The sequence below is a fragment of the Homo sapiens genome, chromosome 6, assembly GCF_000001405.40.
Source record: "Homo sapiens chromosome 6, GRCh38.p14 Primary Assembly".
Classification (NCBI taxonomy): Eukaryota; Metazoa; Chordata; class Mammalia; order Primates; family Hominidae; genus Homo; species Homo sapiens.
In genome coordinates, this window is record NC_000006.12 from 20,213,266 (window position 1) to 20,335,161 (window position 121,896).

General features: G+C 41.7%; 2 long non-coding RNA genes across 2 annotated transcripts, besides 7 other annotated features; one reads left to right on the plus strand and one right to left on the minus strand.

Annotated features, from left to right (window-relative positions):
* Positions 1–232: part of an enhancer, noted in NCBI's record as "H3K4me1 hESC enhancer chr6:20213228-20213728 (GRCh37/hg19 assembly coordinates)", that runs on past the window's edge. NCBI's record gives its function as "activates a minimal SCP1, AML or CMV promoter by ChIP-STARR-seq in naive H9 embryonic stem cells {active_cell/tissue: H9 hESC(naive)}" and the evidence as "EXISTENCE:reporter gene assay evidence [ECO:0000049][PMID:30033119]".
* On the plus strand, positions 52,362–120,092 carry LOC101928573 (uncharacterized). The gene is made up of 4 exons (XR_007059489.1): positions 52,362–52,661; positions 81,111–81,210; positions 107,937–108,310; positions 118,441–120,092. It is a non-coding gene; the product is annotated as an uncharacterized LOC101928573 (long non-coding RNA).
* Positions 53,233–54,432: an enhancer, noted in NCBI's record as "MED14-independent group 3 enhancer chr6:20266729-20267928 (GRCh37/hg19 assembly coordinates)". NCBI's record gives its function as "activates an origin of replication core promoter dependent on BRD2, BRD4, P300/CBP and CDK7 cofactors, and independent of MED14, by STARR-seq in HCT116 cells {active_cell/tissue: HCT116}" and the evidence as "EXISTENCE:reporter gene assay evidence [ECO:0000049][PMID:35650434]".
* Positions 53,723–53,882: an enhancer, noted in NCBI's record as "active region_24124". NCBI's record gives its function as "activates an Ori minimal core promoter by ATAC-STARR-seq in GM12878 lymphoblastoid cells {active_cell/tissue: GM12878}" and the evidence as "EXISTENCE:reporter gene assay evidence [ECO:0000049][PMID:35858748]".
* Positions 54,143–54,282: an enhancer, noted in NCBI's record as "active region_24125". NCBI's record gives its function as "activates an Ori minimal core promoter by ATAC-STARR-seq in GM12878 lymphoblastoid cells {active_cell/tissue: GM12878}" and the evidence as "EXISTENCE:reporter gene assay evidence [ECO:0000049][PMID:35858748]".
* Positions 78,431–78,732: a silencer, noted in NCBI's record as "fragment chr6:20291927-20292228 (GRCh37/hg19 assembly coordinates)". NCBI's record gives its function as "represses an EF-1alpha promoter that drives an FKBP-Casp9 reporter gene in an ReSE screen in HepG2 liver carcinoma cells {active_cell/tissue: HepG2}" and the evidence as "EXISTENCE:reporter gene assay evidence [ECO:0000049][PMID:32094911]".
* Positions 106,469–106,548: an enhancer, noted in NCBI's record as "active region_24126". NCBI's record gives its function as "activates an Ori minimal core promoter by ATAC-STARR-seq in GM12878 lymphoblastoid cells {active_cell/tissue: GM12878}" and the evidence as "EXISTENCE:reporter gene assay evidence [ECO:0000049][PMID:35858748]".
* Positions 107,289–107,338: an enhancer, noted in NCBI's record as "active region_24127". NCBI's record gives its function as "activates an Ori minimal core promoter by ATAC-STARR-seq in GM12878 lymphoblastoid cells {active_cell/tissue: GM12878}" and the evidence as "EXISTENCE:reporter gene assay evidence [ECO:0000049][PMID:35858748]".
* LOC124901272 (uncharacterized) lies at positions 117,970–121,644 on the minus strand. Its single transcript, XR_007059490.1, has 2 exons — positions 120,869–121,644; positions 117,970–118,260 (listed from the first exon to the last, which is right to left on the minus strand). It is a non-coding gene; the product is annotated as an uncharacterized LOC124901272 (long non-coding RNA).
* Between the last annotated feature and the right edge of the window lie 252 nt (positions 121,645–121,896).

Genomic DNA, 121,896 nt, shown 5'->3' on the forward strand with positions numbered 1-121,896 from the left:
AAAAAGGGTTTCAGGAAGGTAATATTCTGGGCTGCTGGGTAGAAAACCAAAGAAAGTGAGCTCACGTGGCCCCCAGCCTCCGCTGGGTAAACCGGCATTCGATCAGACAGGCAATGACTTTCGGGGCCGACTTTATCAATGTGGCCTCCAGCTTCAAATTAAACCGAAGGCCTGTCAGGCACTGGCAACAACTTACTCTCCAAGACTCAGGCCTCACTCTTGCCTTCTTCAGGAGTTTTATCACCATCAAACTGCACTGAGCATTAAATTGCCAGGCCAGAGTTTCTCAACCTATGTCCCCTGTGGAGGAGGAAAAAAAAAAGTCTGTACCACCACTCCCACAAGCTAACCGAATGGAGATGTCACCACCAGATGATAATCTCTACCACTCACAAGCAAACCCACACTACAGACAGACAGACACATGCACACACGCACACAGGCATATACTTGAGGATCACTAGGCTAGATAGGTTCATTTAATATCATAGAGTCCTGGAAAATGACCAGCATTGGAGCAACATTCATCTTATCTGGAGCTAGATGACAGCTGAAGTGAGGTATATGAGAGCAGACGGAGCTTTGTTTAAAAGGAAAAAAAAATCAACACTCAGATATGAGTTGCTGGAAAACAGAAGTAGGTCAGTTTGGGAAGTATTTCTGGAGCAAGTGCCTCAGACCCTTTATAATTTTCACAAAGCTATGCCTTTTAGACTTCAAAGAATAGTCCTCACATAGGCCATATATATATATGTGTGTGTGTGTGCGTGTGTATATATATTTATTATAAATATATTAATTTATATAATCATATATAAATATATTTATATATGTAAAGTTTTATATGTACATATATTAGCCTTACACAGGTTTATATATACATATATTACACAGTTTTTATATATATATATAACACAGGTTTGATATATACATATGTATATATGTATATGTAAAATATATACATGTATTAGCCTTACACAGGTTTTTTTCTCCCTAACAAAACACAGTTCATAACCTAGTCTAAATTTTTCTTTTAAAAATGGCCGGGTGCGGTGGCTTATGCCTGTAATCCCAGCATTTTGGGAGGCCGAGGCGGGCAGATCACCTGAGGTCAGGAGTTCGAGACCAGCCTGGCCAACATGGTGAAACCCCATCTCTACCAAAAAACAAAAATTAGCCAGGTGTGGTGGCAGGCACCTGTAATCCCAGCTACTTGGGAAGCTGAGGCAGGAGAATCGCCTGAACCCAGGGGACGGAGGTTTCAGTGAGCAGAGATCACGCCACTGGACTCCAGTCTGGCTAACAGAGCAAGACTCCATCAAAAAAAAAAATAAAAATAAAAATGTAGTAACTATGGTTAGAGCTTATAAACAAAATGTCACAGAACTTAATAGTTCTTTTCTCTTGATACTGTAGTACAATTAATGCAAAAAAAAATACTACTGTTGGATAACTCAGAACCAAGAGAGTAGCTCTGTTACACTACAGATGAATGAAACACACTTTGAAGAAGTTGTTTATATGAGTCCAAGATGTATAACAGCGGCACCATGGACACATTGCTCTTTTCCTTCATCAGTATCTCTATTTCCATCCTCTGTCAACTGTAGGTTCACAATAATTATTATCATATGTTAGAAATCACTTTACAAAAGCTGTTTCATTTACCAGTGCTAATAATCCTGTGGTAGTTATAAGAATCTATTTTATAGATGTGAAACCTGGGGTTAAGGGAGCTTAAGTGACTTGGTTGTATTTAGGGAGGTTAAGTAAAATGTGTCTGTCTGATTCCAGAGCCTGGGCTCTTTATTCATTATGCATTGCCTCCTCTAAAACATAGTATTTTTCTCTTTATCAAGAGGCCAGCCCACACACCTGATACAACCTTGTCATTTTTGTAGACGAGACATTACATTTACCATTCAAAATGAGGTGGTAGGGGTGATGCCACAGACACGCTGTCTCTCCTGTTTTCTATTTGCAGTAGAGTGAGGCTTGATATCAAGGTCAGTTTTATGAATCTTCCCTATGGAACCATGCTCAGAATGTGACATTATCCAGGAGATCCACTGCACATCCTGAAGACAGGTCAAAAAATTAAAGCCAGGCACAAAAAAACCTGAAAAAGATTCTAGCATATTGGGAAGGGCTGCATGTTACCATGGACTAATAAAAACTCTACAAACTGCTGTAGAGTCACTAGGCTTTGGCAGAGTGCCTAAGGAGTTCCTAAAGAAGTGAAGTATTCTGATTTTAAGTAGATAAACTCCATGCCATTCTATCATGGATATTCAGAGGCACTTTCCATTCTTCCTACTTCACATACCAAATCAAATCAAACAACATAACTGATAATCAAAGAACAAAACTGAATTAAATACATCCTCAAAGTTTACAAAGGTATAATCCCTCAAGGAGATAAAACTCTAATGATACCTTCAGTCTATATTCAACCAAAAACAATCACCAATAAAACTAAATTTAAGCCATCTGAAATGATATAACCCATGTAAAAAAAGAATTACCATTTTAATAATACTACATATTAATGTAATGATACTATATATTCACAGAGCACACTCACTTATCCCCTTTGATCCTCCCAACAACTCTATGAAGTTGGAAGGGCAGGTGTTATTATCATTTGTATTATCATGTCATCTCAATTTTTATTCAAATGAATACTGTTTCTAATAAATTGCAGCTAGCTTATCCATCTAGTAAACAGCAAGTGTAGGGTTCAAACTTGGGTATTCTACTGTTCTTTTTAACTATACAGAAATCTTTTTATTATACTTTTTATTATACTAGGAGTATAATACTATTTTCCTTCAGGAAAATAGCAGAAATTGTTGCCTGCATAGGACATTAAATTCCAGGCTTAACATTTGAGAGCTGATCTGAAGAATGGTCAAAATTGACCCATGATAGGTATCACCATTGTTTTCTGAGCAGTTTCTTTAAGCATCATCCACAAAGCTTCAGGTAATTTATGTTTTTCAATCAATGATGTATTCCTTCATGTTTTAGCTCAACTGATGTGTGTTTGCTTGGAACATATATTGCAACCTGCCTACCCAACATATTTTCCAAGCTTGGGATCACAGTTAAACATTGTACATGTTCAGAAAATGAAGAAACTAATATAACTGAACATCTGCCAGATTTAGCTATGACTGCTATGTTATAGCATTTTTTGCTTAAGAATACTGTATTAGACCAGGAATTAACAGGTGCAGTGGCTCATGCCTGCAATTCTGACACTTTGGGAGGCCAAAGTAGGAAGATGTCCTGAGGCCAGGAGGCCAAGAACTCAGCCTTTAGAGCAAAACAACCGGGTATGAAAAACCAGTACTGCCTTTTACTAGTTTGGGGACTTTGAGCAAATCAATGAACTTCATGAAGGCCCAGCTTCCTCCTCTGTAAAATAGGAATAAGAATAATGATCCCTTGCAGCAGGTCTAAGAACTGGAGGAGAGATTTTGTTCAAAAAACATAAAAGAACTGAAGCTTACCCTTTCTGCACTAATGTTTCATTTTTGCCTTAGTTTTAGGCAAGGGAGATCTTTCTAAAATGCATTGCACGTGACCCTGAATACTAAAACAGAGTTAGTGATCTTAGCTTAATCATTACTGATGACTCAGGCATTATTGTGAACAAGAACCCATCCTGCAATACAGCAATGTCTTGAAGTCCACTGACACATCAAGAGTTTGTCCTTGCAGCCGGGCGTGGTAGCTCACGCCTGTAATCCTGGCACTTTGGGAGGCTGAGGTGGGCAGATCACCTGAGGTCAGGAGTTCGAGACCAGCCTGGCCAACATGGGGAAACCGTGTCTCTACTAAAAATACAAAAATTAGCCAGGCATGGTGGCACATGCCTGTAATCCCAGCTACTAGGGAGGCTGAGGCCAGAGAATCACTTGAACCCGGGAGGCGGAGGTTGTGGTGAGCCGAGATCGTGCCATTGCACTCCAGCCTGGACAAAAGTGAAACTGTCTCAAAAAAAGAAAAAAAAAAAAAAAGAGTTTGTCCTTGCTCTAAACTATGCCCAGAGAGGTACACTTTCTCAACTACTGTGTCTACTTTCTAGTTTTTCCATTTCCCCTTCTGCTCTTGTATTTCACTTGTCCCTGCCTTGCCTGCTACTTTGGTTCCCCTGTGAACTGGGGAGCTCTACGAATTGCCGTAGAGTCACTCGGCTTTGGCAGAGTGCCTAAGGAGCTCCTAAAAAAGTAAAGTATTTTTATTTTAAGCAGATAAACTCCAAGCCATTCTATCCTCCACGCCATTGTTTCAGAGGCACTTTCCATACCTCCTACTTCTTTGACTGTGTTCCAAATAGTTACTATTGCCAAAGTGTCCTATGAATAGCAAAGTGTGATTGAAGATAATGTTTGAGTACATAAAGACAGACAAAAACCTGTGCTACCCAGATTCCATGGTTGGCTGCAGTAAGAAAAAAGAGCAAGCTGGGGCTTTGCCTAATGCCCTGGAGCCGCTGGGTATTGGGAGGTGCTTGGCCCCACCCTCCCTGTCCTCTACCCTAACTCCACCTTGGGTGTTGTTGCTGAGGCCACTGTCACCTTAGGCTTCAGGGAGCTGCATAGTGTTAACCCCTCGACCCAAGACTTTATATTTGCCTTGGAGACCAATTGGAATCTCCCTCAACTCTTGTATTTTTCCCTTACTTTTCACTCTGTTCTGCGGCCCACTTCCCAGGGCCAATGATAGTACCAAGCACAACAATGTTTTGGAATGAATGGGTGGATAGTTTCCTGGCAATCAATGCAGCCAGCTGAACTCATGACTGTCTCTTCTCTTCTCACTTAAGTCCTCATGACCCAGCTTGTTGTTCTGAGTCTGTGTGGGCTTCCGTCAGCACATTAGACTGGCCAGCCCTAAATGCTGAGTGTACAGTGAAATGTTATTTATAGCACTAAAATAGGTATTTGCCCCTATTCATTAGGCTCTCTTCTTATACTCCTAATGTATCATTGCTGCAACTTTCATTTCATTTTTAAACACTTTTCCATCATTATTGATTGATCTCCTTGAGTATCCTGTAAAGTAAGTTTTGATGTTCACAGAGATCACAAAAAAATCTACTAATAAGCACTCATGTCAGTTTCAAAGAAGGGGCCATCAAACTTAGCTGACCACAGGATTTGTTTTGTGTACATCCTTTAGAAGAAACCTTCCCCAGATTACTGTTCGGGAAACAGTGCTTTTGCTTATGAAAATGGACTCAACGTTCAGCAAATATTTATTAAAGAACTATTATTTATAAACACTGTTCTAGGTGTTTGGGATACACATCAATTAACAAACAAAATCATTCCCATCACAGAGCCTACACTCTGCCAGGGAAAGACATCAATGAAAAACATTTAAAATAATATTATGATGTTAGATGATAATAAGTGCATAGAAAAACAGAAAAGCACAGCAGAGTAAATACTGCAGCCCATATGTTGCATTATTTAATAGGGTGGTCAAGATTGGCCTCATTGAGAAGGCCACATTTAATCAAAGACTGGAAGGAGGTGAAGGAGTTAACCAAATAGATTTCTAGGTAAAGCACATTCCAGAAAGAGGAACCATCTAGAGCAAAGGCCCTAAAACAGGAGCAGGCCTGGCAAAATGGAAAAACATTTGTCTGGCCAGTAAGGCTGGAGCAGAGTGACTGAGGAGAGAGAGAAAGGAAATGAACCCAAGAGGTATGGGGAGGCAGCCCACGGGAGATTGGGGCCATTGCAAATGGCTTGAGCTGTTCCTCTGATTGCTATGGGAGTTATTGCTGGGATATGAGCTGAGGATTATATATTATATCTGGTTTATATATATATATTTTAAATCACTCTGGCCACATGTTGAGAACAGACAGTGAGGAACACAAAGAGTGAAGCAAGGGAACCAATTAAGAGGCTATTTCAGGACTCCAGACAAGAAACTGGAGTGGGAGGAGTGGGGATGGTAACAGGGAAGAAGATGAGAAGTGATGAGCTTCTGGCTACAAATCTTGGATGATAATGTGTCTTGGTTCGTTTGGGCTGCTGTAACAAAATACCTTAGACTAGGCCGGTGAGGTGGCTCACGCCTGTAATCCCAGCACTTTGGGAGGCCGAGCCAGGTGGATCACTTGAGGTCAGGAGTTCGAGACCAGCCTGGCCAACATGGTGAAACCCCGTCTCTACTAAAAATACAAAATTAGCTGGGCATGGTGGTAGGTGCCTATAATCCCAGCTAATTTGGAGGCTGAGGCAGGAGAATCACTTGAGCCTGGGAGGCAGAGGTTGCAGTAAGCCAAGATCGTGCCACCGCACTCCAGCCTAGGCAACAGAATGAGACTCCATCTCAAAAGAGAAAAAAAATATATCTTAGACTAGGTAATTTATAAGCAGAAATTTATTGTTCACAGTTCCGGGGGCTGGAAAGTTCAAGATCAAGGTGCCAGTAGATTCAGTATCTAGTGAGGCATTGCTCTCAGCCTCAAAGAAGGCACCTTCTACCTGTGTCCCCACTTGTCAGGAGTGAACAAGTTCCCTTGGGGCTTTTTTATTTTTTAATTTTTATTATTACTATTTTTTTTTTGAAACAGGGTCTTGATCTTTCACCCAGTCTGGAGTGCAGTGGCACGAGCTCAGCTCACTGAAGCCTCCGCTTCGCCTCCTGGGTTCAAGTGATTCTCCTGCCTCAGCCTCCTGAGTAGCTGGGATTACAGGCACCTGCCACCACACCCGGCTAATTTTTGTACTTTTTTTTTTTTTTTTTTGAGATGGAGTTTCCCTCTTGTTGCCCAGGCTGGAGTACAATGGCAAGATCTCAGCTCACTGCAACCTCTGCCTTCCAGGTTCAAGTGATTCTCCTGCCTCAGCCTCCCGAGTAGCTGGGATTACAGGCATGTGCCACCACGCCCAGCTAATTTTGTATTTTTAGTAGAGACAGGGCTTCTCCATGTTGGTCAGGCTGGTCTTGAACTCCTGACCTCAGGTGATCTGCCCGCCTTGGCCTCCCAAAGTGTTGAGATTACAGGCGTGAGCCACCGTGCCCAGCCTCTGGCCGCTTTTATAAGGGCACTAATCTCATTCATGAGGCTGGAGCCTTTATGACCTAATCACCTCCCAAAAGCCCCATCTCTTAATACTACGGCATTGCAGATTATGTTTCAACATAACAATTTTGGGGGCATGCATTCAGACCAAAGCATAATGCCTATGTCCTACCACATTGGAGTTATTGCCAAAAATAGAACTAACCCTACCCACTTTGGACTCGTTTTATTGCTTTTTCTTTTTTTTCAACCTCTGCATGTAGCATTCAAACCTTTATTGCTTAGAGTCTTTTATTGCAAGAGAAGGCAGAGGGGAGCCAACTTAATCACTTACATGCTTTTGAGCATTATACTTTAAAAGTTATTTCCGTTAATATTAAACACAGTAAAGGAGAATTATCTCACTTTATACCTACCAATAATTCAAGACATTTTTCAGCATATTCATTTGCTAGCATCTTTGGTTAGCATATTTATTTATTAAGTTGAAGTTGACAGAGGCATATTTTGCATATTGCTTGTGCAGACACATATGTATCCTAGATCCCACCAAAGCCACTCTGTCTTGTGGAATTCAGATAAATTAACCCAAGCCAAAGATTGTATATTGTATGCAAAGTCCTATGCCAGCTGCAAGATTTTACCAATGCCTGGGCATTTCTCTCATCTAGACCCCTGTTCCTGGTCCTTCTGGGTCCTCACCTGCTTCTCTCTTTCCCTCCATCCACATTTAGCATCTGTGTGTGACCATATATTGAAGACGTAAAAGGACCAGGGAATCCATGTTGCAGACATTCAAAAGCCTTAACATTCCATAATGGATGTCACTATTTCTAAAAGATGCTTCGGCATCCCTTCTACTAGCAAATTTTGCACTTTCTCCTTTCTCTATAGGTGCAGCCCCAGCTAGGTTCCTTGGTTACTCCCTCCCGCCCTATTCTCCTCCCGACTCCCCTCTGCTTTCCTCTATACCTAAATTCTTTCATGTTTAATTTAAAACTACTAACCTATCTCTTTGCCTACCAAGCTGCTTAAAATCCAGCCCCTAAAGGAGCTTATTGTTTCCCTCCATAAACAAGACCATTCTGAAAGAAATTCTCCTACTAGTTGTGAACATTTTACATTTTCCTCCAATTCTCACACTGATAGAGCTCAGATCATATCCAACAAAGCATCTTGGCATTTGAGAAAATGACAGAGGCAGAAGGTCACTCTCACTTTCCCTTCACCTTTCTTTGCTGAAGCAGGTCATAAAACCTTCATTCAAGAGGTGCCCTCCCTGAAGCTGGGAGAAGACACAGGGACACAGAGAGGAATCTGAACGCACGTGCCTTGCTAAGCTCCCCCAGTTTATTTCCATTAGATCAGACGCCCTTTGACCAATCACACTTCCACAGGAGTATCCACTTCATCAAGCCTAAGCATAAAAACACACAGGTTTCCCTGTGTCTTTGGGTCTTTATTTCTTAAGGCTCCTGTGTCATGTGTAACTTACATTAAATAAATGCAGATGCTTTTCTCCTGTTGATCTGCCTTTTGTTATAAATGCCTCAGCCATGAACCTAGTAATGAGTGAGGAAAAGAAATCCTTCCTCCCCTACAATGCCTATAAACCGAAACTTCCTGGGCTACAGCGTTCAAATAACACTGCCCCATGAACTTTGTCGATTTTTTTAAACCTTATTTAGTGAGAGATATGTCATATGTATGTGTAATCATATATATAATTTAAACAAAAATAGACTATTAGTTTAATAGATGTAGTAGATTTTTTAAAACTTTAGTGAGAGATATATCATATGTATAATATATATAATTTAAACAAAAATAGTCTATTAATATCATAATATATATAATTTTTGTTTGTTTGTTTTTTTAGATGGAGTCTCACTCTGTTGCCCAGGGTGGAGTGTAGTGGCGTGATCTGGGCTCACTGAAACCTCCACCTCCTGGGTCAAGCAATTCTCCTGTCTCAGCCTCCTGAGTAGCTGGGATTACAGGTGCCTGCCACCATGCCCAGCTAGTTTTTGTATTTTTAGTAGAGACGGGGTTTCACCATATTGGTCAGGCTGGTCTCAAACTCCTGACCTCAGGTGATCCACCCGCCTTGCCTCCCAAAGTTCTGTAATTACAAGGCATGAGCCACTGTGCCCAACCAATTTTATATATATATAAATACATATAATATATATACACATATATAATTATATATAAAATTATATATATATAAAATAATTTAAAATAGCCTAATAGTCTATTAGCCTGGTGTGGTGGCACACACCTGTCGTCCCAGCTACTTGCAAAGCTGAGGCTGGAGGGATGCTTGAGCCCAAGAGCCCAGGAGTTTGAGGCTGCAGTGAGCCAAGATCATGCCATTGCACTCCAGCCTGGGCAACAGACCAAGACCCTGTCTTAAAAAAAAAAAAAAAAAAAAGTCTAATAAAACAGACACCCATTTTAAGAAGTAAAACATCAGAAATTCCATCCACAGTGTTCTTCAAGCCAAGCAAGCACCCCACCCCACCCGCCCCTACTGCCCCACGTACTCAAGGACTTTCTGAGGGCACATAGGCATCAACCATTAAAATGGTTGGTGTTAGGAATCTACTAGGAATTATTAGATACCTCAATTCCATATATACTTTTTCCTGCAACCGATTTGCCTGACGACTCCTGAGTTCACAATAGCTCTCCTTGCACTTGACCAAGGCATTCATTGTAAATCTCACAATAGAACAGGGGCCCTGGGTGAGAACCAGCTCAGCTCCAGATGATCCCTGTCTCCTGAGGGATTAAGTAAGGCCCCATAAACCTACAGGACATTCTGTGTCTCCCATTTTATACATACTCCTGTAAAGGGTCAAGCATGGTTTTTAGAATTGAGTATTTGGGGCCCTGTTAAGATGTTCTCAATTCAGACATATGATGGTGATAAGGACAAAGGCATGGGGGATGACCATGAAAACTTTCACCTCTTCCTTCCCCAGCCCATTTTCAAGAATGAGGAAGTGTCCTGGGAGAGAAAACAGAAAGAGAGGGGGTAAGAAATACTCAGCACTAAGTACTTGGGCTTTTATTTTCTGTATAAGTAGAAGAACTTCTTTTCAGCTATGCTCAGTACTTTCTTAGGATGTGTCATTTACCGGAAATAAAAACATCTTGATCAGCTGAAACAGAAAGGGTGATTTTGGTTTTTTTCAATGTAACTGGAATATTTTTGGGAACTGCCAAAATTTTCATGATAACTTTGGATAAAAATCCAAAGATAAAACTTGTATGGAATTTCTTTCAGCTTTGGTATGTGTTATTCAAGGTAGTAATTAAAACCTATTTTAGCAATTAAGAAATGTTTTGTAATTAAAGTGATTTTTCATTTTATTTCATCCTATAAAATGCTTACCATTTTCTATCTCTATGAATAAAAAAATTTTTAAATAAAGTAACCCCTAGTCCCTGCAGTTCTTACCAGTGTAAACTTTTATCTTTGTTAAAACCATTTTCTTACCATTTTCTACCTCCTATGAATAAAAAATTTTTAAATAAGGTAATCCCTAGTCCCTGCCGTTCTCACCAGTATAAACATTTATCTTTGTTAAAACCATAGAAAAAGCAAAATCATTATTCTTCTCATCAAGAGATGTATTTCCATTAAATTTTACTTTTTATGTTTAATGATTATCAATATTTATAATGTTTTTATGGATTTTTGATAAAATGTGTACTGATAATAATCATAAAGATAACTCAAAGAATTTTTATCCTAGAGCTTTCTAACTTCAGGAAATGAGATAAATGTTAAGAATTACAATTATGAGCATATTTTGTTTTGAATAAATACGATGGTGTTAACAGAAGACATTCAACCATAAAATGTATTATATTAGGATAAAAGTCTATGGAGGAATAGACTAGAAATAGGACTCAAGTAGAAAAGAAGAAGAATTACTTTTGTAATGCTAAAGAGCTTATTCATGAATGTTTTCCATTGTTGGATGGTATTAGTATCAACTTATAGTTTTAGATTCCATAGGATACTCTTAAAAGAGATACAAGGTTTATTTTAAAATTTATTTATGTATTTATTTTTAGAGACAGGGTCTTTCTCTGTCACCCAGGCTGGAATTGCAGGGGCCCAATCATAGCTAACTGCAGGCTCGAATTCCCAGGCTCAAGCAACCCTCCCACCTCAGACTCCTGAGTAGCTAGGACCACAGGTGCGTGCCACCACAACTGGCTACTTTTTTAATTTTTTTGTAGAGATGGGGATCTCACTATATTACCCAAACTGGGCTCAAACTCCTGGGCTCAGACAATCCTCTTACCTCGGTGTTGGGATTTACAGGCATGAGCCACTGCGCCCGGCCTATTTTATTTTTGAATGTCAATATTTGCAACATGCTAGAATTTACATTCTTTGCAACTATTGCAATTTATGATGAAAAATTTTAGATGTTGACTTTAAAATGTAGGAGCAAATTCATAGTTTTTCAAAATTCTTTAAGGGAGAAGTGAACAAAATGTTCGAAAGCCAGTGCCTTTATGAAACCTTAGATGCCCCTTCTCACTGTGTCACCATCTTCCTAAAGCAAAAATGATTCGAATTTTGTGTTATTTACTTTCTTCTTTTTGTAGCTTTATCTCATACGTACATATCTCTAGGCATATGTTGTTGGGTTTATCTGTTTTGACTTTTGTGTGACTCCTCTGTTACTTGTCGGTTTCTTTTTTCTTTTTACTCAATATTACATTTGTGAGAGTCATCCATACAAGATATGTTAAAATAGCTTAATCATTTTCACTGCTGTATAATATTCTTTTGAATAAACTATACCACAATTCATTTAACAATTATTTGGTCAATTGACATTTGAGTGGTTTCCAGATTTCTAGTTTTATTTTTTATTTTTCATTATTATTATTTTTAGAGTCAGAGTCTCACTCTGTCACCCAGGCTGGAATCATGGCTCACTGCAGCCTCAAACTCCTAGGCTCAAGCGATCCTCCCACCTCAGCCTCCTGAGTAGCTAGGACTATAGGTGCACACCACCACACCCAGCTGAGATTTTTAGTTTTAATGCTGTCATGAATATTCTTGACTCCTGGTAACCAAGTACAACAATTTTTCTATAGTATATACTTAGGAGTGAATATTTCTGGGTCATGGCCTGAATGCACATTCAACATTACAAAATAAGGCCAAATTGTTTTCCAAAGTGATTGTACCAGTTTAACCTACCTCTAGCAGTGTGTCAGACTACAGATGTCCCAGATTCTCACTAACACTTGGTATTGTCAGTCTTTTTGATTATTGCCAAACAGGAGAGAGTGAGGTGCTTTTATTATTTTTTATTTGTATTAATGAAGGCAAACATCTCTTCATTTGTTTCTTGACCATTCATTTCTCTTCTTCTCTGAAATATGTATTCATGCCTACGTTATTGCATAATTTTTATGTTTTGTCTATTTCCTTATTTTTTCAGGTCTAGTGCAGTGTAATTGACAAACAAAAACTGTATATATTCAAGATGTGCAACCTGATAATTTTTAGGACATATTGGTTTATCTGACAGTTAATTTAATGTGTCAACTTGATTAGGCTAAGGGATGCCCGGTTAGCTGACAAAATATTAATTTCTGAGTGTGTCTGTAAGTGTGTTTCTGGAATAGATTAGCAGTTGAATTGGTAGGTTGAGCGAAGATCTCCCTCACCATTGTAAGTGGGCATCCTCTAAACTGTTAAGGGCCCAAATAGAACAAAAGGGAAAAGGAAGGGCAAATTTGTTCTCTTTCATTGAGCTGGGACATCCTCTTTCCTCTGCCCTCAGACATAAGCACTCCTGGTTCTTGGGCTTTGGGACTTGGACTGGGATCTATACAATTGGGTCTCTGGTTCTCGGGCTTTTGAGGTTGGACTGGAACAACATCACTGGCTTTTCTGAGCTCCCAGCTTGCAATGGCAGACTGTGGGACTTTCCAGCCTCCATAAACATGTGAGCCATACCTTCACAATATCTGTCTGTCTGTCTGTCTGTCTGTCTATCTATCTATCTATCTATCCACCTATCTATCCATCCATCCTGTTGGTTCTGTTTCTCTGGAGAACCCTGACTGGTATAGTTGCCTAATATGTTTTTTGTTTTGTTTTCTTTTGAGACAGGGTCTCACTTTGGTACCCAGGCTGGAGTGCAGTGGCATGATCACAGCTCACTGCAGCCTCAACTTCCTGAGCTAGAGCAAATCTCCCACCTTAGCCTCCTGAGTAACCGGTACTACAGGCACACACCCCCACACTCAGCTAATTTCTTTTTCTTTTTTTTTTTTGTAGAGTCAGGGTCTCGTTGTGTAGCCCAGGCTGGTCTCAAATTCCTGGGCTCAAGCACTCCACCTGCCTCAGCCTCCCAGAGTGCTAGGATTGCTGGTGTGAGCTACCACACCCAGCCCTAACATATTTTAAAGTTTGGTTTTATATTTAAGTCATTGGCTAATCTGGAATTAATTCTTGGGTATAATATGAGGTAGAGATCACATTTAATTTTTTTCCACATAGATAATCATTTTTCCCAGAGCCTTTTTATTTTTGCTCCCCTTTTTCCCCCATGATCTACAATTCCGGTTTTGTCCTATATCAAGTTTATATTTATGCATTGATCTGTTTCTAAGCTCACTATTTTATTCTACTGTTTGTCTACCCTGAGCTTATATCCCAATGTCATAATGACTACATATGTGTTTTAAATCTTGGTATCTGGTGGGACAAGTTCTCTGACATAGTTCTTCAGGAGCATATTGACTGACCTGGGATGTTCCTCTTCCACGTGTATTTTACAACCAGTTTGTTGATTTCATGAAAAACTCCATTGGGATTTGGTTGGAATTTTACTGAATCTATTTCTCAATCTGTGGAGAATCAAAATCTTTATGATAGTTCTTTTGCTCTTTTGCTCCATAAGTATGATATTTCTCTCCACTTATTCAACTCTTTTTTAAGATTTTGAATAAAGTTTTATAATTTTCTGCATAAATCTTATAATTTTTATTAGATGTATTTCAGAACTTTACATTTTCTGTCACAATTATAAATGTTCTCCTTTTTTTAACATTACTTGTTCTGTTTGTTGCAATTTACTTTTTTTTTTTTTTTTTTTTTTTTTTTGAGATAGGATCTAACTGTGTAGCCCAGGCTGGAGTGACGTGGTGCAATCATATCACACTGCAACCTCAACCTTCTGGGCTCAGGCAATCTTCCTATCTCAGCCTCCTGAGTAGCTAGAACTACAAAGGCCACACCACCAGGCCTGGCTAATTTTTAAAAAAAATTTTGTAGAGATAGGGTCACGCTTTGTTGCCCAAGTTGTTCTTGAACTCCTGGCCTCAAGTGACCCTCCTACCTTGGCCTCCCACAGTGCTGGGATTACAGGTGTGAGCCACCACACTCAGCCTAGACTGATAAATTTCTTCTTCTTATTCTGTTAAACTGGCTAGGCCCTCTAATACTTTTATAAAGAATTTGATAAGATATAGTCCTTCTTCTTGGAGTGCTTCACTGGGGGAAATAAACACATCAATATCGTACAGTGTGACAGGATATAGTAACAGTTTGTATAAGGTGTATGGAAACTAAGGCAATATTTAATTCCTCCTTAGAAAACAGGGATCAGGTCCTGCTATGTGTTTATCATTGTAGCTTAAAAGTACAAATTCGCCGGGCGCAGGGCTCACGCCTGTAATCCCAGCACTTTGGGAGGCCGAGGCAGGCAGATCACGAGGTCAGGAGACCAAGACCATCCTGGCTAACATGGTGAAACCCCGTCTCTACTAAAAATACAAAAATTAGCCGGGCGTGGTGGCATGGCAGGCGCCTGTGGTCCCAGCTGCTTGGGAGGCTGAGGCGGGAGAACAGCGTGAACTCGGCAGGCGGAGCTTGCCGTGAGCTGAGATCTGCCATTGCAGTCCAGCCTGGGCGACAGAACGAGACTCCGTCTCAAAAAAAAAAAAAAAAAAAAAAAGTGCAAATTAACATTTTACAAATTGAAGTCAGTTATATAAGCATTCACAATATTATTTATTTATTTATTTTGAAACAGAGTTTCGCTCTTATTGCCCAGGCTGGAGTGCAATGGCGTGATCTCAGCTCACCGCAACCTCTGCCTCCCCTGTTCAAGCGATTCTCCTGCCTCAGCCTCCCGAGTAGCTAGGATTACAGGCATGCACCACCACGCCCGGCTAATTTTGTATTTTTAGTAGATATGGGGTTTCTCCATGTTGGTCAGGCTGGTCTCGAACTCCCAATCTCAGGTGATCCGCCCACCTCAGTCTCCCAAAGTGCTGGGATTACAGGCATGACCCACCGTGCTCGGCCACATTCACGATATCTTACAACAGAGGTAGAAAATTGCTTTTGAAATAGGAAGACAGATATAAAACCAAGAATCATTTTATTTATTGAACATAAACCTATAACGCTCTTACCCAACATTGTCCCAGGCCATACAGATACAATGTTGTGCAGACACCGTCCCTGCTGTTGGTTATTAACTGAGTGGGGGAGAGGGGGCACTCTATTTAAAGACTGAAAAGTCTTCCTGTCAACTGGTTTTTCCAAGAAAATAACAAACATATGGGACTCATGTGTAACCCATGACAGATACTATGGAAATACCATATTGGTTGAAACTTTTGCTCGTTATTGATTTAAAATCTGCCTTTCTGACGGAGGTTTGCAGTAAGCCAAGATTGCACCAATGCACTCCAGCCTGGGTGACAGAGTGAGACTCTGTCTCAAAAAATAAAATAAAAATAAAATAAAATAAAATCTGCCTTTCTGAAACTCTTAACGACTATTCCTAATTCTGCCAAAGAAAAGAAAATGATAAAATAAAATATATTTTCTTCCATTTGACAGTAATTAAAGTATGTGGAAGACATTTTTTCTCTCTTCTAAGCCTTCGTTTTTCTTGGCTGAACCTCTATTTTTTCAAGAATAGGGTGATGTTAAATCCTGTGCTCTCCTAGCCACCCTCCTCCTGAGAGCCCATGTTTATCCCTGTCTCTCATGAAAACCATCCTTCAAAACTGAAAATTATCTCCCAAGTGATATATAACCAGTGCAGAGTAGATGGAAACTATCATCAGCTATTTGTGGAAGTTAAAAATATCCCTTTCGGACAGAAGTGAATTTCCATCGGTTCATTTGGTTCCTCAGTGTAGAACTCAGACCTATCTTTATGTATTTCAGGAAATCAGATTTCAATTTCATACAAGTAAGAACTTCTACTGCGAGCCTTTTTCACACAAATAACTGTTAGACCATGTCTCCCAATCCTATACTTACCAATTAGTACTTACCCTTTGTAGTCATGTTTTCATTGTTTCTTTCAGTTGCAAATGACAGGAATCCCAATTCAAATATTCTTAGAAAATTAAAAAAAAAAAAAAAACAGGAAGGAGATTTACTGGCTTTTACATAATCCAGTCAGATAACTGGAAGTCCAAGGGCATTTACCCTTCAGACGCCTCTCAGTGCAGGCCCTCAATGTTTTGAGGATTGGCCTTTTGACATCTTCCGGGTTTCCTTTCCTCTATGAAGGCTCTGTGCTCAAGCAGTGCTCCCCTTAAGGTGGCAAGGTGGCTGCCTGGAATTTGGGGTTAGCACCCTATCCTCTCACCAACCAGAGTGATTCTGTCTTCCCAACAGAAATCCCAGGATGGGGTCTCATTGGCTCTGGGCGGGTCTCGTGACATCTCTGAACCAAGCAAGGGATGCACCTCTCTAATTGGCCAGGCCTGTACCATGTGCCCATCCATGGATCTAGAAACTGAATTAGCTCAACCCAATCTCAACCCAATCCTTTTAGACCGAAAGTGGGGGAAGGGTAGTTTCCTAAAGAAGGGAGAATGGTTATTAGGCTTTCAATAAAAACAGATGTCTATTTCAGCTCTACATTTTGGTTATATGAACCCCTGTTAAATATTTTTCTAATTCCCATTAGAAATGGGAATCCCATTTTCCTAATTCTAATGTCAGTGTCTTCAATAGCTTGCTCTACGGTTTTGGTTAAATCATTTAACCCCTCTGAGTTAATTTACTCACTAAAATGAAGGAGAGAAGAAAGTGAAATAATCCTAAAGCTCTTTTCACTCTCAATTCCCTCATTTTGTGATATATGTGTTAAGTGAGTGGAGGGAAACAAGATTTAAATGTATTCTCAATTGAAAACAATGATCATATTAAAATTCCTGTGGCTACAGGGTTTTTCAAGTGTGCTAGCTCCCTGGGAATCCCTAAATTAAATTCTAGAAATTGTCGTTGAGTGCCTACAATCAATTAATTGGCAAGCACTCTTATAAATGGAAAAAGGCTCTTGGGAAGTATTCAAGAGAGGAATTCTGATTTCATAATTGCAAATGATCACCAAAAAAGAAAAGAAGATGGGAATCTAAAGAAATAGCTTTAATTGCAGGCTCTATTAAACTCTGAGTTTTCAAAAGATAAGAAAGATAGGAGGAAAAAAAAAAGCAGAAGGGAAAAATGATATTGACCTATAAGAAATACCAGGAAATCCACAATCCAGAATAATCTGAGGCGTGCCTTGTGAGATACGGCACGGTGTGTGAGAAAGACAAACAGAGGTTTGGATTTAGAAGAACTGCATGTACAGGTTGTCTCTGCACTTACTGTTTGCTGGTTGCAGAAACCTGAGCAACTTACTGGCCCATCTGAGCCTGTTCCTCCTCTGTAAAATGGATATAAAATTAAGGATCACATAAAATTAAACCCCTGACACTAAAAAGTCACTCAATGGACTCTCCTTCTTTCTTCAATAGGCCTGACCTTGTAAACATTTGTTTCCATGACTTGTCTAAAATCATAGAGACATTCCCTTGATACCATAAATGATATGAAACTAAAGGGATAGGAATTATATTAGATAACAGTTGAAGTCCAGAAAGATCTTCTATTACCAAGAGTCCTTCAGCCTTAGTGTTTTGAAAGTCCTGTTTTGGAGATAAGGAGATCAAGTAACTTGCATGAATTTATATAAAGCAAATAAGTGGCAGCATGGATCTTTGGTATCCCTTAAACAATTGGAACCTCGGTTGCCACAACTATAAAATTCAAATAATTATATTTACCTATTTTATACATTATTCTGAAAAGCAAATTAAATCTCTTTGCAGAAAACTTAAAATATAAAGCACTGTATAAAACTGCTCATTCAGGGATGCCATGTGCAGATGTGCATTGCACAAAGGGCTGCATAGAAGGGGACACCGTTCACTTTATAGACATAGATTTGTACGTGTAGTGCAACAGCTTGCTGATTGGTGGCAACAAAATGCCTCATGATACAAAATTGATAATTAACAATTTCCAACGGAAGAAAATGTCTTGAAAAGAAAGAGCCCTTTTTTTTCCTAATTTGCACAAAAGTACCTTAAAAGCTAGCAATGTTCCCATGGTTAGTTATTACAATTAAGTCCAAAACACAGAATAAATGTTATACATAAAAACTATAGAGAAGAGGCTTGGCATGGTGGCTCATGCTTGTAATCCCAACACTTTGGGAGGCTGACATGAGAGCATCACTTGAGGCCAGGATTTTGAGAACAGCCTGGGTAACATAGCAAGACCCCATCTCTAATAGACATATACGTGTGTGTGTGTGTGTGTATACTCTAATATATATAATCTCTAATATATATATTATATATATATATATAATATATATATATATAATATATATATATATATTATATATATATATATATAATATATATATATATATAAATTTATGTATATGGCACACACCTGTAGTCCTGACTACTTGGGAGGCTGAGGTGGGAGGATCACTTGAGCCCAGGAGTTTGAGGCTGCAGTGGGATATGACTGCACCACTGCACTCCAGCCTGGACAACAGAGCAAAACCTTGTCTCTAAAAAAATTTGTTAAATAAATAAATAAATTAAAAACCATAGAGAAGAGTGTTTGTAAAAATCATAACTCTGAAAACAAAATGGGCAGTGAGTTTCCTGTCCCTTGAGGTATTCAAGTAAACGCTGACTCACCCTTAATAAGGGTATTCTACTACAAATGTCTAGATCAAGTGAAAAGATGGAATTAATAATCTCTACAGGAAAGAGAGTTAACGCTTATTAAGCAACAACTATGTGCATAGGTGCTAGAACCTTCACATACTGTTATCTCATTGAATTCTGATAAGAGTCCTTCAGCCTTCATGTTTTGAAACTCCTGTTTTAGAGATGAGGTGATCAAGTAACTGGCACGAATTCATACAAAGCAAATAAGTGGCAGCATGGAACTGTCAGACTCTGTTGGTTTCCTACAACTGCTATAATAAATTACCACAAACCTAGTGGCTTAAAAACAACACAAATGGCTCGGACGCGGTGGCTCACACCTGTAATCCCAGCACTTTGGGAGGCCAGGGTGGGTGGCTCACTTGAGGTCAGGTGTTCAAGACCAGCCTGGACAATATGGTGAAACCCCATCTCTACTAAAAATACAAAAATTAGCTGGGCATGGTGGCACGCGCCTGTAATCCCAGCTACTCGGGAGGCTGAGGCAGGAGAGTCGCTTGAACCTGGGAGCCAGAGGTTGCAGTGAGCCAAGATCATGCCAGTGTACTCCAGCCTGGGCGACAAAGTGAGTCTTGGTCAAAAAACAAACAAACAAACAAAAAAACCACGAATGTATTATTGAAAGGTGACAGCGTGCTGTCAGCCCTCGCACCCTCGCTCGCTCTCGGCACCTCCTTGGCCTTGGCGCCCACTCTGGCTGCGCTTGAGGAGCCCTTCAGCCCGCCGCTGCACTGTAGGAGCCCCTTTCTGGGCTGGCCAAGGCCAGAGCCGGCTCCCTCAGCTTGCAAGGACGTGTGGAGAGAGAGGTGCGGGTGGGAACCGAGGCTGCGCGCGGCACTTGAGGGCCAACGCGAGTTCCAGGTGGGCGTGGGCTCGGCGGGCCACGCACTCGGAGCGGCCTCAGCCCGCAAGCCCCGGGCAGTGAGGGGCTTAGCACCTAGACCAGCAGCTGCTGTGCTCGATTTCTCGCCGGGCCTTAGCTGCCTCCCCGCAGGGCAGGGCTCAGGACCTGCAGCCTGCCATGCCTGAGTCTCCCCGCCCCCGCCGTGGGCTCTTCTGCGGCCTGAGCCTCCCTGACGAGTGCCACCCCCTGCTCCACAGCGCCCGGTCCCGTCGACTGCCCAAGGGCTGAGGAGTGCGGGTGCACGGCGGGGAACTGGCAGGCAGCTCCACCTGCACCCCAGTGCTAAATCCACTGGGTGAGGCCAGCTGGGCTCCTGAGTCGAGTGGGGACTTGGAGAACCTTTGTGTCTAGCTAAGGGGTTGTGAGTGCACCAATCAGCACTCTGTGTAGCTCAAGGTTTGTGAACACACCAGTCAGCACCCTGCCTAGCTAGCTCAGGGTTTGTGGATGCACCAATCGGCACTCTGTATCCAGCTAATCTGGTGGGGACTTGGAGAATCTTTATGTCTAGCTAAGGGATTGTGAATACACCAATCGGCACTCTGTATCTAGCTCAAGGTTTGTAAACACACCAATCAGCACCCTGTGTCTAGCTCAGGGTTTGTGGATGCACCAATCGGCACTCTGTATCTAGCTAATCTGGTGGGGACTTGAGGAATCTTTATGTCTAGCTAAGGCATTGTGAATGCACCAATCGGCACTCTGTATCTAGCTCAAGGTTTGTAAATGCACCAATCAGCACTCTATGTCTAGCTCAGGGTTTGTAAATACACCAGCGGACACTCTATATCTAGCTAATCTAGTGGGGACGTGGAGAACTTTTGTGTCTAGCTCAGGGATTGTAAATGCATCAATCAGCACACTGTCAAAATGGACCAATCAGCTCTCTGTAAAACAGAACAATCGGCTCTCTGTAAAATGGACCCATCAGCAGGATGTGGGTGGGGCCAGATAAGCGAATAAATGCAGGCTGCAGAGCAACTTCAGTCCCCAGGCTAGCAAAGCCGCAAACCCATCGGGAGGAATGAGCAAATCCAGATGTGCTGGCTTAAAAGTTACAACAGCACAAACGTTTGCAGTTTCACTCCTGAGCTCAGTGAGACCAGGAACCCACCCGAAGGGAGAAACTGAATTTCCGAAGAAAATCTGGACTCACTGCCTTTAGAAACTGTAACAGCATGAGGGTCTGTCACTTCATTCTTGAAGTCAGTGAGACCAAGAACCCATCAATTCTGCCTCACACAATTTTGAGGTTCAGAAGTCCAAAATGGGTTTCGCTGGCTTAAAATTGAGGTGTCAGCTGGGCTACATTCTTTTCTGGAGGGTCTAGAGGAGGATCTATTTTCTTACCTTTTCAACTTCTACAAGCTGCCCGCAATCAAGGACTCTCAGCCCCCTTCCATCTTCAAAGCCAGCAGTGGTTGGCTGAGTCTTTCTCATATTCAACGCTTTGACATTGACTCTTCTGCCTCTCTTTCAGAGCCCCTCATGCTTATATTAGGCCCACCTGGATAATATCCCTACTCTCAGAACAGCTGATTAACAACCAACATCCCAGCTGCAACGTTAAATTCCCCCTGCCCAGGAACCTAACATATTAACGGGTTCTGGGAATGAGGACACGGACATCCTTGGGGTCTGTTATTCCACCTCCACGAACTTTAAAGCCTATGTTTTTTTGTTTGTCATACTCCCTTCTCACAAGGTCTCTTAATGTCTTTTCCAATTCTAAAAGTAAAAGTCATGGTCCCTGCTTTTGAGCTTCCAGAGAGGTTAGGGTGGTGAGGCCAACCTGAGTACAGTGCGGTGCTCAGTTCAGGTCTGTCAGTGAAAAGGCCTGTGATGGAAACCACAGCTGTACTCAGTTTACAAATTCCCTCGCTATGCAAACCTAATGCACATCTTTAGTTCTATCAAGCTGTGGTCATAAGATAACTTGCTGTGTGGATACAGATAGGGTGTAGAACTAACTGATTTGGGGGTTGCGTTGAAGAAAGAAAATGATGTCCCAGAGGCAGTGGGGGGTGGGGGGGGGGACGGGGCCGGTGTTGAGGAGAAAGTGGCAGTAAGGTCCTGTGAGAGAGGCCGAGGGGCACTTTGGAGGGCAAAAGAGGTGGCCACAGAGAAGTCAGAAGAACCCTTTCTTAGTACCAACGCCTCATGGTCAGGCCAGAGCCTGGAACCCTCTCGATGAAGTTTCTGGCAAGAAGAATGCCCTCAAAATTCAAAACGCTTCTGCTTCATTCTTTGTGAGCCAGCAAGTTTAGAAAAGGGGCCTTCCATAAAGACTAAAGCAATCGTGGAAATTCTTAATGATGTTATGAGAACCGCAAGGTGAGCACTTTGGGTGGTGGTGGTGAGAGTAAAGAAGAATTCCATGGTAGAAGAAACTAAAAAAAAAGGGGATGGGGGTCTAAAAAGAACAGGCCAGGCGTGGTGGCTCACACCTGTAATCCCAGCACTTTGGGTGGCCGAGGCAGGTGGATCACCTGAGGTGAGGAGTTGGAGACAAACCTCACCTTGTTGGCCAACATGGTGAAACCCTGTGTCTACTAAAAATACAAAAATTAGCTGGGCATGGTGGCACGCGCCTGTAATCCCACCTACTCAGGAGGCTGAGGTGAAAGAATCGCTTGAACCCAGGAGGCGGAGGTTGCAGTAAGCTGAGACCACACCATTGCACTCCAGCCTGGGCGACAGAGCAAGACTCCATCTCAAAAAAAAAAAAAAGGAAAAAAAAAAAAAAAAAAGAGAGAACAGTCAACTAGGAGAGCCTCTCCCCAAGGCCTTTCCAGCCCTGGGTGGACATTTTGCATCCCCAAGTCAGGAGTATTTTAAAAGCATCTTTATCACAGTGGTGCTCGGCTACTGCAGAATCAAAGCAGGTTTAGACACTGCCAGGATCAGAATCATATTGAGGTACTTGTTAAAAATGCAGACTTGGAAGGTGGTGGGGGTGGTCTTCATGTCAGACCTTCCCAATCAGAATGTCTAGAGTTGGGGACCAGGAATCTTCATCTTAAACAAGATCCTAAAAAAAAAAAAAAAGTTGAGAGCCAAGGTGGCACATTTTCTTCACTGCCAGAGAGATCATTAAAAATAAATTAACACCTCATCATCAGGTGAAGATGAAGGAACTAGGGCAAGAGGAAGAAAATGTGAGAAAAAAAAGATTTCTGTTTCCTGGTACTGTGACCACCGCAGACAGCAGCCTTGAGAACTGCGAATGTGGTTGCTAACAAGCATTCTAGATTCCCTAAACTGTCTGCTTTCAGACTCAAAATTTTGTGCCACTGAATATTTAGTAAGCAACAGCTTACTGAGAAGATAGGGACAGGGCTGTATTTTGCTCCCTTAAATAATATTAATTGAATTATCATATCGTCTATAGCTATGGTAAGAATATGTATTCATTGCAGTGGGAAGAACTATCAACAGCGTTTAAAGGGAGCATGTTCCCTCAAGCATGTATTTGCCTATTCACTGATGGCTGTTATAATTTTAGGCAAATTATGAGAAAAGTAACCACATGGATGCACACTGGGTACAGCTAAAATTTTTTTCAGATAAAAAAAGCAACAACAAATATCTAACTATGTCTGCCATTATTGATCTTATTCCAGATGGGCTTCTGGTTGTGGTTCAGGGTTCAAACTCTCTTGCTGAGTGAACCATCTTTATTTAAATAACCTTTAAACACTCAATACTGTTTTTTTGTCACCCTCTGCATGGAGGAATACATGCACCACACCTATCTAGACTATTTTTCCTCTAAAGGGTGTGGCCAAGGCTACACCTAAGTCTTTTGTGTGTTCAAGCTAAGTAAGAATTCTGTGGCTAGAGACCAATTCTTTTCATTTTTTGAATGTTTCATCAAAACTAGTTGAGCTACATGTGTGAATGGAGGGTATGGGCATTTAATGGAGACTGCTTTACAAGGCTGGAGATAAATTGCTATTTCTCTCTCCTCCTTTCACTTCTTTAAATTTCATGTTCTTAAAAGATCCCACCTATTCTTTAAACTTTCAACCCCTGAGTAATTTGCTCTCCAAGAGAAATTTTTCTTTAGGTGTGTCTTGCCATAAACCAAAGTTCACACCCTTGGCTATTCGTCCGAATCACCTAGGGAGCTTTTAAAAAATACTGATGCCAGGGCTGTAGTCCAGACCAGGAAAATAAAAATCTCCTGGGATGATCCCCAGCAAGATATAGGCAAGTTTATTCTAAAAGGTATATGGAAACAGAAAGAACCTAGAATAGCTAAGATAGTTTTTGAAAAAGAATAAAGTAGAAAGAGTCACTCCAACTACTGTTAAAGCTTATATAGTTATGGTAATCAAGACAGCATGGTGTGATGGAGGTTTAGATACATATGTGATCTGAGAGACCAAAATATCAACTAAGACAGACCCTAAGCTTAAGCAAACAAAAGTTACCTATGGGTTGAGGGTTCGGGGCCCAGCGGCCATGGCAAATTTCTAAATTCCTACAGCTACAACAAAAACCACACCCTTGCTAAACTAACAATAGGAGTTATGGGGTTGTATTACAACCCAGACCACGGCAACTCTAATTGGACAGAGGACTGGCCTTACAAACATTCTTTTCTGAGAAGTAACAGCAGTCCTTATAGAAGTGATGCACAAACTGTCTTTGTGTACTATAGTTCACCTTTAAAGAGCCAAATTCCACTTAATTTTAATGCTAAGACCCCGCCCCAAAGTGAACATGGATCATTTGTAACATACATTTGCCCATTGTGCATGCACTTTGCTCCCCTCATAAATACGTATAGTTTTCCCCCCAAACTTGCTGAATATGTACGACTCTAATGTGTGATACAAGCCTTGTGAGGCACAAAACTCAACCTGTAGTACTTTCCTCTTCAAGGAGAGAGCAGCTTCGGCCCACATCAAAGACTGTTTCTTCCTGGTTTGCAAACCAGTATCACCAATAAAGCGCTCCCTTCTACTATTAAGCCATCCTGGTGATCTTTTTGAGACAGGAGAGTTCCCTTGGCCTCTTCTCAGGACTCAGGAAGTGGATGGCTTTTTTACTCGGCCACTGCGCTCAATCCCTTATGGGAGGGAGCACACAAGCTGATGGGTGCAAGAACCACAAGGAATACTGGAACCAGCCAGTCGCTCCTCTCTGGCGGGAGCAGGCTCTGTGCAGGCCCCACAGCGGCGTCCAAGCATGTTACGATGCTCTTTTAGCTCTGCCATCCAGGAGCGGGTGTCTGCAACCCCCGGAGCCCCAGAGGGGATATGTTACAGTCAGTGCTGTTTTAGCATTTTCTATCCACAGACGGCTGTTAACCAGCTCAGTGGAGGGTCAGGATGATAGCCTTTGACATCTTGCTCTCTTGGTACCCAAATTCTTGTCCAGTGGCATCCAGGAAGAATCAGGTCACACAAACAAATTGAAGGGTGCTGAATGTGCAGGACTTTATTGAATGGTGGAAGTGACTCTCAGCGAGAAGGGGAGCTGGAAAGAGGGTGGAGCCGGAAGATGATCTTTCCCTGGAGCCTGGCTGTCTCCACTCAAACTCCTCTCCAACTGAGAGTGACAGCGTGCTGGCAGTCCTCACAGCCCTCGCTCGCTCTCGGCGCCTTCTCTGCCTGGGCTCCCACTTTGGCGGCACTTGAGGAGCCCTTCAGCCCTCGGCTGCACTGTGGAAGCCCCTTTCTGTGCTGGCCAACGCCGGAGACAGCTCCCTCAGCTTGCGGGGAGGGGTGGAGGGAGAGGCGCGGGCGGGAACCGGGGCTGCGTCCGGTACTTGTGGGCCAGCGCGAGTTCCAGGTGGGCGTGGGCTCGGCACGCCCCACAGTCGGAGCGGCCGGCCGGCCCCGCCGGCCCCGGGCAGTGAGGGGTTTAGCACCTGGGGCAGCAGCTACTGTGCTCAATTTGTGGCCAGGCCTTAGCTGCCTTCCCGCGGGGCAGGGCTCGGGATCTGGAGCCCGCCTGCGCCTCCCCCGCCACTCCGTGGGCTCCTGCGCGGCCAGAGCCTCCCCGAGGAGCGCTGCCCCCTGCTCCAGGGCGCCCAGTCCCATTGACCACCCAAGGGCTGAGTGCGGGCACACAGCGTGGGACTGGCAGGCAACTCCACCTGCGGCCCCGGTGCCGGATCCACTGGGTGGAGCCAGGTGGGTTCCTGAGTCTGGTGGGGACTGTGGAGAACCTTTATGTCTAGCTAAGGGATTGTAAATACACCATTGGGCACTCTGTATCTAGCTCAAGGTTTGTAAACACACCAATCAGCACCCTGTGTCTAGCTCAGGGTTTGTGAATGCACCAATCGACACTCTGTATCTAGCTACTCTGGTGGGGACCTGGAGAACCTTTGTGTCTAGCTCAGGGATTGTAAACACACCAATCAGCGCCCTGTCAAAACAGACCATTTGGCTCTCTGTAAAATGGACCAATCAGCAGGATGTGGGTGGGGCCAGATAAGAGAATAAAAGCAGGCTGCCTGCACCAGCAGTGGTAACCCGTTGGGGTCTCGTTTGCTTTTTGGTTTGCAATAAATCTTGTTGTTGTTCACTGTTTGGGTTCACATTGCCTTTATGAGCTGTAACACTGACTGTGAAAGTCTGCAGCTTCACTCCTGAGCTAGTGGGACCACGAATTCCCCCCAGAAGGAATAAACTCCAAATACATGTGAACATCAGAAGGAACAAACGCTGGACATGTATCCTTTAAGAACTCTAACATTCACTGTGAGGGTCCACGGCTTCATTCCTGAAGTCAGTGAAACCAAGAACCCACCAATTCCGGACACGCAGCCACTATCTCCAGACATCCAGCAGCTTTTTGTCTTAATGTTTCAGATGCTTCTGTCTTCTGTGTGTCTGCTGAGTTTGGAGCTTGGGGTTCTTAAAGGCACAGAGTTGGGGGTGGGGCAGGCCAAAAGGCAACATTCAGGAAGGAAAATGAATGGTTGTCACTTTAGGCAGCAGGTCCAGTCTTCAAGGTGGAGCCCCTGCTAGGGACACCCCCACCCTCCAGTATTTCCCTTCCTCCTGTCTGTATCATTGTGAACAGCACATACGTCAGTGGAACAGAAAACATAACCTAGAATGATATCCACACAAATATGCCCAAGTGATATTTTTAATGATTTTTAAAATTAACACGTAATAATTGTACATATTTATGGGGTACAGTGTGGTATTTCAATGCATATGTATGTTGTGTAATGATCAAATCAGGGTAATTAGTATATCCATCACCTCAAACATTTATCATTTGTGTTGTGAACATTCAAAATCCAATCTTCTAGCTATATGAAAACATGCAATAAACTGACACTGAGTTTTGACAGATTCAAAAGCAATTTATTCAAAAAAGGATAGGCTTTTCAGTAAATGGCGCTGGAGCAACTGGGCCTACTTAGGCAAAAAATGAAGACTAGACCTCACATCTTATACAAAAGCTAACTGAAAACATCACAGACTAAACACAAAATATAAAACTGAATCTCATTTAAAAAATTAAAAAAGGGGCTGGGCATGGTGGCTCATGCCTGTAATCCCAGCACTTTGGGAGGCCGAGGTGGGCGGATCACCTGAGGTTGGGAGTTAGAGACCAGTCTGACCAGCATGGAGAAACCCTGTCTCTGCTAAAAATACAAAACTAGCCAGACGAGGTGGCGGCGCATGCCTGTAATCCCAGCTACTCGGGAAGCTGAGGCAGGAAAATCACTTGAATCCAGGAGGTGGAGGTTGTGGTGAGCCAAGATGGTGCCATTGCACTCAAGCCTGGGCAATAAGAGCAAAACTCTGTCTCAAAGAAAAAAAAAATAAAAGATATTGTGAATGCTGACTTCAATTAGTAAAATGTTAATTTGTACCTTTAAGCTACAATGATAACCACATAGCAGAAGGTTGCAGTGAGCTGAGACTGCGCCATTGCACTCCAGCCTGGGCAACAAGAGCAAAACTCCATCTCAAAAAATAAATAAATAAATAAATAAATAAATAAATAAATAAATAAAATTTTAAAAGAAGAAGAAAATCTTCAAGACCTAAAGTATGATTCATTTTTACTCACACAACACTTCTGACACCAAATGTGTAGATTTTTTCCACACCACCAATTCTGCAACTCTCCGGACACCAACTGGGTGTCCAATTATTCCATTTAATTCTGACACCAACTACCCAGTGCAAGCATTAAACTCCACAGATAAAGGACTCAGTCCCACAAGACTGACCTCGCTTTAGATGTGTCAAGAGACAAAATTACAACCAATTTTAGTTATAGATCTAATTGGCTTTTATTTACGATTCATGACTGCGCAGCCTTCAATTTAATGATATAGAATGAGAGCTCCCACCAAGCAAGAGCAGAACAGTGTTATTTTGTTTCGTTTTGTTTTGTAAGATAGAAACAGGAAAACAGAACAATAGAAAAATAACTAATTAACTTGAGATTACTTCGGTCTACTTGTTTTTGGTAAGGATTAAAGCAGAGGAAACTTCATTATCATGCCTACAGAAACTGACGTATTTGAGAATTTGGCTATTATCTCTCTCCTCTGATTTCTCCAATGGTCAGATAAGCACCTTAGTTTTGATTTGGTGATATGCAACTTTAGTATGAGTGACTCTATTTTAGTTTTTAGTCTTGTGTGTTGAGGCCTAGTGCAGGAACCTTGTCCCAAACCGTGACCTCCCATGATTTTTGTTTAACAGGTGCCAGCTGCAGGTCCTGGGCCTGCAGCACCTTTGACTGGCTATAAATGGGGTTCCCGTAATGCCCTTCTCAGGTTCAATAATTGGTTAGAATGGCTCACAGAATTCATGAAAGTGATTTATTTACCATTACCAGTTTATTATAAAAGATATTATCAAGAATATAAATGAATGGCCAGATAAAGAGGTATATAAAAAAGGTCCAGAAGGTTCTAAGCACAGTAGCTTCTGTCCCTTTCGAGTTGGGGTGCACCACCCTCCTGGCAGGTGGATATGTTCACCAATGGAGAAGCTCTCTGAACCCCATTGTTTAGGGTTTTTATGGTGGTTCCATTACACAGGCATGATTTATTAGGTCAACAGCCATTAGTGATTAACTCAATCTCCAGCCCCTCTCCCCTCCCTGGTGGGTGGGGGAGTGGGACTGAAAGTTACAACCTGCTGATCACATGGTTGGTTCCTCTGACAACCAGCCCCATCTTGAAGCTACAAAGAGGCCCTCCAGGAGTCACCTCATTAGCATAAATTCAGATGTGTTGAAAGGGGCTTATTATGATAATAAAAGCTATTCCTTTTGCTCCTGTCACTCAGGAAATTCCAGGGATTTTAGAAGCTCTTGTGTCAAAGACTATTGTAACAAGAGATGCTCTATAACCCCTATCACTCAAACAATTACAAGGCTTTAGGTGCTCTGTGACAGAAACCAAAGGCGAAGACCAAATGTATATTTCTTATTTACCACATCACACAGGGCTAGGTGAAGCATTCTTAGACTGAATGCCAAATGCATGGCCCATAAAAGAAAAACATAGAACAATTGAATTTCACTGAAATGAAAAACTTTTATTCTATGAAAGACTCTCAAAAGAGGATAAAAAGACAAGCTACAGAGTGGAAGAAGATATTTACTAACCGCCTATAATCCCAGCAGCTGTGGAAGGCCAAGTAGGGCAGATCATTTGGGTCCAGGAATTTGAGACCAACCTGGGAAACAAGACAAAACCCCATCTCTACTAAGAATACAAAAAATTAGCCAGACATGGTGGTGCATGCCTGTAGTCCCAGCTACTGAGTAGGCTGAATCACTGGAAGTGGGAGAATCACTTGAGCCCAGGAGGTGGAGATTGCAGTTAGCCATGATCACACCACTGCACTCTAGCCTGGATGACAGAGTGAGACCCTGTCTTAAAAAAGAAAAAAAAAAGATATTTGCAAGCCACATATCCAACACAGAAGTTGTAGCTGAAAAATACAAAGAACTCTCAAAACTCAAAATAAAAAAGCAAGCAATCCAATTAGAAAATAGGCAAAAGTTATGAAGAGACATTTCACCCAAAGGAATATACAGATAGCATCAAATAAGCACACAAAAAGCCATTCAACATCATTAGCTATTAGGAAACCACACATTTAAATTTAAATGAAATATCACTATGTACTATCAGAATGCCTAAAATAAAAAATGACATCACCAAATGCGGGCAAGGATGTTACAGCCCAGTGGATTCTTCTTGCCTGTTGCAAAGAAAAAGCCAATATACACTGAGACAGAAGGTGTTGCAACAAAGAAACAGTTTAATAATTGCAAGGCAGCTGAGCAAGAAAATGGGAGATATTTCTTAAATCTGCCTCCAAGAATTTGGAGGATAGGGTTTTTAAGGACAGTTTGGTGGGCAGCAGTTAGGAAACGGCTATTACTGATTGGTTGAGTCAGGGATGAAATCACAGGTGTGTCAAAACTGTCTTCCAGTGCTGAGTCAATTGCTAGGTGGGTGGGGTCACAGTGTGTCCAGAATTGGTGAGTTCTTGATCTCACTGACTTCAAGAATGAAGCCACAGACCCTTGTGGTGAGTGTTACAGCTCTTAAGGTGGCACATCTGGAGTGTGTCCCTTCTGATGTTCAGATGTGTTCCCAGTTTCTTCCTTCTGGTGGGTTCATGGTCTTGCTGGCTCAGGAGTGAAGCTGCAAACCTTTGCGGAGTTACAACTCTTAAGACAGCGTGACTGGAGTTGTTCATTCCTTCCCGTGGGCTCGTGCTCTCACTGGGCTCAGGAGTTAAGCTGCAGATCCTCACGGTGAGTTTTACCGCTCATAAAAGCAACATGGACCCAAACAGTGAGCAGTACCAAGAGCAAAAGAACAAACCTTCCACACCCTAGAAGAGGACCCGAGCAGGTTGCCAATGCTCGCTGGGGCAGCCTGCTTTTATTCTCTTATCTGGCCCCACCCACATCCTGCTGATTGGTAGAGCCCAGTGGCCTGTTTTGTCAGGGCACTGATTGGTGCGTTTACAATCCCTGAGCTAGATACAAAGGTTCTCCACGTCCCCATCAGATTAGTTAGATACAGAGTTTGGACACACAGGTTCTCCAAGGCCCCACCAGAGCAGCTAGATACAGAGTGTCGATTGGTGCATTCACAAACCTTGAGCTAAACACAGGGTGCTGATTGGTGTGTTTACAAACCTTGAGCTAGATACAGAGTGCCGATTGGTGTATTTACAATCCCTGAGCTAGACATAAAGGTTCTCCAAGGCCCCACCAGAGCAGCTAGATACAGAGTGTCGATTGGTGCACTCACAAACCTTGAGCTAAACACAGGGTGCTGATTGGTGTATTTACAATCCCTGAGCTAGATATAAGGACTCTCCACGTCCCCACCAGACTCAGGAGCCCAGCTGGCTTCACCTAGTGGATCCCGCACCAGGGCTCCAGGTGGAGCTGCCTGCCAGTCCCGCACTGTGCGCTCACATTTCTCAGCCCTTGGGTGGTCGATGGGACTGGGCGCTGTGGAGCAGGAGGTGGGGCTCGTTGGGGAGGCTCCGGCTGCACAGGAGCCCATGGAGTGGGTGGGAGGCTCAGGCATGGCGGGCTGCAGGTCCCGAGCCCTGCGCCGCAGGAAGGCAGCTAAGGCTTGGTGAGAAATCGAGAGCAGCGCCGGTGGGCTGGCACTGCTGGGGGACCCAGTACACCCTCCGCAGCCACCGGCCCGGGTGCTAAGTCCCTCATTGCCTGGGGCCAGCAGGGCTGGCCGGCGGCTCCGAGTGCGGGCCCGCCAAGCCCACGCCCACCTGGAACTCCAGCTGGCCGGCAAGCGCTGCACGCAGCCCCAGTTCCTGCTCGCACCTCTCACTCCACACCTCCCTGCAAGCTGAGGGAGTGGGCTCCAGCCTTGGCCAGCCCAGAAAGGGGCTCCCACAGTGCAGCGGCAGGCAGAAGGGCTCCTCAAGTACCGCCAAAGTGGGAGCCCAGGCAGAGGAGGCGCCGAGAGCGAGCGAGGGCTGTGAGGACTGCCAGCACGCTGTCACCTCTCAACAGGACCAGTTGAGTCCATTTCTGGTTGTGGGTCATTGGTCTTGGTGGTGTCACTTGGTCCACCAGAATGAAAAGTCTGAAAAATATCTGAGACACCAGTCTTAAGTTTCACCATAGCAATGTTATCTATAGAAGCAACTACTGGAGAAGTTAAATCTTGTGACCACAAGCTATGTGACCCTTGAGCAGTAAGCAATTATTAAAAAGCAAGTTAGGGAACAATGACTGGTTACTGTTTAACCATTCTTATATCTTAGCAGAATTCAGAATTAGCAGAATTAACTATGCCTATATCTTAGCAGAATTCAGACCCCTAATGTAATTTTAACTTTGTGGCCTTTCATTAGTTTTACAAAGGTGGTTTCAGTCCCTGAACAGGGAGGGAGTGAATTTTGGAGACTATTATCATCTTCGCTTTAAGGTTAAACTGTAAACATTTCTCTCATAGTTAGCATGGCCTACACGCAGGAATGAGCCAATGCTATTAGCTTGTGAAGTCTGAAATAGGATGGAGTCAGTTATGTTAGATTTTTCTCACTGTTATAATTTTGCAAGGGCAGTTTCTAGAATACAAAGAAACTAGACTGCCATGGGGGAGAAAATATAATTTCTTTATTTTTCTTCATAGGTTCTTAGTTGAGACACTGTCCTGAAAACAAAAGTCAGATTAACAAGAGAAAAATCGCAGAAGTTTATTAAAGTGTGCTGTACCCATCATGCAGGAGAGACCTCAGTTCAAAACTATTTCAAAACTTTAGGCAGTTCAAAATGTCAGGCAGTGTTTTAGGGACCTTGCTTAAATAGTATTTAAGCATGTATTAAAGAGCCATGAATCCTATATAGTGACAGACAAAGAAAAGACCATCTTCAGGCTTCCAAAAAGCAGGAAAATGTGGGAAGGTAAATTTATGGCAAGAGTGGAGAATGCGTCTAGATCCTCTTGTGTCACTATATCTGAGCTCTGTCTCTGAGCTGATAAGACAGTGTTGTAAAGGGCCTTGTCTTTAGGTGGGGAAGGCACAGAGGGCAGGAAGACCTTTGTCTTTGTAAATTGCTGTCCAAACATCAGGCAAGCAAAGGTAGGGGCAGAGTGTTCCCCTGCATTTTAACCTTCTTCAGCTCAACAATACCCGGTATTCTAGAGAGAAATATTTTTGTTTCTTTCACTACTCATTCATTGCTGGTGGGGAGTAAAATGGTACAACCACTCTGGGAAACAGTTTGGCAGCTTCTTATGAAATGAAACACACACTAGCCTTACAACCCAGCAATTCCACAGTTGGTCATTTATGCCAGAGAAGAGGGAACTTATGTTTACACAAAACTCTGTACACAAATGTTGATAACAGCTTTATTCATAGCAGCCCCAAACTGGAAACAACCCCAAAATTTTTCAGTGAGTGAATGGTTAAATCAATTGCAGTACCTTTATACCATGCAATATCATGTACCAACAAAAAGAAAGAAACTATTGATGCATGCAGCCACTTGGATGGATTTCAATGAATTGTGCTGAGTGAGAAAAGCCACTCTCAAAATCATATGCACAGTATGATTCATTTACATAACATCCTTAAAATAACAAAATCATAGAGATGGAGAACAGACTAGTAGTTGCCAGGGGATTAGAAATGGAAGAGTAGCATAAGGGAGCCTTGTGGTAATGGCACATTTCTGTATGTTGATTGTAATGGTGATTATGTGACTCTACATGTAAGGTAAAATTGCATAGAACTATGCTCATACACACGCACACACACACACACACACACACGAGTGTATGTAAAACTGGTGAAATCTGAATAAGCTCTGTGGACTATACCAATGTTATTTCCCTGCAATTGATATTGTGCTATAGTTATACAAGGTTATCATTGGGGGAAACTGGGTGAAGGGCACATAGGGCCTCCCTGCTCACGCCTGTAATCCCAGCACTTTGGAAGGCCAAGGCGGGCAGATCACGAGGTCAGGAGAGTGAGACCATCCTGGCTAACACGGTGAAACCACGTCTCTACTAAAAATACAAAAAAATTAGCCGGGTGTGCGCCTGTAGTCCCAGCTACTTGGGAGGCTGAGGCAGGAGAATGGTGTGAACCCAGGAGGCGGAGCTTGCAGTGAGCCGAGATCACGCCACTGCACTCCAGCCTGGGCAACAGAGCAAGACTCCGTCTCAAAAAAAAAAAAAACTTAGCTTGGCCTGGTGGCACATGCCTGTAAACCCCAGCTACTGGAGAGGCTGAGCCAGAAGAATTGCTTGAACCTGGGAGACAGAGGTTACAGTGAGCTAAGATCATGCCACTGCACTCCAGCCTGGGCAACAGAGTGAGACCCTGTTAAGAAAGGGGAAGGGGAGGGGAGGAAAAAAAAAACAAAAAAAACTCATGCCTGAACCCTATCCCAGATCAGGTATAGCAAAATCCCCTAGGCTGGAACCAGAATATCAATATTTTTTAAACCCTCCCTAGGTGATGCTACTATGCATTCAGGGTTGAGCTGCTGTTGTTTTAAGCATGGATTTTCAAAAATACATATACTAAGAAGATGATAACTTGCTTTATAGAGTCTGTGCTTTGAAATTGATCACAAGCAGGCTGGGCGCCATGGCTCACGCCTGTAATCCCAGAACTTTGGGAGGCCAAAGCGGGAGGATCTCTTGAGGCCAGGAGTTCAAGACCAGCCTGGTCAACATGGTGAAACCCCATGTCTACTAAAAATACAAAAATTAGCCGGGCGTCGTGGCTCATGCCTGTAATCCCAGTTACTCAGGAGGCTGAGGCAGGAGAATTGCTTGAATATGGGAGGCAGAAGTTGCAGTGAGCTGAGATCATGCCATTGAACTCCAGCCTGGGAAACAGAGTGAGACTCAGTCTCAAAAAAAAAAAAAAAAAAAAAGAAAACAGAAAAAATAAATTAATCACAAGCAATATTTCAAATAGCGAGACTTCTAAACTACTTAAGAAATTTAGTTGGCCAGGCGAGGTGACTCATGCCTGTAATCCCAGCAGTTTGGGAGACCAAGGCAGGTGGCTCACCTAAGGTCAGGTGTTGGAGACCAACCTGACCAACATGGTGAAACCACGTCTCTACTAAAAATAAAAAAAATTAGCTGGGCGTGGTGGCAGGCGCCTGTAATCCCAGCTACTCAGGAGGCTGAGGCCCGAGAATTGCTTGAACCCAGGAGGCAGAGGTTGCTGTGAGCTGAGATGGCGCCATTGTACTCCAGCCTGGGCAACAAGAGCGAAACTGTCTCAAAAAAAAGAAATTTAGTTTACACATTACCTTTTTGGAATGTATATATCTATTGTTTATGCTGAAGTGCATGACCAGTGATATGTAGGTATTGCTAGAAAGAAAAATGAATATTTTTAAAATAAATGTATATCTGCAAGTGAGTGTGGTCCTTAGTGGTCGTCTTTGGAAATATTACTACTCATATGGCAGTGCTCAGAACAGTACCAGAACTTGTTTGTTATAAAGCCCCCAGACCCAACCTTAGCATTTGCAGAGCCTGCAACAAGAGCACCACTTGAGACTCATATACCTTATATCTAAATAATTAAAAGTTATAAATCAAAATAAAATATATTCCATTCTTCTCGTTTGACATATATACCTTTGTAATAAAAAGAGAAAACTATGTGTAAAGCCATGTTTTTTTTGTTTTTTGTTTGAGATGGAGTATCACTTTTTCGCTCAGGCTGGAGTATAGTGGTGCTGTCTCAGCTCACCGCAACCTCCACCTCCCTGGTTCAAGCGATTCTCCTGCATCAGCCTCCCACGTAGCTGGGATTACAGGTGTGCACCACCACACCGTGCCAATTTTTTGTATTTCTAGTAGAGACGGGGTTTCACCATGTTGGCTAGGTTGGTCTTGAACTCCTGACCTCAACTGATCTGCCTGCCTCAGCCTCCCAAAGTGTTGGGATTACAGGCATGAGCCACCGCATCCAGCCTTAAATCCATGTTTTTTATATGCCTCAAAGTCAGCAAAATACCAAGAGCAACTTAATTTAATTATTATTGCATAAGTTTGGGTATTTTGTTGATGGGTTGGCAAATTTGGATGAGTACAAAGTTAAATATGGTATATAAAATTTATAAGTTATTTCAGAAAAGTTATTTGTCTTTCATGCCTATCAGCAAACATCACTAGTTGTACTAATCAAGTTTGTGTTCTATTCTTGGTAATGATTTAAAGGATTAAAAAATTAAGTGCATTTGTAGTCAAAGTATCAGTTGAATGCATTTTCATAAAAATGTAAAGTAAGTTAAAATCAAAAACATGATTTGCCTATAAGCTTTCCAAAAATGTCATTTTTCTTCCAAACTTAAAAAAAAATCTGTAAAAATCAGTGACAAATTACAAATTATAATAATAAATATTAAATTTTAAATCAAATTACGTAAAGTTGACATTTTTGTTCTTTTTCCATATTGTAATTAAACATTATTCAATTTTTATAAATTTATAAATATTCATGATTGTAGTCTTCAATATCCAACTACAGTAGTCCCCCTTATCTGGGATTTCACTTTCTGAGATTTCAGTTACCTGGGGTCATCCACAGCCCAAAAATACTAAATATGACATTTCACAAATAAACAATATATAAGTTTAAAACTGTGCACCCGTCTAAGCAGGATGATGAAATCTCTGTCCCAACCAGGACCTCAGTGCTCCCTTTGTCCAGCTGTCTCCTTGCTGTAGATGCTCCCCACTCGTTATCACTTAGCAGCCATCTCAGCTATCAGACGGACTGTCCCAGGATAGCAGTGCTTGTATTCCAGTAACACTTATTTTATTTAATAATGGTGTTAAAGGGCAAGAGAAGTGATGCTGGCAATTCAGATATGCCAAGAGAAGCCATAAAGGTCTTCCTTTAAGTGAAAATGAGCCAGGATAGTTCCCTTGACCCTTTAATGGGCAGGAACTGGAGTGCACCGGCTGAGTCTAGCAGGCCACTTTGGTGCCAACAGGGACAAACTTCACTCACTCAAACCCACTGGGCTCAACCCCTCATGGGAGGGAGCATGCAAGCCAGCATCTAGGGGTGTGTTACAGTTAATGCTTTTGTAGCTTTGCCATCCATGGACAGCTAAGCGTTGACAGCTCAGTGGAGAGTCAGGATGATAGCCTTCTTCACCTGCCTTTTTGACACCCAAGTTCTTGTTCAGCATCCAGGAATAACCAGGTTGCACGAACAGTTTGCAAGGTGATGAATGCAGAGGATTTTATTAAGTGACGGAAGTGGCTCTCAGTGGAAGGAAAGCTGGAAAGGGGATGGTGCAAGAAGAAGATGATCTGTCCCCAAGTCCGGCTGTCTCCGGCCAGGCTCCCCTCCAAGGTCCTGCCTTCTGAAGTTAAGCTGCGTCTATCCATAGTCTCCGACGCTCAGTTGCTGCTTCTCCTCTTCATGTTCAGCCACTTGTCTCTTCGCCAGTTGAGGTCTGGGGTTTATATAGGCACAGGATAGGGTGGCAGGGCGGGCCAAAAAGGCAACATGTGGGTGAGAAAACAGGGATAACTCTTCTCATTTAGTGCCACATTTTCCAGGCTTGAAGGTGGGGACTTTGCCGGGGAACCACCCTCTTCTGCCCAGTATTTTCCTGCCTCCCGTCCATATCAAAAATATGACCTTGGCATTTCTTGGCTGGGGTTCAGTCTATCCACAGTTTCAGGCATCCACTGGGGATCTTGGAACATATTCCCCTCAAATAAGGTGGGACGACCGTAGCTGCTATTGTAAAGATTTAGCCTCATACTTCATACAAGTTACATCTAGACCTATATATATAATAATATATATATATTTATATATATATATGTAATACAAATTGCTTAATATTTTGAAATCTTTCCCAGTTACCATGGGTAATTCTTGTGAACAGCCTCCTCATTCAAACACTGTAACAGGAAGAGATGGGTGAAGGTAGACACTAGACACAAATAAGAAATGATACTTCCTTACACAAGAAGCTACTGCATTCAGCTCTCTGAGAAAATGTGTTTGACGGGGTCATTCATTTATCTTTTCTCTCAGTTTATCTTTTGAGCATTTCTGCTACTCAAAACCACTGGGTTCTCCACAGCAGTGTCGGCAGAGAACAACCTCACAGTGTTCAGACGCAGTTGCCTTTTGTTGCAAAGCTATCAAGGACAATGTGCAGGAATTTTTCTGAAGTATTTTCCTGCGGTCTGATCAGTGCTAATCATGATGGCAGATGTTTTAAGGTTATGAATTTTACTGTGTCAGGGCTGAGCACTTGATCTTGAGTGACAGAGGCTCTGTGTGTTTTTTTGTTTTTTGTTCTTTTACTGTATTTGTGATATGTGCACGGGCCTTTAAATCATGGGCCCAATATAGGGCCTGTTCTTACGCAGGATGGAATTGCACCCATTCCATAAAATCGGCCTCATTTTATTGTTTATATCTCAATTGTACATGTGATTCATTTGATTGCTCAACTTTATTTACCATCCTGGGCTCGAAATAACTTTGATTGTTTTAAAAATCATGCCTGTCCACAAATGATGGTCTTTTACCATCCCATGATATCCAGAAAATTTCCAGAATATATTTTGGATTCATAAGGAGAATCCCAAAAACTTTTGAACAGCAGCAGCAGCCCTAGACTATCTGTGCAGTTTCTCAAGGTAAAGCATTTCAAAGTCAACAATATTGATTTATTAAAGAACATGTTATTTTAAAATCCAATCTTGAGAGCTCACGGGTACCTGGCTACCATCCTGTAAAAACTAGAAGAGGCTGAGAAAGTTGCTGAGGAAAGAGGGAAGTTTGAAGGTTATTGCAATTAGGCTTGATGAGAGACAGAGAAAAGGTGGAATCACAGGTAATTTATTTATTTTTTATTTCTTTTCTTTTCTTTTTTGAGACAGAGTCTCGTTCTGTTGCCCAGGCTGGAGTGCAGTGGTGTGATCTTGGCTCACTGCAACCTCCGCCTCCTGGGTTCAAGCAATTCTTCCGCCTCAGCCTCCTAAGTAGCTGGATTACAGGCCCGCCACCATGCCCGGCTAGTTTTTTTGTATTTTTAGTAGAGATGGGGTTTCACCATGTTGGCCAGGCTGGTTTTGAACTCCTGACCTCAGGTGATCCATCCGCCTTGTCCTCCCAGAGTGCTAAGATTACAGGCATGAGCCACCGTGCCTGGCCGAGTGCCAGGTACTTGAACTCACAGATGCTCAGCACTTGCCAAGTGAGGCACACCAGAAGTAGGGAAAATAGTTTGGTGTTGGTGGTGGCTGTGTAGGACTTGGGAGGACAAAGTGCTGTTGTTGAGAGATGGATAAAGAGACCAGACTGATGGGCCAGAACCTGAAGTATCTGAGTGCTGCCAAAGAACATCACTCTCAAAGGAAGGCACATGAGGAACAGATAAAGAGTCTTATTAGGCAGGGCGCCATGGCTCATGCTGGTAATTCCAGCACTTTGGGAGGCTGAGGCAGGAGGATCACTTGAGGCCAGGTGTTTGAGACCAGCCTGGGCAACATGGTGAGACACCTTCACTACAAAAAATTTAAAAAATTAGCCAGGCATAGAGGCATGTGCCTATAGTCCCAGTGACTCAGGAGGCTGAGGCGGGAGGATTGCTGGAGCAGGGAAGTTCAAGGCTGCAGTGAATTATGATCACACTACTGTACCCCAGCCTGGGCGACAGAGCAAGACCCTGTCTCAGGAAAACAAAAAGTCTTATTAAATCCAAGGAGGGGAAGACTAGGGTTGAGCTTGCTGAGAGACTGAGAGCCACATCAGAAAAGATGATGACTTGGAAACTGAATCAAAATGCACCAGAGAGAGGCAATTCTACACACAAAAAATGCTGGGCCGGGCTTTGCTGGAACCGATTGAGGTGTGGAACACCCTCATTCCTGCACTGAGCTACTCCTCCCTGACTCCACCTGAGCCTACTTGCCCCAAATTAACCTTTAAACTGAGGGCTGACATTTACCTGGCAGGCACCTTTCTTCTCCTTCCTCTTTCCTTCCCAAATTGCCTATGCCACTCTCCCCATAAATCTCATCTAAGCTCTGGGCCAAAGACCTTCAGGAACAACATGTAAGGGAATGTGAGCAAAAAAGTCTTTAAAAACATATGATGGACACATTTTGTAATTACCTTTATTGATGTTGTGTATAAAACATTCCAGATAATTCTACAGCTCTTAAGCTGTATGTAAGCACTTTTTCAAATTTTAAAGGTAACTTTTCAGCCTAATCTATACTGGTCCCTCTCTCCTTATCAGAGCCAAACACTGAAACTTCATTATTCCATGCCAAGCACCGTGTAAACCAGAAAGATGATTTCAGGAGGAGTTTGCATACCTCCAAAAACAAAATTCCCAGGTTAAGGGCATCCTGGGGCATGTTTTTAAGTTAGTGACCAAACAAATCAACGTGATGAGACTGTTTTAGAAAACCAAACCTTTGTCTCATTCTTTCTGTAGCCTCCTCCAACAGAACAACTCACATATCATGTTATGGCATCTACTTCTTCCCATAACTTGTTTGCAAAAAATGTTTGCCACTGATTTAGCTAGGCAAAACTCATCTCATCCCATGTTCCTGGATCAAAACCTTCCCTGGTTTCTTTTAGAGGGAAATGGCATTTCAAGACCACAATCTGGTCTGTAAAGATGCTTATTGCTACGAGTTGTTCACTGTTTCATGAATATAATATTCTCCAAGTTCTCACAAGTTGAAAACAGATTGTCTATACCCTTCATACTTAAAATTCATTTTTCCTGGATATAAAATTCTTGGCTCTAATTTTCTGTCCTTGAGTATTTAAAATGTTGACTCCATTTTCTTCTAACGTAAAGTGGTGGTGTTGAAAAATGATAATCTCAGTTTCTTTCCCTTATAAATAACATGATCTTTTTGGCTAGAGGCCCAAAGGATTTTTTTTTTTCTCTAAAATCCTGTAATCCTGTACTTTTACTAAAATATGTCTTAGTGTTGGTCATTCTGGGTCAATATTCTCAAACATGCAATGCACTTTCTTCAATATAGAATTTCAATTTTCTATTTCATACAGTTTTCTTGAACTATAATTTGTGATAGTTGTTCTATTCCCTAACTTTTGTATATTTTTTCCAGAAACTCCTGTTAGCCATATTTTATATCCTCTTTGTCTATCTTCAATATTTATCAATTTCTCTTTGTTTTTTCATATAGTTCTTCATTTTTTAACCTTTAAAAATGTTTTCCCTTTCCATCTTCTATTTCTTTTAAGGAGTTTGTGCTTGCATTTTTTCTTGTTTAGTTTTAAGAAATTATTTATTTTCTTTCTGGCTCTTTCCTTAGTTCTATGACCACATTCTAAGTTTTTAAAAATTCTGATTTGTGTTATTTTTTCAACTTTTTGTACAATTTTCTTATTGCCTTTTAGCTCATTGTGAAAGAGAAGATTACAATTTTGATCTTCTCTATGGACATGGCTTTCTGCCATGCTTTCATTGTCTGTAGGGATATTATCTTGCTCTTTGTTATCTTTTTTCTAATAGCTTTGTGTAGGAATTGGTTGCTATCAATTTCCCACACTCATTTTATGTGAAATTGGTTTGCTGAACTTTTAGAAGGAGGCATGGTTCAGGGTAGCTTTTTAACTTCATACGACCCTCACTTCTGTTACCTGAAAACAATAAAATGTAATGAATACAGTGTTCAAAAATCAAGTGGCTTGCTTTCTGAGATTTCTTGGGTGTGTCCTCTCTCACATGTATTTAGATCTTCTCTTTATTATTCTCTCTTACTACCAGCACTTTTTCTTCAAAGTGGAGTGCTCTCTTGGAAAAAGGCCCTGGTAGACCAATTTTGAGAGTTCATAGGTCTTTGGGCCTCCTGGGTGTGAGTCATAGCCATATTCCCAGGTGTAGACTATGTTGCCTCTAGAATTCATAGAGGCCCACCAGGCGCTGTGCTTCCTTCTTTGTGTTAGGGGATGCAAGATGCAGCAATATGCCCTTACTTTGGAGGATATGTACCAACACAATCCTGTCCACTAGACCCCTAAAAACCTTCCTGATTTGGCCGATCTCTGGATCTTTGTAGGATTTATTTCCCATTCTCTGGAGTACATGGGTCTCACCAAGGCTTCCAACTTGCACAAGCCACCTCTTACTCATCCTTCCTGACCAGTATGATATCACAGATGTAATGAATCAATGTGATGTTCTACAGCACTGATTACTAGACAAAAAATTAGAAATAAAAATTTCTAATAAAAAATTAGAAATAACCTAAATACCCATCAATGCCTATGACTGAGTAAATTATTACACAATATTAATTATTATACAATAATTTACTCAATCATAGGCATTGATGGATATTTAGCATATTCATCAATGGATATTCAGCATATCTATATTTAGGCATTGATGATATTTAATATATCATAGAAACCTCTGTGAATCTATAGATGTTTCCTTTTTTTTTTTTTTTTTTTTGAGATGAAGTCTCACTGTGTTGCACAGGCTGGAGTGCAGTGGCACATCTCGGCTCACTGCAACCTCCACCTCTTGAGTTCAAGCGATTCTCCTGGATCAGCCTCCTGAGTATCTGGGATTACAGGCGGGTGCCACCATGCCCAGCTAATTGTTTTTGTATTTTTAGTAGAGACAGAGTTTCACCATGCTGGCCAGGCTGGTCTTGAACTCCTGATCTCAAGTGATCTGACCACCTCAGCCTCCCAAAGTGCTGGGATTACAGGCATGAGTCACCGCACCCGGTGATCTGTTTCCTTTTAGTGGCTGCATCAACATGAACATGCAGCCATTAAAAGCAAACAGATCTATACATTTACAGAGGTTTCTATATTATTACATGAAAAATGCAAGTTACAGAGTGCTGAGTATAGTGTGTGCCTATTTATGCACAAAGAAAAATATATGTTTGTATTTATTGTTATTATGGTTTGTATATGCATAAAAGGTCTGGAAGGTACACAGTAAGCTGTTGTGTCAGTGTGTCTCCTAAGAGTGGAGAACAAGGCCAGGCGCGGTGGCTCATGCCTGTAATCCCAGCACTTTGGAGGCCGAGGCGGGTGGACCACCTGAGGTCAGGAGTTCAAGACCATCCTGGGCAACATGGTGAAACCCCGTCTCTACAAAAATACAAAAATTAGCCTGGTGTGATGGCGGGTGCCTATAATCCCAGCTACTTGGGAGGCTGAGGTGGGAGATTCACTTGAACCCAGGTGGTGGAGGTTGCAGTGAGCCAAGATCATGCCATTGCACTCCAGCCTGGGTGACAGAGTGAGACTCTGTCTGAAAAAAAAAAAAAATTAAAGAGTGAAGAATAAAATATGGCGGTAAAAACTGGAGAAGAGAACTTTCAGTTTTAATTTCCACAAGACTGTCAGAAATTCTGTTGCTCAATAGTGCCTTGGGGATAATATGATTTTGAGGAACTGTACCATGGTTTTAGCTCACATGTCACATATCTGAAACAATGAGCCCCTGAAATTAAGGGGAAAATGAGCATTGAGGTCACATACACTTTTCCACAGAACATGGCTTCAAGATTATTCATTTTACTGCTACTTAGTATTTCATGAAGAGGTTGTATCTGTTTATTTAAGTTTTACCTGCCTCTTGAACATGAAAGTTACCTGCAATTTCCCCTGCTTTCAATATCTCTGCTATAAATATATTTGAATATGTAGGTTTAAAAAAAATCTTTGGGATTATTCCTTAGATAAATCCTCCCTGGGTCCAAATCTGTGATCCTCTCACAATTCATGTTACCTATTATCCTCCAGAATGACTGTCACCTCCAAGTGAAATTGCCAAAAGCAGTTCCCACATTCTCAACTTCCTCGAGTCCTATTTATTCGTGTTAAGTTGAATTTATTCTTTCACATTAAAGGCCAGAGAGTTCTGCCTAGACTACTTAGAAATGGTCAGTGTGCCACTTAACACCATTGGCTTTCCTAGCTCTCAGACCTTCAAACTCAAACTGGATCTAAACCACCAGCTCTCCTGGATCTCCAGCTTGCTGACTACAGATCCTGGGACTTCTTGGTCTCTGTAATTGCTGAGCCAATTCCTTATATTAAACATATATCTCCCATTGGCTCTGTTTCTCTGGAGAATCCCAGCTGATACAATAAGATAGAAAACTAGATAAATAAAGATATTATAATTAAAATAATATTTCAGTTTAATTATTAACTATGATATGCATAGGTATCTCTGTAACCGATGCTCTCTGAATAAAATATTCAAATAAACATGTTACAGTGTGCATATAAACACATGGGTGCATGTAAAAAATAACTGAAACTGAGGCTGGGCGTGGTGGCTCACACCTGGAATCCCAATACTTTCGGAGGCTGAGGCAGGCAGATCACCTGAGGTCAGGAGTTTGAGACCAGCCTGGCCAACATGGTAAAAACCCATCTCTACTAAAAATACAAAACTTAGCCAGGCATGCTGGCACACGCCTGTAATCCCAGCTACTCGGGAGGCTGAGGCAGAATTGTTTGAACCTGGGAGGCAGAGGTTGCAGTAAGCCGAGATCGCAGCGCTACATTCCAGCCTGCGCAACAGAGTGAGACTCTGTCTCAAAAAAAAAAAAAAAAAAAAAAAATGAAACTGAATCCATCCATTGACAGACTATATAGAGGAAGCACTTATGTATAATACTAGATGATGAACACACTTAACACATCCACTGACATACAATAATGTCTTATGTGATGCAGAGTGGAATACAGTCCAGAATGGTAGAGTTGAGTTTAATGGACAGATATTTTTGGCTGGGCATGGCAGCTCATGCCTGTAATCCCAGCACTTTGGGAGGCCAGGGCAGGTGGATCACCTGAGGTCAGGAGTTTGAGACCAAGCTGGGCAACAAAGCGAGACCCTATCTCTGCAAAAATAGAAAGAGAGAGAGGAGAAAAATATTACGTACTGCTTCCATTTCTACAATCTTAAATGCAACCCGTCAGTTACACTCGCCATATTTCAAGTACTCACTTGCCACATGTGGTGAGTAGCTACCAGACTGGGTGGTAGTTAAAGGGAAATGCAGTGTCATATGGAAGCTTGCTGAAAAATAAGAGAGATTTGCATACATTGTACAGACAGGGATACAGCTAATAGAGTGGGAGAGCGGGTACTACACAGTAATGGACAATGTCCCCAAAAAGACAATGAAGATACAGGATTCAGAGCAACCGTTCTTGGAGAGGAGAGACATCCCATTTTAGCCCTAAAGCTGCCACTAAGTAGCTACTCCTTCTCCATGTACCCACCCCCACCTCCTAAAGAGAATAAGGTAAGACTAAAGCCCCCCAAATGGTTGCGAAGGATGAGGAGACAGCATGGGATATTTTAAAAGAGCGTGCCTGCTGCATTAGACAGTCCTGGGTTCAAATCCTGTCTCCACCGTTTGTCATGTGACTTTTGTCAAATTATTTGAGCTTCTGATTCCTTATAATGTAGGTAGGGAAGAAACTACCTATCTTAAAGTATAGTGTGAGAATTAAACAAGGCACACAAAGAAATACTGCAGTAACTGTCTCATTAGAAGCACTCAATCTCTCATATCAACTATTAAAAACACTGTTTACTGTTCGGGTGCAGTGGCTCACCTCTGTAATCCCAGTACTTTGGGAGGCCCGAGGCAAGTGGATCACCTGAGGCCAAGAGTTCGAGACCAGCCTGGCCAACATGGCGAAACCCCATCTCTACTAAAAATTAGCTGGGCCTGGTGGTGCACACCTGTAATTCCAGCTACTTGGGAGCTGAGGCAGGAGAATTGCTTTAACTCAGGAGGCGGAGGCTGCAGTGAACCAAGATCTCCCCACTGCACTCCAGCCTGGTGACAGAGTGAGACTCTGTCTCAAAAAACAAAACAAAACAAAAGAAATACTGCTTACCTATTTCATGAATTTGCCTGGTACTCTATCAGGTAGCTAAAAGGAACCCTAAGCCTACCATTTAATAAATTGTACTGGGTACAACTGCCAAGTCGCAGAATATTAGTGGTGGACTGAAAGTGTCGTGGGAGATATGGACAGCTTCTACCGTTGAGAGGTGAAAGCGTGCTGGCAGTCCTCACAGCCCTCGCTCGCTCTCGGTGCCTCCTCTGCATGGGCTCCCACTTTGGCAGCACTTGAGGAGCGCTTCAGCCCGCCGCTGCACTGGAGCCCCTTTCTGGGCTGGCCAAGGCCGGAGCCGGCTCCCTCAGCTTACGGGGAGGTGTAGAAGGAGAGGCGCGGGAGAGAACCGGGGCTGCGCAAAGCGCTTGCGGGCCAGCGCGAGTTCCGGGTGGGCGTGGGCTCAGCGGGCCGGCACTCGGAGTGGCCGGCCGGCCCGCCCCGCCGGCCCGGGCAGTGAGGAGCTTAGCACCTGGGGCAGCAGCTGCTGTGCTCACTTTCTCGCCGGCCCTTACCTGCCTTCCCGCAGGGAAGGGCTCGGACCTGCAGCCCGCCATGCCTGAGCCTCCCCGCCGCCCTCCGTGGGTTCCTGCGCTGCCCCCTGCTCCACCGCGCCCAGTCCCATTGACTACCCAAGGGCTGAGGAATGGGGGCGCATGGCGCGGGACTAGCAGGCAGCTCCACCTGCGGACCCCGTGCACATCCACTGGGTGAAGCCAGCTGGGTTCCTGAGTCTGGTGGGGACTTGGAGAACCTTTATGTCTAGCTAAGGGATTGTAAATACACCAATGGGCACTCTGTATCTAGCTCAAGGTTTATAAACACACCAATCAGCACCCTGTGTCTAGCTCAGGGTTTGTGAATGCACCAATCAACACTCTGTATCTAGCTACTCTGGTGGGGACTTGGAGAACCTTTGTGTGGACACTCCATGTTTACCTAATCTAGTGAGGATGTGGAGAACCTTTGTGTCTAGCTCAGGGATTGTAAATGCACCAATCAGCACCCTGTCAAAACAGACCACTTGGCGCTCTGTAAAGTGGACCAATCAGCAGGATGTGGGTGGGGCCAGATAATAGAATAAAAGCAGGCTGCCCTAGCCAGCCCTGGCAACCGGCCCTGATCCTCTTCTGCACTGTGGAAGCTTTGTTGTTTCACTCTTTGCAGCAAATCTTGCTGCTACTAACTTTCTGAGTCCACACTGTGTTTATGAGGTGTTGTACTCACCATGAAGGTCTGCAGCTTCACTGTTAGAACCAGCAAGATCACGAACCCAGCAGGAGGAACGAACTCGAGACGGGCCGCCTTAACAGCTGTAATACTCACCGCGAATGTCTGTAGTTTCACTCCTGAGCTTCTGAGACCACAAACCTTACCAGAAGAAAGAAACTCAAAACACATCCAAACATCAGAAGGAATAAACTCAGGACATGCTGCCTTTAAGAACTGTGACACTCACTGTGAGGATCCACAGCTTCCTTCTTGAAAATCAGTGAAACCAAGAATCTACTAATTCTGGACACACTTTAACATAACCATCATCCTTTTAGGTTAGGGCCAGCTGCAACTAAATCTCCTATCTCCAAGTCAAAACCACATTATGAGCCTGAAAGAGGACAAAATATAATTAAAAGATATCCTCCCTTGGTATCATACAGTTGACCTTTCTTTTATCTCTGAAAACCTAAACTTGATGTGATGTTTCACGAAGTATTTGAGATGTTCCCCCAGTTTTGTGGGGTGAGGCACCCTTACCTAGACTCTTGAAAAGGCATTTTTAAGTCCTGTGGCAGCCAAATCACCTCAGAAGTAGCCCAGCCAATATCCAGCAGTGAGGGAAACTGCTCCTGGTGAGGATTACCCATCATGCCTGTGTGCCCCGCCTACACCATGCATCTAGCAGCAATCCCCTCAACAAGTTTTGGAGGGACCTGAGGAATAAACAAATTTTTGCCCCTCCAGGTTGTCCACTCCTACTGGTCACTTTCCCTATCACTACTAATTGGTTGGAAGTCCTAGTCACTCTACACTGTCATTTTTGTGGTGTAATATCCTCAGTGGTAAATCAATGACAAAAGAAGTGGAATGATTTGATGGCTTATAAAAGTGATCAGGTCTTCAGAAAGCCTGTGTGCAGGTGTTTTATTATGAGGCATTTCAAACAGTCAAGAAAACAGGGAGAAGAAAACAAGCTCTCAGTCACCACCATCCAGATTTAATAAATGTTCCCATTTCCCCATGTTTACTTCACATGTTTCTAAGGAAATAAAGTATCACAGATGTAGTTGAAGTCCTGTTTCTCCCTGTTCTTGAAGTCACGTTATTATTTTTTAACTTTAAAAACTTAAATACCTAGATTGTGAACATAGCGGTAATAAATCTGAAAAGAGCGTTCAAAGGCAAAGTGAAAATTCTATTCTTGTGTTCTACGGGCTTTGATTTAACTAGTGATAGGGCCACATTTTCCTTCTCATTTATGGTGCCATTCTTTTTCCTTTTTCAAAGAATCTCAAACCCAGAATTAGAGTTTTTCATTGTGTACTAGCAGGTTGTGAACAAAAAGTAGATCCATATTTCCTTCCAAATTTCTACCTGACTTCAATCTAAATTATTAAGGTTTAAAATGCCCAAAGACATCACAGAGGTCTTGCGTAATTTCACAAGTTAAGACATTTGGTTTTATATTTTATTTTCTCATAGAGTAACCATTTAGGGTTGCAATGTGGCAGAGTGCTAAACAAATAAACAAAAAGAAAGAAAAAAGCCAAAAAACGAAGTGCTGCTTTTGCCCAATCAAAATCTTTCTATTCAACTCACTTTTTATTCATTTCCATCAAAATCTGAATATTTACTTATCCACCAATTTGTTCAAATTTATGTAACTCAGGGTGAAAGCTCAGTAAATTTAATAAAAATTTATGTTATGTTATTAACTGGATTTTAGTTAGCATCTGAATTTTTACATCCTATAAGACTGGACTGTCTAGAAGTTAAGAACTTTTTATTACTTTCCAAGGATCTATTTGGAAAATCTAGATTTCCCCTTAAGTTCATTATTTTAAATTATTCTTTAAGAAATAAAAGGCATTCAAATAGAAAAGAAAATTAGTAAAATTTTCACTATTTGCACTTATATATACAAAACCCTGAAGACTCCATTAAAAAAATTGTTAGAACCAATAAGCAAATTCTGTAAAGTTGCAAGGTACAAAATCAATGCACAAAAATCACTAGGGTTTCTATACATTAACAGCAGGCTATACAAAAAATAAATCAAGAAAACAATCCCATTTACAATAGCTACAAAAAAAGTAAGTACTTAGAAATAAATTTAACCAAAGAGGTGAAAGGTCTGTACACTAAAACTATAAAATATTAATGAAAAAATTTGAAGACACAAATGGAAAAATATCCTGTGTTCATGAATTTAAAGAATTAATATTTTTAGAAAGTCTATAGTGCCCAAAACAATCTACAGATTCAATGAAATTCCTATTAAAATTCCAATGTCATTTTTCACAGAATTAGAAAAAATAATCCTAAAATTCGTATGTAACCACACACACACACACACACACACACACACACACACACACCTGAATAGCTAAGGCAAAATTTAGCAAAAAGAACAAAGCAGCTGGGAATGGTGGCTCACATCTGTAATCCCAGCACTTTGGGAAGCTGAGACAAGAGGATCACTTGATTCCAGGGGTTCAAGACCGCCTAGAAAACATAGCAAGACCTTGTCTCTACAAAAAATAAAAATAATAATAAAAATTTGCCAGACATGGTGATGCACATCTATAATTCCATCTCCTTAGAAGGTTGAGGTGAGGAGATCTCTTTAGCTCAAGAGTTTGAGTCCACAGTGAGCTATGATTGTACCACTGCACTCCGGCCTGGGTGACAAAGTGAGACCCTGTCTCAAAAAAAAAAAAAAAAAAAAAAAAGGACAAAGCTAGAGGCATCACCTTAACTTGATTTCAAACTATATTACAAAGCTATAATAGTTAAAACAGCATGGTACTGGCATAAAAACAGATACATTGACCAACGGAATAGAAAAACAGAGAACCCAGAAATGAACCCACATATTATAATTCATTAATTTTTGACAAAGGTGTCAAAAACACACAATGGGAAAAGGACAATCTCTTCAATAAAGGGCATTGGGGAAACAGGATAACCACATGCAAAAGAATGATATCAGACTCTTATATCACACCATCTGCAAACATCAACTCAGGCTGGGCACAATGGCTCATGCCTGTCATCCCAGCACTTTGGGAGGCCAGGCGGGCAAATCGCTTAACCTCAGTAGTTCAAGATCTGGGCAACATGACAAAATCCCGTCTATTTAAAAAAAACAAAAAAACCTCAAAATGATTAAATATTTAAATATAGGACTTGAAACTGTAAAACTAATGGAAGAAAACATCAGGAAAAAACTACACAGCATTGATTTGGGCAATTTTTTTGGATTTGACCCAAAAGGCTCAGACAACAAAAACAAAAATAGCCAAAGGGACTACACCAAACAAAAAAGCTTCTGTATGGCAAAGGAAACAATTAATAAAGAGACAACCTATGGATTGGGAGAAAATATTTGCAAGCTGTACATCTGATAAGGGCTTAATATCCAAAGGAACTCAAATAGTTAAATAACAAGAAAACAAATACCCCGATTTAAAAATGGGCAAAGGATCTTAATAGATATTTCTTGAAAGAAGACATAAAAATGGCCAGCAGATACACAAAAAATGCTTAACACCACCAATCATTAGGAAAATGCAAATTAAAAACACAATGAAATATCTCACACTTACAATAGCTATTATCAAAAGGACAAAAGGTAACAAGTGTTGATGAGGATGTGGAGAAAAAGGAATCCTTGTACACTGTTGGTGGGATGTAAATTAGTACAGCCATTACAGAAAACTACACTATGGAGGTTCCTCAAATCACTAAAAATAAAATCATGATATGATCCAGCAATCCGTCTTGTAGGTATAGATACAAAGGATTTGAAATTAGTATGAAATTAGTATGTTGAGTTATCTGCAATCCCATGTTAATTACAGCCTTATTCACAATGACAAGTTGTGGAATCAAAATAAGTGTCTATAAATGGATGAATGGATAAAGAAAATGTAATAGATACCCACAATGGATTATTATTCAGCCTTTAAAAATAAAGAAATCCTATCATTTGCAACAACATGAAATGAACCTGGAGGACATTAAACTAAGTGAAATAAGCCATAACCATGCACAGAAAGACAAAGACTGCAGTTCTCACTTACCTGTGGAATCTAAAACAATTGAACTTCTAGAAAGACAAAGTAGAATGGTGGTTACAGAGGCTAGGGCTTGGGAGAATGGGTATTGACTAAAGGGTAAGAAGTTTCAGTTAGACAAGAAGAGTAAGTTTTTTGAGACATATTGCACAGTATAGTGACTATAGTTAATAATACTACATCATATATTTCAAAATTGCTAAGAGTAAATTTCAAAAGTTCTCAACACAAAATGCGATAATTATTTGTGATAATGGGTATGTTAATTAGCTGGATTTAATTATCCCACATTATATACATGTATCATAAGATCACTTTATACTCCATAAATATATACAATTATACTTTGTCAAAATACAATAAAAATTTTAAAACCAAATTATTCTTTGATAAAGTGTTATAGCCATTCTCAAAGAAGAAAATCACCAGAAGGATGTAATGACTTTCACCAAAGAGTAAAGCAATGCTTCATCTTTCCAAGATTTCTCCACATCTCCTTCCCAGAGTTCTTTTTTGTTTTTTTAAAGATGGAGTCTCACTATGTTGCCCAGGCTGGACTTCAACTCTTGGGTTCAAGTGATCCTCATGCCTCAGCCTCCCAAGCAGCTCAGACTACCATCACACATCACCACGTCTAGCTTCCTTTCCAGAGTTTTATTTTCCTCCAACACATGAATTTCTATGACACTGTCTACTACTTTTAATTTTTTATTAAATTTTATCTTATAGTTATTTGTGAACAAGTCTTATATTCCCTTTTATTTATTTATTGAGACAGAGTCTCACTTTTATTTATTTATTGAGACAGACCCAGTCTGGAGGGCAGTGGTGCAATCATAGCTCACTGCAGCCTTGAACTCCTGGGATCAAGGGATCATCTTGCCTCAGCTTCCCAAGTAGCTAGGACTACAGGTGCACACCACCATGCCTGGCTAATTTTTTTTTTTTTTTTTTTTTTTTTTTTTTGTAGAGATGGGATCTCTCGTTGTTGCCCAGGCTGCTCTCAAACTCCTGGGCTTAAGCAGTCCTTAGCCTCTTAAAGTGTTGGGATTACAGGAGTGAGCCATTGTGCCTGACCTATATCCACTTTTAGATGTTGGATATCTTAAGGGGTAGGTCTATATCTTACCTTTTGATTTGTTTTATTTTTCAATCTTCCATGGCACCTGACTCAACACTTTGCACAGAGAATGAAAGATGGAAGAAATGAAGTAGTGGACAAGCAAACATCAATGTGGAGACAGATTCTCATTTTCCCCATTTGGTCTTGGCTGCTTAAGAAAAGGTGAAAAGCAGGAGAAGATGCTTCCCGGTACTGCAACGTAGGGCAAAGTGGAGCTGACAAATGGAAAGAATGTGACCTTGGGAATGAGATTCTTGCCTTTTCTGAGGTATGACTACTAAGTAGTATTGCATAAGAAAAAGTGCCTTGCTTTTATAATTGATGAATAATAACTATCATGATTGTTCCTGGAGAGAGCACTTGCTCACAGATAGATGGGACATCCAGACTCCAGGCCTGGTTTTGCTACAGGCTGAGCAGCTGTGCAACTTCAGGCAAGTCATTCACCCTCTCTGGGCCTCTCTTTTCTCATTATTGAAGTTGAAAAGTTATGTGTATAATTGATGAGAAAATCAGTGAGGTGTCCTCCAGCTCTAAGATTTAGAAAATAAATGTTTAATGTTACGAATTCATCATCCTAGTTCCTAGTTGAGGAACTCCATAATTTCTCTCTCTCTCTCTTTTTTTTTTTTTTTTTTTTTTTTTTTTTTTTTTTTTTTTGAGACAGGGTCTCACTCTGTTGCCCAGGCTGGAGTGCAGTGGCATGGTCAGCTCACTGCAACCTCCACCTCCCAGGTTCAAACACTTCTCATGCCTCAGTTTTCTGACTAGCTGGGATTACAGGCGTGCACCACCATGCCTGGCTAATTTTTGTATTTTTAGTAGAGACAAGGTTTCACCATGTTGGCCAGGCTGGTCTTGAACTCCTGACCTCAAGTGATCCGCCCACCTCAGCCTCCCAATGTGTTGGAATTACAGGCATGAGCCACCATGCCTGGCCCTCTTGTTCTTTTCAATAGCAACACACTTGATACATTTATAGAAACTACTACTTCTAAGTTTTGTTTCACTCCATGAAAAAATAAGAATTCAATTTTTAAAAAATCTATGCATCTTTCAGAGAAAAGTATTTAACTCCTTTTTTATATTATACCATCCATTGAGCATGTCTTCAACATATTTTTCCTGAATGAATGAATAATGCTTTAGTGGGTGTTTGCCAAAAGTTCCAAAAATAATAATTCATATTTCCTACTAGGTTTGATTCTTTATAGACCTCCAGCTTCGCTTTTCTTCTTTACTAAAATTGGCTTTGAGTCACTGGTATGATTCATAACTTTAAAAAGCAAGTTGAACCTGAAATTGCCCTGGCAGGAAATTAGCTGAGGAACACAGAACAAGTGAAAGGGAGAAGCCCACCACCAAAAAAAAAAAAAAAAAAGTTCTTTTTTTCATTTTCTGGTTCCTGATATGAAATGAGGAAGTGTCAACAAGTAACTTTATTCTCATCTCTCTCCTTCCATTGCTTGAAATAGTCAAAATCAGATGCAAAGTACAGAGCGCTTAAATCTCCAGAATCCAAGAGGCACATGTTTCAGGTGTGGCTGGCCTCCCCACTCCACCCCTAGATGAGTCATTCATCGAGAGGTAAGCAGAGCAAGATGAATTGGCATCCTGTGGGTGAGAAAAGGTACAGACCCGGTTTCAAGAGATCCAGGTCAGGCCTTGACCCACAAAGAAATCATTGATGTCAGACAGGGAGAGACTGATGAGAAGAGCAGAGAGATGGCTGTCAGAGAGCAGAGAAGATTATCTAACACAGCCAGATCTGCTGGTATCCCATAAAAGGGCAGAGAGAGCAGAGGGGCGAGATGCGCAGGCGACATTGGGCAGGGGTTCTGACTGATGTGAGGAGGCGAGGCTTTTCCTCGTTGTAGAAGGGCGGCCATCTTTGAAGATGGATCCTGAAACCTAAGAGGGTGCTTTCAGTTCCCGGCTTTCAATATCCTCTCTGCAACCCAAGCTTTCAATAATATCTGGCAGTTTGTTAGGAAGCCACTTTGCCTTCTCCTGGGCTATTTTCCCATGGATAATAGCAGCATATCCTTTTGCTTGTCTGGAAGCCAGTAAAAGTAATTATTCTAGGAAAGTAAACAAGACACCCTCGGAGAGTATAATACAGTCAGGTCGGAGTGGGGTGGTTTGAGTCTTTAGTCAGTGCAAGGAGGTTTCCTAATACCCACCCCCCATCATGTGGGTACAAAGGGGTCCTGCCCTGGACCCCCTGCTTCAGGAAGTTCACTCTTGCCCTTCTGTGGTCATGCCCTTCCTTCAGGGCAAAAAGGACACACCTGCCTGGAGCTCATGCCCTCTCTTCTACGTCTCACTCCAGGTATATGAGGCCCTAGGATTCTCTCTGCAAATGGCGCTCAGCCCTTTTCCAGGCCTGGCACTGGTCTCTTCTCTGGGTCTGCTCCAAAGGACAGAACAGCTAGAGAACCCAACGTGGCACTGCAGGTGGCCATGGCAGCCATTGGGGAGGTGGTGGAAGGTGCATTAGATGTCTGTGCAAGACTAGGGTGTCCACACAGGTACCATGTGCTACATCCTCTGCAGTACAGGGGTGGGGCTGGTGGTGAGAAGAGAAGAAGGGCACCCAGGAGGTGGGTGTTGCAGCCTGGGGACTAGACCGGTTCTCCACACTTCAGTGAGCAACACTAAGTAGCCCAAGAATTCCCAATCAGACCTTGCCTTCCAAGTGTCATGAAAGAACACTTGTCAGCCGGGCGCAATGGCTTATGCCTGTAATCCTAGCAGTTTGGGAGGCTGAGGCAGGTGGATCACCTGAGGTCAGGAGTTCGAGACCAGCCTGGCCAACATAGTGAAACCTTGTCTCTACTGAAAATATGAAAAATTAGCTGGGCATGGCAGTGGGCACCTGTAGTCCCAGCTACTAGGAAGGCCGAGGCAGGAGAATCTCTTGAACCTGGGAGGCGGAGGTTGCAGTGAGCAGAGATCACGCCATTGCACTCCAGCCTGGGCAACAAGAGCGAAACTCCATCTCAAAAAAAAAAAAAAAGAAAGAAAGAAAGGAAGAAAGTACACTTGTCAATATAGAAGGATGGACCATATTTTATTTATGAAATTACAAGCTTCGTTTATAACTTTTAGACCTATGTCATGCGGGCCTCCATTTGTACTCTTGCCTGGGCCCTGAAAATGCTGGAAGTGGGGTGACCACACCATGTATTTCAATCCTAGGTTGGTTATTTATTGCTTTTATGGTGACAGAAGGATTGGAATTTGGTCAGTAGTGAAGGATTGTTTCTTTGATACATACCAATTTTTCAGTCTGTCAAAGGGATCACCAGGCTCTATATCCTAGAGCAATATTTAATCTAACATCAATAATTCATGACAATACCAGAAGAGGGGCTATAGTTTTCTTTGTAAAGGAAAATGAAGGTATCAGGTTGGATTATGGCTTCAAGAAATAACTGTAGTGACAGCTTTTCTTTATTTAAATTTCTAGACTTTTTCTAAGTATCTTTATTAAAGGACTTTGTGAGGTTGAGTATTTAGCAAATTAGTGAATTTTCTGTATTTTCACTTATTTTAGAGAAAGAACTATCACAATATTTAAACATTTCTAACCCTAAAAAAAATTTAATGGATCTCAAAACTTGCACTAGTTATTACTATAGCAACTACCCTGGGCTGCTAAGCCCACTCGTCTTGCTGCTCTACAAATCATAAAAATACCAAATAGACACCAAAGCCTTGTTAAATGCATCCTGACACAGTACAGAATTCTGTTTTGTAGTCTGTCTCTAACACTGTTTAAGGGGCTTAGTTGCCAGGGAACCTCGTCATCACAGCATCTTGCTTGGGCTCTGGTCCTAACAGCAATCTTGGAGAACAACTCATTGTAAAATGCCAATTACCATGAAGAAAAATGCTTTGAAAGTCTTCTTTAAAAAGAGGCGGACTCTATTTTACTTTTTGTAGCTTCATCACCATATTTATTTGGGCTTTGTGCATTTAATTAATGATTCTGTAATAGATATTTCATTCCATTGATGATTGGTTTGGTTATGCAAAGTACAGTGGTAAAAGAATGTGCTGGAGAGAATGAGTTCACTCACTATCCAGATGAGACCCAACAAATAAAGACCATTCTTTTTCAGTAGTGAACATCCACAGCCCAATCCAAAGCCTTCAGAAGAAGGGGAGAGGTCCTCCCTCATTTCTCCCTTTCCTAAGGAGTGCATATACCCCAGGTATCATCACAGATGCACCCCTACCAATGACGTTACTCACCCTGGTCACTGCCAGCCATCACTGATTTCACCACCGCTGACTCTGTCTTCTCTTTACAGCACTAATTCCTTGGAAAAGCTTTAAAAAAAAATGACTGGGCGCAGTGGCTCATGCCTGTAATCCCAGCACTTTGGGAGGCCGAGGTGGGTGGATCACAAGGTCAGGAGTTCGAGACCAGCCTGGCCAATATGGTGAAACCACGTCTCTATTAAAAATACAAAAATTAGCCAGGTGTGGTGGTGGGCACCTGTAGTCCCAGCTACTCAGGAGGCTGAGGCAGGAGAATCAGTTGAACCCTGGAGGCGGAGGTTGCAGTGAGCCGAGATCATGCCACTGCACTTCAGCCTGGGTGACAGAGCGAGGCTCAGTCTCAAAAAAAAAAAAGAGGGATATATGGGCGAGTGTTTCTGCCCACTGGATCTCCCCACTGCCGAACTTTGACATTGCTCTTTCACCGGAGCTAAATGAGTCAAAGCAGCCATCTGTTTTTCTATAGAGAGGGCTAGACAGTTCCGTTAATTTTCTCTGATTAACAGGCTGTGTGATATCATCACCTCCTCCTTAATATCTTGTAACACCTCTATCATAACACTTGTCTGAATCTCCTTGTATTTACTTGACCACAAGCTCTTTGACAGCAGGGGTTTTATCTACCTTGCAATGATTTTACATACCTTGCAAATGATTACATCTCTAGCACTTGCTCGTGCCACACCGTGAGTGCCCTAGAAAGGTTCCTTGAACTCAACTGAACCTCAAAATTTAGGAAAATAATGGTGCAGGGCTGTTTTCAAAACTACAGTGGGTATCTACTCACCCTCTTTCCCAGCTCTCACCCATCTTCCCAGCCCAACAATCTCATGTTATGGTCAAAGAGAAACCCCTTTATCACCTACAACCAGCCCTGATCTCCAGGCCCAGCCTCCAAGGGTGTATACAGGTTGTTCTAGATGGCTGGGTTGCATTTTAGTCTTGGTGGCTTTGGTTTTAATACAACTCCTCAAAATTAAGAGTGTGATCAGGAGAAGAAGAGGAAGCTCATTTCTGTTTGGGTGCAGCAGGGGACATAGCACAAGCTCCCTGTTCTGGAAGCCATTCAAGCTAGGACCTTTAGCTTCAAGCTATGACCTCACTGCATCTACTCACTTGACCTGGTTGGGTGGTGCAAATGGGATCAGGAGAGTTGAGTACTACAGAAATAGAATAGAAGAATGGGACATGGAAAAGGGATGCCCTTATGTTCATTTTTTTTTTTTTTTTTTTTTTGAGACAGAGTCTCACTCTGTCACCCAGGCTGGAGTGCAGTGGCGTGATCTCGGCTCACTGCAAGCTCCGCCTCCCAGGTTCACGCCATTCTCCTGCCTCAGCCTCCTGAGTAGCTGGGACTACAGGCACCCTTATATTCATTCTTAACTCCTAATCTGATAAAGTTGTAATTAACTAAATTACAACTTCATTATTCTCTAAGGGGAGCTAATTCTACCTTTCCTTCTGGCACTCACCATTTACTGAACAATTCTTATCTGAGTGTAGAATGTGACTATACCCACCAAGGCAAGCCCAGCCACCTTAGTAGCCATATGAGTAGATATAAAAAGATTGTTTCTTGGTTTGGAGACATAGCTACCATTTACAGAACCATCATGACTGTTTACACATTGGCCTCTTTAACGAAGAGCCTTTAGGGATCTTGACCATAGAATGTAAAAAAACATAGTCCCTGGTCTCAGGTAGCTCATAGTTTAATGTGGGAGAAAGACTCAAGTAAATCAGTAATTATGGCACGTTTATTTGGTATGTGTTATTTATGACAGAGTTATACTCAGGGTACAAAGAAATATTTGGAGTACAAAAAAAAAAAAGGCACCAATCAGACTGGGGAGGAGGAGTGTCAGGAAATTCCAAGATTCAGGATTAAACTGAATCTCGAAGGCCAAGTGTGATGTGGAAGAGGTGAGGAGAGGAAGGAGAGAGAGCAGGACACCCTGGCAGGGGCCTTAGGACATGCAAAGACTCAGAGGTATAAAAGCTGGGGATGTCTTGGGAACGGCAAATGTAGCACATTGGAAAGCAGTGGGAGGTGAGACCACACACATCATCTGGGGCCAGATCATGGGGGAGCGGATGTGCTAAGTTCAATTCACAGGACCACATTTTGGCTTAGGCTATCCCCTGTACTGTAAGCTCCAGAGAAAGCAGAGAACATACCTTCCTCATTTATTTCTGTATCTACAGTGTCTGGGCCATGGTAAACTCTCAACAGATGTGTGCTGGATAATTAGATTAATTCATTCATTAAACCTATCACTGGGAGAGGAATGTAATTTTATCAATGACAAACAACATTAGCATATTGTTACTGAGGAATGAATTTAAAAACAATGTAAAATACAAAAGATACTTAATTAAAGATAACAAGCTTTCAGCACCTACCACAAATAACATGAAGAGGTTTAGATTCTATCTCACAGAGCTGTTAAGGGAAAGTGCTCTCTATCCAGACCCCAAGAGAGGGATCTTGGATATCTTGCAAGAAAGAATTCAAGGTGAATCCATAGAGTAAAGTGGAAGCAAGTTTATTAGGAAACTAAAGGAATAAAAGAACGGTGACTCCATAGGCCGAGCAGCAGCTTAAGCTGCTCGGCTAAGGATACTTATTGTTACTTGTCAATTGTATTCTAAACAAGGGGTGGATTATTCATGAGTTTTCTGGGAAAGGGGAGGGCAATTCCTGGAACTGAAGATTCCTCCCCCTTTTAGACAATATAGGGTAACTTCCAGAGGTTACCGTGGCATTTGTAAACTGTCATGGCACTGGTGGGAGTGTCTTCTAGCATGCTAATACATTATAATTAGCATGTAATGAGCAGTGAGGACAACCAGAGGTCACTTTTGTCACCTTTTGGTGTGTTTTGGCTGGCTTCTTTACCTCATGCTGTTTTATCAGCAAGGTCTGTGTGACCTGTCCATTATACTGACCTCTTATCTCATCCTGTGACTTAGAATGCCTAACCTCCTGGGAATTCAGCCCAGTAGGTCTCAGCCTTATTTTACCCAGCCCTTATTCAAGATGGAGTTGCTCTGGTTCAAATGCCTCTGATGGAGCTTTTTTTTTTTTTTTTTTTTTTTTTTTTTTTGAGACAGAGTCTCACTCTGTCACCAGGCTGGAGTGCAGTGGTGCGATCTCGGTTCACGGCAACCTCCGCCTCCTGACTTCATGTGATTCTTCTGCCTCAGCGTCCCAAGTAGCTGGGACTACAGGCATGCACCACCATGCCCAGCTAATTTTTATATTTTTAGTAGAGATGGGGTTTCACCATGTTGGCCAGGCTGGTCTCGATCTCTTGACCTTGTGATCCACCCGCCTCAGCCCCCCAAAGTGCTGGGATTACAGGCATGAGCCACCTCGCCCGTCCTGACAGAGCTTTTAAGGATGCATGGAGTTCTGGGGAGTTGAGTCTGTTTTCTTGTCTCATCAGAAACACATCAGAAAACACCTTTGAAGTTTAAGGTGCCAGCAAGTGTCCCTAAGCATTCTAAGTCTACACGCTGTGCCCCGTGCAATATCACTTAAGTTAAACTAATACCTTTTCTGCTGGTCTTCACACAGCTACTAATATGTTCTGATATATAACATTTCTCTGAGAGGGGAATCAAGAATGCAATTTTGGCTGGGTGCAGTGGCTTACAACTGTAAGCCCAGCACTTTGGGAGGCTGAGGCGGGCAGATCACCTGAGGTCAGGAGTTCAAGACATGCATGGCCAACATGGCAAAACCCTGTCTTCTACTAAAAAGACAAAAATTGGTCAGGCACGGTGGCAGGCGCCTGAAATCCCAGCTACTTGGGAGGCTGAGGCAGGAGAATCGCTTGAACCTGGGGGTGGATGTTGCAGTGAGCTGAGATTGTGCCACTGCACTCCAGCCTGGGTGACAGAGCAAGACTCTGTTTCAAAAAAAAAAAAAAAGAAAAGAAAGAAAAAGAAAAAGAAAGAAAGAACGCAACAACCATATTTGAGCAAAAATTCCTTTTTTCAGTGAGCATCCTCAGAAAGCTAATCTAAAGGGCAATTGTTCAATTATCTCTGGAGGTTCTCTATTTACTAAGCATTTCTATGATTTCCTATCAGATTCTGATCAAATCATTTCCCCATGAAATATCATTAAATCGTTTCTTCCAAGAGAAAGTTTAAAATCCTTAGCATGAAACAAACAGCCCTTCCCAATCTGTTACCCAGCTTTCCAGCCTCACTCCCAGCTTTTCTCACGCACCATCCTGCCTAACTGCCCCGCTGAGCTCCCCTCTACCTGCTGAACATTCCACACTCTTTCAATCCCCTGTGATCTTTGCACATACTTCCTCTTCCAGAAAGACCTACCCACAGCCCACTATCTTCTCCTGGAGCCTACTGCTCTCACCTTTAAGACTGGTGAATACAGCCGTTCCTGACTTCCCACCAAGAATGTTCGTCATTTATTCCTTCCTCCTCCCACAGCATTGTACATTTGCCTATAAGTATTTACCTCCCTACATTATAGTTATTCATTTGCAGGTCTATCTCCCCTAGTAAACAGTCAGCTTTTCAAGGGCATAGCTTTATCTTATTTACCATTCAGTCCTCAGCTCATAGCATGGAATTTTACACACAGTAGATGCTCAACAATGATTGATGAATGAGTGACTCAGTAGTAAATGTGATATAAATGTAGGAGCAATGAAATTAGGTAGATTTAGGCCGGGCGCGGTGGCTCACGCCTGTAATCCCAACACTTTGGGAAGCTAAGGCGGGTAGATCACGAGGTCAAGAGATCGAGACCATCCTGGCTAACATGGTGAAACCCCATCTCTACTAAAAATACAAAAAAAAATTAGCCAGGCGTGGTGGCGGGCGCCTGTAGTCCCAGCTACTCGGGAGGCTGAGGCAGGAGAATGGAGTGAACCTGGGAGGCAGAGCTTGCAGTGAGCCAAGATTGCGCCACTGCACTCCAGCCTGGGCAACAGAGCAAGACTCTGTCTCAAAAAAAAGAAAAAGAAATTAGGTAGATTTCTGCAAACATAGTATCTATCTGTGGGTCCTTGCCTTCCAATTGTTTGTGATTATATGATAAATTAGTTAATCATCATGTCTTTCTTTAGTTACATAGTAACATATTAAAAGAGGTTTACTAGCATCTAATAAACCTGTTTTCTTCCAAATGTGAAGTATTATTGTTCCCACTTTAAGAGGCATGAAGGTGTAAGGAGTCATACCCAGATGAGAGTAGTCCCTCTTTAGGCATCAGTCTGTTCTTGACTGGTTTGACCACCTTTAGCTTCACTGGAGACCATAAATACTAATAATTAGTGAGGTATCTCTCATTAAGGATATGCAAAGGAATTATTTCAAAACTCAGGACTTTATAAATTCAACAAAAGGACTAATTACAAAAAATGAACCTGCACTGTGAAATGAATAATATACAACTTTCTATTAACAGACACATAGTCAGGTACCTATAACCCCTTCTCAGCTGAAATTTGCTCTCATACAAAGTTCTGATATATATAGATTTATTTGTAATACGTTTTCAGCAAGTAAGAGAGTTTCACTTCAAGCACATGAAAATTATTACTCCCTCTATCAGGGAAACACAGAAAAAAAGAAAACTAGAGACTGAGAAAAGAAAAAGGAAGTAATATGAATGATAGCAGGCACAGTACTTGGTATACAGTAGGACCTCAGGAGATTTTGTTGAGTTGAGCTGGATTGAGATGGGGACATAGAAGTTTGCGCAATTAAGCAAAGAAAAAAATTCTTTTAATTTTTATTTTAGGTTCAGGGGTACATATGCAAGTTTGTTTGTATAGGTAAACTTATGTCACGGGGGTTTGTTATACAGATTATTTTGTCACCCAGATACTAAGCCTAATATCCAATAGCTATTTTTCCTGATCCTCTCCCTCCTCCCACCCTCCACCCTTCAGTAAGCCCCAATGTGTGTTGTCCCTCTCTACGTGTCCATGTGTTCTCATCATTTAGCTGCCACTTATAAGTGAGAACATGCAGTATTTGGTTTTATGTTCCTGCATTGGTTTGCTAAGGACAATGGCCTCCAGCTCCATCCATGTTACTGCAAAAGACTTGATCTTGTTCTTTTTTATGGCTGCGTAGTATTCCATGGCATATATGCACCACATTTTCTTTATCCAATCTGTCATTAATGGGCAATTATGTTGATTCCATTTCTTTGCTATTGTGAATAGTGCTGCAATAAACATTTGCATGCATTTGTCTTTATGATAGAATGATTTATATTCCTCTGGGTATATACTCAGTAATGGGATTGCTGGGTTGAATGGCAGTTCTGTTTTTAGGTCTCTGAGGTATCACCACACTGTTATCCGCAATGGTCAAACTAATTTACACTCCCACCAACAGTGTATAAGGGTTCCCTTTCAAAGAAAAAAAAAAGCTGAGGGAACGTAAAACTAGGCCTTAGAAATGCACTATCAGATATATTAGGAATGAGAAGGCTATGATCAGTAAAAGAGGGTCTGACAGCACATAGAACCCATGAAGCCACTGAGGGCAGTGGGGGATCATTGTTGCAGAGCAGCAGGGAGAGGCTCAGAGACATGGTCCTACCTGATCAACACAAAGCTTTGCCCATCATGAGCATTCAAGTGAGGCTTTGTCTCTGGAGTTCTATAGGGATTCTGGATTTGGAGAATAAATTGCTTTGCAACATAAAATGAAAAAGACTCTCACTGGGGAGTGGAGGCCCGGAAAGACAAGGGGCAGCCTCAAAACCCCATTGAGCACTTTTCACAGAAAGCCTGGATGGCTTATAGTGAGCAAAAGATGATGAATGGGAGGTAACTTTACAGACTTCGCGGTCTGCATGGGGCATGTAAGACAGCATAGAAATCGTCTTTATGAATGAGTTGTCTTTCTGGTTTGATTTCAGTGACATATACATTAGTAAAAACAATAGCTAATCTTTCCTATTCCAAGCTTGTTTTCTAAGGGCTTTACATAAAATAAACCATTTAATCCAATTAACAACCTCATGAAACTGGTATCAGCATTATTTTCATTTTATAAACAAGGAAGCTGATACGTGAAAATATAGTTTGGCTAGTAAGTAGTGGAGTAGCACTGGGAACCCGGTCAGTGTGACTACTGCACCCACAAATACCTCCAGGCTGGGGTTCTTTTGTTTTGAGACAGAGTCTCACTCTGTTGCCCAGGCTGGAGTGCAATGGTGTCATCTTGGCTCACTGCAACCTCCTCCTCCCCGGTTCAAGCGATTCTCCTGTCTCAGCCTCCCGAGTAGCTGGGACTACCAGCACTCGCCACCATGCCCAGCTAATTTTTGTATTTTTAGTAGAGACAGGGTTTCCTCATGTTGGCCAGGCTGATCTCGAACTCTCGACCTCAAGTAATCCGCCTGCCTCAGCCTCCCAAAGTGCTGGGATTGTAGGCATAAGCACCGCGCTGGGCCAAGCTGGGTTTCTTATAGTAACTGCCCGCCTCTCCTCCTCAGTCAGGTATTAGGAATGACCAAGGTGGTGATTGTCAGAGACCTGTCATAAGGGCTGTTCAGCACAAACAAATGTACCAGTGATCATGTCTATGCTAAGCCACATCCTAGTTTGGAACCTGCTCGCTCTGGATCAATGACAGGAACATGACCCAGGGTGGGTCAACATTGAGCCCACCCCCTCGATCACAGTACTAATTCAAAAGCTGGGAATAAAAATTCAGTCTGGAGAGTCTGAGCCGTTCGCTGAGATCTTTCAAACTGAGACTGAGAAAAGGCATCTTTTCATTTCTGCTTACAGATCTTTCAGGATGTGACTTTGACACTTGCTGCTGGCTACATTTCCTGCTGGGCAGAGAATGTCCATCTCTATTAGCAGAGAAGGAAGCTTAAGTGGAGCAAAGGAGAAAGAGGTTGGGGGGAGTGAGCTGACAATGTTTGAATTCCTGGTTCCAGTTCCTGGGACCCCAGAGCGGCTCTGAGTCCTGCCGATGGTCCTTTGAGCCACCTCTGTGTTCTTCAGTTAAATCATTTTTTTTTTTTTTTGAGATAGAGTTTCACTCTGTTGCCCAGGCGGGAGTGCAGTGGTGCCATCTCGGCTCACTGCAGCCTCCGCCTCCCAGGTTCAAGCAATTCTCTGCCTCAGCCTCCTGAGTAGCTGGGATTACAGGCACCCGCCTGGCTAATTTTTGTATTTTTAGTAGTGACGGGGGTTTCACCATCCTGGCCAGGCTGGTCTTGAACTCCTGACCTCATGATCCACCCGCCTCAGCCTCCCAAAGTGCTGGGATTACAGGCGCAAGCCACCGCACCGAGCCTAAATCATTCTTTGTGTTTAACCTGGTTTGGGTTGATTTTCTATCATTTCCTGCTCATAGTGTCCTAATTCAACACTCTTCTCTCAATATGCAGCTCTGCCAGCACCTGTCTTTGTTCAAGAGGTCAGCTGCTGAGGCGTGTCTGCATCCCACGTAGACCACATGCCACGCCAGTGCGTGTCCTGTGCCAATCTGCATCTGTCTGCACAACACGGTCTGCATTCTGATCCATGTATTTCAGAAGACATTTCAGCCATTTATACCTACAATTCTCAAAGTTTAGCTTTTCAGACATATGTATATATTATGTTTATATTGCCTTCGCTTTAGATATGTAAAAGGAAAATACATCTTGGGGGCCCCAAATCACTAAGCCACAGGGAAAAGTCAAGCTGGGAACTGCTTAGGGCAAGCCTGCCTCCCAGTCTATTCAAAGTCATCCCTCTGCTCACCAAGATAGATGCTATCCGATTGCCTCCTTTGGAAAGGCTAATCAGAAACTCAAAAGAATACAACAGTTTGTCTCTCACCAACCTGTGACCTGGAAGCCCCCTCCATGCTTGAGCTGTCCTGCCTTGCTGGATGGAATCAATATACATCTTACATATATTGATTGATGTCTCATGTCTCCCTAAAATGTATAAAGGCAAGCTGTGACCCAGCCATCGTGGGCACATCTAGTCAAGACCTCCTGAGGCTGTGTCACGGGTGCACGTCCTCAACCTTGGCAAAAATAAACTTTCTCAATTAACTGAGACCTGTCTCGGATATTCGGAGTTCACAGATAGCTCCATTCTAATTGCTAGTACACAAATCCAAGAAAATGTGGAACTTCGGGGAGGACTCCAAAATTTGGGAACTTTTTCTTTCCTGTGATGAAAAGCTTTAATCCTTGTCTTTCGGCAGAAAATGAGTAGCTTGCACTTAAAATGCAGGCTGGAGAACTTTTTCCTCGAAGTCTGTCCCTCTCTGATTGACAGTCTCTAGTTGTCACAGCAGGGGTTAAAAATAAGCTACTTCCTTCCTCCCTCTTTGGAGTTTTGGTTTTTAACTATTTAATCTCCACTATATGTGAACCATAGTCTGACTAAATATTTTGCCTAAGGTATAGCTGATTAATAGATAAGTAGATCTTTTCTCTTTCCATGTATATCCTAGTAGTCAACACTGTCTCGAAATAATGTACACAAAAATCAAAGGACTAGAAAAATATAAAGTAGTGAGTAGATAATTCAAAGTTAAAGACGACAACCAATAAAAGTTGAGATTTAACCGCCTTAAGTTATTTTTTCCTCATCGCTTTGAATAAAAAGCTAAACTGTAGATTCCAGCCGAGTTCCATCTCACTGGGTTCTGCCTTTTTCTTGGGTGGCTTTGTACATGGAAAACCGATAGAGGCCTTCTCCTAACAAGGGCCACATCACCTGTAATTAATTTCCAGGCTTCCAACCATGAGCACAGGGAACACCCACACCTTCCCTCCCCTAGCAGCTCCGGGGCAAGCCTGCCCAGCAAAGCAATCTAGAAAGTGATTTCGTTTTCTGACTAATGCAGAAGAAATCCTCTTATAACGACTTAAGTAAGCTGTCAGTCAAGCAGTATTTATTGAGAGCCACCTTCAGGATATTCAGGAAGGAAACTAATGCTGGAGACAATAGAGGAAGCCAGTGCCAAGGGCGTCAGATGCCCCTGAAGGGTCTAAGTAAAATTGCAAAGTGGGAGAACTTTACCTGCCTTCTTCCTTTCTTTTTTTTTATTTATTTCTTTTCTTTTCTTTTTTATTTTTTTTAAGAGGTGGAGTCTCACTGTGTTGTCCAGGCTGGCCTCAGACTCCTGAGCTCAAAGGATCCTCCTGCCTTAGCCTCCCAAGTAGCTGGAACTACAGGTACACAGCACCATGACCAGCCCCTCTTTCCCTCATGGTTTCTTGCTCTCTCTGCACCTATTCCTTTTCTAATATAATCAATCTTTTCATGCTGTCCCACTCCCACTCCTAGCCCTGCCATTCATTCATTCCTAAAGGCACACATTTATTCATTCAGAAAATATATATATTGGCTATCCACTGTGTTCTAGGCACTGTTCTAGTCAGTTGTAATACAGCGGTGAATAAGCAAAAATCCCCAGTCCTCAGAAGCTCTTATCTTAGTGACGGTAGACAGAGAGAAAGAAACACACAATAGGTGAGATGTTGATAAATGCTGTGTAGAAAAATAAACTAGACTGAAGGGGTCAGAGAGAAGGGGGGCAATGCTTTTTTTTTAGAGGGTGGCCAAAGAAGGCCTTGCTGAAAACACGATTTTGGGGCAGAAACACAAAAGAAGTGAGGGGGCTAAGGCCTGTGGATATGGGATCCTGGGGTAAGAGAGTTCAGCCAGAGGAAACCATATTGTCAACACCATGAGGCAGGAGAGTGCTTGGGATGTTGTAGAAACTGTAACAAATCCAGTGAGGCTGGGGTCCTGTGAGTGAGAAGGGTGGGAGGAAATCCCCAGGTGCACATAAGTCTGGGACCTTCAAAGCCCCTTGTTCTCTGTGAAAGGGTAGGCTAGAAGAAAAGCTTCCCTGACTGTATAACAAAAAGAGCAAACAAGAAATTGATCTCTACCAAGGAAACAGAGGGAAAAAGTCTCTCGTGAGAATTTGTGCCACTAAATTTGTCTATATGTGGATCTGGGCTTTGAATTTAAATATGTATGCAACTGTTAAATCCCCAAGTTGAGAAATTAAATGAAAGTGGTCTCAGGTTATTAGTACCACACAGGGCCAAAACCAGACAAATGAAAATCCTCTTTGGAGGAAAATATCTTCATCTCAGACTTCCCAATATTCCCATAGATTCAGTTCTGTCAAATATGAGGTCACAATCAAAACGTGTGAAGCATCTGAGGAAGGAAGCCCCATGAACAAGAGTCAGTAGAAATCACAAACAAAAGATTTAGAGCTCCTAATGACTGCAGATGTTGGAATTATGAGATATTATATTTTTCAGAGTATAAAATAACTGTGTAAAATGTTTAAAGCAACAAAAGTTGGGATTTTAAAATATCAAAGGAAAAAGCACTATTAAATATGCCTGGGCAGATTTGAAAAATAACCTAATAGAAATTATAGGAAAAAAGACGGTGATGGTTGAAAGAAGAAACTGAATAGCTATATGAAAAACAGATAAGTGATAGCTGAAAAGACAATTGGTGAACTGGTAGATGATCTGAATAGATTGTGCATAACTTGACACAAAATAAAAGCAAATGAAAAATATAAAAGAAAGATTAAGAGATATGCAGTTAAGAGTGAAAGAAAGATCCTAAATCAATATTCTAAAGTTCCCCCTTAAGACACTGGAAAAAGTAGAGGAAACCAAACCTAAAAAGTAGAGCAAGCAGAAGGAAGGAAATAATAAAGATTAAAGAAGAAATTAGTGAAATATTAAATACAAAAACAATAGAGAAAGTCAATGAAACCAAAGGATGGCTCCTTGAAAAGACTAAGAAATTGACAAAACTTAAGCTACATTAACCAAGAAAACAGAGAGGAGAATTAAATTACCAGAACCAGAAGTGGAAAAGGGGAGATTACAATCAATCTTATACAAATAAAAGGTTCATAAAGAATACTATAACCAATTGTATGCCACTAAATTGGATAACTTAGATGAGATGGACAAATTCCTAGGAAGACACAAACTACTGAAACTGACTTAAGAAATAGACAATCTGAGTAGACACATAACAAATAAAGAGATTGAATTTACAATTTTTTAAAAAACTAAGACTATGTTTTCAGGGATCATTTCTATGGTTTGTTACTAGAGAAGTTTATCTGAATGTGTGGAGCACCAACGGTCTCAAATTAATGATCTAACATCACACCTAGAGGAACTAGAAAAACAAAAACAAACTAACTCCAAGACTAGTAGAAGAAAAGAAATAACTAAAATCAGAGCAGAACTGAATGAAATTGAGAACCAAAAATTCACCTAAAGGATCAAAGAAACCAAAAGTTGGTTCTCTGAAAGGATAAATAAGATTGATAGGCCACTAGCTAGATTAACAAAGAAGAGAGAAGATCAAATAATGATAATCAGAAATGACAAAGGTGACATTACAACCAATCCTACAGAAATACAAAATATTCTCAGACACTTTTATGAACATCTTTCTGCACACAAACTAGAAAATGTAGAGGAAATGGATAAATTTGGGGAAACACACAACCTCCCAAGATTCAATCAGATAGAAATTGAAACTTTGAACATACCAATATTGAGTTACAAAATTGAATCAGTAATAAAAAACATAGTAACCAAAAAAGCCCTGTACGAGATGAATTCACAGCTGAATTCTACCAGATAAAGAGCTGGTACCACTTCTACTGAAACTATTACAGAAAAATCAAGGAAAAGGGATTCCTCCTTAACTCATTCTATGAAGCCACCATCACCCTGATACCAAAACCTGTCAAAGACACATGATAAAAGAAAACTACAGGCTAATATCTGTGATGAACATAGATGCAAAAGTCTTCAAAAAATGCTTGCAAACTGAATCCAGCAGCACATCAGAAAGTTAATTCACCATGACCAAGTAGACTTCATTCCTGGAATGCAAAGTTGGTTCAACATACACAAATCAATAAATGTGATTCACCATATAAACAAAATTAAAAACAAAAACCATATGATCATCTCAATAGACACAGAAAAGGCTTTTGATGAAATCCAACGTCCTCCATGATAAAAACCCTCAACAAACTAGTCATCAAAGGAACATACCTCAAAATGAGAGCTATCTATGACAAACCCACAGCTAACATCATACTGAATGGGCAAAAACTGGAAGCATTCCCCTAAAGAACAGGAACAAGGCAAGGATGACCACTCTCAGCACTCCTATTCAATATAGTACTGGAAGTCCTAGCCAGAGCAATCAAGCAAAAGAAAGAAAAAAAGCCATCCAAATAGGAAAAGAAGAAGTCAAATTATCTCTTTGCTGATGATATAATTCTATACCTAGGAAGCCCTAGAGACTCCACCAAAATAATTTTAGAACCGATAAATGATTTCAGTCAAGTTTCAGGATACAAAATCAATGTGCAAAAATCAGTAACATTTCTATACACCAATAACATTCAAGCTAAGAGACAAATCAAGAATGCAATCCCATTTACAATAACCACAAAAAATGTAAAATACCTAGGGTTACATCTAACCAAGGAAATGAAAGATCTCTACAAGGAGAACTGTAAAACACTGCCAAAAGAAATCATAGATGACACAAACAAATGAAAAAACATTCCATGCTCATGGATTGGAAGAATCAATATCATTAAAATGGCCATACTACCCAAAGCAATCTATAGATTCAACACGATTCCTATCAAACTATCAAGATCGTTTTTCACAGAATTAGAAAAAAATTTCTAAAATTCATATGGAACCAAAAAAGTACCTGAATAGCCAAAGGAATCCTAACCAAAAAGAACAAAGCTGAAGGCATCACACTACCCAACTTCAGACTCTACTATAATACTACAGTAACCCAAACGGCATAGTACTGGTACAAATACAGAAATATAGACCAATGGAACAGAATAGAGAACAGAAATAAAGCCACATACCTACAACCGTCTGATCTTCAACAAAACTGACAAAAATAAGCAATGCGAAAAGACTGTCTATTCAATAAATGGTGCTGGGATAACTGGTGAGCCATATGCAAAGGAATGAAATTGGACCCCTACCACTCACTACACAAAAATTAACTCAAAGTGGGTTAAAGATTTAAATGTAAGACCTGAAACTATAAAAATCCTGGAGGAAAACCTAGGAAATACCCTTCTCGACACTGGCCTTGGCAAATAATTTATGGTTAAGTCCTCAAAAGCAATTGCAACAAAAACAGAAATTGGCAAGTGGGACCTAATTAAACTAAAGAGCTTCCACACAATGAAAGAAACTATAATAAACAGAGTAAACAACCAACCGAATGGGAGAATATATTTGCTAACTGTGCATCCAATAAAGGTCCAATATTCAGAATCTATAACGATCTTAAATAAATCAACAAGAAAAAAACAACCCCATTTAAAAGTGGGCAAAGGACATGAACAGACACTTACCAAAAGAAGACATACAAGCAGCCAACAAACATATGAAAAATGCTCATCACTCATCAGTAGAGAAATGCAAATAAAAACTGCAAATAAAAACTTTTTAGTATTAGCCATTCTGACTGGCTACTACTACTACATCTCATACTAGTCAGACTGGCTACCACTAAAACGTCAAACAAAAAGAGATGCAGAAGAGGCTGCAGAAAAGAGGGGATGTTTATACACTTCAGGTTGGAATGTAAGTTAGTTCAGCCACTGCGGAAAGCAGTTTGGAGATTTCTCAAAGAACTTAAATCAGCACTCCACCCAACAATTCCATTAGTAGAGAAATACCCAAAGGAATATAAATCATTCTACCAAAAATACACATGCATTTGTATGTTCATTGCAGCACTATTCACAATAGCAAAGATAGGGAGTCAACCTAGGTGCCCATCAACAGTGGGCTGGATAAAGAAAATGGGGTACACATACACCATGAAATACTATGCAGCCATGAAAAGGAGAAATTCATACTATTTGCTGCAACATGGAAGCAGTTAGAGACCATTATCCTAAGTGAATTAATGCAGTAACAGAAAACCAAATACTGCATGTTCTCACTTACAAGTGGAAGCTAAACACTGAGTACACATGGACATAAAGATGAGAGCAATGGACTCTGGGGACTGCAGGAGCGGGAGGAGCAGGAGGTGGGTGAGGACCGAGAGACTGCCTACTGCGTGCTGTGCTCACTGCCCAAGTGACAGGATCATCTGCTCTCCAAACCAGAGTGTCACACAGTGTTCCCGTATGACAGACCTGCACATGTACCCCCTGAATCTAAATTAAAAGTTGAGATAATTTTTTTAAAAAAACTACCCACAAAGGAAAGTCCAGGCCCAGGTGGCTTCGCCACTGAAATTGATCAAACATTAAGGAATTAGTACCAATAATTCATAAACTTTTCCCAAAAAATACAAGAGGAAAGAACACCTCCCAGCTCATTCTATGAGTCTGGTATTAACTGGACTAATAGTAAACTAGACAAAGGCATTGCAAGAAAATCAAAGAACATTATCTCATGAATATGAATGCAAAAATTCTCAACAAAGTACTAACCAAATCTGGCAATGTATGAAAAGAATGATGCACCATGACAAGTGGGATTTATCCTAGGATATAAGGTTGGGTTACCATCCAAAAATCAACTAATGAAAAACACCATAGCAATGGAAAGCAACATCCACAAGATCATCTCAATAGATGCAGAAAAGATGTCTGACAAAACCCAACATCATTTTAGGATTAAACACACTCAACAAGCTGAGAAGAGAAGATAATTTATTCAACTTGATAAAGGGCATCTATGAAAAAACCCACAGCTAAATCTGTAATTAATGATGAAAGACAGGACACTTTCCTCCTAAGATTAAGAAAAGTACAAAGATGTCTGTTCTCACCACTTCTATGCAACATAGAATAGCTGTGGCAATTAGGCAAGAAAAGAAAAGGCATCCATATTGGAAAGGACAAAGTAAAACTAACGTTTTCATAGATAACATGATCTTGTATCTAGAAAATCTTAATGACTTCACTAAAAATTACTAGGACTAATAAATGTGCTCATCAAGGTGATGAACATAAGATCAATATACAAAAATCAATTGTATTTCTATACTTTCACAACGAACCATCCAAAAATACAACATTCTTTAAAAAATAATTCCATTTACAATAGCTTTGAAAAGAATAAAACACCTAGGAACAAATTTCACAAAAGAAATTTACAATATACACTTCTGAAACTATAAAACATTGTTGAAAAAAGTTAAAGAAGATGTAAATAAATGAAAGTATATCTGACGTTCATGAATTGGAAGACTTAGCATTGTTAAGATGGCAATATTCCCCAAATTGATGTACAGATTCAATGCAATTTCTATCAGAATCCCAGAACCGACTTCTTTGTAGAAATTGACAAGCTGATTCCAAAACTGGTATGGGATTACAAATGATCCAGAATAGCCAAAACAATCTTAAAGAAGAACAACAAAGTTGTCGGACTCACATTTCCTGATTTCAAAACTTTTACAAAGCAACAGTAGTCAAGACAGTGTGGTACTAGCATAAGGATATACATACAGATTTGTGGAATCGAATTGAGAGTCTAGAAATAAAACTGTGTGTCTATGGCCACATGATTTTTGAAAAACGTAAAACACCATTCAATGGGGAAAACATAGTCTTTCCAACAAATGACACTGGGACCACTGGGTAAACATATATGCAAAAGAATGAAACTGAACTCTTATCTCACACCATACACAAAAATTAACTCAAAATGAATGACAGTCATAAATATTATAAGAGTTTTACAGCTAAGAAAACTGAGGGGTCTTCATGACCTCAGATTTGACAACGGATTCTTATATGTGACACAAAGGCAACAAAGAAAATATACGTAAATTGGAGTTCATAAATATTAAAAACTTGCACTTCAAAGGATGCAACTAAGAAACTGAAAATACAATGTCTTCCACAGCATGGAAGAAAATATTTGCAAATCATATATTTGATAAGGGATGTTCATCTAGAAGGTATAAAAAACACACTTCAAAAATAAAGAGGCAAGTAAGCCAATTTAAAAATTAGCCAAAGGATCAAAACAGACATTTTTCTGAGGAAAATATGCAAATTGTCAATAAACACATGAAAAGGTGATTGACATCATTAGTCATCAAGGTAATGTAAATCAAAACCACTATGAGTGACCAGTGCACAACCAGCAGGGTGGCTAGAATCCAAAAGTCAGATAATAACAGGCGTTGGTGGGGATGGATAGAAACTGGAAACCACACACACTGCTGGTGGGAAAGTAAAATGGCAGAAAGCAAACTGCCAGTTCCTAAAATGATTAAACATGAATTTACCAGATGACCCAGCAATTCCACTTCTAAGAATATATTCAAGAGAAATGAAAACATATGTCCACACAAAAACTTGTACATGAATTTTATATCAGCATTAGTCATAAAAGCCAAAAGCTGCAAACAATCCAAATGTGAATCAACTGATGAATGGATAAACAAAATGTGGTATATCCTTACACTGGAATGTTATTTGGCTGTAAAGAGACATGAAGTATCAGCTGGGCATAGGGGTTCATGCCTGTAATCCCAGCACTTTTGGAGGCCAAGGTGGGAGGATCCCTTGAGGCCAGTAGTTCAAGACCAGCTTGGGCAACATAGCAAGATGCTATCTCTACAAAAAAAATTTTTTTTTTTTTTTTTTGAGACAGAGTTTTGCTCTTGTTGCCCAGGCTGGAGTGCAATGGCGCGATCTCGGCTCACCACACCCTCCGCCGCCCAGGTTCAAGCAAATCTCCCACCTCAGCCTCCCGTGTAGCTGGGATTACAGGCATGCGCCATCATGCCTGGCTAATTTTTTTTGTATTTTTAGTAGAGACGGGGTTTCTCCATGTTGGTCAGGCTGGTCTCGAACTCCTGACCTCAGGTGATCCGCCCACCTCGGCCTCCCAAAGTGCTGGGATTACAGGCATGAGCCACCGCGCCCGGCCCAAAAAAAATTTTTTAATTAACCTGGTGTGGTGACACATGCCTATAGTCCTAGCTACTGAGGAGGCTGAGGCAAGAGAGCCCCTTGAGCCTCAGAGTTCGAAGTTACAGTGAACTATGATCATGCCACTGTACTCCAGCCTGGGCAACAGAACGAGACTCTGTCTCAAAAAAAAAAAAAAAAAATGAAGCATTGACACATGCCACAACATGAATAACCTGGAACATATTATGCTCAGCTACAGAATACAAATACAAATACAGAATACAAATACAAAAGGACACATACTGCATGATTCCATTTATATGAAATGTCCAGAATAGGTAAATCCATAGAGATAAAAAACAGACTAATGGTTGCCAGGTGCTGGGAGAACGGGGAAATGGAGAGTACATTTGTTTCTCAGGGCTGCCATAACAAACTACCACAGACTGGATGGCTTAAAACAACAGAAATGTATTGTCTCTCAGTTCTGGAGGCTAGAAGTGCTAAATCTAAGATATCAGCTGTGCTATCTCCGGAGGCTCTAGGGGAGACTCTTTCCTTCCCCACTTCTAGCTTCTGGTGGCTCCTGGCAAACCTTGGTGTTCCTGGGCTTGCAGCTGCATCCCTCCAATCTCTTTCTCTATTTTCTTTCTTTCTTTCTTTGAGATGGAGTTTCACTCTTGTTGCCCAGGCTGGAGTGCAAGGGTGCGATCTCAGCTCACCGCAATCTCTGCCTCCCAGGTTCAAGTGATTCTCCTGTCTCAGCCTCCCAAGTAGCTGGGATTACAGGCATGCACCACCATGCTCGGCTAATTTTTGTATTTTTAGTAGAGACAGGGTTTCTTCATGTTAGTCAGGCTGGTCTCGATCTACTGACCTCAGATGATTCACCCACCTTGGCCTCCCAAAGTGCTGAGATTACAGGCATGAGCCACTGCGCCCAGCCTTCTCTATTTTCACGTGGTCTTCTTCTCCGTGTGTCCTCTCCCCTCTATAAGGACACTCATTACTGGCTCAAGGGCCCATGCTAATCCAGTATGACCCCATCTTAACTAATTACATGTGCAAAGACCTTATGTCCAAACATGGTTACTTTCTGAGGTTCCAGGTAGATGTGAATTTGTGGAGGACACTGTTCAATCCACTATAGAGTGACTGCTAACAGTTAAAGTTTCTTTTAGAGGTTATGAAAATGTCCTAAAATTGACTGTGGTGATGATAGCACATATCTGTGAATATACTAAAAAACATTTAATTATATACTCTAAATAGGGGAATTGTGTGGTATGCAAATTATATCTCAATAAAGCTATCTAAAATGCAAAAAGAATTAAGATTCAACAAACCCCCAGTAGAACATCTAAGAGATATACAGGAAGAAGAGGGAAAATTATCCCAGAAGGAAGATCTGAAAGTAAGAAGAAACAGTTAGTATGAGCTGGAATTTAAGTCCTGTATGTCAGATACTTCATTTTGCTCACTGTTGAGTCAGGCCTATAGTAACTGTTCAAAAAATATACGTTTGATAAACAGTTTGATGTGCAAACAAATTAGTAAATAGAGGCACAAATAGAAATAAATATCTTTATTGAATAATAATGTTGAATTTTGTGATTAGAAAATAAGATATAACGAAAATACCAGACAATAGCATTGTAAGCTGGAAGAGTACGGCCAAAGCTAGAGCAATGAAAGGTCTTGGAATTTTTGAAACATAGGCTAAAGATATGGAATAATTTTGGACTTCATAAGTTAAATGTGCATGAAAAACATTTCAAAAGTAACCATTACGAGAATAAAGAGGGTATATAACTTCCTAGCTAATTAAGCAAAAACTTGGGGGAAAAAAAGCTCAATCCAATAGAATGCTGGAAATGAGAAAACTATAGACAAAGTGGAACATTTAGAAAGCAAAAAGAGAGAGAGGACAGAAAAATTCAAACACACCAGAAATAGATTTTTCTATTTAATCTTTTATCTTATAATTGTTATTATTTTTTTGAGACAGGGTCTCGCTCTGTCACCCAGACTGGAGTGCAGTGGCACAATCACAGCTCAACCTCTCGGCTCAAGCCATCCTCCCACCTCAGCCTCCTGAGTAGCTGAGTAGCTGGGATCACAGGCATGTGCCACCACACCCAGCCAATTTTTTTTATTTTTATTTTTAATAGAGGTGGGGTTTCATTATGTGGCCCAGGCTAGTCTAGAACTCCTGGGCTCAAGCAATCTGCCTGCTTCGTCCTCCCAGAGTGCTGGGATTACAGGTGCGAGCCACTGCATCCGGCCAGAAATAGATTTAAATAGCCTAAATCTTCCATTTAAAAGACAGATTGTTATATTAGATTAAAAGCAAATCCAGCTAAATGTTACTTAAAGATACATACCTAAAACGTAAGAAGACAGAAAGACATTTATAGACAGTGCAGCCCAAACTCTTAACCCAAACCCTAGAGCCAAATGTGTTTCAAATTCAGATTAATTTAAGAAATTAATATAGGGTCTATGTTATACATTAACACAGTGGAGTTTGAGGCAGCACCCCATAATCAAACACAGTAATATTTCTGAAAGAAACATAAATATTCACACTAAGTAGAATAAATAAGACTATAGTGTTACATTGGCATAGATCAGGTTTTGCTGCCAAAAGAATTATAAAAATAACTTTGTTTTCCAAGCTTTTTGGTTTTCAGAACTGCAGATATGGAATCACAGACCTGAACCAGGCAAATATTAGCCAAAAGAGAGCTGGCGTACTCATGGAATATCAAACAAACGAGCTTCTCAGGAAAACAACATTATTAGGGTTTACCTTACGTGAAAGTGTTTGCCAGAGCCTCAACTCTCCAGGAAGATATAATTCCATATTTATAGACTTTATTGATATAGCCTCCAAACATATGAAGACAAATTGATAATATAAGGAAATCTGGGTGTACACACCAAATCATTTTCAATTTATTATTTTCTGCCTGTTCCATATTTCAGTGTGTGTCTTGTCTTCCCAGCTACACTATAATAAATAAGCGATGAGCGGGTGGGGAGGCAGGAGGGAAGGGAGCTTTCGTGCAATGACTTCCGCAAAAGGCTCTGGCCCAGCTTACATACTCATTGACTCCTTTGAGTTACCTGACCCTACAAAGTGGGAATTGTTGTCTTTTTGTTGCAACAAGAGAGATTAAATAATTTGCCTAAAGTCACAGTAAGTGTCAGAGTTTAGATTTAAGTTCAGTTCTCTTTGACTCCAAAGATCCAAAACCTTTTCAGTGTATCATAAAATAAGCCTGAGACGTTGACCCTTGATTTAGTGAAATTAAAATGGCAGCCATTATATATGACGGATTGCAATCAGGAGTAGGGTCTCCGCATACCATCCATGATCATTTTCCAGGAGGCATAGTATCAAGTGTCCATGCATGAGCGACACATGCTGAGAGCTTACACAATCATTCTACATCACCTCCAAACCTCATTTTCCCACTGACCTTCAGACAGCTTCTGAATGAGAGGAATTCAAAATCCCAAGACATTCTGTTATTTCTCATCCTTAAACATACATTTTTTATGCTTTTAACACAAAAATGGGGAGTTTTCTGGATAAGGAGTGAACTTCGAATTTAAAATGTAAAGCCTTTTTAAACCTATTTAAATTTTTTTCTATTTCCATTCGCTAATTATCCTCCATAAAATAGAAAGAGAAAATAATTATAACTAAAATTGGTCACAGTAACAGCAGTGGGCATAAAAATACACGGTCAAAAAATAAAGTCTAGAAATAAAAACAACACATTTGCCCTTATGTTTAAAGAACATCAGAGACTACTCAAGAACTAGGATCATGCAGGGAGTACTTCTCCTCACCCCGGATGTCAGGGAATGCTCTGTACAAAACACTGTTCCCGTCTCACAAAGCATCTTGAAGATGGAGACGTGCATACTCACAGTTCACCACAAGAGGGCGGTCATCAAAAGGGAAAGGTCACCCTGCCCTAAGCCCACACCGGAAGGGTGAATCCATGTTTAAGGAGGTTGAAGGTATTTTTATAATCATGGGCTGCTCCTGGAATTGATAAAACACGATCCAAATTAAGATCTGCTTTTCTTCAGTACTATTTTTATGTTGTTAATCCCATTTCAATAATAAATTCTTAGAGATAGTGTATAAAGAATAACAAATTTTCCTGTCTATAGAGTAAAATAGAAGCCACATGAACTACCCACACAAGGCAATTCCAGTGTCAGCAGTAAATGGATTTTATTTTCGGTAAACTTTGCTGAAAAGTGGAGACTAAAAGGGATTCAACCTGCATATACCTTTTTTAAAAATGTGAATTTAAGCCTTGTATTCCTTATAAACTATTGAGAAGTGAAAATGAGTTTACATTCCAGTTTTATTATCTTTTCAAAGGGTGCAAGTATAGCAGCAGTCTTAGCCTCTTTATCAACCCATATCGTCAGCACTAGGTTGCTCTTGCATAACTCATTCTTTCAAATGGCTTCCACTGACAAATGCAACCCACAGATCTGATCTTTTCAATGTACCAGCCAACCAAGAATCTGCCGAGCTTCTTGGCACCAGCCAACTAGGACGTGGCCAGAGCAGGCTCTGGGGTCTATGTGTCTGGGTTTGAACCCTGGCTCCAATTCTTAGTAGCTATGTGTAACCATGGGTCAGTCTCTTACTCTGCCAGTCTCTTTCCTTATCTGTAAAATGGGAATAATAATAGTACCTGCTCCATAAAGCAGTTGTAAAGATTCAGTGATATACATAATGTAAAGCAGCAGTCCCCAGTTGCTGTGGCATCAGGGATTGCCTTCTTGGAAGACAATTTTTCCCCAGATGGGACGGGGAGGGGGTTGGTTTCAGAATTATTCAAGCTCATTACATTTATTGGTGCACTTTGTTTCTATTATTATTACATTGTAGCATATGATGAAATAATTATACAACTCACTATAATGTAGAATCAGTGGGAGCCCTGAGCTTGTTTTCCTGCAACTAGATGGTCCCATCTGGGAGTGATGGGAGACAGTGACAGATCATCAGGAATTAGATTCTCATAAGGATTCTCACAACCTAGATCCCTCACATGCGCAGTTCTTAATAGGATTCATGCTCTTATGAGACTCTAATGCCACTGCTGATGTGACAGGAAGCAGTGCTCACATGGTAATGTGAGTGATGGGGAGTGGCTATAAATACACATGCTTTGCTCACTCACCTTTGGCTCACCTCCTACTGCGCAGCCCTATTCCTAACAGGCCACTGATGGGTACCAGTCCATGGCCCCATGGTTGGGGATGCCTGATTTAAAGCACATGGCAAAATATGTAGTCTCAGAATATGCTCAGTAAATGTTAATTAGCATGGTTTACTTATTCACAAATATTTATTGAGCACCTAGGATGTGCGGAGTATTCTGGGTGCTTGCAACTTAACTATAAACAAAATAGTTAATGATCCCTGCCCTTAAGGGCTTGCATTCCAGCAAAAGGAGGTAGACGGTAAACAACAGGTGTTCTAAGTGACTAAAGCATCCTAGCAGGCAAGAAGACAGTAAATGCTGTGAAAAAGAAAAGAACCAACAGGCTATAGAGACTTGGGAGGGGTGGTTACAGTTTTAAACAGGTTGGTCAGGTGGGCCTCATGCAGAAGGTATGGCTTGTATAAAGAAGTGGAAAAGGTTTGGGAGTACCATGTAGCCGTGGGGGAAAGAGCAATTCTTTTTTTTTTTTTTAGACAGAGTTTCGCTCTTGTTGCCCAGGCTGGAGTGCAATGATGCGATCTCGGCTCACTGCAACCTCTGCCTCCCAGGTTCAAGTGATTCTCCTGCCTCAGCCTCCCAAGTAGCTGGAATTACAGGCATGCACCATCATGCCAGGCTAATTTTGTATTTTTAGTAGAGACGGGGTTTCTCCATGTTGTTCAGGCTGGTCTTGAACTCCTGATCTCAGGTGATCCTCCCGCCTCGGCCTCGCAAAGTGCTGGGATTACAGGTGTGAGCCACTGCGCTGGCCCGGGAAAGAGCATTTCAAGCAAAGGGAACAGTCAGTTCAAAGGCTCTGCAACCAGAGTGTGCCTGCTTGTTCTAGGAATGGCAAAGGAGCGCAGAGCAGCTGGGGTGAAGAGAACATCTCCAAACTGGATGACCCATTCTCTAATCATACATCTCCGCCCACCTTTTTGATCAGTGTTCTCTGTTTATTGATGCTAAATTCTTCCAAGATAACTCTAAAATCACTGTTTTAACCCTACTCTACTTCATTCCTTAAATTCTAGTCTTTTTTTTTTTCCTCTCTTTTTAGTGTCTTTGGATTTAGCCCTTTCTTTCCATCTCCTCTGTCATGACAGAGACAGATTAGGGCCTGTCCCAGGACAAAAAAGTGCATGGTGCCCTTCTTTATAAGTTACAAAGGTCTGTAAAACCTGTAATGAAAGCTGAGGGTTTCTCATTTTTAGGTGCCCCAGCTTTGTCCCTGAATATGTGCTTAATCTGCCAGCCAGGGATCCAGAAGCACCATCTCCCTGTCTGCATTCTGATCACCCACCTCACTTCCAGGTTAGTGCAATTATTTCTTAAAGAGTTTTCCCCTTCGGTACCTCCCAGCTATAATCTATACAACACTATACAATCAGAACTTTCTGATTGACCTAAGATTTGCATTCACTAGTCATCTCTGTATTTAGGGACTTATAATGACCATTTATTACTTACCAGATAAAGTCTTAATTGCAATGCCTGTCCTCATACTTATGAACAACTCGAGGTCAAAAACCTAGTTTTAAACTTCTTTTGTAATCTTAGAAATGCTTAGCAGGATGGATGATACATGTAAACACGCAACGCTTTTTGGATTGATATGAACAGGAAAGACAATTGAAAGAACAAAAGTGAAACTCACAAACTGTCAAGTTCTTCCAGCTCTGAGGACCATATTGATTACTGAACATAATACAAATTCAACTTACATACTAAAAGATTTACTCTTTATAGTGTATCAATCTCTGAGTTTTGACTAATGCATATGGTAATGTACCCACCATCGTAATCAAGATATAGATCAGTTCTATCCCTCTGTGTCTAAACATCTCCTGGTGTCCCTTCGTAGCCAGTACCTCCGCCTGACTCTGGCAATCATTGATCTGTTTTTTTGTACCTATAGATTTTCTTTTTCTGGATGTCATAATGGAATCATCCAGTATATGGCCTTTTGAATCCAGCTTCTTTCACTTAGCATAATGCATTTGCGATTCATCCATTTCGTTGCATATATCAGTAGTTTGTTCCTTTTGCTGAGCAGTCTTTCTTTGTATGGGTAAATCACAGTATGTTTATCCATTTACCAGCTGAAGAACATTTGTGTTGTTTCCAGTTTGGGACAATTATAAATAAAGTTGCTATAATCATTCATGTCCAGGTTTTTGTATAAACATGTTTTCACTTTCCTTGGGTAAATGCATAGAGGTGGAATCGCTGGATCATGTGGCATGCTTAACTTTTTAAGAAAATGTCAAAAAAAAAAAAAAAAAAAAGAAAATGTCAAACTATTTTCTAAGGTGGCTGTAAACATCTGATGTTCCCACCAGCAATAAATGACAGTTAGAGCTGTTCTGCATCCTCACCAGCACTAGGTATTATCCATTTTTTCTTTTTTTTTCTACACCTCATTATTGATCACAGTATTGTCAGTTTTTAAAATTTTTATTATTTCATCAATTAAAATAGAAATATTTATTGCGGGTTTTAAAATTTTAAGCATATTTTAATTAAGCTAATATATGCAAAAAACTACTGTTTCCATCTATAAACAATATTCAAAATTATTCATGAGATTTTTTTATTGATACATAATTGTACACATGTTGGGGGTACATTTGGTATTTTGACACATGCATACAATATGTAATGATTGAACCAGAGCAATTGAGACATCCATCACTCTAAACATTCACCCCGTTTATGCTGGGAACATTCTAATTCCACTCCTCCAGCCATTTTGAACTATACAACAAATTACTGCTAACTATAGTCACCATACTGCACTATTCAACAAGAGATCTTATTCCATTTAACTGCATTTTTGTACCCATTAACCAACCTCTCTTTTTTTCTCTCCATCATTACCCTTCCCAGCCTCTGGTAACCACTAATCAACTCTCTGCCTCCATAAGGTACACTTTTTAAGCTCCCAAATGCGAGTGAGAACACGCAAAATTTGTCTTTCCGTGCCTGGCTTATTTCACCTAACATAATGACCTCCAGTTCTATCCATGTTGCTGAAAATGACATGATTTTATTCTTTTTAAGGCAGAATAATATTCCATTGTGTACGTGCACCTCAGTTTCTTTATCCATTCATCTGTTGATGGACACTTAGGTTGATTCCGTATTGTGGTTATTGTAAACAGTGTTACAATAACATATATCTCTTCATCATACTGATTTCCTTTCTTTTTGGATATATACCCAGCAGTGGGATTGCTGGATCATATGGTAGCTCTGTTTTTAGTTTTTTGAGGAACCTCCAAACTGTTTTCCAGAATGGCTATACTAATTTACATTCTCACCAGCAGTGTACAAGTAAGCGTTCATTCCCCTTTCTCCACATTCTTGACAGCATCCATTATTTTTTGTCTTTTTGATAAAAGGCATTTTAACTGAGGTCAGATGATGTCTCATTGTGGTTTTGATTTGCATTTCCCTGATGATTGGTGATGCTGCACACTTTTTCATATATCTGTTGTCCATTTGCATGTCTTCAATTGAGAAATGTCTACTCAGATCCTTTGCCTGTTTCTTTTAGATTTTTTTTGTGTGTGTGTTTTTGGCTGTTGAGGTGTTTGAGTTCCTTATATATTCTGTTTATTAATTCTTTGTCAGAGGAATAGCTTGCAAATATTTTCTTCCATTCTGTAGATTCTCTTCCCTTTGTTGTTTTCTTGCTGTGCAGAAGCTTTTTAGCTTGATGTAAACCCATTTGACAATTTTTGCTTTTGCTGTCTGTGCTTTTGAGGTCTTACCCAAAAAACTCTGTGCCCAGATCAATGTCCCAAAGCATTTCCTCAGTGTTTTCTTCTGGTAGTTTCATGCTTTCAGGCCTTAGATTTAAGTCTTTAATCCATTTTGAGTTTTTTTGTGTACACAAGGTGAGAGATAGTTGTTTAACGTCATTCTTTTGTATATGGTTATCTAGTTTACCCAGCACCATTTATTGAAGAGACTCTCCTTTTCCCAATGTATGTTTTTGGAGCCTTTGTCAAAATGGGTTGGTAGTAAATGCATGGACTTATTTATGGCTTATCTACTCTGTTCCATTGGTCTATGTGTCTGTTTTTATTCTAGTACCACGCTGTTGTTTTTTTATTTCGTTTTTGTTTATTTTGAGACACTGTTTCACTCTTGTCACCCAGGCTAGAGTGCAATGGTGTGATCTCGGCTCACTGCAAGCTTCACCTCCCAGGTTCAAGTGATTCTCCTGCCTCAGCCTCCCAAGTAGCTGGGGTTACAGACATCCACCACCATGCCTGGCTAAGTTTTTTTGTATTTTTAGTAGAGACGGGGTTTCACCATGTTGGCCAGGCTGGTCTCAAACTCCTGACCTCAGGTAATCCACTCACCTTGGCCTCCCAATGTGCTGGAATTACAGGTGTGAGCCACCAAGGTCACCACCTGGCCTACCTACTGTTTTTGTTACTATGGCTTTGTAGTAAATAGTCAAATATTTGAAATTGAAGTCAAATAGTGTGATGTCTCTAGCTTTGTTCTTTTTGCTCAAGATTGCTTTGACTATTCAAGGTCATTTGTGGTTCTATGTGAATTTTAGGATCTTTTTTTTCTATTTCTATGAAGAATACAATTGGTATTTTGATAGGGGTTGCATTTAATTTGTAGATCATTTTGGTTAGTATTAACATTTTAACACTATTCTTCTAATTCATGAGCATGAGATATCTTTCCATTTCTGTGTGTGTGTGTCCTCTTCCATTTCTTTCATCAGTGTTTTATAAAATTTTTGGAGACATCTTTCACTTCTTTGGTTAAACTGATCCCTAGGTATTTTATATTTTTTGTAGTTGTTATAAATGGGTTTTTTTTCTTGATTTCTGTTTCAGATTGTTCACTGTTGGCATATACAAATGCTACTTATTTCTTTTGTTGATTTTGTATCCTGCAATTTTATTGAATTTGTTCATGAGTTCTAATAGGTTTTTTTTGGTGGAGTCTTTAGGTTTTTCAAAATATGATATCATGTCATCTGTGAACAAGGTTAATTTGACTTCTTTCTTTCCAATTTGTATGCCCTTTATTTTTTCTCTTGTCTAATTGCTGTGGCCAGGACTTCCAGTACCATGTCGAATAGACGTGGTGATCCCTGTGGGCATCCCTGTCTTATTCCAGATCTTAGAGGAAAGGCTTTTAATTTTGCCCTGTTCAGTATATGTTAGCTGTGGATTTGTCATATATGGCCTTTATTATTTTGAGGTATGTTCTTTCTATACCCAATTTGTTGAGGATTTTATCATAGAAGAATGTTGGATTTCATTAAATCATTGTGGTTTTAAGTTGCAGTTCCCTAATGACAATGTTGAGCATCCTTTCCTGTGTTTCCTTGCCATGTGTACATGATCCTTGATTAAGTATCTATTCAAAACTTTTGCCATTTTTAACTGGGTTGTTTGTTTCTATATTGAGTTTTGAGAATTCTTTAAATATTCTGGATATACATCCTTATCAAATACATGTTTTGCAATTATTTTCTCCTAGTATGTGGCTTGCTTTTATTTACATACAATAGAATTCACATTGGTATACATGTCTATGAGTTCTAACACATGCATAGATTCTTGTAACTACTACCACAAACAGGACATTCCAACACCTAAAGAATTCCCTCATGTTCCCCCTTTGCTCAGACCCTCTCCACACCCCAACCTCTGGCAACATATTCGCTGTCCCGTAGTTCTGCTTTTTCCAGTATCTCAAATAAATGAAATCATATGATATGTAATCTTTTGAGACTGGCTTAGTTCACATAGCATAATGCTGAGTAGTATTCTGTTCTGTGAATACACCATGGTTTATGTATCCATTTGCCCATTGAAGGACACTGAAGTTGTTGTTTCCAGCTTTTGGTAATGAAGATTTTTGGGAAATAAATGCAATTTTCACAATGAATAAATACAAAACATTAGACATTGTTGAAGACAGCAGATTCAAGCAGCACTGTTATGTTTGAGAAAGTCAGTAAAGAACAGGCATCAGGAAAGTGGAAAGAAAGGCCACCATGGGCTCAGCTCAATTAGGATGATATACATAACACGGAATGAGAGAAGCAAAAAATTCTTATGAGGAACTGGATGAGCCAGAAGAGTTGCCCAGGTCAACACTGGACCCTGGCTTGCAGTTGAGTGCAGGAAAGAGAGAACTGTTGGTAATATCATGAAGCTACAATCACATTAAATATTTTATTTAGGCCGGGAGCAGTGGCTCACGCCTGTAATCCCAGCACTTTGGGAGGCCGAGGCGGGCGGATCATGAGGTCAGGAGATCGAGACCATCCTGGCTAACACGGTGAAACCCCGTCTCTACTAAAAACACAAAAAATTAGTCGGGCGTGGTGGCGGGCACCTGTACTCCCAGCTACTTGGGAGGCTGAGGCAGGAGAATGGCGTGAACCCTGGAGGCAGAGCTTGCAGTGAGCTGAGATCGCGCCACTGCACTCCAGCCTGGGCGACAGTGCCAGACTCCATCTCAAAAAAATATATATATTTATTTATATTTTTATAATTTCCCTTCCCTGCTTCTGAGAAAGCATTATCATAAAAAGCTATTTGCATCAAGACAGCTAAAAATTGAATCATAAAGCAAATTCAGAAGCCATATTGAGGAAGAGGCAAGGGGGAAAAATCAGCTAAGAACCTGAAATGAGATATGTATTTATTTTCTGGGATTCCTATGGTCTAAGACAAAAAGAGATAATTTTTATTCTCTTGGTTGTTAATTGAAAGAACATCAGTTTTCTAGGAAAAGGAAAACTTTTTTCTGTCATTAAATCCTCAGATATATTTGTCATATAATTTCGGATATAAAAGACCCATAAGACCTCTGGAAGGCCAAGGCAGGCGGATCATGAGGTCAGGAGATTGAGACCATCCTGGCTATCCTGGCTAACACGGTGAAAGCCCGTCTCTACTAATAATGCAAAAAATTTGCCGGGCCCGGTGGTGGGCGCTTGTAGTCCCAGCTACTCAGGAGGCTGAGGCAGGAGAACGGCGTGAACCCGGGAGGCGGAGCTTGCAGTGAGCCTAGATCGCGCCACTGCACTCCAGCCTGGGAGAGAGAGCGAGACTCCCTCTCAAAAAACAAATAAACGAAAAAAAAACACCATAAGACGCCTGGCACGGTGGCTCATGCCTGTAATCTTAGCACTTTGGGAGGCCAAGGCCAGCGGATCACCTGAGGTCATGAATTTGAGACCAGCCTGGCCAACATGGTGAAACCCCGTCTCTACTAAAAGTACACACACACACACACACAAATTAGCAGCGTGGTGGCGTGTACCTGTAATCCCAGCTACTCAGGAGACTGAGGCAGGAGAAGTAATTGAACCCGAGAGGAGGAGGTTGCAGTGAGCCGAGATCACGCCACTGCACTCTAGCCTGGGCAACAGAGCGAGACTGCATATCAAAAATAAAAGACCCATAAAATATATCGAATAACACCATGAAAAACAATAGTTTCACAAGGGATGCAAAACATTTCTTCATATGAAAAGTTATTGTATCTACCTTCAACATGACCGAGTGGAACATAGGTTATGCAGAAATTCAGTGCATTCACTTTCAATTTCCCAAATATGGTCAGTAGGTATCACTTGGATCAAAATTACCTGGAGCTACATGATACACATACAAATTCTTAAGTCCTATCCCAGACCAACTAAATCAAAATTGGTGGGGGGTGACATGGACCAGGAATCTAGCACATTAAACTGTGAGAACCACTTCTATAGAATAGCATATCTGCTTTTAGGTCCTGTAGTAATGCAGAAACAGAAATGGAAAAATTTAGAAAAATGAATAATTCACATGTCCTGGAAAGGTTCTCTTTTGATATTAATTGCTTCTGTTGTGCTTTGGCAGTCCATTTGAGTTCTTTGGTATTGGGAAGTGACAGCGTGCTGACAGTCCTCAGAGCCCTCGCTCGCTCTCTGCGCCTCCTCTGCCTGGGCTCCCACTTTGGCGGCACTTGAGGAGCCCTTCAGCCCACCACTGCACTGTGGGAGCCCCTTTCTGGGCTGGCCAAGGCCAGAGCCGGCTCCCTCAGTTTGCAGGGAGGTGTGGAGAGAGAAGCGCGAGCAGGACTGCGCGGGGCTTGCAGGCCAGCAGGAGTTCCGGTTGGGCCTGGGCTTGGCGGGCCCCGCACTCGGAGCAGTCCGCCGGCCCTGCTGCCCCGGGCAATGAGGGGCTTAGCACCCGGGCCAGCGGCTGCGGAGGGTGTACTGGGTCCCCCAGCAGTGCCAGACCACTGGTGCTGCGCTCAATTTCTCGCCGGGCCTTAGCTGCCTTACCGTGGGGCAGCGCTCGGGACCTGCAGCTAGCCATACCTGAGCCTCCCACAAGCTCCGTGGGCTCCTGTGCCGCCTGAGCCTCCCTGACGAGCGCCGCCCCCTGCTCCACGGCGCCAAGTCCCATCGACCACCCAAGGGCTGAGGAGTGCCTGTGCATGGCGTGAGACTGGCAGGCAGCTCCACCTGCAGCCCCAGTGCAGGATCCACTGGGTGAAGCCAGCTGGGCTCCTGAGTCTGGTGGGGACGTGGAGAACCTTTATGTCTAGCTCAGGGATTGCAAATACACCAATCAGCACTCTGTATCTAGCTCAAGGTTTGTAAACACACCAATCAGCACCCTGTGTCTAGCTCAGGGTTTGTGAATGCACCAATTGACACTCTGTATCTAGCTGCTCTGGTGGGGCCTTGGAGAACCCTTATGTCTAGCTCAGGGATTGTGAATACACCAGTCGGCACTCTCTGTATGTAGCTCAAGGTTTGTAAACACACCAATCAGCACCCTGCGTCTAGCTCAGGGTTTGTAAATGCACCAATCGACACTTCTGTATCTAGCTACTCTGGTGGGGACTTGGAGAACCTTTGTGTCCACACTCTGTATCTAGCTCATCTGGTGGGGAGGTGGAGAACCTTTGTGTCTAGCTCAGGGATTGTAAACGCACCAATCAGTGCCCTGTCAAAACAGACCACTTGGCTCTACCAATCAGCAGGATGTGGGTGGGGCCAGATAAGAGAATAAAAGCAGGCTGCCGGAGCCAGCAGTGGTAACCTGCACTGGTGCCCTTCCATGCTGTGGAAGCTTTGTTTTTTGCAATAAATGTTGCTACTGGTTACTCTTTGGGTTCACACTGCCTTTATGAGCTGCAACACTCGCTGTGAAGGTTTGCAGCTTCACTCTTGAGCCAGCGGGGCCATGAGTGCACCAGAAGAAAGAAACTCCAAACACATGTGAATATCAGTAGGAACAAACTCTGGACATGCTGCCTTGAAGGATTGTAACACTGCAGCTTCATTCTTGAAGTCAGTGAGACCAAGAACCCACCAATTCTGGACACAGTATTAATGACTACTCTTTGAAAATGGAAATACTTTGAAGTCTGTAGCCTCCAAAAACAGCTGTATGGTTGCTCATCTCTTGGAAACAAAACAAAAAAAAAAGCAAGGAACTTAATAAAGATAATGAAATAGTTCATAGTATTTTCATGTCTAATTGCCCAAATGATCTGCTTTGAGAATGTTAGTGTCTACACTGTCCGTCACAAATGAGACATAAACAGACCAGGAGGCCCTTGACGTGGAAACACCTTGTCTCCAGCTTTAGTTTATGTGTGTGCCTGAAAGTAAGTGATAAACTACAGTTCTTTAAAAATATTCTGTGGTCTAGATGTGCTCCCACTGTTAGTCAAGGTTATTGGAGTGTTACAGTTGATGATTCATGAATCTCCTTATTCATACTTCAAGAAACTTGTGGAGGATTTGGAAATTTTCTCTTAAAAAGCAGGATAAGTAGATGAGGCTAACTAGTGAGAAATAAGTGGAAGTTTCAAGAAAATATACTGCACATGTATTATAATCAAATTTACGCTTAGATCTATCACATACCCAAAGATCTTGACATACATATACTTCCTGGGAGAAGACGGCAGCTTGTATTAACAATGTCCAAGGGCCTTATCTGTGTCTGACAGCAAATGGCATTTGTTAAGCCCCGTGGAGAGTGTGAAATGCTGGATGTGTTAGAAAGCATCTATGAGTCTACACTGTGGGAGGAAAAATAACACCATTAACATTGAAAGACATGTTGGAATAACCTGAATTTCTAAAACTCAATAGGAAAATAGGAAGAATATTTCCACTAAAAATAACACTAAACTTTAAATCTATAAATTAAAAGCACCATTTTGCCTATCAGAATGTGCCAAAAGAATATCAATAACCACCTCCTTTGTTTGCTTTGGAAAAGTTAGCAAAACAAGATTTGTGAACATTGTGTCTGACTTGCTGATTAAAATTAACTTGCATTTCTATTTAATTCAATTCTTTTTGTCTCATGGGCTGAAATAGTCTAAGTTTCCTATCCAATATGGAACGCTCTTCCTTTTCCCCACTTCCACCTTTGACTCCCAAAGTATGTACTCCCCAGAGGGACTTTATGATCTATTTTCTCATTTCTGCACTATATACTATATTATGTATACAGGGAGATATGCACTGTATGATTTTTACCCCTAAAGGACCTTGGTTTGTCTAGTTCCCCTGATACTCAATTTCTTTTCGATCATGCAGTTCGCAATAGCTGGAAGTTCTCTTAGATATTTCCCCAATTTTAAACATTAAATATTTTAGACTCATTCCAGCCCATTTCCTTTTCTAGTCCTTGTCTTTCTTGAAATGACCCCCTTTAGTTCAGCCAAATGTAAACAAAACTGAATTTTAGCTCTGCTCTTCTAAGAGTTGTGTTTAGACTATGATTTGCTCCAGGCCAATGCTTTTCAAAGAGGAGATTTTGATCTCTGGAGAATCCTTGAAGGTGAAAGATACCAGAAATAGGAAGCCTGGATTTTCAAAAATATATATTTGTTCATTATAACTCATGTGGGAAGAAAAAATGACATTTAGATGTAAGTAAAAAGCATCTAAGCACGGAGGGCCACTTACATAACTCAAAAATGCAAAATGATCCCATAACTCTTTGAAATAACTATCTGGATTCCCACCTTATTTCAAAATGGATTTTATTGTATGATTCTATCTGTAAGAAATGTTCAAAAAAGACAAATCTATAGAGACGGAAAGTAGATTGGAGGTTGCCTGGGGCTGGGCAGGGAGGATGAGGGCAATGGGGAGAGGCTGCAAATGGGGATGGGGTTTCTTTTCGGAGGATGAAGTGCTCTAAAGTCAGAAAGCACTGATAGTTGCACAACTCTGTGCATATACCAAAAGCCACTGAATTGTACACTTTAACAGGGTGAATTTTATGGTATGAGCATTCTGTTCCAATAAAGCTGTGATTTTAAAAAAGTGATTTATATAATTCCCATCAGTCAGTAGGAGAATAATAAACAATACACTAGAAAATAAGCAAAGGATATGTGTTGGAAACACACAAAAGAGGAACCACAATTGGACCAATAAGTATGAAAACAGACACAATATCAGGAGTGGTCAGGAAAATGCAAAACAAAGCAAGATATTTTAAACCCATTACATTGGGAAAAATTATAATAATTCCAAGTGATAGCAGGATGTGAGAATGAGAATCTCATACACAGCTGGTGGGGATGTAAATTGATAATGACAGCTTTGGAGTGCAATTTGGCAACACCTCAAAGTTGAAAATAAGTACACCTTGCAACCTCGTAGTTCCATTTCCCAGTGCGCTGTCACATATACAAGTAAAGACGCATGCACGGGAGCCTTCATTAGCATTGTTTGTAATAGCGGAAAATAGAAACAATTCAAATACCTACCAATGAAGGGTTGCAGAATCAAGCTCTAGTGCATATATATCATAGAATACTATATGGCACCAAAATAAATAAATTAGATTCCCTGGGAAAGAAATGTATTTACAAAACACATGCCACAGGATTTTTTAAAGGGAGATAGAGTTGAAAAAAATAAGATGACCCTAAGGGTTCCTGCTATGCACAGTGCAAGGTTTGACTCCCCTGCTAGAGCTGGGTCATGAGTTGGCACTAAAGATTTAGCGGCCAATGTAAAAAAGGAAATGTGATCAATGACAGAATTAGACTGTGTTATAAAAACATGCAACTATTCCTGGCACTAAGATCAGAGAAAAATTTCCTCCAGAACTTTCATAAAGAGGCCACCATGCAAGGTGGGTGGTAGGCAACTTTGTCAGCCTCATTCTCTCATCCGTAGGACTGAGACTTGTTTCCTCAAAGACGAGTGTAAGTGCTGCAGTCTCCAAGTGCTTTATCTGAAGATTCATTTCTAAGAGCAAGAGTTAGAAATCGGTGTACCCAAAGTGTTTCGTTTGGCCAGAACACTGTTTTACATTTTTATTTTATTTTAAGAGACACAGTTGCTCTGTCACCTAGGCTAGAGAGCAGTGGCATGATCATAGCTCACTTCAGCCTCAAACTCCTGGGCTCAAGTGATCATCCTGCCTCAGCCTCTCGAGTAGCTGGAACTATAGGCACATACCACCAAACCTGGCTAACTTTTTTTTTTTTTAAAGTTTGTAGAAACAAAGTTCTGCCTATGTTGCTCAGGCTGGTCTCAAACTCCTGGCCCCAAGAGATCCTCCTGCCTTAGCTTCCCAAAGTGCAGGGATTACTGGCATGAGCCACCATGCCCAGCTAAAACTTTAAAATCTGAATACCTTACATGAGACATGCGTTCCTTAGAATAACACTGTCAAACAACACTTTCTGCAATGATGAACATGTTCTCTGTCTCCACTGTCCAGTATAGTAGCCAATAGCCATATGTGGCTACCTACAGACCACTTGAAATGTGGCTAGTGAGGTGGAAGGGATGAATTTCAATTGTATTTAATTTCAACTAATTTTAATGTAATAGTCACATGTGGCTAGTAACGATCCAATTGCATAGTACAGCTCTGGAAGGCCACAAGTCCCACCATTCCCTACTTTATCAGCCCCTCACTCTCAGCATCACACATTTTGGTTTTGTGTCTGGCCTCTGAAGGTATTTTGTTTGTGACTCATATTTTATTTATCTTTTTTTTTTTTTTTTTAATTTTGAGATGGAGTCTCGCTGCGATGCCCAGGCTGGAATGCAATGGCATGTCACTGCAACCTCCGCCTCCCGGGTTCAAGCAATTCTCCTGCCTCAGCCTCCCAAGTAACTGGGATTACAGGTGCCTGCCACCACGCCCGGCTAATTTTTGTAGTTTTAGTAGAGACAGGGTTTCATCATATTGGCCAGACTGGTCTCAAACTCCTGACCTCAAGTAACCCACCTGCCTTGGCCTCCCAAAGTGCTGGGATTACAGGCGCGAGCCACTGAGCCCAGCTTTGCGACTGATATTTTAAAGTACTGTGTCTCAAGGAATGGACAGGTTGTACATCCTCTTGTGTTCATTTTTCAACAGATACTCGTACCTGGCTGGTATCAGTTCTGTCAGACACAGCACTTCCCACGTAAGAGGGAACACGCCCAGGTGGACAGCGGTACTGCAGGACGCGAGATGCACAAGGCAGAGGAAGAGCAAGGGCACTGCAGGCACTCGGGAAGGTGTCTCTAGAAAGTCTAATCTGGATTCCGCGGGATAGGAAAGTGCCCTCTCCGGGAGAGCTAAGAATAGAGACAAGTCAGCCGGGGTCGGGGCCAGTACCCAGAAAACGGCATGGCCTATTCTAGGGATTCAAAGATATTCACCAGCATTTAGAATGTGGGGGTGGGAGATTACAAAAGATTGGCAAGGGTAAAATCTTGCAAGATATTTGAACCATATTAAACCAACTTTTGCCTGAAAGCAATAGAAAGCCATTGAAAAATTTTAGGCAGAGGAATAGATTCTTGTCATCTCTACATTGAAAATAATCCACCCAAATTACCATTTGATCCAGCAATGCCCCTTCTGGGTGTATATATACCCAAAAGAATTAAAAGCAGGGTCTCAAAGGGATATTTGTACACTCTTGTTTATGGCAGCATTATTGACAATAGCTGAGAGGTGGAAGCAGCCAAATGTCCATCAACAGATGAAAGGAAAAACCAGATGGGAAATGTACATCCAATGGAGTATTACTCGGCTTTAAAAAGGATGGAAAGTCTGGCAGGGCGCGGTGGCTCACACCTGTAATCCCAGCACTTTGGGAGGCTGACGTGGGCGGATCACCTGAGGTCAGGAGTTCGAGACCAGCCTGACCAACATGGACAAACCCCGTCTCTACTAAAAGTACAAAATTAGTCGGGCATGGTGGCACATGCCTGTAATCCCAGCTATTCCTTGAATCCAGAAGGCAGAGGTTGTGGTGAGCCAAGATCACAGTATTGTACTCCAGCTTGGGCAACAAGAGCGAAACTTCATCTCAAAAAAAAAAAAGGATGATGAGCCTTGAAAATATTGTACTAAGTTAAAGAAGCCAGACACAAAAGGCCACATATTGTGTGATTCCACTTACATGACATAACAGGAGTAGTCAAATTCATAGAGACAGAAAGTAACAGTGGCTGCCAGGGCTGAGGGGAGCAAGGAATGGGAGTTACTGTTTCATGTGTACAGAGTTCTGGTTTAGGAGGATAAACAAGCTCCACCATGGATGTTGGTGATGGTTGCCCCACAATGTGAATGTTCTTAATGCCACTAAACCGTACACTTAAAAATGGTTAAGATGGCAAATTTTGTCATGTATGTTTTACCATAATAAAATATAATAAAATAAATCCACCGTTATCTCTTTGGTTTTGGGTTTTTTTGGTGTTGTTTTTTGTTTTTTTTTTGAGACGGAATTTCGCTCTCGTCACCCAGGCTGGAGTGCAGTGGCATGATCTCAGCTCACTACAACCTCCGCCTCCCGGGTTCAAGCGATTCTCCTGCCTCAGCCTCCCAAGTAGCTGGGACTACAGGCTCCTGCCCCCACACCCAGCTAATTTTTGTATTTTCAGTAGAGACAGGGTTTCACCATGTTGGCCAGGCTGGTCTTGAACTCCTGACCTCAAGTGATCCACCCGCCTCAGCCTCCTAAAGTGCTGGGATTACAGGTGTGAGCCACCACGCCTGGCCAAATCCACCATTATCTCTTGCTAAAACTATGCATAAGCCTCCTAACTGATCTCTCTGCCATTGTTTTTGATCCCTTACAATGTATTTTCCACAGAACAGAGACAGTTGTTTTGAAACAGGAGGCATGTCTCATCTCCCCCCTGCTGAAAAGCTATCAGTGGACGGCCAGGCCTTGCCTGGTCTGGTCCCTCCTCACCTCCCTGGCCTCATTGCCTCCATTCTCCCTCTGGCTCACTCCACTCCAGCCCCACTGTCCTGTTTGCTGTTGTTCAAACACACAAAGCAAGGGTCCACTCTAGAGTCTTCTCACCCAGGAACGTTCTTTCCTCTGATATTCGCCTAGTTTGCTTCTTCACTTCTTTCTACTCAAATACCACTCTTCAAGCCCTCCCTTGACCACCCGATCTAAAAACATCCCTTCCCGAGTTAGTGGGTGCAGCGCACCAGCATGTCACACGTATACATATGTAACTAACCTGCACATTGTGCACATGTACCCTAAAACTTAAAGTATAATAATAATAATAATAATACATAAATAAATAAAAAATAAAAACATCCCTTCCTTGTTCTCCTCTGTAGCAATTATCCCTACCCATCATTTTATCATATATCCATTTGTTCGTCTGCTTATTGTCTGCTTCTTCTGCCATGTAAGTTCCGTAAAGGCAAGGACTTTGCTTTGTACACAGGACTGGGACAGTACCCAGCACGTGGGAAACATTCAATAAATATTTGCTGAATAAAAGAATGTTTGAATGTGCATCTTAGAAAGATTGTGAGAATGGATTGGAGTGGGAGTCCAATAGGAGGCTGGATGGCAGCGACTCACGCAAGCAGTAGAGAGGGCCAGGACAGTGGCAGCTGGGACACAAAGAAATTTAGGGATACAGAGATCTTTAGAAGAGAATCAAGAGGCTGGATGCAGGGTCCATTTGCCAAGCTGGAAACTCAGGAGGAGGAGCAGGTTTTCAGGAGAAGAGAAGAAGCTTGGTTTTTGAACTTGTTCAGCAGACTATCCCAGTAGAGATGTTCAGTGGGCAGTTGGATATGCTCAGCAGAGAGTTCTGGGCTAGAAATATAGATTTAGCAGTTCATAAATATAACATTAGTGGAAATTTTGATAACTGCGAAGCAGCAGTTAGTTGGAGGTTATACATTTGAATAAGTACTTGAATGCACATATTCAATGTTGCCAATTAATGTCAGACTCGTGTGCTTTCATAGTCTGCCAAGCTGGTCATATTTTAAAAAATGTGTATGGAATGCAGGAAATGAAACATCTACTTAAAAATAAAAAGTATTGCTTTGCTGGGAAGGGATTTAAATTTTTTTTAAGATTAAAAAATTTTTTTAAATTAAGTAAATAAAAAGTAAATTTTTATTGTAACTGGATCAACCTTAATGAATGATATCCAATCTTAAGGCCATACATTCTTCAATCTGGCTAATTAAATATGTAAATTAATGTTCAGCCTCTATGGAAGCATCTTCATCCTTTATATTTAAAAGAGATCTCCTACTCGAACCTCATCATTTCACACATGAAGAAATAAAATCCCAGAGAGTTGGATTAGGAGATCTCTTTTAAATATAAAGGATGGATAAAGAGTTCATAATTATGGGTACATTGTTTTCATTTGTGTTTCAGTATATCCTTGGAAGACTCCTTCAAAATTGCTCATTGTGATTTCTCAAAGAACTAAAAATAGAACTATCATGTGATCCAGCAATCTCACTACTGGGTATCTACCCAAAAGGAAAGAAATCATTATATCAAAAAGATACCTGTACCTGTATGTTTATTGTAGCACTATTCATACTAGCAAAGATATGGAATCAATCTGTGTGTCTATCAATGGAGTACTGGATAGAGAAAAAATCTTTCTCTCTCCCTCTCTCTCTCTCTCTCACACACACACACACACACACACACACACACACACACACCATGGAATACTACTTAGCCATAAAAAAAGAATGAAGTCAAGTATTTTACAGCAACATGGAGGGAACTGGAGGCCATTATCCTAACTGAAATAACCCAGAAACAGCAAGTCAAATACTGCATGTTTTGCACTTGTATGTTCATCACAACACTATTCACAATAGCAAAGATATGGAATCAACCTAGGTGCTTTATCCAACTGTGGCTTAGATAAAGAAAATGTGGTACATATATGCCATGGAATACTATACAGCCATAAACAAGAATGAAATCATGTCCTTTGCAGCAACATGGATGCAGCTACAGGCCATTATCCTAAGTGAATTAACACAGAAACACAAAACCAACTACCACGTGTTCTCACTTATAAGTAAGAGCTAAACATTAGGTACTCATGGACATAAAGATGGCAACAACAGACACTAATAGAGGGGGGAAGGAGTCGAGGAGCAAGGGTTAACAAAAAGAAGCCAAATATTAAAATAAATCAAATTTCTATATTATAGAATATTAAAAAGTTTTTCAAAAAAGCTGAGCAAATCCAAAATAGGAAAACCCAAAGAAATACATTTCAAGGCACATCATAAGTAAACCTCTGAAAGCTAAAGGAAAAAAAAATCTTGAAATAGAAAAATTAAAGAAAAAAAGAATTATATGAAATTCAAATCATAGTGGCTATAAAGTTATATTGGAACACACACGCACAAAAAACATACCCCATGTTCTTATAAATGGACACTAAACTATGGGGACACATGAACGTACAGACTGGAATAATAGACACTGGAGACTCAGAAAGGTGGAAGGCTGGCATGAGGGTAAGGTTTGAAAAATGACCTATTGGATGCAATGTTCACTATTCTAGTGATGGGTACTCTAAAAGCCCCGACTTCATCACTACACAATATATGCATGTAAGAAACCTGCACTTGTACCCCCTAAAGTTAGAAAGTTGTTTTAAAAAATTGCTTATTGTTACTGAGCTGTAGTTCATCAATATCAAGGCTACCTGAATATCCTGCAGTTACCCATCTGTTTCACTCAGTGAAGCCACTGTCAAACACTGAGTTTTCACTTTATTACCTTTCAGTAAAATGTAACTGGATGTAGTGACACTGCTGGAGAGAAGAGATATGATCTTCAAGGTGTGTTCAGATTTCACACTACAATTACGTTAGTGCAAACGTAATTGCGGTTTTGTCCATAATAACCTAATAAAAAGTATAGCCATTTCTACCTTGGTTTAAAGTTTTTTAGACTTTAATACCATTCAAAGGCTAGTCTTGAACGAGTTTCCTACTTCATGGAAAAGTAGTATCAGAGGGTGTCCCTGAGGATCAAAATTAAGTGACTGCTCTCAGCATTGAAAGTATTCTATTAGTGGCAGAATAAAGCATGATCTCAATTGTGATGGTCAATCAGCCAGAGCTAGTAATTTTTCTGTTCATTCCAGAAATTAATGGTGGCAGATCCTTTGAATGGCTACTCCTAAAGCCTTCACAGCCTCTTCTCCCTGTCTTTCCTGCTGGCAGCTCTTCCTTGCAACAGGAGGCAGTCAAGTGACCCAATACAAGACCATGAGACATAAGTGGAAGTCTTCTTGGACAAATGCCTGAAAGTTGGCATAGCCATCTCCCCCATTTTCCTTTCTTCCTTCTGGACAAGATGACTTGAATTCAGGGGCCATCTTGAACTTATGAAGGAAAAGGACAAGGGACTCATACACCGTGGGTCCTGACAATGTCTAATTGATAAACAAAAACCACCAATTCCGGATTTCTTGTTGTATGAAAACAAAAATTTTAATTTAAGCCATTGTAGATGTATTTTGTTTCCTGCAGCTAAAAATTATTGCAACGAAAATGCGAATGAAATAACTCAAGTTGCAAGGGTTGGAAGATAGAATTGGGCCTATCAGAATATTTTTGGGTTGGCCCCGGATGTTTACGCATATCTATGTGTGTGTGCATGTTTATATGAAGTCCCTAATACCTCCCCACTGGTTGTAAACTACTTGTGTAAGGTTCTCTGTTGCCCTGGAGTGCAGTGATACGATCTTGGCTCGCTACAACCTCCACCTCCTGGGCTCAAGGGATCCTCCCACCTCAGCCTCCCCAGTTGCTGGGACCACAGGCGCACACCACCACACCTGGTAAATTTTTGTATTTTTGGTACAGATGCGGTTTCACCATGTTGCCAAGGCTGGTCTGGAGCTCCTAAGCTCAAGTGATCTACCCACCTGAGTCTCCCAAAGTGCTGGGATTACAGGTGTGAGCCACTGAGCCCGGCTAGGTTTCCATAATAGGTCCAGTTTTGTCTCTTTTACACTGCCACAATCAAGAATGAAGAAAAAGAGAACCTAGAGAGTTGGTATCGGAAGACAACTTCCATACACATGAAGACTTTTCTAATTTGGTAAGCTTTGAATATCACCAAAAGATTTGAGATATCCTAAGAGCATGAAATTATAAAAACTGTTAGGGACATTCTTAGAGAATTTATGAAGCTCTATAAGGCTGCACCCATGTGACCAAGTGCTGAGGCGCTTAAGGAAAATCTGCTTTGCCCAGCCAGGACTCAGGTGCCGCTCTTGTCCTTACACAACCTTGGAACAACCCGCTTCCTCGTCTGTGCAGTCAGCTTCAGCTGACTAAGCCATTGCGAGCAGTGGGCTCTGTTGCTATTAGTGCCTTGGCCAGATTACTATAAACCATCTGCTGGCTTTCCCTGCATCCCTCATCCTGCAAAGATCACAGTTCAATCTGTTCTACCACACTGGGGCCAAAGCTCCCTGATTGACAATGTTAGTCAATTCAGATGTGAAGATCTTGCCAACAATGGATTGTTTCTTACATCCTTTATATCCCCTGCCCTGTTTCAGTTTTACAAATAACTTTGATAGTTGGCCTTTGAAATCCAGAGACATTTGCTTGGCTCTCTAACTTTGCAGGAAACAGCTGGGCAGATGTCTAAACAATATTTTGTCATCCTTCTAAACTTACCACTAGCCCACTGTGAAACAGGTGAAATCAGCCCTTTCTGGCTGTACTAGAACATCCCCTTAGCACCCTCAGCTTCCTTTTCTCCCCGCTGCCACCTTGTGACTCCCTGACTGGCCAGACCCACCCCCTGGAAAGCCTGTACACGTCTCCCCAGCCAATCATCTGTCACGTTAGGAAAAGTGGCCTCTCATAAGCAAGCTAGCCTAGGCTTAAGGTTTTATACCATCAGGGCACCAGCTTTTCAATAACCACTGTAAATCCAAAAGAGTGAACCTGGTGGCACTATTTCAGGCACCAGTGACAGGCTGCTGGGAGACACTGTGTGCCAATACCTGCCCCAAGAATGCCTCGACCCAGCCTTACTTCATGAGGGGGCCTCTGTGTTCTCCTTACTGTGGGACGACGTGATTACTCTAGCACTTAAAAATAACAAAGTAAAAATAAATGCAAGCTGTACATGTTTTATTTGTCCTCTTCCTGCTATCAATTATTACCTAAATCAAGGCATCTTTTTGTTAGTTATATGAGTTAGAAAATGGTGTCCATGTGTGCAGTGGTGGAAATCCTAGAAGCTTACCCAACCAGTTGACCTGTATCATGCCACTGTAACCACACACAGGCAAAACTTTCCGTCTAAATGAGTCCGAGAAGAAGTCTACTGGGTCACTTTCCTTCGGATCAGAGTCTCTGCCCAGTAGCCACTAAGTATCATTCGATTGCTCTCCCATAACATGAGTGTTCTCTGCTGTGACTTAGTCTGTTTTCGTTTCATGAATTTCTTTGTTTATTCTGCTTACTACAAATGAAACATCAACAAATTATTCTCTCATTAAGTGCATTGTTAGACTCTCCCGCAAATTTTGCAAATTATTCTTTTCAGTGGTATGTGGAAGCTGGCAGAATAAATGATCTGCTGAGTATCTGTCCTGTTTCGGTGGCTCTTGCAGAAAAAAGCATGACAATTATGATAGCAATGTTTTGGGTACTTAAGGCTGATGTCATAACTCATTTCGAAAGTCCTTATAATTACCATCTCCACTCATACCTCCTGCCAGACTTTTTGAATCTTGTTAAAAGTGTCTTTAAAATCATGAGAAGCATGTTCAAAGCAATTTAAGAAAACAAACTTTACACCTTTGCAAAAATAACCCGCCGGGAATTATTGGTGTCAATTCCAAACCCTGACAGACTGCGTGGTGTGAATTTCACCTGCCACTTATGAGTTCCCAAAGGCTTGATTCAGGGCAGCTGGAAAGTAAACAGGAGACTTATGGAAAAATAATTAGTAGGGGACCCCCTGTCCCAGGAGTGTTTTTTATTTCCTTCTCATTCCGTGTGGAATGGACTCCCAGCCTAAAAATCCTTCCTGTTAGAATATGCCAAACAAGAAATGGGCAGATGCGTTCCTGTCTGGGGTGCAAAGCAAGCTTATGCTGCTCACTGTTACTGGGAGCAAAACAAACCAACATGTAGACAAAATGTACTACCAGGCATATGAAGTTACGGATGGACGATTTCACCTGAGGTGCTTCAATGAATTATCAGTTCAATTAACCAGTCCTACTGTGAGCTCTTCTCTCCTCTTATGTCCCTGGTGAGCCCTCAAAGGAAGCCTCTGCTCTTCCAGGTGTGAAACAAGCACAATGATAAGCTCACATATTAGTCATGTCATCAAGGATTGGTCTCACAGCCCTGTCTCTGTGTCTGTCTCACTTTACTTGCCTGAGCCTATAAGACCAACACAGAAATGTGCAAGGGGAATGTCTGTTTTTTTCGCTGTCTTCATCACAGCCTCTTTTCTTATTCCTGCTGTTGATGCTGTCTCTCTAGCTCTACTAACTTCCATCTGGGTGCCAATTCTGTCCTGCAAAGCCAGATGGAATTACAACCCAACACTGCATGGTTTGGGTGCAAGTAGGTTACCTACTTGTTCTATACATCCTATCAGTACTTAGATAAATGAGAATCTTTGGACATCATAAAATAATGATTACTTTTTAGTTTACATGTTCAAAGGGCATGAAGAGATACAGGAGGGAGAGTCTTATTCAGTTTCTTTTTTCTAACTACATGCTTTCAATCAATTCAATGGGATTATATGGTAAACTTATAAGGAAGTAATTTTGTGTCTATTCTCTGCTAATCTGGGAAAAAAATAGGGGAAATGGTAGTGCTATAATGCAGTGAATTAGCTCAGGCTTAACAAGTTCCTGCAATGACTGCTTTGTTAGGTAAATGATATCTTCACATGCTTTAAGGATTAGAAAAACCCAGTGCTGGAGAGACAAAAATGGATCTGTCAAACAATCTGAATGAACCCTGCCAGAAGTTTTCCTTACTTTTACTTCTAGAGGAAATTAGGCTTAGTATTAATTTTGTGATAAATTTTTTAAACCCTCAAAAAGTCTTTGAGAAGGCTGAGCATGGTGGCACGTGCCTATAGTCCCAGCTACTCGGGAGGCAATGCAGGAAGATTGCTTGAGCCCAGGAGTCTGAGGCCAAAGTGCGCAATGATCACACTTGTGAATATTCACTGCACTCCAGTCTGGGCAACACTGTGAGAACTTGTCTTAAAAATATTTTTTAATCTTTGAGAAGTAATACATTTAACAATGTAATATTTAAAGGCAGTGTTTGGCTTCACACTGACATAGTTTCAAATCCTGGCTCTGCCACTCATCAGCTGTATGACCTTGGACATTGGACAGATTAGTAAGACTCAGTTTCCTCATCTACAAAAGAGGAATGAGAGGATTTCTTTCTTTCTTTTTTTTTTTTGAGATGAAGTCTCACACTGTCGTCTTGGCTCACTGCAGCCTCCACCTCCTGGGTTCAAGCGATTTTCCTGCCTCAGCCTCCCAAGTAGCTGGGACTACAGGCGTGCCCCACCACACCCAGCTAATTTTTGTATTTTTAGTAGAGACGAGGTTTCACTATGTTGGCCAGGCTGGTCTCGAACTCCTGACCTCGTGATCTGCCAACCTCGGCCTCCCAAAGTGCTGGGATTACAGGCATGAGACACCGCGCCCAGCCGAGAGGATTTCTATGAGGTTTAATGTGAGACATCATGTATATAAAAGTGGTATAACATAATAGTGATGAGGAATCCCTGACTTGGGATCAGATCCAGGCACAGCTTATTAGTTAGGTGACTTTGTGAAGATTATTTAACTTCTCTGAACTTCAAAGGTGCTGTGATTCGTATGTTACAGTGCTGCTGGAGTTTCAGTGAGACTCTAGTACAGGGGTTGGCAAACTTCTCTCTCTCTCACTCTCTCTTAAAAGCAAGGTCTCACTATGCTGCCCAGGCTGGACTTGAACTCCTGGGCTCAAGCAATCCTCCTGCTTCAGCTTCCTGAGTAGCTAGGACTACAGGCATACACCACTATGCTCGACTACACTTTTCTTTAAAGGCTAAAATGGTAAATATATTAGGTTTTGCAGGCCACATGGTCTCTGTCACAACTACTCAACTCTGCCCTTGTTGCACAAAAGCAGTCATAGAGAATATTTAAATGAATAGGTGTGGCTGTGTTCCAAAAAAATTTTACTCACAAAAACAGGTGGTGGGTCAGATTTTGTCCATGAGCCATAATTTGCCAATTCCTGCTCTGGTAGATGATCGATAAATGATAGCTCTAGGAAGAAACAATCTTATTAATTAAGATAATTGATAACAGATGAGATATAAAGTAAAAAACATTGAAGATTCTAATCTTTCTTTAGACATATGTAAGATTTTCCACAATTACTCCATGTTAGATTTTCATATGGATTTTATGAATAATAGTGCAGGTCACTTCCTTCTGACAAAATCTTTTTTTTTAAGTTGTAATTTCTGGCAAAAAAAAAAAAAACAACAAAAAACAAAGACAAAAAGACACGTTTTCAAGACAATACACAAATCTACATGTTTTTATTACATGTATTAAGTAAAAAGAATTACAAAACTGAAAAAAAAAGCAAAATCCCAAAACACAAATTATGCACAATAGTAGAACTGGCAGTACTCCCTCAAAGACTCCAAAACAACGAGAAATCATCTGACATCAACTAGGTTATGAGAGAGAAAAGAAGAAAGTGTGACAACAAAATTAGAACATGCACCAATACAGAAAGACTTCAATAAACTTGTAAACATTGGGAAGAAATAACAAAAGAAATTAATGGATTTGTAAAAGATAGAATTAAAGGCAAATGCTTCATGGTGCACTTAGAAAACAGAAGCTGCAGGTAAATAACACAGCAATCAGTAAAAATAGAAAATTAAATGGCATACTGAAAATAAAGAACAAGAAGATCCAACTTAAGGATAATAAACTAAATAGATGAGGCTGTAATGTAAATCACCGTGTACAGTCACTGCTAGTTGCTAATTTTATATCCACTCTTAAGAGCATGAGAGAACCACGATGAAGAAAGTCATGTGCTAAGAAAGGCAGAGAAGAAAAGCTGAAGAAATCTGGGTGATTGACAGAAACCATGATTAATGACATCACGGAGCTACTAGACCAGCCCGGGCCTGCCTGTCTCCATGCTTCTTGGAACGTGAGAAAAATAAACTGTATTTGATTATGTTCCTTTATTCAGGTTCTCTTACATGCAGGTGAATATAATCCCTAACTGATGTTCATACTACATATTATCAAATCTAGAATGCTGTAGATTTTAAGATGCCCCTTTTTTTAAATTATACTTTAAGTTTTAGGGTACACGTGCAAAACGTGCAGGTTAGTAATATATGTATACATGTGCCATCTTGGTGTGCTGCACCCATTAACTCGTCTTTTAACTTTAGGTATATCTCCTAATGCTATCCCTCCCCGCTCCCCCCACCCCACAACAAGCCCCGGTGTGTGATGTTCCCCTTCCTGTGTCCATGTGTTCTCATTGTTCAATTCCCACCTTTGTGCACAACTTACTACTAAGGAAACAAATCTTACCAATTATGCTATAACACAATGCCAAGATAGTCATATTAGATATGAGACTTGAACACACCTAGCTTTCTTACTTTGACATTTCTTTTGCTTATTCTGAAGGATTTTTCAGTTTCTCTGGACATCCATTTCATTGTAGGAGGATGATAAGCAATCCTTTCAGACATATTTCAGTGACTAAACCAAATCTACTTGTGGATATCTTTTCTTCAGTTCCACTTGGCTTTTGCTTTTCAAAACCACCTCATATTTTGTGCTTTGCACAAAAGCACCTGACCAAGAGGGACAAATGGGAGCTGAAATCCAGCTTGCACTCGAATATTCTGGCATGTGGCTGCCACCAAAAACAGAGACAGAAACATACTTGCGACGCATCTGCCTGCGGAGAGGACTTCTTCTGGTTTGCACAATGGGTCGGTGTGTGGTACCTGTAACCCTGGCACTGAGGTATGGTGCAAAAAAGGAAAAACACGTTTCCTCACTTCATAGCTTTTCTAGGGAAGAGAGATTGCAAAGAATGAAGTGTGATGATGGCTGTGAAGAAGGTCCCAGGCTCTGGGACACAGGACAAGCACGACTAACATAGGGGGTCAGGAAAGGCCGACACCTGCTGAGCGGGAGTTAGCTGGGTGAAGGGACAGTTGAGATACAACAGCGTGCTGTCAGCCCTCACAGCCCTCACTCGGTCTCGGTGCCTCCTCGGCCTCAGCGCCCACTCTGGCCGCGCTTGAGAAGCCCTTCAGCCCACCGCTGCACCGTGGGAGCCCCTTTCTGGGCTGGCCAAGGCCGGAGCCGGCTCCCTCAGCTTGCGGGGAGATGTGGAGGAAGAGGCGCGGGCAGGAACCGGGGCTGTAAGGGGCGCTTGCGGGCCAGCGCGAGTTCCGGGTGGGCGTAGGCTCGGCCGGCCCCGCACTCGGAGCGGCTGGCATACCTGCAAGCCCCGGGCAGTGAGGGGCTTAGCACCTGGGCCAGCAGCTGCTGTGCTCCATTTCTCGCCGGGCCTTAGCTGCCTCCCCGCGGGGCAGGGCTTGGGACGTGCAGCCCGCCATGTCTGAGCCTCCCCTACCCTCTCCTGACGGGCTCCTGCGCGGCCTGAGGCTCCCCTACGAGCGCCGCTCCCTGCTCCATGGGGCGCCCAGTACCATCGACCGCCCAAGAGCTGAGAAGTGCGGGCGCACAGCGTGAAACTGGCAAGCAGCTCCACCTGTGGCCCCAATGCCAGATCCACTGGGTGAAGCCTGCTGGGTTCCTGAGTCTGGTTGGGACTTGGAGACTCTTTATGTCTAGCTAAGGGATTGTAAATACACCAATCAGCACTCTGTATCTAGCTCAAGGTTTGTAAACACACCAATCAGCACTCTGTGTCTAGCTCAGGGTTTGTAAATACACCAATTGACACTCTGTATCTAGCTAATGTAGTGGGGAGGTGGAGAACTTTTGCCTCTAGCTCAGGGATTGTCAATGCACCAATCAGCACCCTGTGAAAATGGACCAATCAACTGTCTGTAAAACAGACCAATCAGCTCTCTGTAAAATGAACTAATCAGCAGGATGTGGGTGGGGCCAGATAAGAGAATAAAAGCAGACTGCCTGAACCAGGAGTGCCAAATTGCTCCACTATACTTTCATATTGTGGTGGTTATGTTTTTTGGGTTTAGGCTGCTTTTATGAGCTGAAAAATTGTGAAAGTACGTAGCTTTACTCCGGAAGCCAGTATAAGCTATGAACCCACGAGGAGGAAAAAACAATTTTAATGTATATTGCTTTAAGTGCGGTAAGTCACCACGAAGTATATGCAGTCTTTACTTCCGACCCGGCATAGACCATGAGCTCTCGAGAAAAACTGACCGCATCAGAAGGAACAAACTCCAGACACACTCTCCTTAACTGTAACATTCGTGTGACAACAACAACTTCCTTGTTGAAGTCAGACCAATTCTGGACACAGTGGTAGTGAGAGAGAACGGTATGGCAGTACCCTTCACTTGCTCTCAGTTCCTCTTTGTCCTCTGCTCATTCTGGTTGTGCTTGACAAGCCTTTCGGCTCAGCGCTATACCGTGGGAGCTCTTTAGCTGACTGAGGCCGGAAGCAGCCGCGTTGGGTTGCAGGGAGGTGCGGCAGGAGAGGCACGGGCGGGAACCTGTACTGCACGCAGGTGGGCGTGGTGAGCCTTGCACTGAGAGCAGCAAGGGGCTTAGCACCTGGGCCAGCAGCTATGGAAGGTGTGCTGGATTCCCCCAGCAGTGCTGGCCCACGAGTTCTGTGTTCAATTTCTTGCTGGGCCTTAACTGCCTCCTGGCAGGCTATTTGTATGGCTCAGGACCAGCAGCCCGTCATGCCTGAGTCTCCCCATCTTTTTGTGGCCTCCTGTGCCGCTTGAGTTTCCCAGATGAGCGCTGCCCCCTCTTTCAGGGCACCTGGTCCCATCCGCTGCCCAAGGGCTGAGGAGTGGGGGGGTGCGTGGTGTGGGACTCATAGGTAGCTCCACCTACAGCCCCAGTGTGTGATTCCACTGGGTGAAGCCAGTTGGGCTCCTGAGTCTAGTGGGGACTTAGAGAATCTTTGTCTAGCTAAGGGATTGTAAATACGCCAATCAGCACACTGCGTCTAGCTCAGGGTTTGTGGATGCACCAGTCGGCACTATCTGGCTCAAGGTTTGTAAATGCACCTATCAGCCCTCTTGTCTGCAAAGTTTGTAAATGCACCAATCAGCGTTCTGTCTACAAGGTTTGTAAATGCACCAGTCAGCACTCTGGCTACAAGGTTTGTAAATGCATCAATCAGCACTCTGTCTAGCTCAGGGTTTGTAAATACACCAACTGACACTCTGTGTCTAGCTAATCTAGTGGGGAGGTGGAGAACTTTTGTGTCTAGCTCAGGAATTGTAAATGCACCAATCAGCACCCTGTCAAAACGGACCAATCAGCTGTCTGTAAAACAGACCAATCGGCTCTCGGTAAAATGGACCAATCAGCAGGATGTGGGTGGGGCCAGATAATAAAAGCAGGCTGCCGGAGCCGGCAGTGGCAAGCCGCTCGTGTCCCTTTCCACCCTGAAAATTTTGTTTTTTTGTTCTTTGCAATAAGTCATGCTGCTGCTCCCTAGGTTCACCCTGCCTTTGTGAGCTGTAACACTCACCGTGAAAGTCTGCAGCTTGACTCTTGAGCCAGTAAGACCAGGAGCCCACCAGAAGGAGGAAACTCCGAACACATCTGAATATCAGAAGGAACAGAACACATCTGAATATCAGAAGGAACAAACTCCGGACACGCTACCTTTAAAAACTGTAATACTCACCGCGAGGGTCTGCGGTTTCATTCATGAAGTCAGTGAGACAAAGAACTCACCAATTCCGGACACAGTGGGAGCAAAGGCATGGCAGGAGGAGAGAACTGCGTGTGTGAGGAATAAAAACAACATGTTGCAATTGAGGAAGGCGTGAATTTATGGGGAGAATACAGAGATGAAGACTTAAAACGGTAAGAGAGGACGGGTGCACTGGCTCACGCCTATAATCCCTGCACTTGGGGAGGCTGAGGGTGGGGGTATCACTTAAGGTCAGGAGTTCAAGACCAGCCTGGCCAACATGGTGAAACTCCATCTCTACTAAAAATACCAAAATTAGTCCGGGCGCAGTCGCCTGCGCCTATAGTCTCAGCTACTTGGGAGGCTGAGGCAGGAGAATCGCTTGAACCAGGAGGTGGTAGGTGCAGTAAGCTGAGATCATGTCACTGCACTCAAGCCTTGGTGACAGAACGAGATTCCACTTCAATAAAATGAGAAAACAATATATTGGCCAAAAAAATTAATGGATTTGAGAAACATTTAGAAGGTGCAAGTGACAAAATAATTAGATTGGCTTGTGGGGAGAGAAGGGTATAGGGAAGAATGCAGGTAAGAAAACAAAACAGCCCAGGAGAAGATAAGGGGAGAATAGATGGTCGTGCCATTTATTTAACTAGGGAAGAAGAGCAGGTGTAGTCTAGAGACCAGATTATTGCATTTTGAACATGTTGAGTCTCCTGCAATATCCAGCTGGAGACGACAGGTCCTTCCATCTCTCCTCCCTCACCTCCAGCCATGCTCCTCTTGTATATTTCCTCTTCCATGTTCTCCCTCCTGAGTCCAAGACCTCCCAACCTCAGGTCTTAAATTCCCATCAAAGAAAGCAAACAAAAATTTTTTAAAACAAAATAAATGAAAATGATTGATTATACTCCCCAGAGAAGGCATTCACAGCAAGACATGTAACAAACTATTTCATATCAGAATCAAGCATCTGCAGTTGGATTATGGCCTCTGCTCTGGAGCTTCTCCCAAACGATGAGTGGGTAATTAATCCTGTATCTGCTGAGGAAAAATGGTCTCCAGTGGGATCTGTCTCAGGAGACATCAAGAAAGTAACGCCTCTCGAGTAGCTGAGGTGGGCGGATCATGAGGTGAAGAGTTCGAGACCATCCTGGCCAACATAGTGAACCCTGTTTCTACTAAAAATACAAAAATTGGCTGGGCGGGGTGACACGCGCGTGTAATCTCAGCTACTCGGGAGGCTGAGGCAGGAAAATCACTTGAATCCGGGAAGCAGACGTTGCAGTGAGCCGAGACCGTGCCACTGCAGCCACTGCACTCCAGCTTGGCAATAGAATGAGGTTCCGTCTCAAAAAATTAAACTGACGCTTCCCCAACTTATATAATTGCAGAATTCATTCAAGTTAACTATTAATATGCTGTTATGGATTGAATTGGGACCCCCTCAAAATTTATGTATTGAAATCCTAACCCCAGTACCTCAAAATAAGACCTTACTTGGAAACAGGATCTTTACAGAGGTAATCAAGTCAAATGAGGTCATGAAGGTGGGCTGTATTCCAAAATGAATGGTATCCTTATAAAGAGGGACACAAAAACTGGCACAGAAGGAAGACATGTTAAGAAAATGGGCATCCACAAGCCCAGGAGAGATGCCTGGAACAGATCCTGCCTTCTCAGTCCTCAGAGGGAACCAACCCTGTTTGGACTTCTAGCACAACTGTGAGACAATCCATTTCTTTAAGCCATCCGGTCTGTGGCACTTGGTCACAGCAGACCCAGAAAAGGAATGTCCAGGAACACACTTAGGGAAAACACTGAGGAAGGGACAGCATAGCCTGCCTGATGGACCATAAAAAAGTAAGAGTTACTATCATTATTTGATTTTAAGGTGGAATAAATAAAATCATATAATCATAAAAGGTATAATAAACAAGGGCCTGAGAATACCAGAACATCACAAAAGGAAAAAATAGGCAGAAAGAGAACGATAATTTGAAATGTCAGTGTTTCATATAACAAATCAGGAGTATTCAGATTTGATGAAGAAAGTGCGGAGTTGATAAGTGTAATAAATTAGATAGAATTAACAGTCATGCATTTGATAGAATACATGATAGAATCATATCAGAAGCTAATATACTTTTTGCCATGAATGTGTCATCAAAAATATCAAATAAAGCACAAAAATTTCTTCATATAAAGAAAAAGACAGATTCTCCATACTACTTTCCCAAAGTAAAAAGGCATACAATTTGAGATTAAAAAAATTCAAAATTCCTTAAAATTTTTAACTAATCTCCTAAATAATAACCTACATTAGAGAAGAAATCTACAAATAACCCCAATATATTCTAAAAAATATATAGTCATATAATGCACACACATTGATCAATTATAAAGTGCGTATGGCTAATGCATAATTGTGTAAGCAATATACAAGGAAATGCATCAAAATAATCATGTTGTCTTTGCGTTGTGGAAGTGAGCCGTAATTTTTCTTACTGTGTGAATTTTCTAAACTATCTCCTTTTTTGTTTTTTGGGTTTTTTGTTTGTTTGTTTGTTTGTTTGTTTTTTGAGACAGAGTCTTGCTCTGTTACCCAGGCTGGAGTGCAGTGGCGTGATCTTGGCTCACTGCAACCTCTGTCTCCTGGGTTCAGGCAATTCTCCTGCCTCAGCCTCCCAAGTAGCTGGGATTACAGGCACGTGCCACCAAGCCTGGCTAATTTTTTGTATTTTTGTAGAGATGGAGTTTTGCCATGTTGGCCAGGCTGGGCTCAAATTCCTGACCTCAGGTGATCTGCCCCCTTGGCCTCCCAAAGTGCTGGGATTGCAGGCGTGAACCACTGTGCCCGGCCTATCTCCTTTTTAAAAAAGAAGAGAGGCATCGAAAGAGTAGGAAAAGGAGAACTAATAAAGCAAGCATAAATAAAGTAGGAAAAAAACTGTAGAATCAGTAACAGAAGATTCTTTGACAATTTTTTAAAGTGTTAATCATTGAAATAAAAGGAAAACCCAAATTATTAATATTCAGTGTAAGAAAAAGCTATAATTTAAACCAAAATTTTTTATTTCACTGAAATGGAGAGATTTTTTTTCAATTTTTATGTTAAAACCCTTTACAACTGGCCAGGCCTGCAGTGGCTCATGCCTGTAATCCCAACACTTTGGGAGGTCAAGGAGGGTGGATCACTTGAGGTCAGGAGTTCGAGACCAGCCTGGCCAACATATAGCAAAACCATACCTCTACTAAAAATACAAAAATTACCTGTGTGTGGTGGCCTGTGCCTGTAGTCCCAGCTACTTGGGAAGCTGAGGTAGGAGAATCGCTTGAACCCAGGAGGCAGAGGTTGCACTGTGCTGAGATCATGCCACTGCACTCCAGCCTGGGTGACAGAGCGAGACTCCATCTCTGAAAAAAAAAAAAAAAACACTTTTACAATTAAAATGAAATGAGTGAGTTTTGACAAATATAAATCATAAAAGCTAATAGAGCTAGCACAAATACAGTCTATTCCCACTGAGGCAGCCTCCTGCATCAGCTCATGAGATTTCCTAAGAACTTCGTTAAAAAGTGGTCTGTCGGCACCAGTTACGTGGGTTATTCCACCCTTGAGTGAAAAACTAACAGGAGATGATTTATTATAATAGACTCCTTATAGTAGGGGGGAAAAGCTAACATAAATAAATAGAAAAAAATTATAAAGGAAAGGAGGAGGAGAAAGGCACTTGGCCCTGCTGAATTTGCGGATCTTTCAAATAACACAGATTTGTGTCACATGTTCATTGTTGCAAAAAATTGAAAAAGGCAATATGTTTCTGAACTGATTTGATAAATTAAACATGGATTTACTTCCCAATCCTAAGACCAATATCAAAAGGAGAAAATTATAATTTCCAGCATATATGCAAAGGAAGAAAAGGAGTAAGGAGGGTTGAAGAAAGGGGTAGATAGGAGAGAGAAAGGAAGTGAGGAAGTAAAGGAAAGAAACAAGGAAGAAAAAAATCATTCCAAATACTTAAAAATAAATTGTCACTGATCATGAAGGAAAATTTATTCCAAGAATGCAAGGTTGATATAACGCATAAAACATTATCAAGATAATTCATCATATTAACAAGGCATAAAGTAAAAATCATATAACTATACATAGGCGGGTACAAAAAAAGTATTTGATTAAATACAAAATATTTTCTTGATTAAAACCCCTAGGAATTCTTCTTTCTTAATATGATAAAGAATATATATTTAAAACTGATAATAACTATTACACTTAGCATAGAACATTAGAAATGCTCAGGCCGGGTGCAGGGACTCACACCGGTAATCTCAACACTTTGGGAGACCAAGGCAGGAGGATCAACTGAGGCCAGTCATTCAAGACCAGGCTGGACAACATAGTGAGACCCATGTCTTGACAAAAAATAAAAAGTATATCAGCCAGACCTGGTGGTGTGCCTGTAGTCCCAGCTACTCGGAAGGCTGAGGTGGGAGGACTGCTTGAGCCCAGGAGTTTGAGACGACCAGCTGGGCAACATAGGAAGACCCTGTCTCTACAAAAAAAATTTTTAAATTAGCCAGGTGTTGTGGTGGGTACCTGTGGTTCCAGATACTCAAGAGGCTGAAGTGGGAGGATTGCTTTAGCCCAGGAGGTCAAGGCTGCAGTGAGTCATGATCACACCACTGCACTCCAGCCTGGTGACAGAACAAGACCCTATCTATAAATAAATAGATAAATACCTTTAGGATCCATCTTTGAAATTAGGTTGTTGCAGTAAATTAAAATGGAAACGAGACCTGAAGAACCCCTGAGCAGACAAAGCTAATTAGGCCCGATGAGTGACTAACCTTGCTTGATTTGTTAACATAAGCCAAACTTAGCTTGAGCAATGTCTTGCAAATACTTATGTCAAAGAAAAGCAGAACTTAAGCTCAACCAATTGGAAGCAGCCAGCAAAATTAAATTATATAACTAGGGACTTTCCAGAGGGATAGATCAAGTAAGGCAACTTTATAACTGTAACCAACCAAATATTTTCTTTGTATTACTTACAAATTCACTCTATAAAAGTCTGTTCTTGACACTTCAGCAGAGCCCAAAAACCTCTTTCAGTTTGGCGCTTCCCAATTCATGAATTACTGTTTGCTCAATTAAACTCTTTAAAATGTTATTGTGTTTCAATTTACCTTTTAACAAGCTAACATTGATTCATATTATAAAAATCTGGTATTTTTTACAGTTATACAAAATCTGTATATTTTTATAGTTATTTTAAAAAAACCTGTATATTTTTTACAATTGGGACTGTATACAGACAAGTGTACTAACAATAGTTGGTAAGCTATAGAGTGGTATGCCTTTCCAGAAAGCAGTCAGGCAATATTTGAAAGCATTATAAGGTGAAGCATGGTGGCTCACACCTATAATCCCAACGCTTTCAGAGTCTGAGGTGGGAGAATCGCTTGAGCCCAGGAGTTTGAGAACAGCCTGGGCAACACAGGGAGATCCATCTGTACAAAAAATAAAAAAATTAACTGAGCATGGTGGTGCCTGCCTGCAGTCCTAGCTACTCAGGAGGCTGAGATGGGAGAATCACTTGGACCCAGGAGATCGAGGCTACATTGAGCAGAGATCGCACCACTGCACTCCAGCCTGGGTGACAGGGAGAGACCCTGTCTGAAAAAAATAAAATAAAAAGCAGTACAAAATGATTTTGCAAGTTGACAAAATAAAAATAATTTAGATATATAATCCCATTCCCCCCAAACTTCCAAATTTTAAAAATAATTCATACAAGAATGTTCATGGCGACATTTTAATAGGAAGATGTTAGAAACAGCAGCTGCACATACCCAAATGCCCAACAGTGGGTGATGCCTACACCGGGTGACTGTAAATGTCACGCGAAGTCTCTCTTGTCTCTTACATGCACTGACTCAGCGAATAACAGCACCACCCAAACAGTAACCCAACAGAGAAACCCAAGAATTCTTCCTTTACCTTATTCCAGCCCTCTCCCATGTATTAGCTTCCTAACTTGTTTCAGCCTCCAATGTCACCCTCCTCCAACTCATCTTCCACAGTGGTGCCACAGCGCTAATTCTGAAATTCAAACCTCCCCGTCCCCCTCCCCATGATTGCCTATAAGTTAAAATCCAAACAGCATGGCGTCCAAAGTCCTCCAAGACCCGACCCTACCTACCAGTTTGTTTCTTCACCCTCACACACCCTATTCGCTAACCATCTGGACTGTTTACAATTCGACGAGTCCATCATGCTCTTTACAACCCTGTGCTCTGCCTAGATTGCCTTTCCTGGCCTTCTCATCCTCCTGACAAAGTCTCCTCATCTTTTAAGCTTAACTCAACTTTCAAGTCCTCATATACCCCTCCTAATGTAGCAGGGTTGAAAGACATGCACTTCCACTAAGGTATGCAAAAATGTGTGATTTTATTTATTTTCTTTCTATTGTATTATTTCTGCTAATAATAGGGGTAGTGGAGTGGGAGCAACCCAACTTGTCCATTAAATGTAATTCTGTTTCTTTAGCTTTAAAACTGTTACTTTAAGGAAGACAGAGAACCTCCTCCTGAGACCAGAAGATCCAACATTTTATTAAACAATTTCTTTCCTTTTTCTTTTTTTTTTGAGACGGAGTCTCACTCTGTTGCCCAGACTGGAGTGTAGTGGCACAATCTTGGCTCACTGCAACCTCCGCCTCCTGGTTTCAAGCAATTCTCCTGCCTCAGCCTCTCAAGTAGCTGGGATTACAGGCACCCACCACCATGCCCGGCTAATTTTTGTATTTTTAGTAGAGACAGGGTTTCACTATGTTGGCCGGGCTGGTGGTTTCAAACTCCTGATCTCAAGTGGTCCGCCCACCTCGGCCTTCCAAAATGCTGGGATTACAGGCATGAGCCACCGTGCCCAGCCAATTTCTTTCCTTTCAAAGGAACTCATGCACTTCCAACACTTCCCAAGATGGCATCTAGATGCAGAAAAATACGTCTCTTCATTCCAGTGAGGTGACATGCTTCAGATTCCTCCCTGGCTGTGTCGACATGTCATTTGCCTTAGCAGGTTTCTGAATATCCTGAAGTGGTAGCTGCTGAGATGTGGCTTGTCCAGCTTGGTTTGTTTTAACTATTGTGATGATATCATCAGAAATCCAAGACCTCTGGCATCCCTGGTTGAGAAGCCCCATATTCTGAAGCCTCCTCATTTCTGAGCCCAGGAAGCTTTTCTGGCCCCTATCCTTCCACTCTTTTAGAGCCCTGCACTGAGGCTGCTGGAGCTTCTGGGTGTCTTCAGTGCTGTGTGCAGGCTGTAGGCACCTGGTGCACTGTCTCACACCCCTATATTTAGATTTGTCCTCTGCCAATGCTATTCTACTGTTCTTGTGTCATATTGGATGTGGTGATGTGATGAATTACCCCCAAATAATGTCCAAAGAAGCAGGAATCTACCCCAATATTCTGCATTGCCACAAAACTACCTGGGTGTTCTACACCCTCCTCAACTCTGAAGGAGGAGTCCAACATTCATCACTAAAAACTCTTGCCCTTTTTCTCCTCTCTCCTGGGTGCCTTCTGTTAGTGCTGGAATGGGTTTCTAATCTCCCTTCCTGATTTACAAGAGCCCTCTACATCAGTGAATATAAATCGCCTTAGGATCCTATTAAAATGCAGACTCCAATTCAATCATTCTGGAATCTGGCCTGAGAGTCTGCATTTCTAACAAGCTCCCTGGTGATGCCAACCAGGCTGCTCAATGACCACCCTTTGAGAAGCAAGCCTGATCAGTCCTTCTCTTTCACGAGATTCTATTTACTTCCCCCACTCCACGTCTGCAGGACAATGATAGCAGGCAAGGTGCAAGGAAAGGAAATAGGTGATCAATGGGAAAATACGTCAGGAGGTGCTTCAGGAATGTCATCTCAGTTACTCAGACCACCGCCACCTTTTCCTCTCCCACTGGCACCACTGCTCCTTCTTGGGGACTCCTCACAGGCTATAGAAGTTTCAGTCATTACCCGTGTATTTGATGATGTGTTTCTCCCAAGCTATACTATCATTTTCTTGAAAGCATAGAGCAGAATTCCCAAACTGGTGGCGACAGGCTGCATATGGCCCCACAGATGTTTTATTTTACCATTACAGTGTTTTTAAAATATATAAGTTAGTGCCAAATGTAAAGCACTAATCCTCAACCCCAACTGCACACTAGAACCACCTGGAACACTTTCCGAAACATGTCAGTGTTTGAATCCCACCCCCTTAATGATTGAGCTTCAATCTGCCTGGGAAGGGTCCTAGATGTCAGTATCTGTTTTTAGTAAGCTTTTTACTTTAGAACAGTTTTAGATTTACACAATTATTGCAAAGACAATACAGAGTGTTTCCATATACCCCACATTCAGTTTCCTCTCTTATTAACATCTTACATTAGTATACTACCTTTGTCACAATTAATAAACTCATATTTACACATTATTATTAACCAATATCATACTTTATTCAGATTTCCTCAGTTCTTCCCTGATGATCTTTTCTGTTCCAGTATCCCATCTAGGACACCACATTCTATTTATCTGGTGTGTCTCCTTGGGCTCTTCTTGGTCATCATAGTTTCTCAGACTTACCTTGGATTTGATGATCAAGACAGTCTTGGGGAGTGCTGGTCAGGTGTTTGTACAATGCCTCTCATTTGGGATTTGTTTAATGTTTTTTTCATGATTAGGCTGGGGTAGACATCAGTAATTTTTAAAAGATACCCTGGTTATCCTGACGTCCAGCTAGTATTAAGAACCATTGATTTTTAAGGATCTGAAGAATTCATGTATTTCTAGCACTTTGGGAGGCTAAGGTGGGAGGATCACTTAAGGCCAGGAGTTTGAAAGTAGCCTGGGAAACATAGCAAGACCCTGTCTCTACAAATAAATACAATCTGTGTTACAAGAAAAAAAAAAGAATTTGCATGAAATTTTAGACTTTGGCTTCGCTTGACTGTGGGGGGATCTGACCACATGGAGACTGCAATCTTCCATGGAAATAACAGATTGGCCATGAGAAGTGGCTGTCAGCACCCTCCAGTACTCCACAATTGGCTTTGCTATTGGCCCTCATCTTCTGAAATTCCACCACCCACGCAGACATTAACTTCATCATCTTTGATACATAGCACCTAGCATGCTGCCTGACACTTGATGAGTGACTGACTGACTGACTGAATGAATGAATGAATTTATAAAGAATAAATGTGTGGTTACTGAAAATGGCAAACGTGTAGATTATATGATCAGAATAAAATACTGGGCAATGGGCCAGGCATAGTAGCTCATGCCTGTAATCCCAGCACTTTGGTAGGCAGAGGCAGACAGGATGCTTGAGCCCAGGAGTTCAAGACTAGCCAGGGCAACATGGCAAAACCCTGTATTTACTAAATGTGTATATTACATTTAGTTTTACTATATATTTATATTTGCTATTATATATATAATTAGCCAAATGTGGTAGCATGCAGCTATAGTCCTGGCTACTCAGGAGGCTGAGATAGGAGGATCACCTGAGCCTGGGAAGTCAAGGCTGCAGTGAACTGTGATTGCACCACTGCCCTTTATCTTGGATGATGGGAATGAGACCCTGTCTCAGAAAAATAAAATAAAATAAAATAAATACTGGGCTAAATATTGCAGATTGGTTTACTCAACATTCATCCTAACCTTCTTCCTATGTAATAAAATCTTGAAAGCTAAAAACTACATTTCCCAGACTCCCAGACAGCTAGGTCCCCTCTTGGGAAGGTAGTAGGCTGGTGCAAAAGTAATTGCGGATTTTGCCATTACTTTTAATGGCAAAAAGTAATGACAGACTCCTCACAAAACATGGAAGGAAAAATGAAGCCTGATGAGGAGGAAACCAGGCATAGGGAGATGATTTTACTGGCAAACACGGGTGGAGACATTTGGTTATTCTAAAACCAGCAGCTTCCTGATTGGTGCAGAGGCATCGTGGCTGTGGGGCCCAGAAGCAGCCAGTCCTGTGGTGTGGTTCTGGAAAGCTGCTCTTGAAGCATAGCCTCCTCGAATCTGCTCTTTCAATCTTCCCAACAATTTCTCTGTAAAATTACAAAATGATTTCTGTCATCGTCATTACTCATTTTGAAGGATACAATAATTGTGCAGAAGCTGCTAATTGCCTGCCTGATATCCATTCTCTTCTTCACTAACTTCTATATTTGGGAGGTATACACATGTCCTGCCTTTACAAAATGCTCTATTTCCATATTCCCTTGTAGAATGGAAGGCCAAGGAGATGAAATGGAAGACTTTGGACAGAACTTCTGGGAAAGCTCTTTAAAGCAGTCTACTAGACTGGCAAGCAGACATTCATTCTCCTCTTCTGACTTAGACATGGTATTTTTAGCTCCAGCAGCCGTCCTGTGAAGATGGGAGCACACGCTAAGGGCAGCAGAAAAGAAAGCCAGAAGGAGGTTGGATATTGATAACCACCGTGGTGCCATCTTACCAGCCCTCGGCCACCTACCCCAGCCTTCCGGTTATGAGAAAGAAAAACAAAATTAGCTTAAGCTACTATTATGTAGAGGTCTCAATTCCTAAGAGTTTAATGCATTTCCTTAAACACATATGCATGTTGCAGAATGCCCAGCTGGAAATTAAACTTTTTAAAAATTTATTAATTTATTTAGAGAAGGGGAATCTCACTATGTTGCCCAGGCTGGCCTCAAACTCCTGGGCTCAAGTGAACCTCCTGCCTCAGCCTCCCGAGTAACTGGGACTACAGGCATGTACCACCATGCACGGCTGAAATTAAACTTTGTGGGTGTTTTTCAGGTCTGGAAAAGGGGTACCAGAAAGTCAACTTGGCTTTTTCACCTGCCTAGTCCAATCTCTTGAGCCATCAAAATATCTCTCTCCATCTTCAGTGCTGCTTAAGGTTTCTGGAGACTTACCTGGGTAGCCAAGGCTGGGAGAGTGAGGAATAGCTCTATTATCTGGTAAGGAGATTTGTAATCAGCCCCTTCATGTTTTCAGAAATCCAGACAGAGCCCTAGAGAGAGACTGGGGAAGGGAATGCAGTTGGGGCTCTAGATTCATGTATTTGTAGGGAGATTTCTAAATATTGTGTGTCTACTGTATGCCAGGCAGTGTCTAGGCACTGGGGTGCAGCAATGAATGAAAGATAAGATCCCTGCCCTCATGGAGTTTGCACTCTACTGGGGCCTGTGGAAGGAAGCTGAGCTGTGTTACAGAATCACCCCAGTTGAGGTGACTGTGCAGGTGAATATGGAGACAAAATCTACTCTCTGACCTCAGCCAGTGAGGGTGCTACAGCCTGCCATAGAGCCCTGCACTCTTTCAGAGAGGGTTTCTCTCCCAGGCCAGCTGTCACTCTAATCTGCCCTCCCCACTGTGATCCCAGCTGGACACATGGCTCACTGGTTTTTCTGTTACTTTGTAAGTGCAGATAAGAACTCTATTCCTCACACTTTGGGGACAGAACAGAGTAAGCTGGGGTACACTGAGCTTGGAGAAGGGGAAGTACGGGTCTGGCTAAATATTTATAAAATCTTGATTTTTTTTCCTAAGGACAGAAGTCAAATAGAATATATACACTGATTACAACCACTTATTCATTCATTCATTTTATAATGAATATAGAATATGACCAGCAATGTGCTGGGCACTTGATCTTATTCACTTCCACAGAAACCCTGGGAGCAAAGTACTGTTATCTTCATTTTACAAACAAGGAGATCAATGCTTAGAGAAGTGAATTATCTTGATTGGGTGCTGTAAGAAATCAAAATAGATCTATCTGAGTCTAAGGCTGCATTCTTTCTGCTTCATTATTCTGCCTCCCCCATGCCAGTCTGCAACTAAAGACACCGTGTCCTAGAGAATGTTGCCAGTTTTTTTTTTTTGTTTTTTTTTTGAGACAGAGTCTGTCTCTGTCACCCAAGCTGGAGTACAGTGGCGTGATCTCGGCTCACTGCAACCTCCGCCTCCCGGGTTCAAGCGATTCTCCTGCCTCAGCCTCCCAAGTAGCTGGGATTACAGGCGCTCACCACCACACCTGTGCCAGTCTTTATCAAGCAAACCTTGCAAATCCAAAGCATAGCCACAGCAGTCACTCAGCAGTTGCTGAAAGCTGAAGTAGCCTGTCCAGCTTGGAGGAAGGCACAGGAGCCATTATGAATCTAGGAATTTAGTACTTTTCAGTAGATCCTTCTGGAGAGTATATCCAGCCATAAGAAATACTTGACAGTGCAATAAGAATATTTGCCTTTGCTATTTTTGTCATTTACATAACCTATTCTTGCTGCGGAGAGGGCATAATGCCAATTACTGCTTCTCTAAAGAGAGAAAAACGTTTTCTTTTGCCATTTTCACCTGCTCAGTCTTTGACTAAGACTGTGCGGTCTTCAGCAATATCTGCCAGTTAATGGAAATGCACAGTCTAGGGGAAATTGGAGAAGAAAAGGAGTTGCCAGAAATTTTTTCCAGACCACTGGATCTTCCTAGAACTAATTAGCTTGAGGCATGTGAGGAATAGAGATTGTGTACGTCTTATGGTCAGTAGGGGTATAGGCTAGGCACCAACTGTTGCCCTTCCCAGGATGAACGCACTTCCTCCCCCAGAGAGAATCAGCCTCTCCCTCTGCCCGCACCACACTGGGAACATATCTCCACATTCACACTTACCACACTTGAGTTTACGTCTGCCGCCTCAGGATCAGGAATGCTGTCTTTTCATCCGTCTCTATATCAAAACTCTTTCAGTGTTGGTGGCAAAAGACAAAAACTAATTCAAACTGGCTTCAGCCAAGAAGATGGGGTGGGAGGAGAAAATCTATTGGCCCAAGTAATTGAAAAGTTCGGGGCTAGGGCCAGATTGATAGCAGCTCTAATAATATCTTCAGAATTCCATTTTTCTCTGTCTTAGCTCTGCCTCCCGCAGTGTGGGTTTATTTTAGGTACTATGTAGTGGCTCCTGGCCATTCCAGGCTCACGTCACCATTTCGGTAAGTAACTTCAGGAGGAAAATATCTCCCTGGTACGTCCCACTTAGGTCCTTGGTTCATTGCTATTGGAGGAACCTGAGTGACTCAATCACTACATGAATCGCTAGCAAGAGGAATTCAGTGCCGTGATTGGCCAGCCCTCAGTCACGTGCTCCAGCCTGGAGCTGGGGGTGGAGCCTGTCTAAGCCAAGCCGACTAAGCAGGGGTGGGTGGGAGTGGCTCCCTAAAAGAAACTCAAGGGCTGCTGCCAGAAGAAAAGGTGGAGTGGATGATAAGTGACCAATATGACACATGTTCCTGCAGCGACCCCCCTGCCAAACGGCATGGCACACAATAGGAACCCAGAAGTCTTTATTCAGTTTATTGTTGAAGAAGGAAGTGCTGCCAGGTGCAGACTTGGGCTTAAAGCGTTCTCTGATTCAGGCATTGCTGTATAGATGGTGTTGGTAAGAGATGCCCATCACGGCTTTCTCTGCTCTCTTACTACTCTTCTCTGTGTTTCTGACTTAGCCTGGTAAGTTGCACTTGATCCTGGGTACCTTCCTCTGTTTCACAGCATGCCATTTATTTTCCAATCATGACTAGTCTATCCTCTGTCAACTGAGAAAGAGCTCTCTAGAAGGCAGGGCCCAAGTTTCCTCCCTCCTTGGTCTACAGAGCTCAACTGGAACTGAGCTGCCTTGAGGAAACATGAGTTGGGCCAGATGC